Source organism: Helianthus annuus, chromosome 15, assembly GCF_002127325.2.
Source record: "Helianthus annuus cultivar XRQ/B chromosome 15, HanXRQr2.0-SUNRISE, whole genome shotgun sequence".
Classification (NCBI taxonomy): domain Eukaryota; kingdom Viridiplantae; phylum Streptophyta; class Magnoliopsida; order Asterales; family Asteraceae; genus Helianthus; species Helianthus annuus.
Genome location: NC_035447.2, coordinates 19,945,349 through 20,089,527, shown reverse-complemented (window position 1 = coordinate 20,089,527; position 144,179 = coordinate 19,945,349). Strand labels below are relative to the sequence as shown.

Genomic DNA, 144,179 nt, shown 5'->3' with positions numbered 1-144,179 from the left:
CCAGCGAGTTCCGATCTTCTTGTAGTTGTCGGGCCTATCAACCAATTTCCATACGCCCAACTTCTCAAACTGCTGAAGTTCTTCTTGCATGGCTTCCACCCAGGAATCATCTTTCAATGCCTCCTTCCAAGATCTAGGCTCTTCTTGGCTAACATAGCAGGCGAAAGACCAATCATTTTGTTGTCCCGATTCTCGTATCCCAGCATACAAGCCAGCATTTTCATTATTTCTGATTTGATTCCTTGTCCTTACACCACTGAGAACATCACCTATAATATTCTGTTGAGGATGAATGTTATGAATTCGGGTTTCAGAAACTGGAGGAATTTCAACATTTGACCTCAAGTTATTGATATTTAAATTCCCGATATCATTCTGAAGCTGGTGAGTTGTAGAAGATGATGCATTTTCTTCTTGGATAATTGGCGCAGACACTGGATCCGTTGCTTCTGAAGTACCTTGAACCGGACGCAGTGCTTCACCATCATTTGCATCAACATACTCCTCATCTTCCGATGACAAATTGTAATCGACAGCATCATTAAACACCTCATTTGAAGCGAGATTGTTGACAGAAGAAGATGCTTGTGAGTCAACAATGATTGGACGAGCTAACTGAGAGCCAGTCGCATTCTCGCTTTCAGACAACATTTGAGCAATTGCATTGTCATCATCAAATGTCGGCAGATTAAATGAGTCGAAAGGACCATCATAATCGAACATCCATGGATCTCCAGAAGGCTTCAGAGGATTAGAATATCTTTGAACTCTTACTTCACCCCATTCTTCAATCCTTTTGGTAGTCAGGTTCCATACTCGCAGATTAGGAGTAGCATACCCAAGGAAGTAACTGATGAAACAATGGTTAACCGGGCAGGGTTAACACACTGGTCTCGTCAAGAAGGGTTAATCCCTTCCTCTCGAGGATCGCTGGCTGGATCACCGGTGGTTGATCTCCTGCACAAGGAAACAAGCCGTGACTCGTAACAAGGAGGATGGGGTGGGGGGTGCTCCTTGTTACCACTCTCCGGCGTGAGAATCAGTAGTTTGCTTGGGAAGCAAAGTAAGATAGTAGTAGTAGTGAGAGAGTTGTGAAGAGATACCTCAAACCTGGTTTGGGGTTGGTATTTATAGCCGAGGAGTGAAGGAGGATGATGATGGATGGACTGACGATGTGCTGCACCTTTGCAGGTGTGTCAGGCTTGTCGGTTGTGGAGGTTATGCCACGTCAGTCCATTGCTTACGTAGCTCTGACAGGTAACTGCCATTGGTGCCACTTGCACTGTGGTATCAGTCCCACTTGTTTGAGTGCATAGGATGCGGTGCAAGCCGCATCGCTACGTGCGGTAACATCTGAAGTTACCGCGTCTCCTACTTGTGACCAAGGAATACGCGAGATGCGGTGCTAGCTGCATCGTCGCCTTGCCTGCATCCCTTGTCGTGACGAAAATGCACGTATGGTGCAGTGTCAGCCGCACCGTTACGATCATCTCCTTCTATGCCTAAGGTAAGGCTTTCTTGTATTGATAGAAGTGTTCACTGGATGCGGTGCGACGCCGCATCGCTGTGAATACTTCCGTTTTCATACACCAGATGTGATGCTATGTCGCATCACTCTACCGTTCTCATGTTCCATGTAAGTCCTCCTTCGTTACTAGATAGATTGGATTCAACCCTTGTGCCGACGCGTTCCCGCATGGGCACAAGTAGGTTGTTAGCTAGTGGGGGTTTTGATAAGGGTAATGGTCACTCGCGGTCAATGCTGACGCGAGATCTGGGACCATACCCCTTCAGTAACCTTCGATAGCTTTGGCACCAAACTTCCCGTCAGGCTCAATCATGGTACATGGTGCACCAAAAGGTTCTAGATATTCCAAGTCAGGAGTCTTCTTGTGTAGGAGTTCGAAGCACGTTTTTCCATGTCTTTTCACTGTGAGAACCCTGTTTAACGTGTAGCAAGCCGAGGCAACAGCTTCAGTCCAGAATCGAACTGGAAGCTGAGACTCAACCAACATGGTTCTTGCAGTCTCAATTAAGGTTCTGTTCTTTCTTTCAGCGACTCCATTTTGTTGTGGCGTGTACCGAGAGCTGTATTCATGAAGGATTCCTTTTGCAGTGCAAAACTCATCCATAACCCTGTTTTTGAACTCGGTACCGTTGTCGCTTCGAATTCGCCTCACCTTTAAATTATAAAGATTTTCCAACAAGGTGATCAAATTCTTTAGAATTTCTGGAGTCTCACTCTTGTGAACCATGAAGTCAACCCATGAAAATCTTGAATAGTCATCAGTAACTACGAAGCAGAAAACTTCTCCGTGCACACTCTTATGTTTGACTGGGCCGAAAAGGTCCATATGCAAACGCTCGAGTGGCATGTTGACAGTGTTAACCTTCTTCAATGGATGAGATTTCTTGGTCTGCTTCCCTTTCTGACACGGCACACATACATCTTGAAGTTGAAAGTTCTTCACATTGACACCTCTCACCAAATTGTTTTTGACAAGGTGATTCATTTTTCTGAGGTGAATATGACCCATCCGTCTGTGCCAAGATATCGTCTCCTTTTCAGTGGCTTTTGAAATAAAGCAAGTAACTTGTTTTGACTGAGTTATTGCTTGGCTCATATCAAGGACATACAAATCATTGACTCTTGGTGCTGATAAGAGAATCCATTCAGCGGGAATCTTGAATCCTGGCTTCAGCACATAACAACCGGCATCATCAAAATGCACGGTGAACTTCTTGTCGCAGATTTGAGAAACACTCAGGAGATTGTGATCCAACTGTTGCACATAATTGATTTTGTCGAAACTCACAATTCCATTTGAGATCATTCCCTCGCCGGTGATATACCCTCCTTTGTCTCCAGCAAACGCAACATATCCTCCTCTTATACTTCGCACATCGAAAAGAAGACGATAGTCGCCCGTCATGTGCCTGGAAGCCCCACTATCAACAATCCAAAGACTATTAATAGTTCCTCCTGGAGCCGCCTGCACATGCAACTAACACATCAGTTTGAGAGGGGGACCCAAGCCTTTGTTGACTTGGGTCGTCCTTGATCATCAAGGAAAGTGATTTCAATCACTTGATGATTAGGAAATAAAACCTCTGGTGCTCCCCCTGACTTAGTTACCTGTTTTTGTTTCCAAGCTTGTTGTCCTTTACCAGTATTTGGATTAATTGTTTTTGTATTTACTGGTTTTACATTTGTAGGTTTAGCTTGTACAGGTTTTTCATCCTTGACCTCTGATTTTAAGGCCTTCTCAATTACCTTTTTGTTCTTTTGTTTTACCTTCTTTTCCCTTTCTTTCAAGACACGTGGGTCTTGTTTCGGGGAAACCGGTTGTTTTTGGTAATTGGTTTCTTGGGGAGCACTTGTTTTTCCCTTCAATTTTTGCAAGTATGGGTAGTATCTTACAATGTGCCCAACTGTTCCACATTCAAAACACATTCTCCTCTCTACAAACCTCGGAGAAACGTGTTGATGACCAGACGAAGAACCAGATACTGAACTTTGTGATCTAGATGTGCTTGGACCTAAGTCACATCCATTGGTGTGTTGGGTATAATTGTTCTCATCATTTCTCTTTAAAATTCTAACTTGTTTTATAAAATCAATGTTAGATTTATTTTGAAATGTTTCAAGTTTGTCCGTACCCTTTGATCCAACAAAGTTCAATTTCTGTTCTCTTTTCTTGACAGGAGCTCTTTTGTTTTGCACCCTTTGAACCTTAGGTTGCTCAACCTTAGATTGTGGAATTTTAGGTTGTGCAGCCTTAGGTTGAGTTGCCTTACACTGTTCAACTTTAGGTTGTTGAACCTTTGGTTGTTCAGTCTTAGGCTGCTGAACTTTTGGTGCTTGAACATTCTTATTTTGAGCCTTCTTTCCCTGCACCTGGCCCTTACCCTTTCCTGATTTGACTTGTTGTTTTCTCTCAACTGGTAGTTTTTGGTTTCCGCATTGTTTTCTAATTTGTTCACACGGAATTGGATCACATTGAGTGACTGTTACTTTTCCACCTTTGTTCCCCAAAAACTTATCAGTACATCCTTCAAAAATTTGCTCAATTAAATCTTGATTTACATTTTTAATTGGAAAATCTTTGTCAGAGTAGATTTTGCTATCTCCTTTGAGCGTCTACAACAAGTTATTCCCTTCAGAGCTAACTACAAGGGATTTCATCGCCTTTGACATTTCAGTCTTACTCGGTTTCACTGGTGGATCACACAGAATGTGATTCTCGATAGGAATATCTGTTGTAACCGAGTTAGACTGTTGTTTCACAATTTCTTCAGATTCATCGTCCGAAGAATCAGCATCCTCAATAATGGGAGGACTCTGTTCCATAACACACGATGTATCTGTCACGTTCTCAGATTCTGATTGACCTGAGGATGATGTACCAGTTGTGAACCCGAGGCCTGCTGCAAAGTCATCTAGACCGAGTGGCACAGTAGGTTCAAAACGGGGCATATCCTCGTCATTAGGCAATTTGGAATAATTGTGATTCATCGGGGGAGGGCATGATTTGTAACCAATACATTTTGCATCCCCCTTTTTCCTTTGAACATCAATAATGTGATCCAAAACATAGCGGGAATTGGAATAGCTTTCCAATTTCTGCTTAATTGTCTCACATTCACATCTAGCTGTAGCTAACTCTACCATTTGTTTTTCAATTGTGTCAATTAAGTTATTATTAGCATGTTGTTTTCTCAAAACAGCCTTTTGAAGTTCAGAAACATCATGTTTTAATGATGCAATTGTTGCTTTATACTCTTTTTCATTTCTTATTAAAAACAAGTTAGCCTCAGTTGCTTTAGACAGATCAACAATCAATTCTTGATTGTGTTTGTGTGTGATTTCAAACAGACTTTCCTTTTCTGCATATTCTAGACATTTAGCACATTCAACAGCAGCAGAAATAGAGTCAGGTTTAGAATCACATACCTGAGAGGTTTGTCCTTCAACATGAGCCATAAAGGCTGTATGAAAAGAAAAAGATCCATCTTCAGAGAAAAATTGAGAAAGCTTCTCGGAAGTTCCATCAGCTTTCTGGCAAAGAATAGATCTTCTCTTGCATAATGCTTCAGCATCAGCCAATAACTCATCAACCTCCAAGTCTAAAGCCTCACTTGATAAATCACCAGCATCAAGTGATTCCCCATCCAAACTTCCACTATAACCCGAGCTATCTTCATCTTCTGAAGATTCACCAGCAGACACGGGTTCTACAACTTTCTCAACCACTTTAGCATAACATGCTGTTCCACCATTTCCTCCTTCACCAAGCTGAAGATTCCAGTTGCAAATCTCATCAGCTTGAACAACTAATCCTCTGTGGGGATTAGAGTTTGTGGATCCAGATGTATTTCCTCCCACGGGAACTATTTGTCTGTCAGAATTGTTCTGTTGCTGCTGAGGCTGTCTCTGATTCCTGAAAGGATTCTGATTGCCTTGCTTAGGTGGCTTCTGACATTCCCGCTTGAAGTGACCCTTTTCACCACAGTTGAAGCAGGTGACAGCATTCTTATCAAAACCATACTTGGTGTTGTTGTTGCTTTCCAAGTTGGTTCTCCCCGTTCTCTCCATGAATTCCTTTGCTCTTCGAATAGCACTAGCAAGAGCCCATTTTATATCCATCATCTCAAACTCTTCTTTATCAACTTGCTGGTAATCTTCGTTGGTTAGATTGATATTTCCAATCTGACCTGCAACCAACCCACAGTAAGCACTAACCAAGGTGTTCAACATCTCCATATGCTCCTTGGCTATCTCGACACTGACTTTTGAAAAGTTTGAAGTGTCCAATCTGACAGTGTTCGGATTGGAAGTAGCTTGAAAGCTTGAAGAACTTCCATAAAATCCTTGCTGTTGTGGTTGTTGCTGTTGAGCTCTGTTTGGATCCAAGAAAGGCGGTGGTGTGAATTGTTGAGCTGTCTGTTGTTGTTGTTGTTGAGAAGAAGAATCTGGTCTTGAATACATCATCGTGTATGCTGAAGGATCAAACGGATTCGTTGTGGAAGGTCCGGTGTTAGAAATGAAAGCTGTTTGAAGCTTAGCATGCTGAGAGGCTGGCTTTTCTCCACTAATGCCACCTGCAATCCCAAAATACATCTCTGGATTCTGAGGAGTTATTGTTCTTTTTGCCTTTAGCTTTTCTTCTACATCTTTGTTCTCCAATTTCTGAATTAGCTCATAAACGGTGATTGTGTCCAGAACACCGTTTTCTTTGAGAATCTCAAGATAACCGCTCCATTTTGCTGGTAAGCCATCAGCAAATCTTTTCACCATTTCTTGTGGAGTGGCAGTGACTCTGAAGGCAAACATTTCACTCAACAGATGATGAAATCTTGTAGATAATTCTGCCAAACCCTCATTCTCCATACACGTGAAACCTTCAAATTCTTTCTTCAGCAGCTCTTGCTTGATCTTCCTCGATTGAGCGTTTCCTTCACAACATAATGTGAGCATATCCCACAAGCTTTTAGTAGTTGTACAGTAAACGAACTGGTGGTATATGTCTCTGTGAAGAGCTTGCGTGAGAATCATGAATGCTTTCTTTTCCAACTCAAATTTCTTCTTATCATCATCAGACATTGTGCTGTAAGTTTCTGGATTTGATCCTGCAACTTCCAACTCGTTTTCAAATGGAGTAAAGAAACACATCCATAGATCTTGACCTTGCCCCTGAACATAAGTTCTCAGCCTTTCTTTCCACCATCCCCAATCATTGATGTGATTTAGTTTTGGCGGTTTTGTGCTTGTACCAGTTTCACTATCGTTCTGCATCATTGCTTGAATGCTGCTGCTTTGATTTGTGACCAATGCCCATTGATTTGCAGTTATCATTGCAGCTTGAGGTGGGGCAATAGCCTGCATCCATGCAGTTTTGTTGAACTCTGGCGCAGATTGCGTGGCTGATGATTGCGTAGATGATGACTGTGGAGTCAAAGTTGTTGTAGTCCACGCAGATGGATCCCACTGACCGTTTGTTCCCATTTTATATTTAATATATTAGGTGAAAATTGATTTAAAAAAAATAATTTTCACAAACTATGTTAAAACTTTGAAGGATAACAAACTGCCGAAGGATCAAGGATCGAAAGACCTGAAATATCACAAATTGTTAAGCTTAAACAGATAAGACTCGAAAGATAACACTGGCCGAAAGATAACACTTGTTCGAAGGATCAACAGTGTTCGAAAGATCACTGTTGAGTTTCGAACAGTAACTTCGAAAGATTCTCCTACACGAAGGATCCTTATCTTTCGAAATGTAACAGTAGCTCGAACGATGTATCTTTCGAAAAGATTCCTTGGCTCAAAAGATTACTCACTGACTTCGAAAGATGTTCGAAGGATGGGTATCTATCGAACCTCCTTGATCGAAAGATGATCTTTCGAGTTCGAAAGGTATCTTTCGACGAGTCTGACACACTGACAAAAGGTTGACAGATTGTGAAAAGGTGATGTGGTTGGTGAACCAACTTTCGGCAGAGGGGATGTTCTGCACCAACTTTTCACCAACTTCAGATTTGACTTTGAAAAGTTGCCCAAAAAAGGAAGCTTCTTATCCACAACCAAGCACCGGAGTTTAGCCGGAATATTGGCCGGAAAATAGCAAACCTCTTAGAACAAGATTTTAAGTTACCCAAACCTTCCCGTAACACACCCGGTTAGTTTAGAACACGTTTTTAAGGCTAGAAATGCAAGAAACACACTAAAAACGGGTGCTAAACCAAGTGAGTTTTGTCCAAACACTTCCAAAGTCTTGTACAAACCCGGTTTTAACAAGGAAAAGAGCCACGGCTCTGATACCACTTGTAGGTCCCTCGGAGGTTGAGGTTAAACCTATTCCTTGTTATGTTTAACACACTAGCAAGTGCGGAATCCAAGCTAGAGTGCAAACCGTAGTTTAGATGAAAGCAAAGATTACAAAGAGAAAGAGTAGACAAGCAATATATCAAAGTTTTCTCTTGTATTTCAGTGGACACGGTTACAGCCCTTGACCAAACTGAAATGCTCTCTTACAAGACCTTGGTTCACTCACAAATGCTCTCAATATCTTTCTAAGTGTCTGCTGTGAAATGAACCCCAACATGGTATATATATACCATAACAGATAACATGCACGAAGGATGATGAGTTCTGGTCGAAGGATCATCTATCGACCATAATATCCACCGAAAGATACCGAAGGGTCCATACATACCTCGAAGGATGATATATCCTTCGAGGTCCATATGTGTCCATCGAAATATGTCTTTCGAGGTCATCGAATGATACAATACATCCTTCGATGACATCTTTCGAAGCATACATATTAAACACAAAGTGTTGACTGTTTGGCCAAGTCAAACCAGGAGGATGGTTGACTTGGTCAAACATACATTCCAACACATAAACAAACATAACAAAAGACGTAAACACAACAGACAAAAGACATCGTTTTATACATTACAAAATACAGACAAAGTACAGACACAAGTGCACCAACATTATGTCCTGGATTTGGGCATTCATCTCCCTATTTGCTGCTGCTAAGGCCCGTTGCTGCTGCAACTTCCTCATTCTCTTTCTACGCTCGTATGCTCCCCGACTGAACCATCCTCTCTTTTTAGTAGGGAATGGTTCTTTGGATTGTGCCTTAAATATGAAAATCCCCTCTTCTGTGTCAGCCGAATACCCCGAGGGGGTAGGCTGGGAAGAAGTTCCTTCATCTCTAGGAGAACTAGACAATTAACGATAGGCGTCCGATGGTCCTTGATCACTTATACTGTAAACTAACAAATTGTCAAATACATAAAACAATAATATACAGATATGCACGTAATCCCATAAATTATTTCCTAACATAATGGATAAACTTTTGGTGTCAGTAGAACACTTCTGTGGCTGAAATCAGTGGTTGTAGCGCTGATACCACCTTCTGTCGCAACCCCGACCCCTGCCCCGTGAGGCGGGCGGCCGCGGCCTACTCAGAGATGGTGGTATCGGTGTTTTTCATTAATTTGGCAGCATAAATGTCATTAGGACCGTAGTTAGAAAATATTTTATCAAAGTAAAACACCACATTTTATAATTTATAAATATATGGGAAAAACCCAAGTTTCCATTACAAACATGTTTTTAGGGATAAATCCTAATTTATTGAAATAAAACTTCTTCTTTATTTAGGTAATTTTTATTGCCACTTTTCTAAGCCTTCAGTGCTTGCCAGCTGGCTTCTATTTGGCTTTCACATTTTGTTACCTGAAACGCGTTTGAACAACATTTTATCAGCAAGAAATACTGGCGAGTGAATCCCAATTTAATCAAAATAAGTTTTATCATTTTACAGCATTGAGGGCAATCCAACAATTACATTTGTTTACATCTACTTTAATTACCATCCACGATACTGTCAATCCTGACTGTGGTAATGTTACTACTCATAGTATAGTAACAAATTTTGTATACAAAACCCCAACATACCGACGATAATTGTAGAATACAAATACCCAATCACTGTTAAATATGAATTAAAACAATTTGAGGTTTTGTAAAAACACTTTGTGAAAAGAGGAATCACTCACATTGCTAATTTAGGTATTTCCTTGTGACTTCTTGATTATAATCTATAAATTAAACAATGCACACGTGTTTGTATAACAACCCAAATTTACATTAGTTATACCCTCCCGAGACAGAACTCCAATGACTAAGTCAGGCAGAGCCTCGACATGCGTTACGGAGCACTAGTTCGATCGGGCAACGTATCTAATACGTAAACAAGGGTGATAATACTTACAACGAGGCAGAGCTTTTCTAATCAGGGGGCATTATACCCGATATTACTTTTTCTACTTCAGAAATTTAAGAGAGAGTTGCGAGAATTGAACGACGAACAAATGAAGCTCGACTGCACCATTTATAGGGCTGATCAGGGAGTCCCTAGCGGCCCGCGAGAGAGACAAAGGGGGCTCTGCGCCCCGCGAGCTAGGTCGAGTAGGGTTTAGCTGGGCTGAGTCGACCCAGTAGCTTCGACACGCTGATGCCACGTGGAGGCACCGGGTTACGCCACTCGTCCCCTTGCTTGCGCCCCGCGACGGATCAAGAGCAATCTGTCGCGCCTAGCGACAGACATAAAATATTGTTTTTATTTGATTTTTATTAAAATAAAGGTATTTCGGATCCGGTTTTCGTATACGGGGTGTATTTTAGGACGTATAGGGATGTTCTAATAAATTTTAGGAGGGTTGTGATATTACCCTTTATCTATATATGAAATTTCAGTTGGTGTCCTTTATTTTTAAAACTGATGAGTTTTGTGCTTTATGTTTGCAAATCTTGCACGTTACTTACGTCCTTTAACACTAACCCAATTAATTTTAAATGTTAAATGATATCATGTGTAGGGATGGCAATCGAACCCGAACCCGATGGGTAAACCCAAAACCCGACACATCTGGGACGGGTTTGGGGTGGGTTAATCGGGTTTGGGATGGGTTTGGGACTAGATTTTATTTTTTTCGCGGGTTTGGGATGGGTTTGGGATTTGGTGATATACCCGTTTACCCGACCCAATTACCCGATAAAGTAAACCGTTTACACGATTGTATACCCGATATAATTTCTTTTATATTTTTAAATATGTAAATATATAATACATCCTTTTTTCTATACAATTAGGTATCCCGTATACATTATAGTTATTTGATAATTTCTTTAGTGATAATACTAAATGTAACTGATTAGTAGTTGCCCGATGGGTTTTGGGTCGGATATACCCGACTGGTAAACTTTTTAAAATTAATGGGTTACCCAAAACCCGCGAGTATACCCGATACCCGATGGGTATTTACCCGCTAGAAACCCGACGGGTTTTGGGACGGGTTTGGGACAAGCATATCTAATCGGGTTTGAGTTTGGGATTACCTAAACCTATCCCAAACCCGACCCATTGACATCCCTAATCATGTGCATGTCACATGAGGGCAGAACCGTCTTTTTCACTATCCTCTCCATTTCCCCTAAATTGAATCAACCCAATCCCTAAATTTCTTCTATTGCCACCACAAAACCATAAACCACCATCACCACCGTATGCGTCAAGTTTACCGTTGAGCTATTATCCATATCTTCAACCAATGATCAAATTAAAACTAGCTTCAAAATCAACAAACAACAAGAAACCCACTTGCATCATCCATATCACCGCAAGTCAGATCACCCCTGCAAAAACCTTAAATCCATTTCCTCAAATTCCTAATAATCTGGCATGGGGCCTTATTTTAATTTTCCTGCCCATTGATTGAAGTATCCTTGATCTAATAAACCGTGCCAATAAAACAACAAGAAAAGTGAAAATTCGTTCGGTCACTAGATCTGGACCCAATTCCTACCCAGGTCTTACCCACCATACTTGCTCGTTTAAACCGGTAACATTGCACCTTAGAAGATGAACACCTTCGTTTCCAGATCTTTTCATAACCCGGGATCAACTCGTCCTTCACCCGGTTACTCTGTCTCACATTGCACAAATAGGGTGATCGGAGTTTACAAGATTGTGTGAAATCGTTACAAGAAAATTAGTATAAGAAAAAATTAGATGAATTTGATCTGAAAAAAAATAAAACTTTGATGAGATTTTACAAGGTTTGTGTGAGAGAGATTCTTGATTCAGAAAAGAGTACAAATGTCTCTAATGTGTTATCAGGTGGAAAGGGGGAGTGTGTGTGATGTAGGATTACAGATGGCAAGACATGTTACTAATTAAGGGGTTGTTTATTTATCTTTTAATGAGGCTCTTAATGGTTTAGACCTCTTACTGGTTTAGCACTTAATGGTTCAGACTGTTTGTTTCATGAGCAGATGTCTGAATGGTTTAGACATTTGCCTTTGAATGGTTAAGCATTATACTGAGTCTGAATGGTTAAGACCTCTAATCTGAATTGGTCAGACATTTGCCTCTGAACAGTTAAGCATTATACTGTCTCTTAATGGTTCAGTTCTCTTACTGGTTCAACACTTAATGGTTCAGACCTCTTACTGGTTCAGCACTTAACCAATTAGAAGTTGCCAAACAACCCCTAAGAATTTTCAAAGGTAGTGATGGAAGGAGGTGGTGGATACAGGTGGTGGAAGGAGATTGTGGTGAGAGAGAAGGTGTAGAGAGAGAGGAGTATTTGTTTGTTTAGAGAGACAAAGATGGAGTTTTTGTTTGTTTAGAGAGACAAAGATGGAGTTTGATATATAATGTTTAAATATTTTTCTTTAAGATGTTTTTTAAACAACAGGGTAAAAGGGTAAAAATACAATTATACCCTTATATGCCTTGAACAATGATCTGTTTTAACAGAAAAAATTAATTAGGTTAGGATCAAAGGACATACCATGTAAGATTTTCAAAACATAAGTACAAAACTCGTTAATTTTAAAGATAAAGAACACCACCTGAAATTTAATATATAAATAAAGGACAAAACTTGCAATTCACTGGTAAAAAGACAATTATACCCTTATATGCCTTGAACAACTATCTATTTTAACAGAAAAAATTAATTAGGTTAGGATCAAAGTACTTATCGTGTAAGATTTTAAAACATAAGTACAAAACTCGTTAATTTTAAAGATAAAGAACACTAACTGAAATTTAATATATATATATATATAAAGGACAAATCTTATAATTTACTCATTTAGTTATTTGTTTTGAAGGAGTCTCCGAAGTTTTATTTAGTTCTTGTGATTTTGACTTTGAAATTAAAAGAATTGCATGCTTTCCACAAATATGTCTGATAGCCGGATACACACGAATTGGTGGTCCAAGAAGAGTTTATTCAAAATTTTCATAGATTCACATATTTTATTTATCACAAATGTCAATTTTATGTGGATAATTACAAAGAAAAAGAAAGACCTTGTGGGCCTCGTTCGTTTTCTTATGTTATTCTAAAGCATCTATTTAAACTTCGGAAAATGTACAACTTTTTTTCCGCTTGGGTCATAATTTATCGATATATATTTTTTAACTTATTATACTTCTCGACATGCATTGTAAACTATTTTACCCATGGAAACTTAAGCTAATGAGATTTAACGTTAATATAATAATATTATTTTCGTATAAAAAAGGCTGTGAGACCCGGTATTATATGCAGATTATAAGTATCCCTTGATATAACCATCTACCAACCATTAGATATCAGTGGTAGACTGTGCATGATACATCTGGGTCGAGGCTGGACTCAAGTGGGTGTGACCCAATTCTCTTTAATAGTTTACATTATTGATTAAATGTTTCCAACAAGGCAATAAGGCGATCTGTTATTGTCATTTGACGTTACTGCGACGTAGACAATGGTGGTTTTATATCACACGCTCACTAAGACTACCCGGTATAGGGGCCGGCCCTGCCCAGGCGCCGCACCCCCCTACACCCCCCTCCTGCCCCGTCCCGTCTTCTCCGTCGGCCCAAGGACGCGTGCGACGGGTCACCTTTTTGAATTTGTGCCGTTGAATAACGACTAGATTTAAAAAAAAAGATTTTTTCACTTTAAATAAACACCCCGCCTCAACCATTTTTATAAATTAACTATTCAAAATTTCCCAACTTCTCCCTTCTCTCATCCATTTTTATAAAAAAAACTCCAACAATCACCTAACGCGTTCAAACAAATGTCACAAGTCCAACAAATGCAACATTACCAAGCACTCCAACAAATGATGCTACGCAACTCGTTTGAATCTCAAGCGCAATTCCAATCACAAGCGCCAACATCCCCCCCGGTTCCACTTGACGATGATGAAGAAGTCGTCCCCAAATCGCCACCTCAAAATCTCAAGCGCAAAAAAAACAACGGGAAGGCGTTTGAAACCGTAGTCGAAACGAAAGGCGGTTCGAAACCAAAGCCGAGACCTTGGACAAAATTAGAGGAGGAGGCGCTAGCAATTGCGTGGGTTAAGTCCTCAACTTGCCCGATTGTCGGTATGAACCAAAGTTTATTTTTTAATTTAAATTTAAAAAGATTTATTTTTTATTTTACTAAGGCATTTTTTTTTTAAATTTAGGGAACAACCAAACGGGTACAGGTTTTTGGAAGCCGATAACGGATAAATTTAACGCGCTTATGGAGCAAAGCCCGATGCGTGATATCGATTCCGTCTTTGGCAAGTGGCGTAAAATGAGCAAGGCCATCAACACCTTTAGCGGTATTTATAACCAATTTTACACTAATCCTCCTAGTGGGAGTAACGAGGAGGACATTCTCAACCTTGCTTTGGCTAAATGGGACTGTAAGAATACAACTCCTTTCCAACACCTCCGAGCATGGAACGTTTTAAAGAAAGAAAACAAATGAAAGCATGTTCCAAACGAGGTCGCAACCGCCAAACGGAGTAAAACTCCCGAGTCCGGAAGTTATAGTGTGGGAGGCTCCACCGCTTGTTGTCACATCGACATAAACGACGACCCGGAATTTGACGAGGAGGTATTTGCCGTTCACGAGTCGGAACGTCCCCCCGGAAGGGACAAAGCAAAAAAGGAGGCGGCCGGAAAGAGAAAAGGGGCCGGCTCGAGCCAAACGTCTTCCGGGGCGGCTTCGAAAATGGACGAGTTGATATCCGAATTCCGTTCGTTCAAAGAGCTCACGACGGAAAAATATAGTTATAAGAAAAACTTGTCAGCCGACCATGCTCGAGCGAAGGATTTTAGGATTATGAGGTTGGATCTCGACTCGGTTCCGGAGGATGAACGCGAGGTTTACCGGAGGATGAAAGAGGAAGTTAAGAAAAAATGGACATCGTAGGTTGTTTCGTATTTTTTAGTCGTATCGTTATTTATTTTTTTCGCTTTTATGTTTTCCGTTTCTAGGATTAGTAATTTTATTTTTTAGGATATGTAATTTTTCTTTATGTTTTGTAATGGATTTAATTATGTTGTTTTATGTTTTAGTTTTATTTAATTTTCAAGATGTTTTTATCAAGTTAACCAAAAAAAAGTTTAAAAAATATTTAATTTTTAAGATGTTTTTATCAAGTTAACAAAATATGTTAAAAAAATAAAAATAATTGGTGTGGGGTAGGCCCATCCTCCACCCCCTTCATTTTGCTAGGAGGGCCATCCCATGGAGGATGGTTGTGGATCACATGAAAACTCCACAGTTAAGCGTGCTCGGTTGGAAGCAGTATAAAGATGGGTGACTTCCTGGGAAATCTTCACCGGGTCAACCAAAAACAAATCCGTGAGTTTCTGGATGGGCAAATCAGACAATATTGGTGGTAAGAGGGGTCCGATGCTACAAATGGTATCAGAGACACTCTTATGTCGTTCGACATGGTGGGGCAAACCTCATCGACGACGATGAATCCCTAAGGGGATGATTGTAACGATACGATACGATACCGATAATGATACCGACTACCAAGAAGATTAACATGGACCATTGTAACAACCTAGGCATATCCCACATCGGTCGTGGCTAGGAGATATTTCTGTTCATAAGACATGTCCTGTCTCTTAAATCACTAACGTGTTTTAGGCTTAGTTTGCTATGGAGTACATGAAAACTCCATAGTTAAGTATGCTCAGGTAGGAGTAGTACTAGGTTGGGTGACCTTGTGGAAAGTCTCCATCGAGGTAACCAAAATATAAATCCATGAGTTGCTCGATGAGAAACCCCTCGAGGGAAAACGAATAATATTGGTGGTGTGAGGGGTGAAGTGCCATAAATTATATATTTATGGGAAATTGGCCTGTAATAATCCCACCTAGACCTTATTGGCCATTAATAATCCCACCTCAGAATATTCCCCCCACCAGTCCCACCTTTCATCTATTTTTCCTACAATGGTCTCCCGTTAAAAAAACTTAACGGAGTTAAGCTTTTTTCCAAATTACAAACATATTTTTAGGGCTTTTGATTATAACGACGATACGAGTCCATTGATGTAAAACTTGCCTCGAAACGGTGCTCCAAACGATGAAAACAACGCTTCAATTCGGGTGTTTAAATTTCCAATTAACCAAAATCAAGTCACTTGGAGCACCATTTCGAAGTAAGTTTTACATCAATGGACTCGTATCATCGTTCTGATCCAAAACCCTAAAAAATCTGTTTGTAATTTGGAAAACAGCTTAACTCCGTTAAGTTTTTTTAACGGGGGACCATTGTAGGAAAAATAGGTGAAAGGTGGGACTGGTGGGGGGAATATTCTGAGGTGGGATTATTAATGGCCAATAAGGTCAAGGTGGGATTATTACAGGCCAATTCCCCTATATTTATTGTATGTAACCACTTCTAGTTATAAGTACTTTTGATGCAATTTAGTGTGGAAATACTACCTAAATCGTTTTGTTTCGGTTTTTGCAGGATTTAGAGGTCTAAAACTAAAAAGTAGCAGAAAACGATGAAAACAGGTCAAAAATACGAAGTTTCCAGAATGCACCCCCATGCACACCAAGGTGCACGATAGTGCATACCGCCTCTGCATGCCTTATGGAAAAATAACAATAATTAGGGAAGCGTGACAGGCAAGAAAGAAAAAGTGTCGTGCATGCTCGTGTATTCTTAGGCACTCCCATGCCTCCCACTAAAGACAAAGCAGACAAGACAAAATTTTAGAGACTAGAAGTACACCTGCTGTAGGACTTATCGGGACACCTCATCATGCCCAATCGTGCATGAGCAGGCACTCCCGTGCATAGTGCAACCCTAGGAGACAAAAATGACAACTTCTTGAAAATGCTATGAACACAAGGATGACGCATGGCCATGCTACCCCAGGCATGCCCGTGCTTACCTACCGCTGCTGGCCTATAATTAGAGGCCTCATTTACTCATTTCTTGCATGCCCTTCTTTTCCCTTTTGTTCCCTGGTTTACTACAGCCTGGCTGATAGACTTGTGCCTTCTTAGCCTTGTTCTCCCTTCCTTGAATGCTCATGTTCCTTGGAGAAAGTGTGGAAGATGAGAGGTTGATCAATAGCCAAGTATGCCATGATCATAATGCTTCCTAAGAACCCTTTGCTTGGAAGATGAAAGTTTGATCTCTAGGGAAGATCTTCATGCCAACCGAGACCTCTCCAAAGTTAGGATTCCAACATCATATCTTTGATCATCCATGTTAAGAATAAGGCATCGATAGACTAGTTCACTAAATACATGTAATAACTAATAGTTGAGAGACACTTGTTGCACACATACTTGCACTCGAGCTAGAGCTTGAAGATCATGGAAGAGTGATAATCGCCATTGGTAAAAGTGTTAAGATCTTCACATGGTTTTAATCTCTATGTCTTCTCATACTCTTGGATTAGTTCATCTTATTAATATAGTATTTTATTTTATTTTATTTAATGTGTTTATCTTTTACTAATTCTTGGTTTATTATCTTTTATGACAAGATTGCATGACATCTTTGAAACTAAATAAAGTTAACCAATTAATTTATCCAAATTAGTTTAACTTAAATTAACTAGACTGGGTGTGTGCACGGCTTCTGATACCCTTAATCAGATCTGATGTAAGCTTCTGGCATTTGACCAAGATCTTACTAGAGTTTTCTAGTATTAAACCAGATTCATGTGACAAGCTTCTAGAATTGAACCATATCTTGGGGTAATAAAAGGCTTATGATATTAAATCGAGATCCATAGAAGGCTTCTGGTAATGCACCAGATCCGATTGGGGGGTAAAAGTTAAGAAGGTAAATTAATGGGGGGATATGGCAATTCGACAAAGTAGAAGAGACCGGTAAAATGGAACCTACTCTATTTATCCGGTAACTTAAAGAATTTGATGACCAAATTGCTCTGGTAATTAAATAAGATCCCTAACCGTTATCCCATTTGTGAGTTTGAAATAACAAGCACTAATTAATTAAGTTATAAAAAGATAATAAAACCACATGGTCTTAAAGCAATCTAGTTGTGGCTTTTTGTTTACTTAGTAGAGAGGCTATGGACGGTTCATTATGGACATATTTCCAGACCAGTCTATCGATATGTTGTGGCAAGATTGAGGGGATACCGGTAACCTTAACAGGAGTCGCTTCTAATTTTCATAAAAGATAAAATAGATGATTTAACTGTTTTCCTCATTTTGTAAATAAACTATACTAATTAAGAAAGACTTATCCAAGAATCCACATGTTACTAGTTTAGTCTGCTAAACTAACTATAAATAAGCATGGTCAATATAATAATAAACGGTCGAGTAGGGGAAGCATATCATTGGACGATCCTTCGTTTCTTACCTAAGCTATACAATACACGATGGGTTCTCTGTCCGTTGTATATATTTAGTGTAATTCAAATCATTTTTATAAATTTAAAACTAGATAATCGAGTTTCAAAGTTATTAAATTAATGAACGCACTTAATTGTACTCAATATTACTAAAACTAATACACCTAATACATGCACATCAAAGGGCCGGATGTTACATTTAATGCATTAGAGTGAATCATTGTGAAGATTTATGGGAATATGAAAATGCGAATGTGTTGTATGCGATCCCACTTGAGGCAACATCTAATACAGTCTGACCTTTAGATCGTATTGCTACAAATAATGTCTTCCATAAGAACGTTTTACTAGTTCCGCCATAACTGTAAACAAAATAACACCTTCTTTGTTACATTCAATTGCATTTATTATATAATCAAAAAACAAAGCAGTATTCATGTGTTATTGAACTCAGTTCACTATGAAACTCATTTCCTAAAGTTGATATATCATAAGGGTGAAGGGAGTGGTTACCTAATGGAATAGATAAACTCCCAACTTACCCAATCACATAGCGCCATGTCAATTGTTTACCTGATGCTAAAAAACCTTGGTGGTGGTTAACCTAATGGAGTTTAGGTAAACTATTTAAAAAAAAAAAGAAAAATGTGATTGGTTGAGAAGGAATGGACCCCACCACATACCCATCTCTCTCCTCCTTCCCTCCCTCTCACCGAATCGGTGAACCTTCACCGAAAACACCCCGCAATTCGGTTAAGTTGCTCGGTAAACAAAGCTGGCAGTGGTCACCGATCGGTGCCAAACATATTTACCGACTCCACACCGTTCACCCTAAGAAAACTCCTCATTGATTAAATGGTTGTGTGAAGAAAAAAAATCATCACTAGGATAAGGCATCGTTGTAAATTTTCGTAGGCTAAGTGAGGTTTTTAATTTAAAATCAGGAAGTGATAAATCTCTAAAGTGTTAAAAAATGTTAATAAAACAATCCATATAAAAATATAAAAAAATAGTAACTTATTTTTACGGTGTAGAATCAGCAAGTAAGAATAATAAAAATTATGCAATAGTCAATTTACATGATTAATTTAAAGTAATTGCATATTGCATACTATATAATAAAGCATGATAAAATATTTTACTTGAAAACTATAATAGTCTTTGTTATATAAATAAAAATGTCATCTGATAGGTATCGTCATGTAATTCCCACACAAAATCAAATCTAGACAAAGTATTAGACAGTAACATTACAGAACAACATTGTAGAAGTAACATTTTAGAAATGAATTTTGTTATACGAAATAATTATTAATTTAGCTCCATGTATATTGTTAAAGTAGAAAAAAAGTTATTTTAGTTGTGTTGTGTTAAATGATCGACGATTGCATTTTAATTTAAAAAAATAGAAATGAATAATAATAAGAGTTTTTGACAATTAAAGTTGTAAAACTAAAGCTTTATAATTGTTTAATAATCATATGTGATCTAACTGTTTTGGATATTATTTAAATAGAGTGATCCGGGCCACAGTTGGGAATGGTGTGGAAGAATTGTGTTATGTTTTGGAATAAGTACAAGGTTGATGGTGTGGGTTTCAATAGAGTGATCCGGGCCACAGTTGGGAATGGTCGCCAAATTCGGTTTTGGTTGGATTTGTGGTTAGGTTCGGAGCTGCTGTTGGATAAGTTCTCGTCCTTATATGCGTTAGATAAACATAAAAATATCTTGTTAGCGGATCGCTTCGTGGTCACTGGCTCTTTACGTCGCATTGTATGGGATTGGCTTAGAGCTCCTTGTACTCAACAGGAGTTGATCGAGAAGCAAGAGCTGGAAGAACTCCTTGAAGGGGTGGTGATGGTTGACCGTGAAGATTCGTGGTCTTGGGCGGTTGGTAGTAGCAAAGAGTTCGAGGTTTCGTCGATTAAAAGATGGATGGTGCGGTCTGATGATGGCGCTGGGGTTTTTGGTTTTCAATGGAGCGATTGGGTTCCAAAAAAATGTAATATCTTTATGTGGAGGGCGGTTTTGGATCGACTTCCAACCAAGGAGGCTTAGGCTAGACGTCATATTCAGTGTGGCGACCATAATTGCGTTTTATGTGAGAGTAACGAAGAATCGCTTGAGCACTTGTTAACCGGGTGCATCACTTCGATGGGCGTTTGGAATGCGATAGCTTCTTGGTGCAATATCCCTAGACCTTTTGTTTTCCACGTCAATGATTTGGTGGAAGTGCATAAGGTGAGTGGCGTGACGGGGAATAAAAGATCGATTATTCATGGCATTGTTATCGTTACTTGTTGGAGGATTTGGCGTGCTAGGAATGAAAAGATATTTTCTGGAAAGGATACGAAGGTGGTGGAGATGGTTGCGGATATAAAATCTTTGGGTTTTCTTTGGTACAAAAATAGATCTAAGCTAGGGGTAGTGGATTGGAATAGATGGTGTCTGTTTGATGTAACGTGATTGTTGTTTATTGTTTTTGGTTTTCGGCGTCTATCTCCGTCTTGATGATAGTCGTCGGTGGTATTTGTTTTATGAATGTCAATTTTCAAAAAAAAAATTAAAAGTCAACAAAGTGTGAAAAAAGTTACCAAAGATTTAATATACATTGAATTAACAAACACGGTTACAATATTTTGTAAATATAATTGTAGAATTGTAATCAGAAAGATAATATATATTGAATACTTGAAGATGCAATTAACAGTTGTACCTTTCCATCCATCAGAACCATCTCAATCGAGTAGGTTCCACTAGCGCAATCACACATCAGTTTTCTCCAAACCCTAATAATCCTCACCTTGATCATATAGTTGTTTTTTAGGACATCCAGTTCATCCAAGAAAATGATTTTTTTAACTCAATTTTTAATAATTTTAACAATATTAGGTTTTGCTAATAAAATGTCACCACAGTCAGTACATGTCGCAATATTAAGCTATCACGTTTGCCAATAATTGAATCCGAGACCTCTTCATTAAGAGACATATCTCTAACAATTAACTTAAATTCTAGTTTGTGAGAATAGATAGATTGAAATGTATAATAAATACCTATATTATTAGTAATAAACAAATGCATTCAAGGTTGGGTAGTGTGCACATGATTTTGTTTATTTGCAGAAAGAGGGCCAATCAATGGCATGATAAGGAAAGGTTTAACAGGGACTAGCAGGTATTCATCAAGGAGAGTCACGAATTCAAGCCACTTGTTTTATGTCATGGAGCCCATCACACTTGGGTTTTAGTGGCCCATTAGTACGATCCTTCTGTATCACGGCCGAGGGGGGTGCATTTGACTGAGCAAACCTTGATTATTTTTTTTAGATTAAATTATAAAAATCGTCATTTATGTTGACACTAGATTGCAAAATGTGTTATTTATCTTTAAGAAGTACAAAAAATGTACTCGATGTTTGCAAACCCCTACAAATTATGTCCTTTATCTCTAACTTAGTTAGTTTTCATTGTTAAGTGAGTGTGAAATGACCTAAATACCCTTACTGTTGAATAAATAACTAAAAAGTTAAAACAAATATAATTAATATTTAACAATTCATGTGCCTACTTCATCTCCTCTAATCTTCACCACCTCCACCTTTCACCACCACCACCACCAACATCAGTCCAAAAAATAAACCCTAATTTCTTCTAACCGTTCACCATATCAGTACAACTATGCTCAACAGTAGTCGTCGCTTTTATGTAGTTTCAACAACACCCTAAAGCCTTTATACTACACAAGCATTTGTCGCTTATACTCAAACCTTCGTCTTTTATCTCTGTAACAAAAAACAGAATCAAAACCTTATAACAAACCCAGTTTCGCACATCCCTTTTTTTACTTGAACTAAACCAACAAATTCTGATCTCACTCAACACAGCATGTTATAGATAAATGTCACTACTATAAAAAAAGTTGGTGAAAATCATACACAAAACAATATTTATGTATTACTTTTCGTTTGCTACTATAAGTTTTGAGTGACAAAGTAACGAAAATACAACATAGTTAACAATAGCATACTTATTAGTAACATAGATACAATATTACAATGTGTAAAGTAGAGTAAGAGTAACACTTATTGTTAACAATAGTAGCATAAGAACAATATAGAGTCTTGTTCACATATGCATTGATTTTTTTGGTAACTATGAAAACCTTATAAATTAAAAATAAAAGTCATGGCCCCAGCCAATATCTTGCTAAACAATGAGACCAAGTAAAGTGTAAATTATGATGGCAAAGTGGACTGAATGGGTCAATGGAGAAAATCTTGTTTGTTGAAATTTCTTAGCTAAACTTACATTTATTAATGTTACGTAAACAAAAAAATAATACGCGAGGTTGTTCATGTAAGACTTGAATTTTAGCTAGCATTGATCCTATAAAGTGGGATAGGTAAGTTAAAGTTTTTTTTTTTTTTTTTTTTTTTTTTCTTAAGTGAATAGGCCATCATGATTCAACGTAATTCTGAGTCTATAAGAATAATTTATCTCAACATTACTATAGGGTTATCACACACAAAATGCTCATAAAAGTTGTATTGTTTTAGTATCAAACGTTTATATTTATATTTGTATAAGTTACAGTCAATTATTTTCACTATTTTGGGTTCGCCAGACGGCACACCAGTGATTGTTCCAATACAGTGAGCCCAAGTCCAAGGTTTATTGTTTGATTTTTCCCCTTGTTTTGCCGCCACAAAGCCCAACTCATTTATAAATGTGGCAGCTCAAGATTTAGCAAAATCATTTTGCTATTTCATTTTAATTAAATCATTTAAAATAAATCATATATATGGATGTAAATTTATTAAAATGTGATTGTTATAAAATCTGATTCTATATAATCAATTTTATAATTTTTTTTAACGGCAAAGAATCTCACCTGTAAAACTCACTCTGCTCGGGGCTATGTCCAAGGTCGACTCCTCGACCGTAATGGGACGGTGCCCCCCGATGAGCGGGAACCGGATAGAATCCGTAAACCCTCGCCCCCCGTCAGGTTAGAATCCGTGATTAAAGCTCTGATTCGTCCCTTCACACAGATGTCCATTCAAAATGGCTCAAACGGAAATCAAAGCTACGTCTCCACTAGAAAGAGCATGTCAATTTACCACTAGGCCAAGTTCTCGGGACTCAACCTTATAATCTTACATATTGTTTTCTCAATTTTGTCTTTAAACAACTTTTATGTATATTATTATTAATTAATATATGCTTATTAATAAACTTCCTATCATAAATTAAAAATAGAATATGATATCATACATAATTAGCAACAGTTTTGACTCTAGTCACTTATTCATGAAAAAGAGGAGAAACGGGGTAGACTAGAGGCGAAAGAAATAGTCAAACAGTGGGAGAAGAAAGTTAACATGGACATGCAGATACAATATGGTGACGAGAATTCTAAGGTGTTTTATAAAATAATTGATTCCCATATTTTGAAAAATAGGATGAGTGGTGCGAAAATTGGTGACAATTGGGAAACAAAGTCAAGTTGTGTTAAAAAAGTCTCCAGGTCATATTTTATTGAGAAATATATGGAACCGGCAACAAGGAGACCAAGATCTGAGTATTAGAATGTATATTTGGTATATATATGAGTGCTGTCAATTAGGTATAGATTGCTGTCATTTAGGCATGTAATTAGCCTTCTCCATTCGGTGTATTTCTCCCTTTATAAGGGATGCTTATTGTTCAATACAGAGACATGAAAATCATTGAGAACCATAGAAACTGTTATGGTATCAGAGCCAACCAAGCTCACATGGCATATCAGAACTCAGCACCCATGATGACCCAGCAGCCACATTTCCCGATGCAAGCACCACAGCAGCCCACGGCTCAGTTCGGGGACCACAATGCACTCAATGCCTTAAGCCCCACTGACTTGGGCACAGCTCTCTCCATGATGCAGTTAAACCATCCAGACCCAAATTGGAACATGGACACCGGGGCATCCTCACACATCACGGCTGAGCGAGGTACAATTACTTCTCCTATGTTAAATTCCTCTTGCACTATTTTCGTTGGGAATGGTCAAACTTTGCCTATCACAGGAACCGGTAATGGCTTTTATACCGTTTCAAACCACACCTATAAACTAAACAATATCCTACATTCCCCATCCGTTATCAAAAACTTACTTTCGGTTCGTAAATTTACCCGTGATAATCAAGTTAGTGTTGAATTTGACCCTTATGGCTTTTCTTTGAAGGACCTGAAGACGGGTACTTTCCTTTCTCGCCACAATAGCACGGGGGACCTTTATCCGTTCACTCCGCCATCATATGCTTTTGTTTCCGCTGCCTCAAAAACTCCATGGCACAACAGGCTCGGTCATCCAGGGGTCACTATTTTAGATTATCTTTTTCGTAATAATTTCATTAAGTGTAATAAACATGATGCTTCTTTTGTTTGTTCGTCTTGTCAACTTGCTAATAGTCAACGTTTACCTTTTTCTGATTCACATTCCATTACTTTTTCACCTTTTGATATAATTCATTGTGACTTGTGGACATCCCCCGTGTTAAGCAAATCAGGGTATAAATACTACATGGTCCTTGTGGACAATTTTACCCAACACGTTTGGATTTATGCATTAAAATACAAGTCCGAAACATTTTCAAACTTTGTCAAATTTCACAAGTACATCCAAACCCAATTTAACCGCCCAATTAAAACCTTTCAATGTGATTTGGGGGGCGAGTTCGACAACCACAACTTCAAAAATTTTGCCTCACAAAACGGGATGGTTCTTAGGTTCTCATGCCCACAAACTTCACCCCAAAACGGCAAGGCCGAACGAATGCTTAGGCGTCTTAATAACATTGTTCGAGCCCTCTTTATTCATGCCCGCTTACCACCTGTTTTTTGGGTTGAAGCTCTTCATACCGCAACCTACCTACACAACATCCTACCTACTAAACGTCTCAACCATCTTACACCCGCATTTGCCCTTTATCAACGACACCCCACTTACGATCACCTTCGTACGTTCGGGTGCGCATGCTACCCGAACACCTCTGCTACCCAACCACACAAACTTGATCCCAGATCTGTTCGTTGCATATTTTTGGGCTACCCTTCCAACTTCCGGGGCTACCGTTGTTTAGATCCAACAACTGGTCGGGTCCACATCTCCCGCCACGTCATTTTTGACGAAAACACCTTCCCATTTACAAGCCCCTCACCTTCGACTGCGTATAACTTTTTGGATGATGACCCGCCTATCTCTACCAACCAGTCAGTCTTCTATCAGCCCAACCCATCATCACAGCCCGGTACCCAATACGACTCTCAACCAACGGCCCAAACCCCTTATCCCACCCCAGCTGCTGCCCAACACCAATCTCCCCCTTCCCCTACGACCCACCACCCCCCTACGGCCGAAACACCCACCTCCCCTCCACCCGTTCCTCAGAACACCCACCATATGCAAACTCGAGCCAAAACTGGTATCACCAAACCAAATCCGAAATTTAACCTTTCCACTTCCACCATATCTCCCGTTCCTACTTCCTACTTAAAGGCCTTAACGGATCCTAACTGGCAAAAAGCCATGCACAATGAATTTAATGCTTTGCAGGAAAATCAAACATGGGAGTTAGTTCAGCGCCCTGTCGGCTCACCCGTTATTCGGTGCATGTGGTTATTCCGCCACAAATTTAAAGCTGATGGCAGTTTGGAAAGATACAAAGCTCGACTCGTTGTAAATGGTAAATCCCAAACAGTAGGGATTGATTGTCAAGAGACATTTAGTCCGGTGGTCAAGCCGGCCTCGATACGCACCGTATTAAGCCTAGCTACATCCAGAAACTGGCCTATCCATCAGTTAGACGTAAAAAATGCTTTCTTACATGGTCATCTTGAAGAAACTGTTTACATGCACCAACCTCCAGGATTTGTGGATGCTAACCACCCCGACTTGGTGTGTCGCCTCAAGAAGTCCTTATATGGACTTAAACAGGCCCCACGGGCATGGTACACCAGATTTTCTACATTTTTGCTATCTCATGGTTTTCGAAGTAGCATGTGTGATACGTCACTGTTTATATATAGGCACGGTACTCAGATCGCCTATCTGCTACTTTATGTAGATGACATTATTCTCACGGCTTCTGATCCCGCACTATTAACCACCATCATCAACCGACTTGCAAACGAGTTCGCCATGTCCGACCTAGGACCCTTACATCACTTTCTTGGGGTCACCGTCACTAGAAATACCAATGGCCTGTTTCTGTCTCAATCACAGTACACTCGTGATATTCTACATCGTGCCAACATGACGGACTGCAAACCATGTGCCACCCCCTGTGACACAAACTCTAAGCTTAGTGCCACGGACGGTGAATTGCTTCCCGATGGCACTCTTTACCGAAGTCTTGCAGGTGCCCTTCAGTATTTGACCTTCACACGCCCTGACATCACTTATGCAGTGCAGCAGGTTTGCTTATTTATGCACGCTCCACGGGAACCCCATTTTGCCTTCTTAAAACGTATCCTCAGATATCTACAAGGCACAATTGATTTTGGCATTCGGCTCTCGGCTTCACCTTCCACAACCCTTACAGCATACTCTGATGCAGATTGGGGTGGATGCCCGGACTCTCGACGATCCACCTCAGGCTACTGTGTATTTTTGGGTGACAACTTGGTCTCCTGGTCATCAAAACGACAACCTACCATCTCGCGATCTAGTGCTGAGGCCGAATACCGCGGCGTAGCTAATGCGGTAGCTGAAACAAGTTGGCTAAGGAATCTCCTGCTCGAGTTACATGTTCCGGTCACTAAAGCCACTATTGTATATTGTGACAACGTCTCCGCTGTTTATCTCTCGCAGAATCCGGTTCAACATCAACGTACAAAACACGTTGAGTTAGATATCCATTTCGTTCGTGAGAAGGTACATATTGGCCACGTCAAAGTCCTTCATGTTCCATCATCATCACAATATGCTGATATATTTACTAAAGGTCTACCAAGGACACTATTTGAAGACTTTCGTTCCAGTTTGAGCGTCCGTTCTCCTACCGCTCGAACTGCGGGGGACTATTAGAATGTATATTTGGTATATATATGAGTGCTGTCAATTAGGTATAGATTGCTGTCATTTAGGCATGTAATTAGCCTTCTCCATTCGGTGTATTTCTCCCTTTATAAGGGATGCTTATTGTTCAATACAGAGACATGAAAATCATTGAGAACCATAGAAACTGTTACTGAGGCGGATGGGTTTTCAAAATTATCGGTGGAACAAGTGAACAACCTTGTAAAACCATTCTCTAAAGAGGAAATAAAATAGGCGGTAATCGATTGTGGTGGGGAAAAGGCACCCGGGCCCGATGGCATGTCATTTGGTTTCATATGGAAATATTGGAATGTGTTGGAATCCCCCTTCGTGGAGGTATTGGAGGAGTTCTTTGTGCACGAGTCAGTTTATAAAAGTAGTGCGGCTTCATTTATTTCACTTATTCCAAAGAAGGTTGACCCGAAAGAACCTGCAGACTACAGACCCATATCTTTAATTGGGTGCATGCAGAAAATCATCTCCAAAGTACTAGTAAAGAGGCTTGTTGCGGTCCTTGATTCTATCATCTCTCCATGTCAATTTGCTTTCCTTTCAGGTAGGAACATCATAAATAGCCCTTTGATTCTAAAAGAACTACATGCATGGAGCAAGAAGTCGAAACACCCTTTGGCTTTCTTTAAGGTTGATTTTGAAAAGCCTTTTGATAGCCTAAATTGGAAGTTTTTTATTTCGGTAATGACCTGTATGGGATTTCCAAAGAAATGGAGGTGCTGGATGATGGGGCTCTTTTTAATGAGTCATCGGCGATGGTTGTAAACGACTCTCCAACGAAGGATTTTGGATTAGAAAGGGGTTTAAGACAAGGGGATCCTCTTTCTACCTTTTTATTCATTATCGCAATGGAGGCATTAAATGTGATGATGACAAAAGCAGTCAATCTGTGTATTTTTAACACGATTTCACTACCCAATGGTATCCTAATGATATCCCACTTGTTTTATGCAGACGACGTTATGTTTGTGGGTGAACCAAGTATAGCTAATCTCAAAAATCTTAATCGTATACTTCGTGTATTTTACCTTGTTTCAAGATTGAAGGTGAACTTTCCAAAAGTAAATTGTATGGGGGTGGCTATAGACGAAGAGGACCTCCTATTGGCGGTTGACATGATTCACTGTAAAATGGGAAAATTTCTGTTAGAATACCTTGGGTGGGTGATTGGGGCTAATATGAATAAAGGATAATTTTGGAAGCCGGTAGCAGATCGTTTTAAAGTGAGACTCTCCAACTGGAAGGCTAGAAACGTGTCGTTCACCGGGAGAGTAATACTAGCAAAAGCCGGGAGAGTAATACTAGCAAAAGCGGTACTCGATAGCCTCCTTACATATTACCTGTCCTTGTTCAAGGCGCCCGGCAAGGTCGAAAAAATCTTGGAGGGGATTAGAAGGAACTTTATTTGGGGAGGTGTATCTAAAAGAAACAAGATCAGATGGGTACGATGGGAGTGAATGATTAAAACAAAATCTGCTGGTGGACTAGGGATTGTAGGCTTAAACGAAGCAAATATGACACTTATGATCAAATGGTGGTGGAGGTTAAGGACGCAAGGGGATCATCTTTGGGCCAAAGTTATCCACGCTTTCCATGGTTCAAAATGGGATAAAGGGTTGGTGCCGGTTAGAAAAACGGAAACTGGTGTTTGGAAGAAAATACGCTCGATGGGTAATGAGTTACAAAAAATAATGTAGAATTCAAGGTAAAGCTTATATGTAAGGTGGGTAATGGGGAGAAAATTTGATTATGGTATGATAAGTGGTTAAATGAGGGTCCATTCTATGAGACCTATCCAAACTCGTTCAAGATGGAGGAGAATAAAAAAGCAATGATAAATGAAAACTATGTCAAATCAGGCGAGAGGATAACATGGGATTGGAGATGGAAGTCACAACCGCATACACCTTCGGAATGGGCAGAGGCATCAAACTGATGGGAATTCTCAACAGGTGCATTATAGAACAATAGGAGGATCAATGGGGTTGGCACTCGAGTGGCGAAACTGAATTTAAGGTAAGTGAGGCCAGGGAAGACATACAACAGCCTTCTAATGGCAACCAAAATGAATATGTGATGAGATGGTGTAATTGGGCACCTCCCAAAATCAACATGTCCACGTGGAAAGCTGTTGCAGGTAAAATCCCAACCACTCATGAATTACAAAAGAGAGGTGTATTGGTAGGAAACCAATTATGTCCTAGGTGTGGTTAAGCAATAGAAACAATTGATCATTTATTAGTCACTTGTCATGCGGCAAAGAACATTTGGTGGCCGGTTGGGATATAGGTGGATGTTCTGTCCATAGCCTTATGTGGTACAATTAAGGACTTGTTGCAACATGTATAAGAACTAGCCGTATCAAGGAAGAAGAAGAAAGCATTATACACTATAATTTTGATGGGATTATGGTTGATCTGGGTAGACAGAAACAACAAAGATTTTTAACCAAAATAGTAGCTTCGTGACAACAATACTGGATGAGATAAAGGAGACAACTTATCTTTGGATGAAACATAGAGCTAAATGGCACAATTTTTCGATAGATAAGTAGATGAAATTTGATGTTAATGTTTTTTTATGTTGATTGACTATACTGGGTGTATTTCAACTTCCTCCAGCACCTTGCTAGGGGGTTGACCTTTGGTGATGTACAAAGTATGCCAACTTGGTTGTTCAAAAAGTGAGAAATACATGGGATGTGAAGTCTCTTAGGCCTTGGGGAATGTGATGTAGGAGGTTTTTTTAAAAGTGATAAATAGATTTAGGAAAATGTGAAGTTTAGTTAAATTATATTGTTGGAGATGGGGGAGATGGGATGTGAAGTTTCTTAGGCACTGGGGTGTACTCTAACATTTGGGGCGTTAAGGATGACATGGCATGTTAATCGGCGTTGCATATCACTCCCTCCTAGTGTTAAGGGGCGTTAAAGATGTTATTTATTAACGTGTTAACGGGATGTTATGCGATTCAATTAATATCTTTTCCTTTTATAAACCAAAACACATTAAAAATAGTGTTAACTGGAGTTAACAGGATTAAACCATTTCCTTGGGGTGAGGTGAAGTGAAATAGGAAAAAGTAGGTTATCTGGTATCTAAGTGAAGTTGAGAAGTGTTAAAGTATACCCCAAACTTTATACTATTTATGTAAACTGTATGCTACCAAAATTTTAAACTTTGTACACTACATTGCAACCTATATAACTCATTTATCTAAACGTGTTAAGCAAATTGATAGGGAGTTGGGTAATAATTAAGTTGCAAACGTGTTAATTAAGTCAAATCAAGGTTAGATTTATGACAACCCAAAATTTGATCTATTTCATGTCATGTTCGAATCATATTTGATGTCGTATCATATATCGACAACCGTTAAAAAAACACCATAAAAAACCATTACTGAACATGGTAGTATCCATATACTCCAACACCATATACATATATATATATATATACATAATCTAATATGATTCGAACATTCATAATCTATCCAAGAAGAATGTATAAACATAAAGAACATATGCATCAGTAAGTATAAGAGAGAAATAGAATGCTTAGGGAGCTTGTGGTCAAGATCCAATGGTTAGCTAGCGGCTGTGGTGACTCCAGGTTGCGTAGCTCGTGACTGGAAACAGCTAGTGTAGTCCCTCAGGAGCTTGTGACTTTAGCAGCTTAGAGGGGAAGCAACTCAGCATAGTGGCTTGTGTTCTTGATAGAGAGAATGTGATTCTATTGTAGACAGAGTTCTAGTGTAGAGAGATTTGTAGTGAGAACATGTCCTGGAGCTGGGGAAGAGTTCCTTTTATAGGCAGAGAGGTCTGATTTGGGAAGCATGTGCCAGCTCACACCTTCTACAAGTGGTAAGGCTTATCCTTAGGTGATGTTGCTTGTGTAAGGCCATATAATTGAGTAGGTTTACGCTTATCTTTATCAAACACAATTATAAGCTATTGGGCTTAGTTTTCTAGTGGTTAGATAGTATTGAGATAAGCCATGTGGGCTAATTAAAACGTTTTAGGCTTGGGTTAGGTCATGTGGGCCGAATTCTCTGTAGACCCTATATAATGATATATTTAGTTCATTATCAGGGTCAGCACATTAGAGACAAATAAGAGTTGCTGTTCATATTGTTGTTCTTCTTATCATTTTCGAGACATTGTAACCGTTTACCAGACAATCCATTGAGGTTGTGTGCACGTTTTGATCATATAATCGACACAAATTTTTCTTCTTCTAGACTTTTCTTAGTTTTCCGCACTTTGATTAGTGTTTTATGATATCCGATTGGAGTTTTCTGGACCTACAATTGGTATCAGAGCCTAAGAAGTCTTTCAAAGGCTCAGTTTTGTTGGGTATCATTCAAAGAACAAGATTGAAGATTCATTAGATTGTAAACATAAAACATTGTTCAGAAGCCTCGAAGGCTTTAAGCAACAAGGGGCCTAAACGATTCCCTTAGATGAAAGATGTTCAAAATACATAACCATAAACATTGTTCAAAGGATGCTTAGAAAGCTACGAATCAAGATACCATCTTTACTTTGCAGCATCAGAAACGGTTGGTTTCGCTGCATCATCTTTCTTCACAACATCATCCTTCTTACCTCCATCATCTCGAGCCTTCTTGGCCTTCCTCTTCTTTCTCCCGCCTGCAGCCACCTCAGAGGCTTCAAGGCTTGAATCCTTCGAACCATCCCCACCTTTAGAATAAGTATCCTCACTATCTCCAGGATGAGGACGTTTCTTGGAAATGGATTTGAGAACTTCATCACACACAGCTTCGTTTAAGCCTCGAGGTTTCAAACCCTGCAAAACAGAAAGAGGTTTGCCATAACACTCGGACACTTCACCCACGTAAGGGTAAGTCAGACGCTCCATCTTCACAACGGTGTTCTTAAACATCTCGAAGGCTACGGGCTGAAAAAGAGGAGATTTATCCTTTGGAGACCCAGCTGCACCAGCATCATATCCAGCAATATAACCTTGATGTCTTCCATGAGTGAGAAGCTTCGAATAGACATCACCTAGGGCACTGTAAAACTCAGATGAATGAAGGAGGTAAGTAACAACCTGTTGGAAGCGTTGCTCAATGAGCCACTTGTTGTCCTTAGCCAACTGAGCCAAGGAAGCCTCCAACTCCTCCTTTTCCTTCACTGAAGCCTCAGCTTGCTGTTTAAGCTTACCAATCTCAACCTCGTGTCTTTGAGTCAACTCGTGAACCTTATTTTGCCAGGCCAACTCCTTCTCAGCAAACCCCTCTGTTCTTTCTTCAAAGGACCCATATTAGCCTTCAAGGCTTCCCTCTTCTTCGAAAAAACTTCATACTCCTGCATCCGTTTATGAAAACGGGCAATACCTTCAGGAAGCAAGGCACAAAGGTTGCAAGAGGCCATGATCATTTTGGAAATCATTTGATCATCAACTATAGAAGATGAAGAAGCACGAACAGTCGGAGGGGCACATATACCTCCCCCGAATCAACATTGGAGGAACCTTCAATAGCCTTTGTTGAAGGCTTTCACCCTCCAACCTTTTTCCCGCTGCCTTGACATCCTTACCCACTACTAAAGGCAACTCACCCTTCTTACCATCAGCAGGAACCTTTGTATCTTCCACCTCCAGGTCATCACCAAGATCAATCGTTTCAGTTGAAGGTTGCCCAGCACCTATACGTCGAGTAGAACGACGAGTGCACTGCTTCGAAGCAGGAACCTTCACAAAGCCCTTCACATTTGGAATAATAACATAGTCTGAACCCTCGAACCTATGCTCCGAACCTCTAACCACGGCATCCTCACCCTCAGCAGAAGCAGCATCAGCAAACACAACATCCGACGTATCATCACTTTTGATAAAGTCCAAAGGAGACATGATTACAATCAAAACAGAAAAAATGACACAAACAACAACATTATAAAAATAAGAAAAAGAAGCTAAACAAAATGCATACCCTGACCATCCCTCATGAGTACAGGATCTCGGTCCGGTTTATCCCATAACTTGCTTATCCCCGTTAAGACCAACAAAGGTTCAGGAAAAGGGCAAAGCCTAGAAGGGCATGCCTTAATGGATTTTAAGAACCAACTGTCTAATTCAGAATCGGATGGTTCAAGTTCATTGAGGATGGCATCAGGGTGCCTCCAAACCATTTTAAAAGGGACAATAGACTCCGAAACCCAAAAGAAATGGTCTTTCCATGAACCAAGAGTGGTTACCATGGAAGAAATTAAACAAGTATCAACTTGGGATGTCTCGAATGTAAACCAATCACCATTCTTCGCCAAACGAAAGAAACGGCGAAAGGACAAGACAGACGAGTCATACCCTACAATCCTCCACAAGACTTCGAAGTGCAAAACCCTAGCAAGACCTTGAGGGTGAAACTGACCGAAAGAAACTCGATAATACTTCAATATGTTAAGAACGAAAGTGGAAAAAGGATGACGGAGGTTCGAGAATTCGAAATGCTTGCAATATAAAGCAACGGAGCCCTTCGGACATTGGTCAATCGATTTGTCCAAGTTCGGAGCCTCCGAATTAAACCGTAATCCAATCCCCCATTTACGGCAAAATGCCTCAACCTCTTCTTGTGTAAGACAAGAAAAGCTTGTGGATTGATCTTTCCTCGCACCCATGAGAAACGATGATCGAAAGAAAAAAGTGAAAGGGAAGATGAAACTAACCTGAAGAACAGAGGAATATTGTGATGAAACTTGATGGAATGAGAGAAATTAGTAAAGTGGTTGTCTCTTGATAAATGAGAAAATAAATAGGCCTGACGGTTATCATCATTAACCTATGGTTCAATAACTGACGTCTGCAAGAAACTATCACGTCCGTCAAATCAACTGTCTTTTCAAATTCAAATTCACACCGGTTTCGCCGCCCAGTATAGGAAGCTTGGAACCTTTCAAGTCTTGAAGCCTTTAAGCTAGTTAAACAAAGTTGCACAAAAGTCAGAAGCCTTTGGGCTTACACCACAAATACCTCTGACTTGGGGGGCTGATGACGTGGCTAGCTCAAGCTTAATAAACTAACTATAAGAGCAACAATAGTTTAAAGGGTTAAAGGGTTCAAGTAAGCGGCCAACTATGGTGAACAACAAAAAGTATGGGACAGTGACACGTCCCGTCACACTTTACGTGTGACTCTCTCACTCAGCCGCAAAAGAGGCACGTGAGGAGAAACAGTCTTTTATCCGCAGGTTAAAGCCTTCAACCCTCCAAAACGGGTAACCCCCTCATTGCATACTTGGATCACTTAGTCAAAGGTTTCCCATCTTGGAACAATCATTCCCTATAAATGACTACACCTGGTCATTCGACAGGACATTCCGAAAATCTGACTCCCTCTCTAGAATCTGCACATTGCATATTCTATTCTTCACATTCAATAAAACTATCACATTGCATGCATAGAATCTAGGTTGAGTCTCTCTTAACTTTGAATTCCAAGCAATTGATAAAGAAGTGATCCAACCCTACGTATTGCATACGTAAGGGGACTCGTAACCTGCGTTAGGCAAAACGAGACTCGTGAAGCCTTTTAACTAACCAGTCTCTCCACTATTCTTGGTCTCATATTTGTTGTAGCAACAATTACATAATAAGTATTAGTATAAATAGTGATATTCCTCCGCACTTCACGGCGAGTAGGGCTGCAAACGAACCAGACATTTGGCGAACAGTTCGTGAACCGTTCGGCGGGTTGTTCGTTTGTGTTCATTCGTTTATTAAACAAACGAACACAAACAAGAAATTTTGTTTGTTTAGTTAAATGAACAAACATGAACAGAGGTCATGTTTGTTCGTTTATGTTCGTGAACGTTTGCTAACGTATTCGATAGTTCATTATTTTTTTTAGTTTTTATATTTTATTTAAATACTTTAAAATTTTGACAAACAAAATATGTAATAAGTGTCAATGTATTATATCTTCTGCTCATAAACTCTTGTTTGTGTTCGTTTGTTTCCATTTGTGTTCATGAATATTAATTTGTGCTCATTTGCGTTCATTTTCGTTCGTTGCCTAAAATTAACAAACAAACACAAACGAACATGAAAAAGTTCATTTCGTTATCAAACAAACACGAACATAATATCTCGTTCGGTAATTGTTCAGGAACAGTTCGTGAACACATATATTTCTTAACAAACGAACACGAACAAGGTCTTATTTGTGTTCGTTCGGGTCGTTTGCAGCCCTAACGGCGGGGAATAAGTCGGTATCAATTTGGTTCGTTACAGTACCCGCACTCGATATAGTAATTGAAAGAGAAAGCATTATATCGATCGAAAAAAAACACATATTGATATGGTACCTATATATGTTGTTCAGTTGATATTGGTTCGGTTCGCTTGCATTTTATGTTTATTTTATTTCAACAACATTACGATACTTTTTTTATAACGGATATTCTACCGCTATCATACCAAGCCCAATCGAAACCAATTGAACAACATTTGTATCGGTACCAATATTTTTTTTATTTTTAGTTTTTTTACTTCCAATAAACTGATACTGTATCGCTACCATATTGTATCAAACATCATCGGTACCGGTATACATTCCGTTTTATTGTTTCTTGTTTGATAACGTGTACTTTGATCGTATCTTCAAAGTTATATGAGAAAAACAAAATATGGTTAAATCAATTAAAGTAATAAACCAATAAAATAATAAAACCTTAGAGAAAACAATATTGAAAAAAATCAAAAACAATTGTTCCCCTCTTTTTATTTCAACATTACGATATATATTTTTTAAACGTATATTGTGTCGCTATCGTACCAAATTCAATCAAAACCGATTGAATAACATCTGTATTCGTATCAATATTTATTTTTAGTGTTTTTGCTTTCGATAAATTAATATCGTATCGCTACCATACCGCACTGAACAACATCGGTACCAATATATATTCATTTTTATGATTTCTTGTTTGATAAATGGTACTTTGATCGTGTCTTAAAAGTTATATAAAAATATATATTTAAATCAATTAAACTAATAAAACAATATAATAAAAATCTAAACAAAACAATATTAAAAAAGTCAAAAACACTGTTCATGGCCTCGTATAATATGTATAATTCAGGATTAGGTTTAGAAGATGTACGTATAGATTGTTTAAAAAAAGTAGTTGTGTTATAAAAGACAACAAAAGAAATGATAATGAAAGATTAATATAACCTAAATAATGATTAAAAAGGTAAAAGAACCAATTATTTAATTGAAGAGATATGACCAATGGACAACTCAACCTTTCTATCAAGATCAGTATTTATTTTGAATTAAGAAGTCCTTTTTCTCAAAGGCAAAATACAAAACCCAATGAAATTCTAAGATAACTGGATCAACACTTTTTATCCAGAAACCCCAAAACTTCACACACTGCTATACTTTTAGTAAAATAAATATAGTTTAAATTGTGACAACCCGAACTTTTGAGTTCAGTGTCGTTTAATCTTGTGGACCAAATATCTCGATTTTTGTGCTAGTATAAAACTGGTTAATATTTAGATTCGTACACATTGTATTCAGGCCGAATATAATTAGGTCGTTTATATTGTATTTGGGCCGAATATACTTGGGCTACTTACACTACAATTCTGTTTAATACACACACATGGCATGCTTTGGTCCGCGGGTAATCGTCACAGCCCACACACGTAAATCGGGCCAAACCCCTTTATAGGTTATATTTTCATGTAGGGTTAGGGAATCTGGAATACGTATTATTTGTGGTTTGGAAATCTCATAGATCGAAAACCCTGCCGCACTCCATTCTTCCCTTCTCTCGATCAGCTTTCCCTTCGAAGTTTACGTGTACGAATCTTGTTGATTGTTCCATATTCGATCAGTATAACCTATTCTCTGGTTAGTATAACCTCACTTTCTTATGAATCAGATTATTTTATCATGCATAGTTGCATTAATACATGATTATTGTTATGGAATTTTGTGCGTTCATGTGGCTAGGTGGGTTATCTTTTGCACAATAATCGATGGTTTATGTGATGTTGGCTAGTGCTATACTTGTTTATATTATTATGATATACATAGGAAATAAGATTATGATGTAGGGTTTCTTCTATATGTGTTATGAATATGGAAAACTGTTTATAGTAATATATTGAGGTAAATCGAGAATGGATGCTAAGATATGTGTTGCAACAGGATGGGAATTATTATAATCAAGCCAACAATTCCTTCATGATGTGTTCTTTATAATTTAGATGATAAATGATATATGTAATTATAATATGTATGATTATAATAGGTGTGGAAAACTTGAGATGCCTACTGTTTAAATTTTATTTGCAAATATGAAACAGTTGTGGGTGTGGTAATGGATCTTACAAAACTGGGCGGTTATGTTTTTACCAAACAATTAGGCAGCCGCATATTTAGATTGGGCCTAAATGAAGTATTGGCCCACAAACCTAGACCCAGTTGCACACCGGTTATAGGATCGCACCTTCATAGGGCCTGTTAAGTTTGCTGGGCCGCACACTAGTTTACATGTCGCACACTTGACTTGGGCGTTACTTATTAGTTGGGCTACATATAGGCTTCTTGGAATAAACATTGAACGGGGCCGCACAAATGCCTGGGCTGCACATGATTTTGTTTAAATGTCTTGACTGTTATGTGATACGTGTAATGATCTGGCATGTTAGTCGAATATTTTGGAATGTGAACTTGTGATATGAACCCGTGAACGTGCTAAACATCTAATATGTGTGACTTGATGAGTACATGAAGTGCAATGTGATAATTGTGTGAAAGTAAGACATATGTTACTGTGGGACTTCATGAACGACTGTTGCAACTTATATGATGATGTATGTGAATTACTTGTGCAATGTGAATGTAGAATACGTGATTCATGTGTACACGAAACTGATAGTTATCGGTAATCACTTTAGGATATGGTTGATCAACGTGAAACAAAGTGATAAAACATACCGAGCAAATCCCAGGTGAGTTCATTGCATTTTCTCAAGCATGCGTCCCGGTGGTTTGGGACAACTGGTAAACATCTGGAAGGGAAACATTGGGTAAATAACTTAATCGGTTTTGGTTATTGCCTGGAGGGCAATGGGGGTGATTAGTTGATAGCGCTATTAGGTGGGAAACCTCACACCGGGCCGTAAGGACGGGCGTGAACTAATTATCTGGGTATGGCTATGGTTGTTAGAGGCACACTCCTCGGATACATATGGGCACTCTCCCTAGGGTATCTAACGAAGGCAACATAGCAAACGGTCGTTAAGGGGTACCCACTCCCCGGATACTTATGGGCACACTCCCTAGGGTATCTAACATGAGCAACATCGAAACGTCAAACATCTTAACAACAAACAACATATCGTTTTGTAAACTGTTTTACTCACATGACTGGTAACGCAACTTGGTAAACAAACACAAACCTTGAACTCACCAGCGTAGTCTGACACACTTGTTTACATGCTTGTAGGTAATTACTGGAGGAACTTGGGAACTTGCTGTCTGATGCTGCTGGAGTGGTTGTGGTCATGATATACATTTATACTTTTATGCTTCCGCTCATTACTTTGGTTATGGTTTAACTTTCAAACGATACATTTCTTTCAATTGGGTATTTTAATACATTATGACTTGTGTTTGATATGATTGGTGGCTCTTTGTGGGATCGTTGCACCTCTAATAGGGACACGCCCTAGGTGGTAATTTGGGGGTGTGACATAAATACTAAGTGGTTCAATGGGGAACAAATGTCTACTAAGATTATATAACTATTCAAATTAGGATTAGCTCTTGATAGCTGCATGGATTATATTGATGCTCTTTCTTTACCTATCTTTCTCACTACGTTCACTTTATTACTAAAACAATATAAATTAGATATGTAGATTAAGCTTGGATTTCCTTAGATTTCCTATTGTAAGCTGTATACTAATAATTATTACTTTTTTGAATGTCAAGTTTGAATCAATGACGGCCCTTCGAAGTATCATCATGCAACCAGTGGAGCCATCCGAGCATATTCATCTCTACTAGATAATATTACATATACAACAATTCAGAAAAAAATCCTAATAAATCTGAGAAAACGCCTTTGTGAGAATCGAACCCAATACCTAATGGTCTCTAAACCTTATTCCGACCACAAGATGCGACTAGGCTATAATTCCATATGGGCACTAATAAATATTACTAATGGCATGTTTGTTTTAATTAGTAGTGTTAGGTTTCAATTCTAAGTATTCAGTGAGAGTTTTTTTCTCTAAAAATTAAATAAAATAATCTAAGATCTTGAGCTTTTATATATATAAGATATGCTTGTAAAAATTGTATAGGTCATTTAGCAGTTAAGATGGACGTGATTAGAAGATTATAATTATAATTATTATTAATAAAAAAAATAAATATGTAGAATGGACAAAAGGGAAATGGACATGTATGTTTGACTTTTCATCTAAATATAAACCTGTGACAGTTTTTTCAGTTTTTTATTCTCCAATATCCCTTTAATATAATTTAATGCAACCAGTGGAGCCATCCGAGCATATTCATCTCTACTAGATAATATTACATATACAACAATTCAGAAAAAAATCCTAATAAATCTGAGAAAACGCCTTTGTGAGAATCGAACCCAATACCTAATGGTCTCTAAACCTTATTCCGACCACAAGATGCGACTAGGCTATAATTCCATAAGGGCACTAATAAATATTACTAATGGCATGTTTGTTTTAATTAGTAGTGTTAGGTTTCAATTCTAAGTATTCAGTGAGAGTTTTTTTCTCTAAAAATTAAATAAAATAATCTAAGATCTTGAGCTTTTATATATAAGATATGCTTGTAAAAATTGTATAGGTCATTTAGCAGTTAAGATGGACGTGATTAGAAGATTATAATTATAATTATTATTAATAAAAAAATAAATATGTAGAATGGACAAAAGGGAAATGGACATGTATGTTTGACTTTTCATCTAAATATAAACCTGTGACAGTTTTTTCAGTTTTTAATTCTCCAATATCCCTTTAATATAATTTACTTTTTAGAAGAAAAAAATATACCAAAAAATATCATTCATAACTTTATTCTCTTTGATTTCACATAGATTTTTAAAAAGTAAACATTATCGATTATAAATGGTGCATCTAACCTTGTTACAAGTATTTCTAACCCACTACAAGGTTGAGTGTAATTGGTTAAAATGTGCACAGTACACCCAAGTATCCAACTTTCCTTTTAAATTGTGTTTTGTTGATTACAATGTACGTCCAACTTTGCAGGCCTAAATCATTGTGCATTGAGTTTTGTTTACACAAATTTGATTCCATTGTTACAATAGTGCGCATCTAATTACCATTACATAGGCGTCATTCCTTGTATATTGCTATCAAAACTTTGTGTAGCTAAATTGAGACGCAACTACTACAAAAATGACTATTCACGTAAAAAATAACTGTTGGCATAAAAAAAAAAATTTACTTCTTATTTTAATTTGTCGGTAATTACGTCACTGAAAAGTTCATTAGTTAGGTAACATTTTGGGAAACTTGGTCGAAAATTAAATTACTCATGCCCCGATTTCCAACAAAATATCACCGACACCTTGTATACAAGCCTTACCGATGTATTGGGTTGTCGTTATACTCATTAGTTTTGCAATTCAACTACCCTTCCCTCTAAAATTCACGTCGATACGTTTGTTGCTTCTAAATTTTTCTTACGCTCTTTACAAAAGAATGGTTTTTTAAGGCGACTTTTATAATAAAACCACCTCATGAATATGTGCATGCTTTTATATACATATGTATTTGTAACTGAATAACCGACAACAAATTACCTAAACTTGTTGGAACATATAATTAATTCGTGATTATCTGAATGCTCATAGAATTTTGAGATATATTGTTTGACAAAATGTATTAAGATAGATGTATAGCAAGAGAACTATAATGGAAATACAAATAGAACTCGACTGTTTGTTAAAGCTCTCAAATATTATTTGGAATTTTTACTAAAAAACTAGGTACCCAATTCCTGGTCAAAGAAATTTGAATTTTCTCTTCAACCTTTTACCAATATTAGGCGTTGGTAACTTGGTATGCACTTAGTCATGCAAATCTTGGGCAAGAAACAATCAACTCGAATCCAATTATTATAAAAGAGATTTCTAATGTAATCAAAAACTACTATATGTACTCTTAGATCGTGATATTAAACTATGGAAGCTCTCTAGTTGTGCCATAACATGGGTGAATGTTGGATATTTTAGTGTAATCGGGATTGAGTTGTTGATCAAAATGAACTATAATGTACATCATGCAAGTTAAGAGGTGAGTGACTGCACGTTTTTTTGATTTATTGCAGTTCTAAGTATTCGGACAGAGTTCCTAATCAACGGAGGTTCCAAGGGGGAACGCTCCCTTGGCGGGAGGTCCGGGGGCAGCGCCCCAGAGACGTAGGGTCTAAGGGGTGGCAGCCTCTGGCTGAGGTTGAGATAAAACTTAAAGGCATTTAGGAGTCCCTTGCTATATAGAAAATGCCTTAGAAAAATATTTTTTTTAAATTCCCCATATTTTTTGAGATAAAAATTAAAGGCATTTAGGATGCATTAATTTTAAAATAAGATAACTACCTTGAGGCAGTTACCAGGATCTACGCCCAAAATTCGAAATTCCCTTTGATCATAGACTTCCGATTCATTCGAATTCATCACACACACACATACTATAGTTCGATTTCTCGATCTAAGTTGTATCCGATTGAACTATTCGGAAGAGCCAACGAAATAACTTGATCTGAAAGTGATCACACGCCAATAAAATTATCCGCTGTTTTCAAAATTCCCCAGCACTAAACCATCAAGATAATTGAACAACCACCAAATCATATTATCCAGGATGTTTATGCATCATCACCATTCGGCAACTTCTCTCTTTGAGTAAAAAAAATATAGTAATGAAATCATTTAAAAGGAGATATCCCCAAAGTGTTTTATCGTTCTATGTTGATGAAGAGTTTTATTGTTCATAATCAAAATAGTTACTAGGAGATATTCCCAAAGTCTTAATAGTTAGCTTAGCTTAAACACGAGTCACCAATGGAACATTCTAGTGATCAAGTGATATGCTCTACAATAAGAAGGTTATTGTTCTAGTTATCCAAGAAATTCACTAGCGTGTAAAAAGAAATTGTCCTAGAAAATCAAGGAATTACTGCTAAAAATGAAAAGAAAAACTTAAACAAGAAAACTTTACTTTCTTTTCACGAGGGTGTAAAGAGTGGACGTAAATGCAATAAAAATGACAATAAAGGAGATTGCACATGTTAAACTAATCTTTATAAGTTTCACTAAACATCTTCTTTGTATCTCGAACATAAAATCAAGATCATATATATGTTTATATATATCTCTACCGTAACAAAAACATCAGTTAAGTATAGATCTTTATAAGAAAAGATTCAACAAAAGAAAAGAAAAGATGTTTAGATAATTGCCTGGCTCCACTCTGTCTGCCTTTCTTCCAAAACCTACTTGTAGTTCAGCATCGTTAGAAGAAACCCTATTTTTTGTTTCTGATTAAAGTTAAAACCCTCTTGGATCTGTGCACTTGAATGCCTGTAAAACACTCTTCAATGTTGATCTTCATGTATAATGCTCGTTGTTGTTGAGTTTCTCAAAGTAGTTGCCGTCCGCCGTCCGCCAAAGACTTTTGCTATATGATGAGAGAGAAAATGATGAGAGAGAGAGAGAGAGGTGGTGGAGTTGGCTTTGCGTTTGGCCTACGATTTTGAAGGTGTGATGGGATTTTTGTTAATAAATAAATGAAACTAAAAAAGGTGGATGGGTTTTAATGGTGTCTTTTACGATAATCTAACAAGACAACACAACAAGAATAGATACACCAACGTGGTAGTTTTTCATGTGGAGTAAATGTACAAACCGCTCATTATATTGTGTTCATAATCAATACAAATATATATAGCTAACTTTAAGTTGTATATCATTTCATTGTTAAGGTGTTCAAGCTAGATTTGAAGGTTTTTGAGTCTAAAGGTGTTTAGTATTCTTAAATTAAGAGTAAAGCGTTGAAAAACTAAAATCGAACCGAAACAACTAGTTACTATGGTTTGGTTTTGATTTTGTTTTATGGTTTGTGTTTATTGGTCATTCATAACATGTAACATTTTACCATTTTAAGTGTTGAGCATTGATTAGGAGAAAAGTCAACTATAAACAAAAAAAATAATAATTAAGCTTGCACAAGTAAATAATAAGATAAAAGTACTCCCGACACTATGTAAATATAACAATGAAACATATGATTGGATTTGTTATGTGTATAGGATTATGTGACCAATTCGGTCCAGTATATAACTAATCGTATTGTTTATAAACCTTCATAAACCACACATTCAAGTCCGGTTCAGGAAAACTTAGGAAATCAAACCGAGAAGTGACTCAACTGTTTCAGTGGTTTAGTTAATTAAGGGGGTGTTTGTTTTTTGCAAGAAATACTTCTAGATCTCTTATGTCGGCGCCGCGCAGGCCTTTGGGTCTGCAGCGTGTTTGTTTTTTGGAAGAGATTTCACTAAAAAAACCTCTTCTTGATGTCTTCCTTGTGCAGATCTGGACCAGGCTCTTCAGAACTCTTCAAAACACTTCTCTCTTTCAAACCTCAAAACCCTAGCACCCATCTCACTTCTCTAGCGACACCCACCTCCTCCGCCACCCCCTCCACCTCCGTCGCCCCTCCACCTCGTTCACCCCCTCCAGCCGTTCACCCCCTCCAGCTGTTCAACCTCCACCGTCGTTCACCCCCTCCAGCCATTCAACCTTCTCCGTCGTTCATCCCCTCCAGCCATTCAACCAGCTAACACATGTGATTTTGGCTTGAAATATTATTCTCTACTTTCTTTCTTTGTTATAATTTTCAATCCAGATACGTTGATTGGCTGTGAAAGATGAAACAATTGTATGATATGACGCCAATCTGTTGAACATTTCGATGTCTGAACTGAAAGATGAAACTATTTTTGTATGACATGAACATTTTATCTGTTGAACATGACACTATGTGTTTAAAACTTGAAATATTATTCTTTACTTTCTTTCTTTGTTATAATTTTCGATTCAGAGCTGAAAGATGAAACTATTTTTGTTGTTATAATTTTCGATTCAGAGCCGAAAGATGAAACTACGTGGTTAAAAAACAAACAGTCTTTTTCTTGCAGACTGTAGATGTTTGATCCACCTCTTTAGCTGCAGATTTCTGCAGATGTGATCTGCAAACTGCAGACGTTTTACATCTAAAAAACAAATAGCACCTAAACTATGAACCTTATGTATTCATATTTTATTTGTTTTCCTTCGAAGCTATAATGAGAGTTTAATTTGGGTGTTTCTGTTGTATGGTTCTTTTGTTGTTGGTGTGGTAGGGTACATAATACACTCCATTCATGTTTTCATTCCTACTATCAATTATTATATCATCACCCACCTATCAACCTTTTATTTTAGACTTGTCCCCTCTCCCCACTATATTGTCCTATGGTCCACCCTACAAGCATAAACGTGTAATCTTTAATAATCTGTAAAGTTACACTTGTTAATTAGGCATGATAATTATCTATTTATGGTCGGTTAAGTTGGATTTTTGGAACCTTTGACCAATTAGGGTAGCTTTAAGTAGGGATGAGGAAGAAAGTAGCTGGGCTTGAAAGTTACATCACATTGCTTTTAACTCGACAACTTGGAGTGCCTTTAAAATGTGGTAATTGATGGACAAACGCAAGAGCAAAAGATCTCAAAATGTGAAATCATTATGAGTTTGTTGGTTTCAAATGTATGTTGCAAAAACCGTGAACCACGACTTTTATATATATTTGCTTTATATAAAAATAAGAATTAAAGGATTTTTAAGTGGATGTATTATCAGGAGCAGTCTTTCTATCTCCCGGATGAAGATAAGGATTGTTCTCATCTCATCCTCTTTAGACCTTGCATTTGGGTTCTGTCATTAGTGGGTATATTCGCTTGTCAGTTATAAAGAAGAAAAGGTTAAAAGGGTCACAAAAGTAATGAGCAAAAAATAGGAATGACGGACAAAAATTTCCCATATTGAAGTAACAAATCCTTGCGAGTTAGGATCAAATCAGTCTCCACGATATTTCCCCACTGTTGAGGGCATTTTACTTTCCCATGAAATTCAGCTTATGCGATGCGAGCTGTAAACTTGGAGCACCTTAAGAGCATTCATAATAAATTCTTTATCCATATTTCTATATTTACACTAAAAACAACTACTTTTTCTTTCTTCTTTTAAATTAAATAATATTTTTTATACCTTATCATTACTTTTTCTCTCTCCCCCACTCACACACATTTCTAAAAATATTAACAAATTTATAAGGTTTTCTCTCTCCAGATATTTTTTTTCCATATATTTTACAGATGAACCGTAACATTCACATATAATTTCTCTCTCCTCCATTTACACCCACTGAAAAACACTAACAACCAATCCTTATAATATAACTAAACTCCCTCACATATTTTTAAGGTCTTCATTGTGAATGTTCTAAAAATACATAGGGTTTGTAAGGTTCACTAAGATCATCTTCGCCCGTCTATGCGTTGTTCACCCCTTATCCCTAATCATTTGGTGACGTGCCTTGATTATCAAGTCTTCGATCTCCGCCACTATCTAAGAGTATGCCTCCACCTTGGGATGGCATGCGGGGTGTGTGTATGCGTCGACGTCACGTGTGGGGTTTCATTGAAATTTAATAGTGTTCGAACATCCGGTAACCTATATTCGTGGACCCACTTTTCAAATGTGGTTAATAGGCGTTGTTGTTCCGCCTACCACGTCTCCAGATTGACCATTGACAACGACGGGACGGAAACAACAGTAGAGGTTGTGAGCGAGGACCTTGTATGTACCTGAACCATTCCATATGGCATGAAAAGCACGAAGTAAGGAATTCTGGGTGTCGAGAATCGTGGATGTTGGACCATGAAGCTTGTCTTGTGTTTGACAATGGTGTGGGGAAGGGTATGGAAAATATTGGACCCGAGGATATTTATCATGTTCCCTTGGAAGGAGTGGATAGTGGTTGAGGGAAGACCGGGCCTAAGGGCGTTTTCCATGTAGGTGTTGTAAAGATTGAACTTGCCGAAATTGGACCCACGACTATTGAAAAGATTGGGCCAATGGATGCGTGACCCATGGATAGCAAAAAAACTTGGTCCAACCATTGTGGATGTGACCGCTGCAGCAACCGATCCAGAAGACGTCAACGGTGTAACACGCTAGACAGAAGAAATTGTACCTGTTGTGACACATGATACTATCGGGGTGGGAAAAACTAGAGATGAGAAAGAAAAAGTTGTGGAATATGAATGCAATAGCCGTGAAGTGAAGCTGGAGGTTGGACAAATGAGAATGACCGTCAAATTGATACTAGAGTTAAAGGTGCAACTATGTATATTGGTTCAGAAACTTTTTCGATATCCCCCACGCGTTTGTGAATTCGAGATTCGTAGGGGTGGGAACTGAAGAAACTGGTTGTACAAAAGTGGGTACACCAGAACTCGTCTTCATTATTCCCCAAACAATGTTTTGTATTAAAAGCTCGTTCTTGAAAACAACTAGATGGCGCCAATGAAGAAACAAATCATGGCAGGTTAGGATCAGATTTGCTTCCACCGTGGAATTGTCTCCGAGAACTGTGGAATGTCATGAGAATGAACCTACACAACATAAAACGTCGTTAGCCTCGTCACAGACAAGGATTCCCCCCTGTAACTACCCTCTGACGTGAGAATAAATATTTGTACGTTGAAATAGAAGAAATAGGATTTTTAGTGTGTAGAGAGAGAACGAGTTACCTTCTTTGGGATGATCTCACTCCTATTTATACTATATTATATTGGATGTCGCTTTCACTAGGTGTCGCGGTCCATACTCGAATAACCGTTTGTTTGATGTTTGCCTTGCTCCTATTGGTGGAAAATATTCTATTCCCGTGGTGTGTGAGCCTTTTGTTAATGACGGGTATTGTCACACCCTCAAATTTCCACATGCGGAGTACTACCGCGAGACGTGTGACTGACCAGGATCAAGCCACCAAGCATATTGAACAATCATAATAGTTCAATAGTTTTATCAAAACAAATATGATTAGTGATTACTAAAGTTTAAGTCCATAGTTTTAAGTTCTAAGGCAATGTTTAAAATAACAGCGGAATCATAAAACGGTTCAACATAAGTTCATGGTTCTTAATTATTAAAAGAACCCAACGCGGGTTAGCATGCCCACCACACTCCCAAGCTGCAAGCTCCAACAATCACTGAGTACCTTCAAAGCATGCAGTAGGGTGTCAACATAAAGTTGGCGAGTTCACTAGTTGTCCAGTTTTAGTTCAAACACGTAAGTTGTTCAGATAAAGTATTTATAATCACGTTATGGGGAGCTACCCCATTTGTAAGCTCACTAAACTGTAGATACCGAAACTGGTGACGTTGAGTTGTTGTTCCCCAAGTCAATGTCTATCATCATTGACCAAGTTGCAAGGCCTACTAGTTCACGCCCGATCCCCCGGTCATGGTGTGAGGTTTGTTAAACTAATAGCGATATCAACTAATATCCCATTCGCCCCCGGTGATTAATCGGTATCGTAAGTATGGACTTTCCATGATAGAGTTTCGTTTAGTTTGCTAGTCATGATTTATAAATAGTATCCAAACGTATCCCCCCCCCCCCCCCGTGGGAATTGTAGCTTAAAAGTATCCTTTTCAAGGTTAGTAGTTCGTCCGTGTCCCCCCGGGACACATGTTTTTGGTGTGTATGAACTTACATTGGTTTGCTTGGCAGACAATTTACTTGTTTAAACAGTTGGTCAATCCCGTCCTATTATGGTTACCATTGTTATTAGGTTTGTATACAAATAATCCACGTATATCCTACACGTATCTAACACGTAGCATGCAAGTTAAACGTTTACATAACAGGTAAAGTATATGGGCCATAGTTATAACTAAGCCCAATTAGTGAACAGTGTTCGGCCCAAGTTGCTTGTACGGTGCAAGAGGGGCCTTAGTCGAAACCATGAGATCTCGACTCGAAATCAGAGATCTCGAGTCGCATCCAAAAGGATCTCGAGTCGAAACCAGGAGATCTCAACTCGAAATCAAGAGATCTCGAGTTGTAACCGTACAAGTTTCGACTCGCAATCTCAGTCAGAACTTCTAAAACCCTATCTGATTCAGCATAAACCAATCAAAATCCACTAACACTTATTTTTTATCTGTACAAACCCTATATCAGATCAAAGACACAAATTTTTCAAATATTTTTAGAACATTAAAACAGTTCATCAGGTTTTCATCATTCATCAAAACAGATCTAACATTATATCTTCTAACACTGTTTCATCCATTTCACTAAACAGGAACATATATAACCATTTTATCATATGAATCATCATGACACTATCCTCCTAAACAGGTCTAACCTATATCTCATAACATAATATCATCTACACTGTTTCATCCATAAAAAACCATCAAGATCCTCAACATCATTCATCTCATGACTCAAAACAGTATTGATCAAACAAGTGTATTCTTGTCAAACAAATAAGCATATCATCTTCACACAACAACAAGACACAAACAAGTTAGGCTATCCGTATCATTTACTACTTAAATCACTTATCAAGTTGCATCTTTATCATTCATTTAACACTAGAACAAGCATCTATTATACATATAAATATCTACCATGCAAATCATCTACCAAGTTAGCACCTTTATCACATATTATCATCATACGAAAGATAGTGGACTAATCGATACAAGTAGGGTGAGAGGGGTGTAGATAGACGAGGAATAGAAGCTCTTGATCGATGATTTCCGGCTGCCTTCACTACTGCTGCCGTTAAAATCAGCAAGAAAAGGAAGGGGTGTTGTGTGTGTTTAGGGTTTCCTAGAGAGAGAAAGCGGATAAGGAGAGAGAGAGAAGGAGAGAATATTTTGGGGAATTGATGAGCAATGATGAGGGTTGCCAACATTTTAAATGTCGGCTGATGAAGGGCATTTATAACATCCCAAAGATGCCGCATACACACATCAAAGGTGTGGTGACATTAGGGTTTCAAGTGAGCTGATTTCGTGGGCCAGGTCATGCATACATGGTCCATTTGTTCAAGAAAGAGGGGTGTTCGGAACCAAGAAAGTCCCGAGTCGAAACCAAGGGGATTCGAGTTTCGAGTCAGAACCGAGAGATTTTAGTTCACTTTCTTACATACACATTTGCACATAATAATTTAAATAATTATACTACACATTTTCACATAACTACCATATATTAAATCAGTTAATTATCAAATAAAGCTTTGTTTATTAAATCCCCAAAGTTACAACATAAAAAACGTGGACGAAAACCCAAAGTGTCACATTATCCCCAAGTTTCAAGAAATTCCGTCCCGAAATTTTAGAACGCAGCCATGACAGGTGGTCCGTAGGACAACCCTTAAGTACTTTAAATTGTGGAACTCGGTAACTACAGGATAATTGGCTTTGCAGGTGAAAAGGAGCATAAAATAAGGGGAGTTATGATGTTTGGATTGGAGATGAGACTAGCGGAAATGAACTTGAGGATTGAAGTAAAGATAAGAGAAACAAAAGAAGGATTGCCAGTCACCACCGTAGCCTACGGCTATGGCCGTAGGGTACGGCCCTCATTTGGAGCTCCCAGCCGCCGTAATCCGATTCCTCATCCCCATAATACTTGCTAGGCGCCGTAGCCTTCGACTGGCGCCGTAGGTTATGGTGCTGTCTAGTTTGCCCAAATGATCACCAGCCGTCGTAAGCTACGGTCACCGGCGTAGCTTATGGCGCCGACTGAAGTAAAACTCGTAACTGCCCATTTTATTGCGGTTTTAAGGTGTCTTATTAGGTCCCATCATTGTCATTCGGTTACCAACTGTTCTAGAGACGAATTTGGGTGTTCTTGGTGCTTGAAGACAATTTCTAATCATTCGGTTTGTGTTTTTAATTGTTATGAACATGAAACTTGTGTGAGGATGATGATTCAAGTCATTAGTGGCTAAACTCTTTGTGATCATCCTGGATTGAAGGTTTGCTTGAGACATTTCGTGTTTTGATCTTTATTTCTAGAATAATAGACTTGCAACTTTTGTTTGTTTATTATGGTGTGTTGATATTTGTTCGTAAATAGTTAATTGATGCTTTGATCATAGTTTAAACCATACGTTCTTGGTTCCGTTGGTAATCGGGATATCATGGGAGGGATTAGGATTGGGTATTGGGTATTGATTGATTGGTCATCGGGTAACAACCTCGCATTCTAGGAATCCGAGTACTTAGTTCCCTTTCATCGCGAACACGTAACTACACATGAACCATGTCTATGTGGTTCTTTCTAATTGGATTAAAACATGAATGTCAATTGAAACCAGAAGTCTAGGATAGTCATTTGTCTCTAAATTGTTTACAAAACCAATAATCAATTTGCAATTTAATTAGTAATCTTAGTTTTAAAATCAAAAAATCCAACTCCTTGAAGTTACTTTTCTTGCAATTAGTTTAATCTTAGTTAACTTAGGTATACATTTAGATAACATACATTCCACAAACTCCCTGTGTTTGATACCCACTTACCGCTATCTATTAGTTGTATTTGGTTTAATTTTGATTGCGACCTCGACCTCACGTCAAATTTTGGCGCTGTTTCCGGGGAGTTGTGCGCAACGTGTGATCTTTGATAGTTTAGTTTGTTTTTTTTTCTGGCTAACGCTGGTTGTGTTTAGTGTGCAGGTATCTACAGGTGCATGCATATTAGAGGCTCTCACAGGCTATCACCATTTACATTTGATCCGGAGATTGAGCGAACTTTGAGAAGAAACAGAGTTTTATTACGTGAGAACAAAATCATTGGTTCACCTACAACACCAGTTACACCGATTAACACACTGGATCAAGCACCTCCACCACCCACTACGGGTCAACCTACACCATCTACACCTCCAACAAATTCTACCATTCCTACATCACACTTGAAATTAAACCGACCAACACCACCTTACCCGCAAATACCCAAACAGAATACACTTTTAGCTATGCGCCTACATCATTAGCCGTTCCATCTTTTTCTTCATTTTCCCAACATCCGGAAAATCATCTTCATCACAACAAATACCACCACCCGGTTTATTGCAAACAGGTCCATCCATAGTCCATTCCACCCCTTTATTTCAACCACTTTTACAACCGGGGGTACAATATCGACAATCACAGTTTCTACAAACTTCGGGTGTGAGAAGAGATGGGTTTGATGATGGGTATGATGAAGATTTTGGGGGATATGAGGAAGAAGGGTACATGTATGGAGGTGATGGAGATCAAGGGGAGTATACCTATGTGCAAGGTCACGGTCAAGGTCAAAGTCAAGGGATGCAAGGTTTTGGTGGACCTCAACAACAAATTATTCCTCAACAATTGCCACCACAAGGTCCACCGATTCAAAGGCAATTTCCGCAACAACAACAACATATGGGGCCAATGTTTCAACTACCTCCTCAACAATTCGCGTTTCCAAGACCACAAGTTCAAAGACCAATGGGTCCCGAACATCTAAGAGTGCCTTTAGGTGTACCAATAAGACATCACCGTGAAGTCGTACGAGGAATTGAGGCTCATTTCCAACCCGTTATCACTAACAACCCTTCTCCGGTAGTGATTCCTCATCACCCGGATGGAAGAACGTTCGAGGTTAGAACTAATGCGCTTCAAAGTTTACCTAAGTACAAGGAGTTAGCAACGGAAGAACCATACTTTCATTTGGCGGCTTATGATTCGATTTGTAACACCATTGGAGGACAAGGTTTTACATTGGATGATATAAAATTGTTGTTGTTCCAATTTTCATTAGAAGATAAGGCAAAGAGATGCTTTTATACATTGCCTTCCACATCTATCTATACGTGGGCCAAAATACAACAAAGGTTTTTGGAAGAGTTCTTCACGGCTCAAAAGACCAACGATGCAAGGCGCAGTTTGCGAACCTTCCAACAACAAGCGGGCGAGATGTTTCATGAGGCATTTGAGCGCTTTAACATGATGATAAAAAATTGCCCTCATCATGGTATTGAGTTATGGGAATTATTGAACACATTTCATGAAGGTTTAAGTTCCGAAGATGCTCGAGATCTAATGTCTATCACAAATGGTACACTCGGTACCTATTACGAGCAAGACGATTGGGCATTCTTGGAACAAATGGCGGTTACATCAAAGAGAAAGGCTCAATCATCAAGGAGAGGGAGAGCGGCCATCACTAGAACTCAAGTGCATGCGGCGGAAGATGCAAATGTACAAACTATAAACCAAATTTATGACGTTTGTGCCATTTGCAATGAATTGGGGCATGCGGCTGAAAATTGCCAAGGAGGTGAGGTACAATATAAGGAAGTAAATGCACTTCAAGGTCAAGGTGGAGGTGGTAGAAATTACAACATGAATTCAAACACATACCACCCCGGGTTACGAAACCATCCAAATTTTAGATACGGGAACCCGTCAAATCAAGTTAACCAGAACTTTCAAGGAAATTTTGTTGTACGCCAACCGTTCGATAATCAAGATTTTCAAAGGCAATTCCAACAACCGGGTAACGATCAAAGTGGGTTTTCGGGTCAAGGCTCTTCAGGTGGAAATGTAGTCATGGAGATGTTGAAGGCGATGCAAATGGAGATGCAATGAAGAAATCAGCTTGATGAGGTTCGCATGCAAAAATATGAAATCTGTGACAAAGCTATCCAATCGTTGACCACCCAAATGGGTCAACTTGCAAGTGAGGTGGCAATCTTGAAAAAGAGTAAAGGTCAAATACCAATCGACACGGTAACAAATCCCAAACACATCAAAAGCGTTAACATCAATGTGGTAAGCACCATTCCTAGTACTGAATTTAATCAAGTAAATGCGGGTATAGGAAAAGGTGCCAAGGTTGAAAATGACAAAGAGCATGGATCACCACTCGTGCCAATCCGAGTGAGAAAACTAAAAATTCCTCATGCATTGTTGGACTATGGGGCGGGCATGAGCGTGCTACCAGGCGAGTTGTATGACATGTATGATTTTGGCCTGCTGCAAGATGTAGCCACCATGGTGAGCTTGGCGGATGAAAGTTGGAGGCGTCCATGCGGAATGGTTAGGAATGTTAAGGTTCAGTTGGGAGAGTTTGAATACCTGGTGGATTTTCTTGTGCTAGACTATGCTTCTACCAAAATGGCAGCACAACAAAGGGTAATCTTAGGTCGACCGTTTCTATACACAGCAAATGCTCAAATCAATTGTAGAAACGAGATTATTACCATGATCGAAAAGAACCGTAAGTTGTCATTTGATGTTCAAACTAGAGTGATTAGTTATGAGTCCATTGAGGGGAAAGGTGGTGAGTCTAGTGATTGTATGAAAAAATTGTGTCAAAGAATGAAAATAAATCACCCACCGGATCATGAATAAAAGCAAACGGGATCAAGTAGGAGCGTATTTGATTACCTACTGAATAGACATGGGATGGATGCATTTTACTCAAAGGCACAATGCAATAATGGAGATGGCAGGAACCGTTTCTTTGAGCCACCATAAACGGGGGTGGCACGGTCTGCCTGAAGACCCGAAAACTTAGTGCTGCTCGGGAGGCAACCCGGGTTTTATATTGATCTTGCTGTTTTTATCTTTCTATGTTTCAGGGCCATGGCGACATTCAAGTATGGGGAAGATGTGCGGATATTTGTGTGAAGGTGGTGATAGGAAGTCGGATTATCCACAACATCTGTTGTGTAAAACTTCACCAGGTCAATGTACTCTTTCCTTAGTCTTGTTATGTTCTTTAGCTTTGAAATATTGGTAGTTACTTTGTTTGCTTTTGTTTTAAAAAAAATAAAAAAAAAAGTTTGGTGTGTTTGGAGCGATCTTTCCCTTCAAAACCATACATTGGGGATAATGTACCCCAAGTGTGGGGATGAGGGAAATTTTGAAAAATTTGTGAAAATTGAAAATTTTTAAAATCAATTGAAAATGGTCTGAATTGAAAATTTGAATACTAAACTGCATGATACACCGACAACCTATATCCCCTTGTTCTTTTGTTGGTAAGAGTTGTGCCATCTCTTTGAATTTATTAGATATATTTTTCTTTGTTGAGAGTGGCAATTGGTGGGGGTACATTAGAACTTGTGCTTAGATGCGGTTTAAGGCCTTAGCTTTGCATGAATGCGAAAAGGATAAGGGCATTTAGGTAGCCTCGTCAAGGTGTGTGCGAGTGTGGGAATTGGGGGGTTGGACATCATGACTTACATATATGAGCATGGCAGCGAGAGGGGCAGGGGTTTGGACTTTTAGTAGCCACTTTGAGCTTCAAGCCAATCGTTTGTTAACCCTTGCCTAGTTCCAAAAGAAATTCACCCGTATTCGGCCCGGTCTAGTAGTATTAACATTTAGTAGTATGTTTATTATGTGATGTTCAATTGTTGGTTTATTTTGCTATATATATATATATATATATATATATATATATATATATATAAAAGGAAAAAAGCAACGGAAAAGAAAAAAAAGGGAGAGAAGTTGATGTATTGTATATAGTTGTTTGGGTTAGATAGAAATAAAAGACCGGTTCGAATCATTAGCTACTACATATATTTCCATTTCCTACCCATATGCCTAGCCATATTACAACCTTTAAAGTCCATTTGATTCGCATGCATGTTTAGCACATTCTTTAGGCGAAAGATCGATTTGAGTACAAGCATATTATTTGTCAATTACCCATTTGCCTTGAGTGTGATCTAGCTTCTTTTTGCTAGTTATTCTTGTCACGTAGAAGAGAGTATTATGAGGGGTGTATTATGTGCGGGTTTAGGAAAGAAATAGTAAATGAGGACATTTGTTGCTTGATTTATATTTGATCGCTTAGGTAATTGAGTTTTGTTTAAATGGGTTGCTTGGCACAAGCAACGGGTCAAGCAACGGGTAAGTGTGGGGATGTGACGGTGGTCCGTAGGACAACCCTTAAGTGCTTTAAAATGATAAAAATCCCATGCTTAATTCGGTTAAATTGTGGACCTTGGTAACTACGGGATAATTGGCTTTGCAGGTGAAACGGAGCATAAAATAAGTGGAGTTATGATGTTTGGATTGGAGATGAGACTAGCGGAAATGAACTTGAGGATTGAAGTAAAGATAAGAGAAACAAAAGAAGGATTGCCAGTCACCGTCGTAGCCTACGGCTATGGCCGTAGGTTACAGCCCTCATTTGGAGCTCCCAGCCGCCGTAATCCAGTTCCTCATCCCCGTAATGCTTGCTAGGCACCGTAGGTTACGGTGCTGTCCAGTTTGCCCAAATGATCACCAGCCGCCGTAAGCTACGGTCATCGGTTGTCACACCCCGACCGAGTTAAAACAACGAAACCGCGGCGGAAACGTCAGGAAGTGGAGTGGCAGAATCATTGTTTCACAACCATGGATTCAAAAGTTTCATTTTATTTGAATATTAAACATTAGCATTGTCTTCAAGTTAAACAAACAAGTCAAATATAATCTATCATCGTTATTAAATCACTAAGGCCTCGACCAGTCCTAAGTGAGCATGCATCCTACTCATAATCAACATCATTCGACACCACCCGAAACATATGTAAAAAATAAAAGTCAGCAAAGAAATGCCGGCGAGCACATAGGTTTTGTGTGAGTATCAGATTCATGGCTCGTTTATATGTTGAAATAACTCATGCTACTTCGGGAATCGATATTAGAAAACTGGTTTTGTAAAAATGTTTGTATTATAAAATGAATAACCATGTCAAAACAGATTGGTTACAATTTATAAAACCTCGAAGCCATGAATGTTAACTCAAAATATTTGTTTAATTAAACTACATCGTAATTCATTCTCGTAATAAAACTCATATGGTTTATATCGTTTCGTAAACATCGTTTGTGTGACATCGTTTCAAATCGTTCGCCCAAGTGAACTAAATAACGCTACGGAATGTAAGATGATAAAAGCACTTATATATAAGAAGTACCAGCGGCGTATCTACCATGCTTTTATTACATTACACCCGTCTCGTTATCTAAACACTTAACCAAAAGCCAATCGTTCGTTCAATTCGTTTAACTTGTTCAAAATCGTTCAAAATCGTTCAATCGTTTTCATTCAAATCGTTCACGTTTTAATTGTGAAAACTACTTTTGGCCGTCTCGTTTATAACATTCAAACCTTTGTAACTCGTCCATCGTTCAACTCTTATTAACAAACCACCAAAGGGTAAGTTAACAATTAACAGGTTCAGTCGTTACTCACATAACCCCCATACATAACCATCGGTGTAGTCCGATAACGGGATTTGTCAGATCCTATGGTACCATAACCTAATACTGGTCGGTTCGGCCAGAATTAATGAATGTCATTCGTTATGCAAATACGTCCAACAAGTTCGTTCACATTATCGAAATCGTTATTGTTTAATATAAACCATAGTATTCGTTTTTGAAATCATCGTTAAAAGCATCAAAATCGTTTAACACATATGAATCATCCCAAAACAATTGAAAACAGTAAAATAGGGGAACTATGTACTCACATCGAAGTGCAAAGTATCCTTGATCAAAGTGAACTAACAAAGCTCGAGTAAACCAAGGAAATCAAGTAGCACCTAGTAATCGGATCGCTAGTTAATAAATCGACACCTAAATCGGAAGATCGGGTAGAACAAGGTCTTGTAAACCAAATGAGTATTGGAACTCATGTGATATGGTTTAACAAAGCCTACATTCTAAATCAGAACCTATCCTAAGTGCTTTCGACCCGTTACGACCCATTAAGGTAGCTTACGCCACTTTCATGTGTCGTTCGCGCAAATGCGCGTTCGAGACGCCTAACTAGTCCTGTGACAAATATTATATGCCTAAACATGTTTAAATATGTTGCATAATCAGCTTAGGTGACAAAAGTTAAGTTACATATGCTTAAAATCCAATTATGCATGAAAAGGGCATTTTGGTCATTTACCTAAGGCATATAAACTACCTATTATACAACTAACTAAACTAAGTAGCCATAAGGTATAACCTCGGAAGGTTATTGCGTATACAACTATGGTCACATAACATGCTTGGTCGGATCCTAATGATCGACCAAACGGGTCGAGTTCGAAAGTCTAAGCGGTGGTTTAGACAGCTTGACTTACGACTCTATACAAGCACTAGACTAAAAGTGACGAGTTAAACATGTTGAAACATGTTTAACTAAGTTAGAAAACAAGTTTGATATCAAAACAAAGTGTTTTGATACCCAAAAATAGCTTCGATGCAAAATACGCATAAACACGTATTTTGACCGAAACTTTGACTCGTCACTTCGACTAATCGACGTGGTAATCAGTAGGTATAGTCACACGGTACTATAACCATCGTGATTATGCTCACGTTGCAAAGTTCAAATGAACTTTGTGTTGACCAAATCGTGGTCAAAGCAGAAAGTCAAACACTGTTTGACTTTCATGCTTGAAAAGTAATAACAAGCACGAAAGAAACTTATAAAGGGTCCAAGCAATGAAGATTTGAACTCAAAAATTCTCAGGTATGATGTAACATTTCGTATTTTCAATCTTTCCATTTTTGGCAAGTCTGCTTGTACTTTCTATTTTTGTAAGTTGTACCTTTGTGATATTTGGTTTTATTCCCAAATTGTACACGAGACTTGAAATCATCATGAAAGTGCGTGATTTTATCCATATTCGTGTTTGAATGCTATGTATTGTTGAAACTATGTTAAGCACGTAAAAACAGTGAAATTCCATCTTAATCTCAGCTCTTAAATTCATCGTTGCCAAGAGATTACCCTAAACCGTACAAAAATGGATGGTCGGAGAAGGAGAAAAGTCGGGAGGAAGACGAACCAGTGGCGGTTCTTATTTAAACATCATCTATCCTCCTTGTTCGTTCCTTTACAAACCACAAACCGAACCCGACCACCTTCACGTTGCCGGAACCGTTTCTTCGCCGGAACTCCGACCACCTTCGCCGCCGTCGACCGCCTGCAACCGTCCGGTACCAACTTCTTCCGTTTTTTTTTATATATTTGCAGTTTTTATTATTAACTTTATTATTAATATTGCTATTATTATTATTATTATTATTATTATTATTATTATTAGTATTATTATTAATAATAATATTATTATTCAAACAAAATTTCTGTTACTATTATTATTATTTTTTTTAAAATAGAAATAATATTAACAGAATAATTTTTTAAATAGTCCGAGTTATTATTTTATTCAGATTCATTAAATCAGAAATTATATTTTAAAATCAGATTATTATCAGAATTTATTATTTTTATATGTAACAGAATTTATATTTAATATCAGAATTATTACTTTAAATAAAAATCAGAATTTATATTAATTATTTCAGAATTTCATTTCAGAATTGTTATTATTTAAATCAGAATTATTGTTTTATATATATATTAAAATCAGAATTATTATGTTAATAAAACAGAATTTATATTTCATTTATTTTCCAGAATTTATTATTTAATCAGAATAATTTTCAGATTTATTATTCTATTTTATATAATCAGAATTTTATAGATAGACTTATTATTTATAGAATTGTTAATTTATATTAGATTATTTGTTCAAGATTATTAATCTATAATAATTATGTACATATCAGAAGTGTTATTTATTTAATCCAACATTTTGGAAATTCTATTTGTGATGTTTTGGTAAGATTAGTATTTATTTTACCTATTTAATTGTCATATTATAATTCCCAAAATTCCCAATATTTAACAAAATCCTTCCAACTTAATAGGGTAATCTTCTTGTGCACGCCTCTTGGGAAATCTATTATTCTATTATTCTATCTTATTCCAAGAATACGCAACGCACTCTAAGGTGAGTATACTTGACCCATTTTCCATTTTACACTTTTGGGTGTAGTATGCATTTCCTATATCAAAAACACTATGTTAATCATTTTTGCACAATCTATCCATACTATTGTGAATCTATTTGACTCATGTTAATCATGTTATGCTAATGTTAAACATTTATGGCTGTGTGTTCATTAACTTTGCAAGCCTCCCCTAACAATGGCAGCGCTGTAGGTTGTAACGCCCCTCCCGTAATATTATGGGTATTGTTAGGATTTTTAACTCTATGTTACCACCCTTTCGAGGGTTAGGCTATGTTAATTGCGTTAAACTATGGTTTGAACACATAGTTTCATCGTTACGAGTATAACTGTTAATATGAATTCAAGTATTCACGTGGACTAGATCCTGTTAAACTATTTTAACTCTATTATGCTATGTACAAACTTGTATACTCGCCAGCATTATTTGTTGACTTTATTTTAAATGCATACTGCAGGGTGATGATACAAGAAGTGAAGAAATAAATAGGATGGCTTAGAAACCCACCTACGAAATAAACTTGTTTAATGTTATGTTATTTCTTTTTGAGACTTTGTATGAAACTTTGAATTATTAATAAATGGAATTTTAATTATTGTCACATTTAGTGTTATGATGTCTTTGAACAGTTTGTACGTCTCATCTCGATGTTTCCGCCATCGGTTGGGGTGTGACATATGAAGCTTCACAAGGAGAGCTTCAACTTAGAGAAGAAGATTGAAATCAAATGTGAGGAAGATGAAGTGAAAATGGTGGGTATTTATAGATTTCGAAGAACCGTTAGGATTGTTTCTCAACAATTGAGCTTCAATCTGAACCATACATTTAAGGCACATTGTTTTGGAATACTCGGGCTGTCCAAAATCATCACACGGTATTGCAAATGTTACACAAAAGACCCTGAACTTCAAGTCGGTTGCTGAAAATAGGCCTACTGTTGCTAAAACTGATATTTCTGTCAAAACAGAGCCGTGGCGTCGCCTTGCGCCACGGCACCACCCCTATTGAGGTCGTGTCACGCCACCACAGCCCAATTTGAGAAACTTTCGAAAAAATGGCAGATATGGTCCCTGCAGCTCGTTTAAGCCATTTTCAACGCGTTTAAACCCCGTTAACCCATTTTCAAGGCTCTACAAGGATGTTAAAGCATATGGAACTTTAAACAAGCTCAAAAACATCTCGGATGTCGGTTTGTTTGGTCGTACGGTTGCATTATTCGGTTAATTACGACGAAAACTCCAACGGACGCAAAGACGATCCATATTACGCGACGAATGGTATTTTTGCATTCCAATCACTAAATTAAAATATTTTAATGAGTATAAAAATTTTTGGATGTCCGGATATGTTCAGAACGTAAGATATGTGCGAAAATGCAAACTTATACACTTTTGACACTTTTAGTCCCTGCTTGATCAAAAAGTTTATTTTAGCATACCGAACCCCTCAAAGCCTATTTCTAAGCTATGTAAAGGATATTTAGGGTATGTTTAACTTATGATCAAGTTCCAGAATGTTCGTTACTGTACAAATCGGCATAGTTTCGCAGTTTGACACAAATAGTGCATGCGATCGAATAAACTTGTTTTCGACACACCAAACCATCCAAAACTTATTTCTAAGTTATGTAAAGGTTATTTAAGGTATGTTAAGCCTATGTAACTATTCCAGAGTGTTTGTCGTGTTAAACTGATTACGTTTACGCACCAGTTTGCGTTTAACCTTCTAGAAAGCGATTTAAAGCTTGAAATCGAACTCGAATCAAATCGTAAAATCATAAAACACAAATACACACATATTAACACCAAAACACATCGTTTTATTGATAATTGATATTTTTTTACATTGTACATCATTTACAGAGTACAGTTGTCAAAGTCTCCCCTACTTTAGGAAATTTCATCCCGAAATTTTAACTAGAGGAAACTTGTGAAAACAATTGCAGATAATTCGCTTTCATTTGGTCCTCACGTTCCCAAGTAAACTCTGGGCCACGTTTGGACTCCCAACGACCTTTTACCAATCGAATTCGCTTGTTCTTCAACTGTTTGATTGCACGGTCCATTATCTCCACAGGTTTCTCGACAAAGTACATCGTTTCACCAACTTGAACTTCGTCGAGTGGAATGTGAAGATCAGTATCGGCAAAACACTTTCGTAGATTGGACACGTGGAATGTTGGGTGAATATTCCCAAGTTCAGGAGGTAGCTCAAGTTGATAGGCAACCTTTCCGATTCTTTCAACAATCTTAAATGGTCCAACATATCGAGGTGCAAGTTTTCCTTTCTTTCCAAATCTCACCACTCCCTTCCAAGGAGATACCATGAGTAGGACACGGTCTTCGACTTGAAATTCCAAGGGATTGCGTCGCATATCCGCATAACTCTTTTTACTACTTCTGGTTGTCAGAAGATTATCGTGAATTTTCTTGAGTTTGTCTGTTGTTTCTAGAATGAGCTCAGGTCCAGTAAGCTGAGCTTCACCGATCTCATTCCAACAAACAGGTGAATGACATTTCTGGCCGTATAAAGCTTCAAACGGTGCCATATTAATGCTAGCATGATAACTGTTATTGTAAGAGAACTCGATCAACGGAAGATGAGAATCCCAATTACCACCAAAGTCTATCACGCATGCTCTAAGCATATCCTCCAAAGTTTGAATTGTTCTCTCAGATTGTCCATCTGTTTGGGGATGATAAGCAGTGCTTAGATTTAGCTGGGTTCCCAAAGCAGATTGCATGGTTTTCCAAAAGTGAGATGAAAATCGAGCATCACGATCGGAAATGATATCCAAAGGAACACCATGACGAGACACAATCTCATGAACATAAATCTTGGCAAGTTTATCAGCAGATAGATCCTCACAAATCGGTATAAAGTGAGCTGACTTCGTTAATCGATCGATAACAAACCAAATAGCATCGTGACCTCTAGATGTACGCGGTAACTTAGTGATAAGATCCATTGCAATGTTCTCCCACTTCCATACCGGTATCTCTGGTTGTACAAGCAAACCAGATGGTCATTGATGTTCAGCCTTAACTTTGAGACAAGTTAGGCATTTCGATACATACAAGGCAATATCCTTCTTCATACACGGCCACCAATACTGAGTACGAAGATCTTTGTACATTTTGTCAGCACCAGGATGGATAGAATATCAGGACTTGTGAGATTCATCCATCACTAAAGTGCGAAGATCGTCTTGTTTCGAAATCCTCAAACGATTCCTAAAATAGAGTAACCCATCATCCTTTGTTTCGAGTTTAAGCTCAAGTTGATGTGGTAATTCCTTACCCATCAAATTTTGTGAAACACAAGATTGTTGAGCTTGAGAGATGCGAGTTTGAATATTGATAGAGTGCGAACAAAGCTAAGCTTGACTCGTTCCTTTCGACTTAGCGCATCGGCTACGACATTCGCCTTACCAGGATGGTAACGAATTTCGCAATCGTAATCGTTCAATAGCTCAACCCAGCGTCATTGCCTCATGTTCAGCTCCTTTTGATTGAAAATATGCTGGAGACTTTTGTGGTATGTGAAAACCAGACATTTCGTGCCATAGAGAGAGTGTCTCCAGATTTTAAGAGCAAAAACCACAGTACCCAACTCAAGATCATGAGTCGTGTAGTTCTTTTCGTGAATCTTCAGTTGTCTTGACGCATATGCAATGACTTTGCCTCGTTGCATGAGAACACAACCAAGGCCTAGATTCGATGCGTCGCAATAGACAACAAAATCATTGTTTCCATTGGGCAAAGATAGAATAGGAGCATCACAGAGTTTTCGTTTCAGCGTTTGAAACGCTTCTACTTGTTTTGGTCCCCACTCAAAAGGCTTATTCTTTTGAGTCAAAGCAGTGAGTGGAACCGCGATCTTGGAGAAGTTCAAAATAAATCGACGATAATAGTCAGCAAGACCAAGAAAAGATCGAACTTCTGTAGGTGTCGTAGGTGTATTCCAATCCTTAATTACAGCAATTTTGGATGGATCCACATGAATACCCTGCTCGTTAATAATATGACCCAAAAACTGAACTTCTTTAAGCCAGAATTCACACTTGGAGAGTTTAGCAAAAAGTTGTTCCTTCTTCAGGAGTTCCAGTGTCAAACGAAGGTGTTGTTCATGATCGGCTCGAGACTTCGAATAAATGAGAATGTCATCAATGAACACAATGATGAACTTGTCTAAATAAGGTTTATAAACCCTATTCATTAAATCCATGAAATAGCTGGGGCATTCGTCAAACCAAAAGGCATGACTGTGAACTCGTAGTGACCATATCTCGTGCGGAAAGCAGTTTTGGGAATATCTTCTTCGAGTACACGAAGCTGATGATACCCAGAACGCAGATTGATCTTGGAAAAAAATGTAGCACCTTGCAGCTGATCAAAGAGATCATCAATTCGTGGTAGGGGATATCGATTCTTGATGGTAAGCTTGTTAAGCTCGCGATAATCGATACACATTCAAAAAGACCCATCTTTCTTTTTCACAAACAGGACTTGAGCGCCCCACGGTGAATAACTCGGTCGGATGAATCCTTTGTCAGATAACTCTTGAAGCTGTTTTGATAATTCTTGCATCTCAGATGGTGTAAGATGTTAAGGTGCTTTCGCAATCGGGTTTGCATTGGGTACAAGATCAATATGAAACTCGACTTGACGAACTGGAGGCAAACCAGGTAGTTCATCAGGAAACACCTCTGGATAATCTCGTACAATCGGAATATCTTGAATACACTTGCTCTTGGCTTTCTCCTCGGTGACATGTGACAGAAATGCAACATATCCTTTTCGTAAATAATTTTGGGCTTTCGTACACGACATGAGTTTCAATCCACCAGATGGTTTCTCGCCACGAACTTCTAAAACTTCACCAGACGAAAGAGGTACACGAACAATCTTAACGAAACAAACCACCTCAGCATGAAACTTAGTTAACCAATCCATCCCAACGAAAATATCAAAACTCCCAAGTTGCATCGGTGTAAGGTCAATAGGAAAAAGATGGTTATCGAGGTTCAACTGACAATCGCGAGTAACAGAATTGAGTACGAGTGATTTACCAGTAGCAACTTCAACAGATAAGGGTTTCCTCAGTTTAGTTCTAGGTATCGCAAGCAAAGGCTCAAATGATAACGAAACAAAACTTCTATTGGCACCAGAATCGAAAAGAACAGATGAAGGTCGATGGTTAACAAGGAACGTACCATTGACAACCTCATTGTCAGCTCGAGCCTCGTTTGCATTCAGATTGTATGCTCGTCCATGAGTGGGATTCACATTGGCATATATGTTGACATTCGGATTTGCATTCGCATTCACTAACCTTGGGCAGTTGTTGCGGAAATGACCCATCTCACCGCGATTGTAACACGAGCCAGGTGGGAATCTAGCAGCATTCCCTTGAACTGGAGCGTGATTCTGAACAACTTGATTTTGACCCAAACGACAAATTTTGGCCAAGTGCCCAAGTTTACCACAAGTAGTACACTGTTTACAAGCCTGATGGGCAGCATGATGACCATTGCATCGAGTACAATGAGGTGCGGTAGCAGCATACTGTTTCTTCATAGGAGGTTGTGCTGGTGGGTTCTGAGCATTCTGTGAAGTAACAGCAAAATTCTAGGAAGCCTTGCGCTTCCTCAACCTCCTAGAAGACTCGCCTTTCTTACCCTTACCTTTACCCTTGTCTTCGGTTGCATCAGCTGACTGCTTTTTATCACCCTTGCGGGTTAGTTTACCTTTTCTGACTTGTGATTCAGTCAGAGTAGTAACCAATTCAATCGCCTGACGCACAGTGGTAGGATTACTACCAGTGACAATATCTTGCACAGTATCGTGCAGACCATCGATATACCTCTCAATCGCTTTTTCCAATGGGGTAACCATAGTAGGACACAACAAACTGAGCTCCTCATAACGATCTATATACGCACGGTGTTCTCCCCCATCTTGTTTCAAATCATCAAATTCTCGTTCCAAAGCTCGACTCTCGTGACGGGGACAAAATTCTTTCATCATGAGAGCTCGAAGCTCTTCCCACGTTTGTGCCATAACCACGTCGGCACCCCTATCACGCATCACACCATTCCACCATGTAAGAGCACGCTTCTCGAACACACTTGACGCAAACTCAACCTTACGCTCATTCGGACATTGTACATGTCTGAAGGTGCTTTCCAAACTCTCGAACCATTGTAGGAGTGCAGTTGCTCCTTGAGACCCAGAAAACTTTAGTGGTTTAGCCGAATTGAAATTCTTGGAACTACACTGAGCATTATTGTTATTGTTATTGTTGTTGTTGTTGTTCGCTTGATTGATCTGAGTTACTAGGTTCGGAATCACAGCTGCGATTTGCTGAGCGACAAGAGCTGCGATTGCAGCATCCTGTTCGGGATCACGTCTAGGTGGTATTTTCTAAAAAGAATAAGGAAACATGAGAAACGAGTGAGATCGACAATTGGATAAGCAAAAGAGGTATTGAAAACATCGACAAAACACAAGGAAGGCGATCATTCATTCGTTACCTCGAACAAACAAATGACACATACTGACTAATCAAAGTAAATGGGTCAATATAATGTATAGCGAAGACCTGCTTTAGCCTATAAGTGGACACTCATCCCAAGAGTTCCCAGGTAAGAGTGACTGGTCCGATTATGTGGATTTGTACGAACACTCTAGCCTTAGACAGAAAACTCAGGATACAGGCGACCACCCTTCCAGTTTGCACGTGTTCACATTATAAGACCCAAACTTTGACGAGATTTTGAAAACTTAGAGGGTTCAAAACCTTATAATAAATCATCAAAGAAAAGATGATTAATTTTCAAATTGGATTTGTTATTGTGTTCTCGTTGTGGTTATCCCCTAAAGATAGGTGACGGTATTGTTTTTTAAAAATCTAAACATGAGTTAACTTGTGTTAGGGTCCTAGAAAAGTTATAGTTTAGGTCAAAGCATTACTAATAAACTAATTCCCTATAACCATTGGCTCTGATACCAAGTCTTCTGTCACACCCGGACCGCGTTAAAACAACGAACCCGCAGCGGAAACGTCGGGGAGCGGAGTGGCAGAATCATTGTTTCACAACCATGGATTTAAAAGTTTCGTTTTATAAGAATATTAAACATTGACATTGTCTTCAAGTTAAACAAACAAGTCAAACATAGTCTATAATCGTTATTAAATCACTAAGGCCTCGACCAGTCCTAAGTGAGCATGCATCCTACTCGTAATCAACATCATTCGACACCACCTGAAACATATGTAAAAATAAAAGTCAGCAAAGAAATGCCGGCGAGCACATAGGTTTTGTGTGAGTATCAGATTCATGGCTCGTTTATATGTTGAAATAACTCGTGCTACTTCGGTAATCGATATTAGAAATCTGGGTTTGTAAAAATGTTTGTATTATAAAATGAATAACCATGTCAAAACAGATTGGTTATAGTTTATAAAACCTCGAAGCCATGAATCTTAACTCAAAACATTTGTTTAAGTAAACTACATCGTAAATCGTTCTCGTAATAAAACTCGTAGGATTTATATCGTTTCGTAAACATCGTTTATGTGACATCGTTTCAAATCGTTCGCCCAAGTGAACTAAATAACGCTACGGAATGTAATATGATCAAAGCACTTATATATAAGAAGTACCAGCGACGTATCTACCATGCTTTTATTACACTACACCCGTCTCATTAACTAAACACTTAACCAAAAGCCAATCGTTCGTTCAGTTCGTTTAACTTGTTCAAAATCGTTCTAATCGTTCAAATCGCTCAAAATCGTTCAATCGTTTTCATTCAAATCGTTCTCGTTTTAATTGTGAAAACTACTTTTGGTCGTCTCGTTTATAACATTCAAACCTTCGTAACTCGTCCATCGTTCAACTTGTATTAACAAACCACCAAAGGGTAAGTTAATAATTAACAGGTTCAGTCGTTACCCACATAACCCCCATACATAACCATGGGTGTAGTCCGATAACGGGATTTGTCAGATCCTATGGTACCATAACCTAATACTGGTCGGTTCGGCCAAAATTAATGAATGTCATTCGTTATGCAAATACGCCCAACAAGTTCGTTCACATTATCAAAATCGTTATTGTTTAATATAAACCATAGTATTCGTTTTTGAAATCATTGTTAAATGCATCGAAATCGTTTAACACATATGAATCATCCCAAAACAATTGAAAACAGTAAAATAGGGGAACTATGTACTCACATCGAAGTGCAAAGTATCCTTGATCAAAGTGAACTAACAAAGCTCTAGTAAACCAAGGAAATCAAGTAGCACCTAGTAATCGGATCGCTAGTTAATAAATCGACACCTAAATCGGAAGATCGGGTAGAACCAAGGAAATCAAGTAGCAAATGAAGAAACACTGGTTAAATGACCAGAATCAGATAAACCAGGGGGTTAGGTTCTGCATAAAAGGGTTGGTTTCTTCTCGTTTGGTTCAAGGGAACAGATCTTCTCCTCTTCTCGATAACTGCAAAACAGACACTGTCAGACTCGCCATGGGGAGAAAGGGGGTTCTCTTCGTGACCACCCTCCGGCGTGAGAATAAGTATCGGTATATGAAGAAGAAGAAGAAGAAGTATAAGTGAAGTGGATGTAACTAGGAGATTGTACCTAAATTTCTCTTCTATTTATAGCCGGGAGTTTGGGCGGGAAAACCTGTTATTGAAATATTGAAGGAAAGTGCTAACTCTTTAAGCGGTTATTTTCCCTCCGTTAAATCTCTTAATCCGACGTGAGAGCACACGGATCGCGATTTAGATCAACGGCTGGGGTATTGCCACGTGGAAAGTGGCTAAGTGGAGATTTCTCTTCAATTCCATGCCATCATCGTGACTTCAAGGGAGCCCGGGATGATGACACGTGGCCAGACGGTTGTAACCGTCTGGTGATGCACGATTAAGTCTTCTAGAAGATTACTTCCGTAATCTGTTATGCAGAGAGGCGCAAGGATTCGTTAGTTATGCGGAAATGTTTAATAGGATTTTTATCGTGTGGTATCAGTGATGTAAATAATATCCAAGTCTGGGCATTATTTATGCGGAAGTGTTTAATAGGATTTTTATCCTTATCTGTTATGGAGAGAGGCGCAAGGATTCGTTAGTTTCCTTTTGGCGCGCGGGTGTTGCTTGCTGCTTTTCTTCCAAGTTCTCTTTGTAGTACCAGTGCGCGGCCACGCAAGGTCTAAAGAGGGTTAAAAGATGAGGTTGTGGTATGGTCCTAAGTACTTAACGCGAGGTTTTTGGGACCTTACCCTTCAAGTCCCCCCAGTCTAGTGTTGCTCTTATGCAAATAAGTGGAGCACTGGACTATAAGAGAGGATGCTTTTTACTGTATGGTTTTTGGCGCGAAAGTGGAGAATCTTCTGGGAGAAGATACTCTTGCTCGTTATTTTTGTTTTTTGAAAAATCTTGTTTTGACAAAAATAAAAATCTTTGTGAAGAAGTTTGTACTATATTTTTTTGCTCTGAACTATTTACCTGAGGAGTGTTGTCATCATGAGCTAACTATTGCTTACGTCATTTGAGAATGGTAATGTATTTTGTATTACCGCTTTGTCTTCTCGTTGAACAGTGGTTCGAAAAGAATGTGCCAATTGTGTTAGACAGTTTTTAATGTGATGTGACGTTTGCAGTGGCAGCGCCGTTTCTGAGTCAACTGATTAGACACTTAATCATCATGATCCTTCTTTTAATGTGGACACCATCCTTCTCTGGCCTATATATTCTTTTGAAGTGTATGGATATTTTCCAATTTGGGAAAAAATGAAGAATAAACGACGGATCCGATGGCAAAGAATTTCTGAAGTCTTGAAGACCTTCGAAGCTGCTGACACTTTGCTTCTTCTCTCTGGCTCAATGGTTGACCCTTCCACCGGTGATGGAGGTTTCCATGGTGCCATTCTTCCTGAGTTTTCAAGGGACCGACTCCTCTCCGATCTTGTAAATGATAAGGAGGAGTTACTAGATTGTCAGCACATATTGTAACTCGATCGTTTCCGGCTAATCAGAGGGGGAGTTGTTCAATTGTCTACCAGCGACGTCGCCATGCTGCTTTTCCGGCTGAAGCTCCGACTGGTGAGAATGCTGCCGTTGTTGCCGGGGAGGATGCTAACCCTTGGATTGTTGATCCTCACCCTTTGTCTGAGTATGGTGAAGTTCTTCATACTCCTTTGGTGTGTTAGATATGCTTTCTTAGTTTGCTTATTTTGTAACTAATATTTTTGAAGAAACACTGTTGTGTTTTTTTTTTTTTTTTTTTTTTTTTGTAAATGGTTGTTAAAGTGCTTTTGTTGCACTAGTAACATTTTGATGTAATGCTGTGCACATTTGCTTTGATAGTTATAAGTTGTGTTTGGATTATAATATGTTGCATATGCATAATTACTTTGTTTAGGTAGAGCGAATGAGAATGGTATTGTGCTCATGTGTGAACGTAGGTCTAAAATGTGCGCGAGGTTGTGCTTACTTAGACCATTCATGAGGCGTACAATGTTTACCATATTGTTTTCACGTATACCAAAAGAATTATATGCAATTTGTAACAAACAAAATTATGTAAAGATATCTCTTGCATTAATGGGGCGTGGAGCCAATAATACAAAGTGAAATGGAAAAAATACATTGCCTGTATAAGTCTGGCTTTTTGAATAGCTTGGCTATATGTAACACCTGCGCAGATGCTGCTCGTTCCAGGTGCGAGGAACAATTGTTCCGTCTATTCTTTTTAGGGTGTACGCCCCTTTGCCCAGGACCTCATTGATAATGTACGACCCTTCTCATTCGGTGCTAACTTGCCCGGCTTTTCCGCATTGGAAGCTTCGTTGTCGCGTAAGACAAAGTCCCCTGGAACGAAAGTACACACGCGTACGCGCGCGTTGTAATACTTTTCAAGTTTGGATTTATATCTTGCTTCTGCGATGGCGGCGTTCTCACGCCTTTCTTCGAGAAGGTTTAAATCCATTCTTCGTTCTATTTCATTATTTTGCTTCTCCATGGCAAGCATGTGTGGCGATAGAAGGCCAATCTCGGCTGGGATTACCGCCTCTTATCCGTATAAAAGACTAAATGGGGTTTCTCCCGTACTGGTTTTTGGCATGGTACGATGAGCCCATAAGATGCTAGGGAGCTCATCGACCCATCCTCTGCGTGATGTCCCCAGTCTCGCCTTTATGCCATCAACTATTTGTTTGTTGACACTTTCGACCTGCCTATTTGCCTGTGGGTGCGCCACAGAAGCAAAGTTGTGTTCAATCTTCATTTCCTTGAACCACTTCTGGAGATCTTCCTTGAAATGATGTGCAATGGCAATCCGAATCTGCAAATAATATGTTCCCATATAAATTTGCGGATCACCATCGCTGTGGTTGAAGCTAATGCCTTGGCCTCGACCCACTTTGTGAAATAGTCAACCGCCACGATAATGAATTTCACCGTGCCAGGCGCGTCAGGGAATGGTCCTACGAGGTCGATGCCCCATTGCTGAAAAGGCCAGGCGGATGTGACTGGAACTAACGGGTTTTTTTGTCGCAAATATTTGGCGCATAACGCTGACAAGCTGCGCATTTGCATAACAATTCCACCGCATCCACGTGCATTCCGGGCCAATAATAGCCGGTACTCATTATCATGCGTGGCCCGGCGTGTATTCCGCAAAGTCCTTCGTGGATTTCTCTTACCAAGTACTGTGCATCTGTTCTGTCCACGCAGCGTAGAAGCGGACCCATGAATGACTTTTGGTATAAAATACCATCTGCCATTTCGTAGTTTATTGCTTTGTTTTGGATCTTCCTAGCTTCCGCTTTTCCTTTGGGAAGTTTGCCATGTTGCAGGTACATGATGATCGGCGACATCCAGGATGGGTTGCCGACCTCAACGATGTTTACTTGTTTAAGAGGAACGGAAAGATTGGACAGTACCTCGATGCGCACTTCCTTTGCTAGATGTTTGAAACTGGTGGCGGCCAGTTTGCTTAATTTGTCCGCATGCTTATTTTCACTTCTGTTTATGTGAATTATCTTGAACGTTTGGAATTGGCTGATAAGCATTCGCGCGTGTTCTAGGTATAACGCCATAGCTTCACATTTTGCATCGTAGTGCCCATAAACTTGCTCGGCCACTAGCTTTGAATCAACATGAGCTTCGAGATTTTTTGCTCCCATTTTAAGCGCCAAACGGAGGCCTGCTAGAAGCCTCGTCTGTGTGCAACGTCCAAACCATATCGTCGAAAACTGGAATAGGGTTTTGGATCGCCTCACATTCCTGCACTTTGTCTATGGGAACTTCTGTGGCGAAATCTGCTAAAACTTGCCCTTTGATTGCTGGCCGTGGTCTATATAGGATATTGTATCCTCCCAGCTCAATGGCCCATTTAGCCAATCTCCCCGCGACATTGGGTTTGGATAGAATTTGGCCTAAGTGATAATTAGTGAGAACTGTAATAACATGACCAGAGAAATACCGGCGTAGTCGTCGTGATGCATGTACTAGCGCGAGGACCAGTTTTTTATCATCGAGTAGCGCGTCTCTGGGCCAGTTAGCATCTTGCTAATATAATATATTGGGGTCTGAATGATCTCCCGTTCTACCATTAACACTGCGCAAACCGCTACCTCTGCAGCGGACAAATACAAGATTAGTGGTTCTTTTTCTCGCGGTGGTGTCAGTGTTGGAAACTGAATTAGACATTCCTTCATTTACTTGAAGGCCGTTTCCGCTTCTGGTGTCCACTGGAAGTGGCTCTTCTTGGCACAATTGTGCAGTGTGCTAATGAACGGATAAGACTTTGCAGCGTGATTTGCCAAGAATCTGTTCAAGGCTGCTAATCGTCCCGCGAGTCGTTGCATTTCTTTCACTGTTGCAGGTGACGGTATTAGCTGGATGGCTTGTACCTTATCTGGGTTGACTTTAAAACCGTCTCTTGTTACTATGAAACCCAAAAATTTTCCCTCTTCCATTCCGAAGGAACACTTTGTTGGGTTAAGTTTCAGGTTGACGCTGCGCAAAGAATCGAACGTACGCTGAATGTTTGCGAGCATGGTCTCCTCTTCTTGGCTCATGATGACGAGGTCATCCATTTATACTTCTACTGTTTTACCAATGTCTTCGCCGAAGACTGTATCCATTAAGCGCTGGTAAGTAGCTCCTGCATTACGAAGACCAAAGGGCATTTTTGTATAGCAAAAGATGCCTTTATCTGTGCGGAAGGTTGTTCTGTCTTCGTCTTCCTCTTTCATTTGGACTTGATGATAGCCCTTGTAATAGTCTAGAAAACACTTCCAGCGAAAGGACGCTAGAGAGTCAACCTTCTTGGCTATTTCTGGTAGCGCATAACAATCCTTCGGGCAAGCTTTGTTGAGGTCTTTAAATTCGATGCACATGCGCCACCCGCCTCGCGCAGGATCCCAGCATTGAGTAGCTCTGTTACTTGCTCGTTCATTGCTTCCGCCTTTTCAGCTCTGAGACTGCGTCTTCCTTGCGCGACGGGTTCCGCTGAGGGTCAGACGTTCAAACAATGCTGCGCTATATCTCATGGGACTCGAGTCATATCTGCTGGGCACCAGGCGAAGATGTCTTTATTTTTTGAACGAAATTCCTTCAACTGTATCCGTATTGCCGGTGAAATGGCGTGCCCTAGTAAGATGATTTGCTCTGGATACTCTTCATTGAGAACCCATTTTTCCGGTTCATTTGGTGTTGAAGGTTTGGCAACCTTTGCTGGTGGCTCATCGTCCACGTACATGACTTCCTTGCTGGAATACAGAATTGCTACTCCGGTTTCCGTTGGAAAGCCGCAAGCAGCGTGTGGTATGGAAGTAATCATGCTGAATTCTCTTTGCGGCCGTCTTCCCAGCAGTACATCATGGCGCGATGTTGCTGGCATAACCATGAAATTTACTGTGACTGTGCGCGAATGTTTGCCATCTAAGAGAGTCACAGGAAAAGCAATTTGTTCCAATGGAAAAAGAGCTTCGTTGCAGAAACTAGTGAGAGGGAAATCAACTGGCTCTAAGCGTGCTTTATCTTCTAGATCAAGTTGTTTGAAACATTGTGCATAGATTATATCCATCGAGCTTCCTGGATCTATGAACATGTAGTCAGTTCTGTAGTGGCCGAAGATACCTGTGATAATTACTGGACGTTCTTCCTAAGGGCCTCCGGGGATGACAGGAAATACAACTTGCTGCTCCCTCTAATGCTGATTATGGCTTCGTTTGTTCGGCCTTCGTGAAGGACCTCCTTGCACCATGTTTATTTGCTTTCGTTCGGCTTCCTGATGTTTGGAATCTTCTGATTTTTGAATTGTCTCGTCATGACTACTGGATTGGATGTCCCACTGACTAGGTATCTGTGGGTCCAATACTGCAGCGTTAAATTTACTTTTACCTTCTTTCAGAGTATCAGATCTGTCATTTAGCAACTCAGATCTGTTGTTTTGTGTGGAAATTTGGTTCATAGCGATCTGGAATCTGTTGAACCAGTATTCTGGAGTTCCTTCTAGAAGTAGATCTGAATGGTTATGAACTCCCGTTTGAACCTTGGAGTCATTTCCTTCCGAATGACTTTTCTTACTTCCTTTGTTTCCCATGATTCCGTCGACCTGGACATCTCGGGTTGCAAAACCCTCGAATTCGAATCGAGGACCTGATGGGTGAAGTGATGGGTTCTCTGCCATATGAAACAGAGTGTGAAGAAAATATGAATCGAAACGAGAAAAAACAGATGAAACTGAGATATCGGTGGGCGCTAATGAAGAAACACTGGTTAAATGACCGGAATCAGATAAACCAGGGGGTTAGGTTCTGCATAAAAGGTTGGTTTCTTATCGTTCGATTCAAGGGAACAGATCTTCTCCTCTTCTCGATAACTTCAAAACAGACACCGTCAGACTCGCCACAGGGAGAATGGGGGTTCTCTCCGTGACCACCCTCCGGTGTGAGAATAAGTATCGGTATATGAAGAAGAAGAGGTATAAGTGAAGTGGATGTAACTTGGAGATTGTACCTGAATTTCTCTTCTATTTATAGCCGGGAGTTTGGGCGGGAAAACTTGTTATTGAAATATTGAGAGAAAGTGCTAACTCCGTAAGCGGTTATTTTCCCTCCGTTAATTCTCTTAATCCGACGTGAGAGCACACGGATCGCGATTTAGATCAACGGCTGGGGTATTGCCACGTGGAAAGTGGCTAAGTGGAGATTTCTCTTCAATTCCATGCCATCATCGTGACTTCAACGGAGCCCGGGATGATGATACGTGGCCAGACGGTTATAACCGTCTGGTAATGCACGATTGAGTCTTCAAGAAGATTACTGCCGTAATCCAGTGTGACTCTTTATCGTGTGGTATCAGTGATGTAAATAATATCCAAGTTTGGGCATTATTTATGCGGAAGTGTTTAATAGGATTTTTATGCTTATCTGTTATGGAGAGAGGCGCAAGGATTCGTTAGTTTCCTTTTGGCGCGCAGGTGTTGCTTGCTGCTTTTCTTCCAAGTTCTCTTTATAGGAGCAGTGCGCGGCCGCGCAAGGTCTAAAGAGGGTTAAAAGATGAGGTTGTGGTATGGTCCTAAGTACTTAACGTGAGGTTTTTAGGACCTTACCCCTTCAACCTAGTAATCAGATCGCTAGTAAATAAATCGACACCTAAATCGGAAGATCGGGTAGAACGAGGTCTTGTAAACCATATGAGTATTGGAACTCATGCGATATGGTTTAACAAAGCCTACATTCTAAATCGGAACCTAACCTAAGTGCTTTCGACCCGTTACGACCCATTAAGGTAGCTTACGCCACTTTAATGTGTCGTTCGCGCAAATGCGCGTTCGAGATGCCTAACTAGTCCTATGACAAGTATTATATGCCTAAACATGTTTAAATATGTTGCATAATCGGTTTAGATGACAAAAGATAAGTTCTATATGTTTAAAATCCAATTATGCATGAAAAGGGCATTTTGGTCATTTACCTAAGGCATATAAACTACCTATCATACAACTAACTAAACTAAGTGGCCATCAGGTATAACCTCGGAAGGTTATTCCCTATAAAACTATGATCACATAACATGCTTGGTCGGATCCTAATGATCGACCAAACGGGTCGAGTTCGAAAGTCTAAGCGGTGGTTTAGACCGCTTGACTTACGACTCTATACAAGCACTAGACTAAAAGTGACGAGTTAAACATGTTGAAACATGTTTAACTAAGTTAGAAAACAAGTTTGATATCAAAACAAAGTGTTTTGGTACCCGAAAATAACTTTGATGCAAAATACGCATAAACACGTATTTTGACCGAAACTTTGACTCGTCACTTCGACTAATCGACGTGGTAATCAGTAGGTATAGTCACACGGGACTATAACCATCGTGATTATGCTCACGTTGCAAAGTTCAAACGAACTTTGTGTTGACCAAATCGTGGTCAAAGCACGAAAGAAACTTACAAAGGATCCAAGCAATGAAGATTTGAACTCAAAAATTCTCAGGTATGAAGCTTCACAAGGAGAGTTTCAACTTAGAGAAGAAGATGGAGATCAAATGTGAGGAAGATGAAGTGAAAATGGTGGGTATTTATAGATTTCGAAGAACCGTTAGGATCGTTTCTCGATAATTGAGCTTTAATCTGAACCGTACATGTAAGGCACATTGTTTTGGAATACTAGGGGTGTCCAAAACCATCACACGGTATTGCAAATGTTACACAAAAGACCCTGAACTTCAAGTTGGTTGCTGAAAATAGGCCTGCTGTTACTGAAACTGAAATTTCTGTCAAAACAGAGCCGTGGCGTCGCGCCACGGCACCACACATATTGAGGTCGCGTGACGCCACCACAGCCCAGTTCCAGAAACTTTCGAAAAAATGGCAGAAATAGTCCCTGCAGCAAGTTTAAGCCATTTTCGATGTGTTTAAACCCCGTTAACCCATTTTCAAGGCGCTACAAGGATGTTAAAGCATAGGGAACTTGAAACATGCTCAAAAACATCTCGAACGTCGGTTCGTTTGGTCGTATAGTTGCGTTATTCGGTTAATTACGACCAAAACTCGAACGGATGCAAAGATGATCCATATTACGCGACGAATGGTATTTTTGCATTCCAATCACTAAAATAAAATATTTTAATGAGTACAAAAATTTTTGGATGTATGGATATGTTCAGAACGTAAGATATGCGCGAAAATGCAAACTTATACACGTTTTGACGCTTTTATTCCCTGGTTGATCAAAAAGTTTATTTTAGCATACCGAACCCCTCAAAGCCTATTTCTAAGCTATGTAAAGGATATTTAGGGTATGTTTAACTTACGATCAAGTTCTGGAATGTTCGTTACTGTACAAATCAGCATAGTTTCGCAGTTTGACACAAATAGTCCCTTCAATCGAATAAACTTGTTTTCGACACACCAAACCATCCAAAACTTATTTCTAAGTTATGTAAAGGTTATTTAAGGTATGTTAAGCCTATGTCACTATTCCAGAGTATTTGTCGCGTTAAACTGATTACGTTTACGCACCATTTTGCGTTTAACCTTCCAGAAAGCGATTTAAAGCTTGAAATCGAACTCGAATCAAATCGTAAAATCATTAAACACAAATACACACATATTAACACCAAAACACATTCTTTTGTTGATAATTGATATTATTTTACATCGTACATCGTTTACAGAGCACAGTTGTCACACCGGCGTAGCTTACGGCGTCGACTGAAGTAAAACTCGTAACTGCCCACTTTATTGCGGTTTTAAGGTGTCTTTTGAGGTCCCATCATTGTCATTCGGTTACCAACTATTCTAGAGACGAATTTGGGTGTTCTTGGTGCTTGAAGACAATTTCTAATCATTCGGTTTGTGTTTTTAATTGTTATGAACATTGAAACTTGTGTGAGGATGATGATTCAAGTCATGAGCGGCTAAACTCTTTGTGATCATCCTAGATTGAAGGTTTGCTTGAGACATTTCGTGTTTTGATCTTTATTTCTAGAATAATAGACTTGCAAATTTTGTTTGTTTATTATGGTGTGTTGATATTTGTTCGTAAATAGTTAATTGATGCTTTAATCATACTTTAAACCATACGTTCTTGGTGTTGTTGGCAATCGAGATATCATGGGAGGGATTAGGATTGGGTATTGATTGATTGGTCATCAGGTAACAACCTCGCATTCTAGGAATCCGAGTACTTAGTTCCCTTTCATCACGAACACGTAACTACACATGAACCATGTCTATATGGTTCTTTCTAGTTGGATTAAAACATGAATGTAAATTGAAACCGGAAGTCTAGGATGGTCATTTGTCTCTAAATTGTTTACAAAACCAATTATCAATTTGCAATTTAATTAGTAATCTTAGTTTTAAAATCAAACAATCCAACTCCTTGAAGCTACTTTTCTTGCAATTAGTTTAATCTTAGTTAACTTAGGTATACATTTAGATAACATACATTCCACAAACTCCCTATGTTCGATACCCAGTTACCGCTATCTATTAGTTGTATTTGGTGTAAATTTGATTGAGACTTCGACCTCATGTCAAGCCACTGACAAAATAGTGTGTTACAATGTTTTTTACGGGGTGTCACAGGTATTCTAGTATGCGCTGATCTACAATAAGGAGATGAGTTCAGCCTAATTCGTCATGGGCCTTTGATCCGTTTATCCAAGATGTATGGGGTCGACCCATAGTTAGAATTCGGGTATAACCTCTACACGTGAAATTAGATATATGAATTTGTTACACATATATGTCAAATGAAATCTTTAAAAAAGACAGGCGTTTATTCAATTGCTCATTCAATTTCCACAATGCATATCATGAAGCATTTCAGTCATGACTCATCGAGTGGTACAAGTTGGAGTTACTAAATCATTTTCCAACCAAGATCTAAAGCAAAATGTTGTTCATGTATTTTACAAGTTCCATGGGATATTCAAAAGATGTGTGCTTGTTCAAGTACTTGATATTTTGATTTTATCGATATAACCTAAAGAAAATTTGGAATGAATATCCCACATTTTAGTATTTTTATTATCATGGTGATTAAAGTACTAACTTTTAGAAGCAATCTTCTTATATAATTAATTATATTCCAACATTATATAATAAATACTATAAGAAAATAACCGTCATTGATTATATACAAAATATTATTAGAAAAATAACTATTGATACAAATAGTCTAAACAATGAAAAACAGAAATAAAACATCATATAATAATCCGTTAGTAATCTCTCGGGTTTTTTTTAACGACTTAATTTACATTAGCAAGTGAATTTTTCTATTGTCGGTCACTCACACCAACGATGATTAAAAAAAATTGAGCGGATAAGATTGCAAATAACTGTTCATGCCACGTTTTTCGGTTTTTGAAGTAACCAAAGTTGCGGCAAACTTGAATCTATCGGTTACACTATAAGTAGCCTCTTTAACTCTTCGGCCTTCACAATCATGATTATCGAAATATACACTATAAGTACTCCCAACTCATATCCCATTTTTAGTGAACGTTTCTTCGTCAAAATACAAATGTCATTGGTCAATTTATGTTGGAATGGGTTGATTTAGAACTAGTTGTAACACCCCGAAAATATAAAACTTTATATTAGAATTATATAAAGTATAAATAAATGAGAATTTACCAACTAGAAATTTTAACCTAGTTGGTTAATAGTTTAGAAATAACCTATAGTAGGGTGAAAAGCCACTAAATTAAATGTTGATCAAAATGGAGGGACCTAGGTTGTCAAAATTTGAAACTTGTATTACTAAATTAGTAAAACAAAACCAAACACCCCATTTTGAGGTGTTGGTTGATCAGGAGCAAGAAAAAGGGGTGATCCCTGTAACACCCCCAAAATTCCACTTGCGGAAACCACGCGAGGCGTGTTACACATCAGAGTCTGAGCCACCATTCACATTGAACCAATGATAAATATTTAAATAAAACATGTCATTAATTGCCAAGATTAAATGTCAAACATAATATCAAATCACAAAGAGTGATATAGCGGAAGCATGTGATAAGTCGTTTAGCAATTGTTTCATAATAAACTCAAAACCAATGTATCAATTATAAGTAATCCAAGAGCTTCGATTCATGACCACTCCAGCACTCCCAGATAGCAAGTCCATGTCTTGTATTCTAACGACCTGCAAGCATGCAGACAAGTGTGTCAGACGACGCTGGTGAGTTCAAGTTTAGTTAACGTGTTTTGTTACCAGATATATGTTAACGCGATTTAGTGTTGTGATACGATGTCGTTCACGTTAGATACCCTAGGGAGTGTGCCCATATGTATCCAGGGAGTGTGTACCCCTTAACGACCGATACTATGTTGTCTTCGCTAGATACCCTAGGGAGTGTGCCCATATGTATCCGAGGAGTGTGCCTCTCACAACCATAGCGATACCCAGATAATTAGTTCACGCCCGTCCTTACGGCCCGGTGTGAGGTTTCCCACCTAATAGCGCTATCAACTAATTACCCCATTGCCCTCCAGGCAATCCGATAATAGATTCCATGTTCAATAACCAAAACCGATTAAGTTGTTTACCCAAGGTTTCCCTTCCAATTGTTTACCAGTTGTCCCAAACCACCGAGATGCATGCTTGAGAAAATGTAATGAACTCACCTTGATTTGCTCGGTATGTTACAGTAAGTGCTCACAAACAATCAGTCAAGTCCTACGGTACGTTTATGTGTATGATCTGTTGGTATTCACAAAGTTGGCACGTATGTGTAATCACAAAGGACAATGCATCGATGATCACCAAATAGCACATTGTACGCATTCGAATTCATATAAGTCATGCGTGTCACTTAACAGCAGTTAAATATCTCAGTTAACTTCTAACAATGATAAATCAGGTTACTGTGCAAGTATTCAGGTTGGCGAAACAGAAGTTGGCGAAACACATAACTGGCGAAACACATGTTTGACGAACCACTTGTGTTTCGTCAACCACCCTTTGGCGAATCAGAATTCTATTTCGTTGATTATTCCTTGGCGAAACACATTCCTGTTTCGTCAAGAGTTCCATTCCGTCAAGCCTTCACATTCGTCAACATTCTATTACGCCAAACATCCTAATTCGCCAAACATCCTAGTTCGCCAAACATCCTAATTCGCCAAACATCCTAATTCGTCAAGCAGCAGTTACGTCAACATGTCAGTTACGCAATCATCACAGAAAACCCTAATCATTCTATCAGCCGTTATCAACATTCAACCATACAATCGTTAATCACATAATCATCATCTAATCCTCATACAGCAATCATTACCCAGAAACATACGGAATCATTATCATATAGAAATCGATCAATACCGCACGTCATCATCCATTTAACACAAAATCAGCAGGGTATAACTATGTACAGATTCATAACATGTAACGCGTATTCATTCCGTATACATCAATAAGTTTTGCAACACTAAATCAACACTATAGACCATAGCCTAGTCAAAACCATCAACCAAAACATGAACACGGTTATAATCTAGCATGATTCTTCATGGTTACAAACAAGAACAGTAATGGATGATATAAACAAGCACTCACACATAGAAAAACACTAACCGTAAAGAACAAGGAAGCAACTAGATCGGTTCGGGGCTTCGGGTATGCGAGATCGCCGTCACAGAGCAAGGGAGTTCTAGGGTTTCGGTAGTTTTGATAAAAGTGACGAATGAACAGAGAGTTCGGTACATATGCAATTACGTAACGTGTTGGGCCCTTACTGGGCTTCGACGAGACTGGGCCGACGAAACAGGCTTTGTTTCGTCGAATGGTTCTTGGCGAATCACAATTTTGATTCGTTGAGATGTGCTTGGCGAAACACACTTGTGTTTTGTCGAGTTGTTGTTCAAGAGTTAACAGTTTAAGACTAAGTTTTCTGATAAGTCACATGTTATACATATACAATCAAACACAAAACCAAGCAAACACAATTCGTTTCATTATAACATAACGTGTGCAGTTACAAGTCAATAAATCAAATACTAACAGTCAAAGTCAACGTGCATTTAATGTGAAAGTGAAGGTCGAAAACTCGAGTTGTCACATCATCCCCAACTTGAAAAAAAATTTCGTCCCGAAATTTGATAGGCCGTCCGCAACACAATGCGATGCTAATCAAGATGACTGTGCGTTTTCCGCGGGTGTCACATCATCCCCAACTTGAATGGGAATTTCGTCCCGAAATTCACTAGTTACATGAGATGCAGAATTGCTAGGCTTGGTCTTGTCTTTGGGAAATAAGTGTGGATACTTGCGTTCCATCTGGTCCTCGCGTTCCCACGTGAACTCCGGACCACGTCTTGAGTTCCAACGAACTCTCACAATGGGTATACGACTATGCTTACGCACTTTAACTTCCCGATCCATAATCTCAATAGGTTCTTCGACAAACTGTAACTTGTCATCTATTTTCAGCTCTTGAAATGGTACAACTAGTGTTTCGTCAACCAAACACTTCTTTAACTGCGACACGTGAAATACATCGTGAACATTACCCAACTCAGCAGGTAATTCCAACCTGTAAGCTACCTTTCCAATTTGTTCCAGAATTTTGAAGGGTCCTACGTAACGGGGGTTTAGTTTGCCGCGTTTCCCAAAACGCACCACACCCTTCCAGGGTGAGACCTTTAACATAACGCGATCATTAACTTCAAATTCCAACGGTTTACTACGCTTGTCAGCGTAGCTTTTCTGGCGGTCGCGAGCTGCGGCCATACGGTTTCGGATCTGCACAATGCTTTCTGACGCTTCAAGCACAAACTCAGGGCCTGTGATCTGACTATCACCCACCTCAAGCCAGCAGAGAGGTGAACGACATTTCCGTCCGTACAGTGCTTCGAACGGAGCTGCCTTAATACTTGTATGGTAGCTGTTGTTGTAGGAGAACTCTATTAATGGCAAGTGTTTCTCCCACCCCTTCCCAAAATCAATTACACATGCCCGCAGCATGTCTTCAAGTGTCTGGATGGTGCGCTCGCTTTGACCATCCGTCTGCGGGTGATAAGCGGTACTCATGTCGAGTTGGGAACCGAACGATTTATGCATTGACTGCCATAACTCTGAAGTGAAACGCGGATCTCGATCTGAGATGATAGAAGTTGGTACCCCATGCCTAGAGACGACCTCTTTAAGATAAACCGCTGCTAGTTGCGAAAATTTGTCTGTCTCCTTGATTGCTAAGAAATGTGCTGACTTCGTGAGACGATCAACAATCACCCAAATGGTATCGTTTCCGGCCTGAGTTCTTGGTAGTCCTGTCACGAAATCCATGGCGATCTGTTCCCACTTCCATGTGGGTATCTCTGGTTGCTGCAGTAGACCTGAGGGCTTTTGATGTTCCGCCTTGACTTTAGCACAAGTCAAACATTTACTGACGTATGTTGCTATATGGGCTTTCATGCTAGGCCACTAGTATGTAGTTTTCAAGTCGTGGTACATCTTATCTGATCCAGGATGTACGGAGTAACGTGACTTATGTGCCTCATCCATTACAAGTTGTCGTAAGTCACCATAGAGTGGAACCCAGATGCGTCCAGTTACGTAGTAAGCACCGTCTCCCTTTTGTTCTAGTCGTTGCCTTGAGCCGCGTAAAGCTTCAACTTGAACGTTCTCTGGTTTCAACGCTTCTAACTGAGCGTTTCGTATCTGGGAAGGAAGATTGGACTGGATCGTGAGTTGCAATGCTCGCACACGCCTAGCTGCATTATCCTTCCTGCTGAGGGCGTCAGCTACAACGTTCGCCTTGCCCGGATGATACTTGATGGCACATTCATAGTCGTTCAATAATTCAACCCATCGCCGTTGCCGCATATTCAATTCTTTCTGGTCGAAGATATGCTGAAGACTCCTATGGTCGGTGTAGATGGTGCATTTGGTACCGTACAGATAGTGCCTCCAGATCTTCAACGCAAATACCACCGCTCCTAACTCCAAGTCGTGTGTCGTGTAGTTTTTCTCGTGAATCTTCAACTGACGAGAAGCATAAGCTATCACCTTCTCGCGTTGCATCAACACGCATCCGAGACCCTGAATGGATGCATCACAGTAGACCACAAAATCCTCGGTACCCTCTGGTAAAGACAAGATTGCTGCACTGCAAAGTTTCTGCTTTAATAACTGGAAGGCCTCTTCCTGCTTCGTTCCCCAAGCGTATACCGTGTTCTTCTGTGTCAGCGAAGTGAGAGGTTGCGCGATTTTCGAGAAGTCTCTAATAAACCTCCGATAATATCCAGCGAGACCAAGAAATTGTCGCACCTCGGAAGGAGTCTTTGGTGCCGCCCAATTCTTAACTGCGTCCACTTTCGCAGGATCCACATGTATCCCTTTCTCGTTAACAACGTGCCCAAGGAAATGCACTTCTCGAATCCAAAAATCGCACTTAGAAAACTTAGCATACATCTGTTCCCTTCTCAAAAGTTCTAAGATGAGACGTAGGTGACGCTCGTGATCCTCCTTGTTCTTTGAATAAACCAAGATGTCGTCGATAAACACTATAACAAACTCGTTGAGATATGGCTTACATACACGGTTCATGAGATCCATGAAGACCGCTGGTGCATTCGTCAATCCAAATGGCATGACCAAAAACTCGTAGTGTCCGTAGTGCGTTCGAAAAGCAGTCTTGGGAACATCTTCTTCTCTAACCCTTACCTGGTGGTAACCCGACCTTAAGTCGATCTTTGTATAAAAACTTGACCCTTGCAACTGGTCAAACAAGTCGTCGATGCATGGTAACGGATAGCGGTTCTTAATGGTTACCTTGTTGAGCTCTCGATAGTCGATACACATGCGGAATGACCCGTCTTTCTTCTTTACAAATAGAACTGGGGCTCCCCAAGGCGAAGAACTGGGTCGAATGAATCCCCTATCCAACAATTCCTGTAACTGATTCGACAATTCCTGTAGCTCCCCAGGAGCCAACCGGTATGGAGCTCGAGCAACTGGGGCCGCCCCTGGCGCCAGATCAACCTGAAATTCTACTTGACGGTGAGGAGGTAACCCTGGTAACTCCTCTGGGAACACATCAGCGAACTCTCGCACCACTGGTAGATCCTCGATCTTTCTTTCTTCAGACTGAGCGTTGGTAACTAACGCTAACATTGCAGGATACCCCTTTTGTAGATATTGTTGTGCACGCATGGCCGAGATAATACCAACCATCGTCCCACTACGATGCCCTTGAACTAATAATGACTCCCCATCAGGAAGAGGAACACGCACAATCTTCTCCTTGCACAAAATTTCTACTTGGTGCTTAGACAACCAATCCATGCCTACCACTATGTCAAAACTACCGAGCGTAACGGGAAGGAGGTCAATATCAAACACCTGACCCACGAGATCTAATTTGCACCCGAAAAGAACATTCGAGGCTTCTATCGTCTTACCATCTGCTAGTTCTACTACTTGTTTAACTTCTAAAGGTGTTGGGGTTATCCCTAATCGTTGACTAAACTCTAGGGACACATAACTCCAATCGGCACCCGAATCAAATAATATAGAAGCAATACGATTGTTAACAGGAAACGTACCAGTTACAACGTTGCCGTCATTCCTGGCATCCCCTGCTCCAAGCTGGAACACTCTGCCTCGAGCACCATTTCCCCCATTGTTGTTGTTGTTGTTTCCAGTATTGTTGTTATTCGGGCGGTTGTTGTCGTTAGCGTTCTGGTTTAACTGAGGGCAATCCCGCTTAAAGTGACCCTCGTCACCACACTGATAGCACCCCTTCCTGAAACCCTGGTTCTGCTGGGGTGGTTGTCCCTGTTGTCTCTGATTCTGCTGGTTTTGTTGCTGCTGGTGTTTGGGCTGTGGGGCCCTACAATCCCTGGCCTCATGGCCCGCCTTACCACACCCGTTACATATCCGACTGCACGACCCGAAATGATGATAGCCACACTTGTTACATCGTGGCTTCTTCCCTGCATACGAACCCTGGCTGTGGCCACTTCCATGGCCTTGATTGACAGAAGACGACTGGCTGATGCTGCGGTTGTTGTTGTTGTCTGGCCTTTTCTGAGTCTGACCAGCACTAGAGGCTTTATCGTAATCACTCCACTTCCTTTTGTTATCGTTGGCGGACGTAGTGGCAGTAGGTGCAGCAGCAGTAGCGGTTGAAACACGCGGCGGTAACGAGTTACTCTCTACCTCTTGATCCACAATCTTATGAGTCAGACGAACAATCTGTGTTAAATCATTGAGATGGGCTGCAGTGACCAAACTCTTCACACGCGGAGGCAACCCTTTGATGAATAACTCAATCCTCCGAGACATAGGCCGGGACAAGTTCGGGCACATGTCGGCCAGTTCATACGATCGCTTCACATACGCTTCGACTTCAGATCCAACCATCTTCAAGTCATAGTACTCGTTTTCCAACTTCTGGACCTCGTCCCGAGGACAATACTCTTCCCGAATCAGCTCTTTAAAGTCATCCCAAGTTGTAGCATTCGCTGCCTCAATGCCTAACAACTGCACTTGGGCATTCCACCACGTTAGGGCACCATCCGCCAAGGTACCCGCAGCATATTTCACCCGGTCCCCAGCGGGACAGTTACAGATAGCAAACACAGACTCTGCTTTCTCGAACCACCTCAGAAGTCCCACAGCCCCTTCTGTCCCGGTGAAGGTCTGTGGCTTACAGTCCATAAACATTTTGAACGTACACGCAGGCTGGTTGGGTTGAGGTTGCGCTTGCTGACCTAAATAATGAAAGGAAACACGTTATAGGAGTGAAAAGACGTGTATGCGTTATAAGGGTAAGAGTACTTGGTACATTCCGTACCAGCTTGATAGGCTGCTAAAGCCTCAGCCACACGGGTGTTGATTAGGTCAGTCAACTCAGCCTGAGTCATGTTGATGTTGCCATGTCCGTGTCCTCGTCCACTCATTATTCTATATATATAGAGATGAACCGATTCAGGAAATCGAAACGAGATGGATATCAAGTATCATGTCGATATCTACGTACTACCAAGTTCACACATAATAAGGCAGAACCCTTCTCACGCTCAATAAGCCTCACTAGGACTTGCATGCACCCCGCGTTATTATTAAGTGTGCACCCATAATAATAAGGCAATTTGCATGCTTATCTCAGTGCCTCTTAGCTTGCGCTCGAAGTTTCCCCCGTTCAAACAACACAGCAGATGGTATCACAGGTTTACTATTCACATAAGTCGATGAGTAGTGTCTCACTATCTAGTCACCGTAGTATCGAGTATATCGTGTCATGCAAGTTATGAGTGTGTGACTACTAAAGAAGTAATGCATAAACTAAACAGGAGACGAACCTTGCGATCTGGAGCTGAGTGTCATGATCGATTCTTCGAAGGTATTTGGTTATAGTCTGGTTTTATAAAACGTTTTAAAACCTAGTTCACTATAACCAGTGGCTCTGATACCAAACTGTAACACCCCCAAAATTCCACCTGTGGAAACCCCGCGAGGCGTGTTACACATCAGAGTCTGAGCCAACATTCACATTGAACCAATGATAAATATTTAAATAAAACATGTCATTAATTGCCAAGATTAAATGTCAAACATAATATCAAATCACAAAGAGTGATATAGCGGAAGCATGTGATAAGTCGTTTAGCAATTGTTTCATAATAAACTCAAAACCAATGTATCAATTATAAGTAATCCAAGAGCTTCGATTCATGACCACTCCAGCACTCCCAGATAGCAAGTCCATGTCTTGTATTCTAACGACCTGCAAGCATGCAGACAAATGTGTCAGACGACGCTGGTGAGTTCAAGTTTAGTTAACGTGTTTTGTTACCAGATATATGTTAACGCGATTTAGTATTGTGATACGATGTCGTTCACGTTAGATACCCTAGGGAGTGTGTACCCCTTAACGAGCGATACTATGTTGTCTTCGCTAGATACCCTAGGGAGTGTGCCCATATGTATCCGAGGAGTGTGCCTCTCACAACCATAGCGATACCCAGATAATTAGTTCACGCCCGTCCTTACGGCCCGGTGTGAGGTTTCCCACCTAATAGCGCTATCAACTAATTACCCCATTGCCCTCCAGGCAATCCGATGATAGATTCCATGTTCAATAACCAAAACCGATTAAGTTGTTTACCCAAGGTTTCCCTTCCAATTGTTTACCAGTTGTCCCAAACCACCGGGACGCATGCTTGAGAAAATGTAATGAACTCACCTTGATTTGCTCGGTATGTTACAGTAAGTGCTCACAAACAATCAGTCAAGTCCTACGGTACGTTTATGTGTATGATCAGTTGGTATTCACAAAGTTGGCACGTATGTGTAATCACAAAGGACAATGCATCGATGATCACCAAATAGCACATTGTACGCATTCGAATTCATATAAGTCATGCGTGTCACTTAACAACAGTTAAATATCTCAGTTAACTTCTAACAATGTTAAATCAGGTTACTGTGCAAGTATTCAGGTTGGCGAAACAGAAGTTGGCGAAACACATAACTGGCGAAACACATGTTTGACGAACCACTTGTGTTTCGTCAACCACCCTTTGGCGAATCAGAATTCTATTTCGTTGATTATTCCTTGGCGAAACACATTCCTGTTTCGTCAAGAGTTCCATTCCGTCAAGCCTTCACATTCGTCAACATTCTATTACGCCAAACATCCTAATTCGCCAAACATCCTAATTCGCCAAACATCCTAATTCGCCAAACATCCTAATTCGTCAAGCAGCAGTTACGTCAACATGTCAGTTACGCAATCATCACAGAAAACCCTAATCATTCTATCAGCCGTTATCAACATTCAACCATACAATCGTTAATCACATAATCATCATCTAATCCTCATACAGCAATCATTACCCAGAAACATACGGAATCATTATCATATAGAAATCGATCAATACCGCACGTCATCATCCATTTAACACAAAATCAGCAGGGTATAACTATGTACAGATTCATAACATGTAACGCGTATTCATTCCGTATACATCAATAAGTTTTGCAACACTAAATCAACACTATAGACCATAGCCTAGTCAAAACCATCAACCAAAACATGAACACGGTTATAATCTAGCATGATTCTTCATGGTTACAAACAAGAACAGTAATGGATGATATAAACAAGCACTCACACATAGAAAAACACTAACCGTAAAGAACAAGGAAGCAACTAGATCGGTTCGGGGCTTCGGGTATGCGAGACCGCCGTCACAGAGCAAGGGAGTTCTAGGGTTTCGGTAGTTTTGATAAAAGTGACGAATGAACAGAGAGTTCGGTACATATGCAATTACGTAACGTGTTGGGCCCTTACTGGGCTTCGACGAGACTGGGCCGACGAAACAGGCTTTGTTTCGTCGAATGGTTCTTGGCGAATTACAATTCTGATTCGTTGAGATGTGCTTGGCGAAACACACTTGTGTTTCGTCGAGTTGTTGTTCAAGAGTTAACAGTTTAAGACTAAGTTTTCTGATAAGTCACATGTTATACATATACAATCAAACACAAAACCAAGCAAACACAATTCGTTTCATTATAACATAACGTGTGCAGTTACAAGTCAACAAATCAAATACTAACAGTCAAAGTCAACGTGCATTTAATGTGAAAGTGAAGGTCAAAAACTCGAGTTGTCACAATCCCCACTCTCAAACCCTAACTTCACCAAATTGATCGATTGAAGGTTAATCCTTGCCCCAAATCAAAATCTGAATAGAGATTCGTGATCCTCATCACAAGGGGATTACAAGGTATGTGAAATTTCATGAAATCTCTCAACTTGAAATTCTCATATAATTGGGATAATCTGAAATTAGGGTTGCATGCATATGTTATGACGAATTAGGAACAACTATAGTGTCTAGGAACAATCCTAGACGAACACAAGCTGAAATTATGTAGAATTTTGATGGAAACTATGATCACCATTGTAGGTGATTAGTGGGTTATGTGTATTTGGAATGAACACTAGGAAATAGATTGTTAATCTAGTGTAATTTGGCAATTTTGAAATGATTCCAGAAATTAGAAGCTTACAATCATGTAAAATGGTGGATTTATATGAAATTATGGCTAAATGATAAACTAAAGATGTGAGGTATAATCATGTAAAAATCTGCTCATGAAGTGTTTGTTGAAATGCCTCTATGAAGGCTTAAAACTGAAATTTCAAGTTTAAACGCATAATCACGATGTTTGGTGTAATATGCGAATTATAAAAAAGAGAGTTCTAAACATATGATAGATGAACTCTATAGGAACGGGCGCAGGAGCGTCAAGCGGACAAGCGGGCGGCGAACCACGTTTAAAGGGGCTACTTTGAAGGTATGTAACTTGACCCGTTACATTAAGTAGATTTTGATAATCATATGATGTGTAATAGAATTTTTAGAATAAGATTTGTTTGAATTAAAGCGAAGATGACACTACATTGAATAATAGGTCAAAGTTGGTTAGAACTCGTTGGTAGTCGTTACAAAAGGAGGATTCCTTAGACGAGCCAAACGGGTCGAATAATCAAAATAAGGCATGGTTGATGCCTCGGAATATAATGGATTGATCTTTGATATTGGTTGATTGATAACATATTAGAAATACAAGAATTTAGAATATAAGTATGCTAGGAAAGCGAAACCCGAAATTTGGGATTGAGCATAAAGAACAATTTAAACAAGATGTGGATGCCCAGGGACTATCGTAAGTTACGGTAGTACCGTAACTTACGGTAGAGGTCAGTTGCTTACGGTGGTGTGCCCCTGTCTTACGGTAAACCAAAAATTTACAGGACCTACCGTAACTTATGGTGACACCGTAAGTTACGGTGGAACCTGCAAACTTGTAATTTATTATTCGTAATCGGAAGTTAGTTCTCGTGTTTATACATATCATTTAATAATGTCAAAACTAATGTTTTAATGGTTTTGACCATAGGTGACGTAATGGATCTTACGGATGGCGGTCGAGCGAATAATGAAGAACCGAACACTACATTTTGAAGCTTCCGCAATGTTTTAATCTTTAGTAGTCCTTGTGTATGGGTTGTAAACACTTGTTAAACTACTTTTAAAATGTTTTAACCTAGTCTTTAGTTGACTAAGATTGACGTACTTATGAACTCTGTTAATGAATTGTCATGTTACTAAAACAATATTTTAATATAAATGGTGTATTTTATTATTATAAACAAGTGAAAAATTTAGGATGTTACAAGTTGGTAATCAGAGCTTAAGGTTGTCAACAAAGTGTTCGGTTCAAGCTTGATCGATCGTCCGGTAAGAATTAACTTATTATGTTAGTAGATTAGGTCTTATGTAAGGAATGAGGAACGAATTGATATGCATGGGAAGAGTGTGTTAACACACTCAAACCCGGAAAGTGCATTAAATGTGAACGGTTAAAGCAAGTTAGGAACTTGGCTAAACCGAAACAAACAAAGCAATGTCATAAATGAAATGTTTAACGCTTGATGTAAACATTTCAGTTTCAAGATGTCGAAAGGGAGCAATAATGATCCGGTGCCGACAAGCACCGAACAAATGAAAGAAATAATTGCCGAGGAAGTAGGAAAGGCAATTGAAAGCAGTCTATCTGGGTTTATAGACAAGATTCAAGGCACGGTGTTATCGCTCGTAGAAGAACGAGTTAAAAGGTTGGAGGATACTGTCAACCTTATGAAAGAAAAAACTGGAGAACGCAAAGGGTGTTCGTACAAGGAATTTATGGCGTGTAAACCGCCAATCTACAACGGGGAGGTTGACCCGATAATTTGTCAAAGATGGATAAGTGATATTGAAGGGGTGTTTGAACGGACCCATTGTGAAGTAGGTGACTTTGTCGCCTACGGAACGGGTCAATTGAGGAACCAAGCTAAAGATTGGTGGGATAACAAAAAGAAGGAAATGGGAGCCGAAGCGGCGAGGGTTATGACTTGGGACGAGTTTAAGGTACCATTCCTTAAACACCACAGTCCCAAAGCGGTTATCAATAGAATCAAAGAAGAATTCATCCAGCTGAGACAAAAGGGTGAAACAATCGATAAGATCACGGGCATCTTTATGGATAAGCTCAGATTTTGTGACGAGTTAGTCACCACTGAAGAACAAAAGATATATTACTATTACAACATGCTGAGTGCTGAGTACCGGGAATTTATGACTCCGTCAAAATACGAAACCCTCACAGAGATTATCAACACCGCCCGGGATAGGGAAATCGAGTTAAAGAAACAAGTGGAAAGAGGTGAGCAAAGGGCACATGATGTGAATCCAAGCTCTACAAAGAAAGCCCGAACGGGAGAATCGGGAAAGAAGGTGGATGTTAAAAGTGGGTCGCCAAGTTGCAAAATCTGCGGGAAGGGACACAAGGGGGAGTGTCGATTCAAAGACAAGCAATGCCCCATATGTAATAAGACGGGGCACACGGCCTCGCTATGCCCGGGAAAAGTATCAGTGTGCTACAATTGCTATCAACCCGGCCACAAAAAGTCCGAATGCCCGGACTTAGTTGGAAAGAGAGATGCTAAGGAGTCTCCAGCAGAAGCCCCCAAAGCGAAGGCTAGGTCCTTCCAACTTACTGCAGCTGAAGCAAAAACAGAACCCGATGTGGTTTCAGGTATATTCACAATTAACTCAATTCCAGCACATGTATTGTTTGATACGGGTGCGAATAAATCCTTCATTTCGCATGGGTTTATTCGACATCCTTCATTTGTATTGACGAAATTGCCTGTGCCCTTAGAAGTTGAAATAGGGGATAACAAAAGCTTTATAGTTTGTGATGTTTGTCGAGGCTACAAATTAAATATCGATGATGAGGAATACTTGATAGACCTAATTCCAATGTCCATGGGGGAATTTCAAGTAGTCGTCGGGATGGATTGGCTAGCCCAACACCACGCAAAAGTTGTGTGTTTTCGTAAGGAGATAAAACTAATATCTCCGAGCGGGAAACACGTCACCATTTATGGTGAAAAAGGAGGTAACCCCATAGTGTGCTCAATGTTGAAAGCTCACAAGCTTATGAAGCAAGGATGCAAGGCGTTCATGGTATACGCAAATGAGTCCGAAAGAGAACTACGGAAGATTGAAGATGTACCTGTAGTACGAGATTTTGGAGATGTGTTTCCAGAGGATTTACCGGGAATACCGCCCGAACGGGAAGTAGAGTTCGGAATCGAATTGATTCCTGGCGCAAAACCCGTAGCCAAAGCTCCGTACCGACTCGCACCGTCGGAATTACAAGAGTTGATGTCCCAAATCCAAGACTTGCTTGATAAGGGGTTCATTAGGTCGAGTGTCTCTCCTTGGGGCGCACCGGTGTTGTTCATCAGAAACAAAGACGGAAGCATGCATATGTGTATCGATTACCGGGAGTTAAACAAACTCACGATAAAGAACCGATACCCGCTTCCGTGGATAGATGATTTGTTCGACCAATTACAAGGTGCGAACTGGTTTTCAAAGATTGACCTTAGATCTGGGTATCACCAACTAAGGGTCAAAGAAGAAGACGTACCGAAAACGGCTTTCCGCACAAGATACGGACATTATGAATTCCTCGTAATGTCATTCGGGCTAACAAATGCACCCGCGTCTTTCATGGACCTCATGAACCGGGTTTGCAAGCCAATGTTGGACAAGTCGGTCATCGTGTTTATCGATGATATCTTGGTGTATTCGAAAAGTGAAGCTGAACACGCAAACCACTTACGAGAAGTGTTAGAGACACTTAGACGAGAAAGGCTGTATGCGAAGTTCTCTAAGTGTGCCTTTTGGTTACGAGAGGTACAATTTCTTGGCCACGTCATAAGTGCCGACGGAGTATTGGTGGATCCGTCCAAGATTGAGGCTGTGTCAAAATGGAATCCCCCGAAGAACCCTTCGGAAATTAGAAGCTTTTTGGGGCTTGCGGGATACTATAGGAGATTCATTCAAGATTTCTCCAAGATTGCGTTACCGCTAACAAAGCCAACCCAAAAGAAAGAGAAGTTCATTTGGGGTGTCGATCAAGAAAGAGCGTTTCAGACGCTAAAAGAGAAGTTAACACAAGCTCCGGTACTGACATTGCCGGACGGGGTCGAAGATATGGTAGTTTATTCGGATGCTTCACTGTCGGGGCTCGGATGCGTTTTGATGCAACGGGGCAAAGTTTTAGCTTATGCCTCGAGGCAATTGAAAATACACGAGAAGAAATATCCTACACACGACCTTGAATTGGCTGCAGTGGTATTTGCCTTAAAAATATGGAGGCACTACCTATACGGGGTAAAGTGCACCATATACACCGATCACAAGAGTTTAAAATACTTTTTCGATCAGAAAGAGTTAAATATGCGACAAAGGCGATGGCTGGAAACGGTGAAAGACTACGATTGTGAAATACATTATCACCCCGGAAAGGCTAATGTGGTGGCGGATGCTCTGAGCAGAAAAGCGGACTATGTCCCAATACGAGTAAGGTCGATGCAACTCGTGGTGACCTCGGGTATACTTGAACGTATTCGAGAGGCGCAATTAGAAGCAATGAAAGAAGAGAATTGGAAGAAAGAAAGAATAATAGGCCAGTTGAAAGATTTGTCAGATGGGAATAACGGGTTGAAGACTCGATCCGGAAGGATATGGGTCTCACATACTTGTGGAGTGAAAGCGCTTCTACTTAATGAGGCTCATAAATCCCGTTATTCAATTCATCCGGGTGCGACCAAGATGTACAATGATTTGAAACAAAATTATTGGTGGCCCGGAATGAAAAGGGATGTGGCGAAGCATGTGGAAAAATGTTTGACATGTTTACAAGTTAAGGCGGAGCACCAGAAACCATACGGCAAACTCCAACCATTAGAAATTCCGGTTTGGAAATGGGAACATATTACAATGGACCTATTAATCAAGTTGCCTAAAACGAGCCGTGGTTTCGATGCCATATGGGTAGTGGTAGATAGATTGACGAAGAGTGCTCACTTCATTCCGATCTGTGAGACTTATACGTCAGAAAAGATGTCAAAGGTTTACACGAATGAAATAATAGCACGTCATGGGGTGCCGGTATCCATTGTGTCTGATAGGGATACCCGGTTTACTTCGAAATTTTGGCGGGAATTCCAAGAACAAATGGGGACTAAATTGTTCATTAGCACTGCTTATCATCCACAAACGGATGGGCAGAGTGAAAGAACAATATAAACGTTGGGAGATATGTTGCGGGCGTGCATTATTGACTTCGGAGGTAGTTGGGATGTCCATCTACCCTTGGTCGAATTTGCATATAACAATAGCTATCACACGAGCATTAAAATGGCCCCGTATGAACTGTTATATGGCCGAAAATGTCGAACCCCGGTATGTTGGGGAGAAGTGGGTCCACGAGGGATAGCACCTACTGATATAATCCGAACTACAAATAAGAAAATCGACATAGTTCGGGCACACTTGAAAGCGGCTCAAGACAGGCAAAAGGCGTATGCGGATAAAAGGAATAGGCCAATTGAATTTCAGGTTGGAGACATGGTTATGCTGAAAGTTTCCCCATGGAAAGGCATTATTAGATTCCGAAAAAAGGGGAAACTAAGCCCGAGATTTATTGGGCCATTCAGGATCACTGAACGGGTTGGTAAAGTAGCTTATCGTCTCGAATTACCCGAGGAGTTGAGTGGGATTCATAGCATGTTCCACGTGTCGCACCTCCGAAAATGTTTGGCCGACGAAACTACTCATATCCACTATGTTGATATCGAGGTGGATAACAGCCTCAACTATGCAGTAAAACCAATTGCGATTTTAGATCGTAAAGAGAAAAGTTTGAGGAACAAGGTGATTAACCAAGTCAGGGTCAAATGGGAGCACAAGAAAGGTTCGGACACCACGTGGGAGCCCGAAGAGGAGATGCGACGTCTCCACCCAACATTATTTGGTACGTACTTCGGTTTCGGGGACGAAACCCTTTTTAAGGGGGGTGGACTTGTAACACCCCGAAAATATAACACTTTATCTTAGAATTATATAAAGTATAAATAAATGAGAATTTACCAACTAGAAATTTTAACCTAGTTGGTTAATAGTTTAGAAATAACCTATAGTAGGGTGAAAAGCCACTAAATTAAATGTTGATCAAAATGGAGGGACCTAGGTTGTCAAAATTTGAAACTTGTATTACTAAATTAGTAAAACAAAACCAAACACCCCATTTTGAGGTGTTGGTCGATCAGGAGCAAGAAAAGGGCGCGATCCCCACTCTCAAACCCTAACTTCACCAAATTGATCGATTGAAGGTTAATCCTTGCCCCAAATCAAAATCTGAATAGAGATTCGTGATCCTCATCACAAGGGGATTACAAGGTATGTGAAATTTCATGAAATCTCTCAACTTGAAATTCTCATATAATTGGGATAATCTGAAATTAGGGTTGCATGCATATGTTATGACGAATTAGGAACAACTATAGTGTCTAGGAACAAATCCTAGACGAACACAAGCTGAAATTATGTAGAATTTTGATGGAAACTATGATCACCATTGTAGGTGATTAGTGGGTTATGTGTATTTGGAATGAACACTAGGAAATAGATTGTTAATCTAGTGTAATTTGGCAATTTTGAAATGATTCTAGAAATTAGAAGCTTACAATCATGTAAAATGGTGGATTTATATGAAATTATGGCTAAATGATAAACTAAAGATGTGAGGTATAATCATGTAAAAATCTGCTCATGAAGTGTTTGTTGAAATGCCTCTATGAAGGCTTAAAACTGAAATTTCAAGTTTAAACGCATAATCACGATGTTTGGTGTAATATGCGAATTATAATTTCAAAAGAGAGTTCTAAACATATGATAGATGAACTCTATAGGAACGGGCGCAGGAGCGTCAAGCGGACAAGCGGGCGGCGAACCACGTTTAAAGGGGCTACTTTGAAGGTATGTAACTTGACCCGTTACATTAAGTAGATTTTGATAATCATATGATGTGTAATAGAATTTTTAGAATAAGAGTTGTTTGAATTAAAGCGAAGATGACACTACATTGAATAATAGGTCAAAGTTGGTTAGAACTCGTTGGTAGTCGTTACAAAAGGAGGATTCCTTAGACGAGCCAAACGGGTCGAATAATCAAAATAAGGCATGGTTGATGCCTCGGAATATAATGGATTGATCTTTGATACTGGTTGATTGATAACATATTAGAAATACAAGAATTTAGAATATAAGTATGCTAGGAAAGCGAAACCCGGAATTTGGGATTGAGCATAAAGAACAATTTAAACAAAATGTGGATGCCCAGGGACTACCGTAAGTTACGGTTGTACTGTAACTTACGGTAGAGGTCAGTTGCTTACGGTGGTTTGCCCCTGTCTTACGGTAAACCAAAAATTTACAGGACCTACCGTAACTTACGGTGACACCGTAAGTTACGGTGGAACCTACAAACTTGTAATTTATTATTCGTAATCGGAAGTTAGTTCCCGTGTTTATACATATCATTTAATAATGTCAAAACTAATGTTTTAATGGTTTTGACCATAGGTGACGTAATGGATCTTACGGATGGCGGTCGAGCGAATAATGAAGAACCGAACACTACATTTTGAAGCTTCCGCAATGTTTTAATCTTTAGTAGTCCTTGTGTATGGGTTGTAAACACTTGTTAAACTACTTTTAAAATGTTTTAACTTAGTCTTTAGTTGACTAAGATTGACGTACTTATGAACTCTGTTAATGAATTGTCATGTTACTAAAACAATATTTTAATATAAATGGTGTATTTTATTATTATAAACAAGTGAAAAATTTAGGATGTTACACTAGTCATCTACGAAAACTGGTTTACATGATTTGAACATGTTTGGGAATACATGTGCATTTGTAAAAATATGGTGTATGGGAAAGTATGTCGGTTTCATGGGTGATCTCAAAATATTTGACCCAATGAGTGATGAACAAAGGTTTCTACTTGTGTGACATTATTGGCATACACTTGTTTCTAACTATGCATATGGTCCATTGTGGAAAAGGTTTAACAAGTGAAATAGAGGTAGGAAATACCTTATATGTCACATAGTTTCCCCATCTTAATCTTAATGGTGCATATAGGAACTCATGATACACATATACCCACAACATGAGAATATGTAAACCAACTACACACACGGCATAAGTTTCTCAGTGATGTAATTTATACACAAAAAATTAGGTGGTAGGAATTTATTTTGTATTGTACTAATCTATGCTCGCCAAATACGACCATCTATAAGAGTTCGTTCCACGGTCCTTAGGCTCATTGTAAGGATATCTTGACTATCACCATTACCATTACGCCCATCTAGCCATGTGAGTGAAGTTTCCCCTTCTGGTTAGGTGACGTTGAGGTGTCGCTTATTAGGCAACACTTTTCTCACACCCACATAGACGACTAAAGATAGTCTAAGAGAGTTTTAGAAATTCAATTGTTATTTTTCAAACAACAGCGCATAAACCTACAAATCTGCTACGTGCTTTTCTAACTCCATCTTATAAAATCTTCACGGGTGTTACAAGTACCTCATGTAATGGGAAAAAAACAAAGAATCATATTTCAATTTTAGAGCAATTAGGTTTGTTTTTTGTGTTTATTGAAACAAAGATTAGCAGCTAGCTAGAACGACTGTACAAGCAATGGCGGAACCAGAAAGTTTTAACTGGGGGGGGGGTCACAATATAGCTTTTATTTACAAATGTTTTTAACTATGTTTCGACAGTTGTTTGAGGCTAAATTATTGTTAGATATCCCTGACCTTATTAAACAAAAAGAATTAAACGAAACATGATCAACGGAACATATCCACTATCTCTGATGCTTATATTCAAGTATACAGAATGCGCTAACAATATTGCTAAGTTTTTTAACTCAACTACAAGAAAACATCATTCTATTGCAACAAATTAATATAAACAAAATGAGTATTACATTTTTTAAGGAAGCAAGGAAAAATAAAGGCATGGACTATTCTCACCACTATAATCTTATTTTCACATCCCTAGTGTAAACGGGGCCTATAACCTTATATGGCCCGTATAGAATGTTGTTGCACAGAAATAAATGCAGTGGAATGTTTTTTGTTTTTTGTTTTACATGTATACGGGTCGTATAACCTTATATGAGTTGTATACAATTGTATATGAGCAATATAATGTTATACGGCCAAATGTGTTTATTTTTGTGAGGTTTGATCAGATTTTGGGTTTTAAGATCTGTAAACGGGTTGTATAATGTTATATGACCCATATATAAGTTTTTTTTGGTGTAAAATCGAACTACCGTTTAATAAATTTTAGTAATTCCTTAGATAGCGTTTTCAGTATCCGGAGTTTGTTGGGTGGCGACGACGATGGGTGTGTGAGAGTACTGAGACTATGATTGCTGAAGGTTTTCAGTATCCGAAGTTTGTTGGTTGTTTATAGCTAGGGTTCAGAATGCTTGAAGTTTTATTATTAACTTTTTGGTGAAAGTTATCATCTTTTGGGTCAAGTGAAGCAATGAATGGAGGAATATGTTTTACTTATTTTATGTTTAATATATGAAGCATATTATATAAGTTTTAGATGGTGTTCGTAAGGTTTAATTGCCTTATGTGACTTTGATTGACATCTATCATTGACATTTATCATTACCTTAACATGAGTGTCCAACTACAATCCCACCACCACTTATCTTCTTCTGACATACGTCTTACTCCTTTCAAAATTCAAATCAAGCTCACCGATCACATTACCCTACCACCGAACCCTATTCTACTTCACCACTTTTAAACCCAACCGACTTCAGTTTCCGAACAAGAAAAGGAGAAAATACGGAACGAGATTCTTCGAGAACTAGAAAAGGAGAAAATACGACACGAGATTCTTCGAGAACTAGAAAAGGAGAAGTTTGGGTAATTGTAATTGGTGATTAGGACTTTGTTATGGTTTGGCAGGTTTTATTTTGAAACATTGTGTTTAAGGTTTCTTGTTATGAAAAGTCCTTGTTTTGAAGTCCAATCTTGGGTGGAAAAGATTTCAACATTAATTAATGTCCATGAACCATGAAACAACTCAACCCCCTTTTGTTATAAATATATACCCACCCATCCACACACACTATTTCACCAATAGTCTTCACACACACACACCGTTTGCCATTTTGTGGTAGTATAGCATATTATACGATCATTTTTTGATTGTATACGTCCCGTATAAAGTTATACGGGTCGTATACAACCTTTATTAATTTTTTATTCACTCGTGTACTCAATATACGAGCACTGTTTTATGTCTTATATACGGGTGGTATAACGTTATACGACCGTATATAATTAACCAACTTTTTTTAATTAGTATAAGTGGAATTGACGAAAACATAGTCGGAACATCAAATATGATCGAACGTATTTTGCTTTTGCTTCATGTTTATCAACTGGTCACCTTAACTCAAACTTTTCATCATTACAAATTATCGGAACATCAAATAAGATCAAACTTTTCATTAGCTCAAACTTTTCATCATTACAAATGTTGTAACACGACAGTTGTAGAAGATGTGGATTCAAATGATAGTAACAACTATTCTCACAAAATTAATAATAATAATTATATAAGTACAAGGACTGATGATGAGGAATGTAAGGAGAAACGTTGGAATTCAAGGCTTTAGATGCCATTGTTTGAGTAGTAATGAGGGTTTTCAGAGAATTCTTCAACAGAAACCACATCTGCAAGCGTTTTCCTGGTTTTAGTAGTAATAAGTGCTTGTTGTTGTCTGAAAAAGTCTAGAGAAAACACTCGGGCAATTGCGGTACTGTATGCTCTGGTAACCCAAACATACGATCGCCTTTTGCTCTTGCTTCATGTTTATTAACTGGTCTTTTGTTTGAAAAATGGGATTTGTTTCGACGTAAAAAGACATCGGTTGTCTTTGATACTGAAAATAACCTTGCACCAGGCGCAAGTGATGTTGGATCGCAATCTTGATTGTTGGTAGCTTCGGTGCTGCGTGCTTTGGTAACAAAAATGCACACCTACTTTTTTTGTTGCGTTATGTTTATCAACTGGTCGTTTGTTTGAGTTTTCTTTCTCTTTGATGAATTGGGATTTGTTTCAAAGTAAAAGGAAAATTGAAACCACTTTTCCTTGATAGTTAAAAGTCTCCTAGCGTCGATCGACGCAAGGGAAATTGGTGGAACCCGGGTGTTGCGGTCCACCATTTTGATTATTGGTCAAATGAGATTTGGTGTTGAATATAGACTATTTGGATCTTGCTGGTGAAAGATGAGAATGGCTAGTTCTCTCTACTAGCCTTTTTTCCATAGCCACTGTTTCCATAGCCACCATTTCCATACGAAATTGAAATTTGTGAATATAAAAAAGTAGGAAATCGAAACCCTAACATGTGAATATTAACTCCAAAAAGGAAATCCGATGTATTCGGGCTCTATAACCTTATACGACCCATATAAATCTATCGTATACATTGTATACCACCAAAGTTTATTTTCACATGGGGTATACGGGCCGTATAGAATAAGATAAACTGACAAAGGTTGTGCCAGCAACCTTTGTCAGTTCACTTTATTCTATGCGGGTAATATAACCTTATACGACCCGTATACACCATGTGGGAATAAGATATTACCATGTGTTATTATTAACTCCCAAAATAAATTGCTTGTACCGTCACCTTGTCCTTTTTACTTTGCTTTTCTCCTAAATAATATATATATATATATATATATATATATATATATTGCGGCGGGATTTAGGGAAAAGGTGAGAATGCTTATGGATCGTCCGATCAAAATATTCTACGGCTAAGATTGGCACGGTGGCGTTTTCGTAAATAACATAAACTTTTTAAAGTGGACGCGCTTCAATAAGGGCAAAAAGGTAAATGTGCATCTACAAAACACATCAAACGAGATCGAAACATATATACTTCCTAGAGAAACCTCCCCAACTACTACGGAAAACGAAAAAACCCCAAGAAAACGCGAAACAATAAATATTATGGCGTCTAAAGATCAAACCAGATCCAGAGGCAAAAACATAGTGAGTTAACTTTGATCTACATTATGCTAGTTTTAGGATGTTTTTGGCATTCTAATTTTATCAATAAATGTGCAGTTTCTATGGGTGTGGAAGAGGAAGGGTGATCTGCTCCAAAAGGCTAAAGAACCACCGAGAAACGAAAGAAGACAACAAGAAAACATGGTACAGATTGTTACATTTTATGATGTTTGTTTGTAAAACTCCATATATCATGTAATATACTTTGGTAGTTTGTTACTAAACGCCAAAACATGTATCGTTTGTAAAATATTGTTTAAATGTATGAGAACGCCATTTTACATATATCATTTGTGTTATTAGATGCCATGTATCATCTGTGATTGTCTTATTGAAAAGCATATATCATTTGTGTGTTATTAAACGCCAAGTATCATATGTGTTATTAAACGCCATACAAAACTAAAACGCTATGAAAATTAATCATGTTTTATAGGCGAAGAGGGGTTGAGAGTGAGAATAAATGTGCACACATGCAAGGCCCAAAACGCCAATAAGGGAAGGCCTTAAGTTAGGATGTTAAGGTTGAGGAAGAACAATTTTATGAGTTCAGTGGGGCTAGGGTTTTGTCAAGGAAGAACCAATTGCTAATGAAGAACAACAAAACAATGAAACTGAGGAGGTATGTTGTTCGAATAATAAGTTCAATAAAAAACACAAAACACCATACTTAATAAAATCCTTTTTTTATTTAACAGGCAATGGCTGGTAAATTGGATGGGGCATACAAAGAATTGGAAGACTGTTACAATAAAATGAGCACATTGTTAAAACAGTCAAAGATTGAACATCCAAACCCCTCTTGGTACACATTAAATACTCACAATGTCTAACATTGTTGGAGAACATATCAAAATTTGTTAATGAAAACGCCAAGGAAGTGACAGCTGAGAGAGAAAAGGGTAAAAATGAAGGTGAGGTTGAAAAAGAAGTTGAAGGTGAAAAGGAAGTGGAAGTAAGGAAGGAGAAAAGGGGGAGGAGATGGCTGGAAAACAAAATTCCATAGAAGTGGAAACAATTGATGAAAACGACAATGAAGTTGAAAAGGAAGGAGAAAGGGGAGGGGAAGGGGAAGGGGAAGGAGAAGGGGAAGGGGAAGGAGAATGGGAAGGGGAAGTAGAAAGGGAAAGGGATATGGCTGGAGACCAAAACGCCAAACCCTCAACTGCTACACCAACCCCCATAAATGATGATGCTCATCATGAAGATTAAAGGGACACTGAGGGTGATGATGAGAATACTATATTCTCAGATGAAGATATAAACGAAAATGATATTGGAAGATAGGATTGTGATTTCAAGACACTTGAATATCACATTTCCAGATATAATGGGGAAAAATAATTAAAAGGAGTATTGCTGAGGTTTTGGAACTGTCGGGACAAGAACTAAAACAGATGATTGAAATAAAAGAAGGTTTAGTTTGTCCAAAGATGGTGGATCAATTGATTAAAGCTACAAAAAACCACCTGCACCCTGCTGAAGAGACCCCAAAAAATGCCTGTATTTGATAACACACCAAACATCCCCCAAACAGAAACACAATACAGTCAGGGGTTCATGACTGAACTAGAAAAAACTGAAAGGGGATGGTGAACAAAAGTGTTGACCAGCAAGGTGCAGTGGTTGATAAAATGCCATGTCAGGAGCCACCATCTGCAGGTGGGAAGAACCTCTTGCAAACTTTTGAAGAAGAAGAAGAGACACCCCAAAAACCCCAAAATGAAAATGCCAACAACACATATTAAATGTGCCACAATCTCCTTGAGATATATTTCTGCCAACCTCTTCGTACTATCTTTCTCGCTGATCGGTAGGAAATGCGCGGACTTCATGAGGCGATCAATAATTACCCAAATCATATCATGACCTCTTTGGGTTCTCGGTAGCTTGGTAATGAAATCCATCGATATCTGTTCCCACCTCCATACGTGAATCTTAGGTTGTTGCAACAACCCTGATGGATCTGGTATTCCGCCTTAACTTTGGCACAAGTAAGACAGTTACCCACATAAGTAGCGATGTTGGCTTTCATCTTGGGCCACCAATAGAAGTCCTTCAAGTCTTGGTACATCTTGTCGGATCCACGATGGATAGAGTACCTTGACTTGTGACCTTCATCCAAAATAAGTGCGCGTAGATCGCCGAATAATGGTACCCAAATTCGTTCCATGAAGTACAATGTTCCATCTTCCTTTGGTAACAATTGCGCTTCCATTCCACGTAATGATTCAGCTCATTGTTTATCTGGTTTAAGCGCTTCTTGCTGAGCTTCATGAATCCGAGTAGTGAGATCATTTTGTATGGTCATCTCTAGGGCTCGCACCCTTAGAGGTTTTGCGTGCTCCTTGCGGCTCAAGGTGTCTGTTACGATGTTCGCCTTGCCCGTGTGATACTTTATCTCACAATCATAATCATTCAACAGTTCGACCCATCTTCGCTGTCTCATGTTTAAATCCTTCTGATCGAAGATGTGTTGCAAACTCTTATGGTCAGTAAAGATCGTGCAACGAGTACCATACAAGTAATGACGCTAAATCTTCAATGCGAATATCACCGCTCCTAGTTCAAGGTCGTGCGTTATATAGTTTTTCTCATGCACCTTCAATTGACGTGATGCGTACCTGATGACTTTGTCCCGTTGCATCAACACGCAACCAAGACCTTGTCGAAAAGCATCACAATAAACCACAAAACCATCGGTACCGTCGGGTAAGGATAAAATCGGTACGTCACAAAGCTTATCCTTCAACGTCTGAAAAGCTGTTTCTTGTGCTTCACCCCAATCGAATCTCTTATCCTTCTGGGTTAAGGTTGTTAACGGTTGAGCAATCTATGAAAAGTTCTCTATGAATCGTCTATAATAACCTGCTAACCCCAGAAATTGTCGTATCTCAGTTGGCGTCTTTGGGGCTTCCTAGTTTTTGATCGCCTCAATCTTGGCAGGGTCGACATGAATTCCATTCTCATTCACCATGGACCTTGGAATTGCACCTCGCAAATCCAAAATTCGCATTTCGACAGCTTCGCATACAGTTGTTCCTTCTTCAAGAGTTCCAAGATAGCTCGTAAATGTTGCTCATGTTCTTCCTTGGTTCACGAGTATATAAGGATGTCATCAATAAATGCAATCACAATCTTATCCAGATACGGCTTACACACCCGATTCATGAGGTCCATGAACACCGCTGGTGCGTTCGTTAAGCCAAACGACATGATGAGAAACTCGTAATGTCCATAGCGAGTCCTAAAGGCCGTTTTAGGGATACTTTCTTCTTGTATTCGCAGTTGATGATATCCCGATCTCAAGTCGATCTTGGAGTAGTAGCTAGAACCTTGCAATTGGTCGAACAAGTCATCAATCCTCAGTAAGGGATACCTATTCTTGATGGTTAATTTATTCAACTCCCTGTAGTCGGTGCACATATGAAAGCTGCCATCTTTCATCTTAACAAACAACACTGGAGTGCCCCAGGGCGAGAAGCTCGGCCTGATAAATCCCTTGTCTAGCAACTCTTGCAGTTGAGTCGAAAGCTCATGCATCTCGAATGGAGCTAACTGGTACGGCGCCTTTGCCACCGGTGCCGCTCCTGGCACTAGATCTATCTGAAACTCCACCTGTCGCTGTGGAGGTAACCCAGGTAAGTCTTCGGTAAAAAATTCTGGAAATTCCTTCACAACGGGGATGTCTTCTAACTTCGGCTCCTTGGTCTCCTTGTCGACAACATGAGCGAGGAAGGCTATGCATCCTTTTTGGAGACACTTCTACGCCTTCATGACCAATGTGGGATGTCACAATCTACCACCTTATGGGGCTCAGCGTCCTCGCATCAACTGCATGAAGGCCGTGTACAATAAGTGTTTCACCATTCGCAAGAGGGATGCGAATGATTTTCTCGTGACAAACAACTTCAGCTCTATTCTTGGATAGCCAACCCACGCCGACTACAACATCAAAACTACCTAAACCCACTGGTAGAAGGTCGATAGAAAATTTTTCGTTCCCCAAGTCCAAGTGTACAACTCTTAATAACTTTATCCATTTCGACTAATTTCCCATTTGCCAACTCTATAGAATATGGGGTGTCTAGTTTACTCGTTTCTAAGCCAAGTATATCCTTAAGTTCCATAGATTTAAAAACCAAAGTCGGCGCCAGTATCAAATAGACTGATGCAAAGTGTCGGTTTATAGGGAACATATCTGTAACTACGTTCGGGTCCTGTCGTGCCTTGGGTACTCCTTTCTTGAAAATGCTCCCACGAGCTTGGTTTTTCTTCAGGCAGTCCTTCCGATAATGTCCTTTGTTGCCACATCCATAGCAACCTTTGCCCTTGATGTTTCTGTTATCGCCCAGAATTCCATTCACATGCCCCGCACAAGACCAGCATGCTTCCTTGCTATGCCCGTTCTTGCCACAATTTCCTCACCTACGAGTTCTGCACGGACCTGTGTGATGATAACCACACCTATCACACTTTGGTAGTTCTCCTTGGTAGTTTTTATCACCTGTTTTAGTCGTGGAAACGAATGCCTTGACTTTCTTAGTCGCAGCGGTTTCCTTATGTTTGTTGCTTGATTTGAAGACTTTATTGGAATGCGTATACTTTCTCTTATTTCTATCCGAAGAAGACTCCACATGCGTCTTCTTTTTCACTGGACGTTTATTCGATTTCTCCATCATTAATCCGCCCTCGGCAGAACCTAGGGCAAGATGTATCGCCTGAGCGATTCCCAAGAAGACTCCACATGCGTCTTCTTCGTATTGGACAATTGTTTTAGCGACTTGTTGGTTTACCAGAGCTTTGAGCCCAACTCATGTTGCAAGTAAAGGTTCCGGTTGGGTTTGAGCAATGTTCCTTCATTGTGGTTCCATGAGCTTCACATGTATAAAACTTATCGGTGAAATTGGACATTTGTTTAAGAATAAATATTCTCGTCTATGAGTGAAAGCAAAGCTCATTCGTCACGACTACGAGTAAAAGGGTAAGGTAATTCATAATGATGCTTATGCAAATCTTCCCACCATAATTGTCTCATCATTGTAGCGAGGTAAAATGAGTTACAATAAAGTGTTTCTAAGGATATATCGACTTTCATATATAACATGTCAACTTATTACATTTAGTTTTGTGAAGAAAACCTCCTCGGAGTCATCTCACTCCGGTTGATGCAAGTCATACAGTATCATACAAATATGATGCGGTCTTCCATTCACCTTGTTCCTTGTTTATTCCTCAAGTCTCCGACTCTTCCATAGTCTTTAGTTTTACAAAAACGGGCATACTTCCCAAAAGATGGGGGTTGTGCATTACTACCACGTATGGGGGGGTGATAGTGAAAACACAGAAATAAGGTCGTGAGGGTACATGACTTCTTCCTCGGGACCGAGTTATGCCTTGTAGCAACCGTAGGGCGGTTCCAGGGTGCGAATGCACTACCCAAACAACGGGGTGCACCACGGGATAAAGAGGGTGGAGGTACTAATGGGGGTGTTAATGGTGGTGATATAGTTAATGGGTGATAGAGTGCATGTGAGGTGAAGGATGAGAAGAATCTTTTTGCATGTGCCGTCCGTGTGCCTAAATGGTACAGCTATCTATTGAGAAGGGGAGAATCAAGTGGCCGTTTCTGTCCTTATAATATGTGTTCCATACTTCATGGGCCTCGATTATCCGATAAAGGGAGGACCCCTTTGCCACACTGGATTGTGCGACGTATACATTGATTTTGCTTGGGCTCCATGAGTCCCAATATGGTTGGTATGGTCTTCATGAATGCCGAATAGAGTGCGGTAAATGGGTTAAACTACAGCTCGCGCCATGTTACCTCCTTAGTAAAGTGGATGTCAAATGTTGGGGATCTATCGTAGCAACTACAATGGATAAGTTGGGGTGTTGTAGGATCTGTACAACTTAAACATAAGAATCCTAAAGTGTTAAGGAAAATCTTATCTGAGTGTTAACCATCTTCACTTGCTTAGATACCGGGTCCCAAACGACTCGTACTACAGGTAGAAGTGTTAGGTGCGAAGTACGCAAAGACAGACTTCCTACTTTGTAGAGTGTCATAGTAACTATCTCGGTTAGTGTTCTACTAGATGGAGATTTGAACAATTTAGGAATTTCAAATAGATAGTGATCATTTGCTTGACCCGCAGAGCCCACCAGGATTTCCATGCATTACAAGTTGTTATTACGTGGGCCCACGTAATAATAAATTGCCTTGCATGGTCACCCTAATTTTCCCTGGTTCAAAGCAGACGATCAGGCAGAGAGAGGACACTACTGCCTTCATACCTTCAACATGGAAAGGACCTTTATGGTGGTCCACGTGCTAACGTCCGTTGTCGTTACGCGCGAAATGTCACAATGCTAGTCAAAGTAGGAACAAAGAGAATTTCCTAGCAATGGTAGTTGGAGGGGCACCTTCAAGATGAGTACCTCATCTTCCTTGTCTGGACAAGGTTACCTCCTCTGCCTCGCCGTCACTGTCGTAGTGATGTTTCGTAAATGCCACAGGGATCTAGTCCCATTGATAAGGTTGTTGTCCAAGGTTACCTCCTCCACCTCGCCGTCACTGTCGTAGTGATGTGCACAAAATGCAACATATAAAATACATCAATTGTGGCATAAAACTAACCCTTTTTAGTACTAATGTTGGAAAAGTGTGTTTTTGTCTTCCTTTTGTATTTTCAGGATTAAATGAGCTCAAATAAACAAAAGAAGCAAAAAGACAGCTAAATTTAACACAAATACAAGAAAAGGAACAAACGTGGCAGGCCCGGCCTCCCCGACAGCATCTTCCCAAGCAAAACAAGAGAACAGAAGGTTGAACACGCCCCATGCTCAGTGAGCATGGGGGCGTGCCCAAGTGTTAGCAGAAAAGACAAAGTTGTAGAAGCTTCTATCGCCCACCACGGGGTCGTGCTTAGCGGACACGGGGCCGTGGTCAACTCTAAGATTCGCAGGATCTAGGGAAATCTTTATAGTACAGATACGCTTTTGCACACGGGGTCATGCTCAGCGGACACGGGGGCGTGGTCAACTAATGTAGACAAACAGCAATTAATGAAGAAAGAGAGGAAGATGGACACGGGGCCGTGCCCGAGCTTCTGTTCACCCACCACCATCACAACACCATCATCCACCACCATCATCCATTGTCCATCATAGAGTGTGTGAGTCGTCTCGGGATCCAAGATTGATCGTAAGAGTTCTTCACAATCAAAGGCCATGTTTGCCTAAGTCTGTTACATCACTTGGTGAAGAGAAGTTTTTAGTGTAATACTTTTTATTTTTATCTTTTCGCACTTTTTGTTTGGTTATGTATTAATGACTTTAATAACTAGTTTCTTATGTTGAAAGTGATTCTTCCTTATCGTTTGTCCGTGGTGTCTTGGCATTATTTTACTGTCTATATAAAATAAAAGATTTTCACCATTCATATCTCTGCGGTCTATATGGAGATATGTTGGCTACCTGGTCGGGGGTTAAGGGAACGGTTTGGTAAGAGTCTTGCCATTGTTCAGTGTATACATCCTACAAAGGACCTGGGTCAAATTTAGTAGGACCTCCTTCAATACCCACCGGTATTGGATGGCGGGGGTCCAAACTCTTTGATCCCCTCATAAGTTAAACTACTATTGAAACTTTAACCCGACTACTTAGGACTGTATCCCTGCTGACTCAGACTACTTAGCCGAGGGTAACGTCACCTTCAACAGAGGGGCCTACCACAATATGCATTAATAACTTAATTAATTATCTTTCAATAATCCGACCCTTTTGGATTGTATCCTTGCTGACTCAAACTACTGGGTTGAGGGTAACGTCACCTTCAGAAGAGGGGCCTACTACAATAACTAAGATAATCTCTTAAAATGTGCAAAAGTGCGGAAATAATCAAAGGTTACACTACACACGAGTCGGGTCCAAGTGATTCATCTTGTCTATCTGTTTTCACTTTTATTTTATTTTTTCAGCATTTTAGTTAGTTTTATTTTCCTAGTTTAAAAACCTTTTTCTAATTTTTGATTTGATTAGACGTTGAGGATAAACCGGTACTAAAAGCTCTTGTGTCCTTGGACGACCTCGGTATCTTACCAACACTATACTACGTCCACAATGGGTGCACTTGCCCATATGTGTGTTTAGTGTTAGTAAATATCGTGCTTTATAAATTTAATACTTGGCAAAAAAGTGTAAAAGGGCTTAAAAATATACACCAAAAATATATTACACTTCACACACATCAAGTTTTTGGCGCCGCTGCCGGGGACACAAGGATTTTAAGAAAACTTAAAATCGACGGCCTAATCAGTTTTTCAAAACTTTTTCAAAACGCGCGCACATTTTTCTGCATTTTAGTTTAGTTTGCATTTACAGTAGGTTGAACACGGGCCGTGCTCACTGAACACGGGGTCACGCTGCATAATTTTCATAAAACACCCAGATACAGAGTCTGAACACGGGGTCGTGCTCACTGAACACGCCCCCGTGCTGCACAAAACCAGTAACTTTTAATTAAAACGCCCAAATACAGACCCTGAACACGGGCCGTGTCCACTGAACACGGGGTTGTGTCCAGCTTCTGTTTCCGTTTTTATTTTTGTTTTCTGGTCTCGTGACTCTGTTGTGGTCTGCTGAGTGATTCTCATGGATCAATACTCAGGAGGCTACAACTACACCTATGATGGGGATGATTATAGGGAAGACTATTGCACTAATTGTGGTAACCCGCACTCGGTTCAATATTGTAACTTATTTCAACCATCCACTTCATACACCTACTATGAGGAGCCCAGGTACGGGCCATCGACTTCATACACATCCTATGAAGACCAAAGGTATGAACCTTCTCCCTCATACTCATATTTTGATGAACCAAGGTATGAGCCTTCACACTCATACTTTGAGGAACCAAGATATGAGCCACCACCTTCATATGCTTATTATGAGGAACTACGGCAAGAACAACCCACCTCATATGAGTATTATGAAGAACAAAATTACGACCCTTATCCATCATACACTTACAATGAAGAACAATGGTATGAACCATCTACTTCATATGAGTACTATGAGGAACCAAGGATCGAACAACCGGATTCAAGCTTTGAAAATCCCAATCCTTACTCTATGACCGAAGTGACCGATAAGATATTAGAACACTTTAAAACTATCGAGCGCTACATAAAAGAATCTCGCGCAAGGGAAGAGGAATCCCGCGCAAGAGAAGAATTAACTTGTAATAAAGAAGAGATAGTGGAAGAGGTAAAAATGGAAGAAAAAATAGTGAAAAACCGACACATGAGTTAAACAACGAAATAGGTGAGTCCGTCAATGTTAAATTCCATGAAGAGTCTAATTTTGAAGAAATTAATCTCTTGTCACCTTCTTTTGAAAATCATTGTTTAGTACCCAGTCATGCTAAGTTTTTAAAAGAGTTAAACACTAAAATTGACGAAACGGTAAGTATTAAGTTAACTAACGATCAAACTTCTCTAATAAAAGAAGACCCATTTGAAATCAACATTACACCGGTTCCATGTTTTTTTCGCGCAAGGGAAGAGGAATCCCGCGCAAGAGAAGAATTAACTTGTAATAAAGAAGAGATAGTGGAAGAGGTAAAAATGGAAGAATAAATAAGTGAAAAACCGACACATGAGTTAAACAACGAAATAGGTGAGTCCGTCAATGTTAAAATCCAAGAAGAGTCTAATTTTGAAGAAATTAATCTCTTGTCACCTTCTTTTCAAAATCATTGTTTAGTACCCACTCATGCTAAGTTTTTAAAAGAGTTAAACACTAAAATTGACGAAACAGTAAGTATTAAGTTAACTATCGATCAAACTTCGCTAATAAAAGAAGACCCATTTGAAATCAACATTACACCGGTTCCATGTTTTTTTTCAAAATTCCTTTATTAGTAATGTCACTATTGATAAAGATCTTTCTGTTAACATAATGCCTAATTACATTTTCGAAAAATTAAGTATTAGTGATTTTTCTCCACTTCAAACACCCATTTTTCTATCCAATCGGAAAGTAATAAAGTCAATCGGCTTAGTTGAGGATGTTTTGGTTCAAACCAATCAAATGGTAATCCCAATTGACTTTGTCATCCTTGATGACGCTCCTCTAGTGTTGGGACGACTTTTGTAAAAACTCACGAAGCTTTGAAAAACCGGAAGTACAACAATCTACCTCTTCAATTAGGGGCATTCAAAAGGAGCATAGATCTTGAGCGTTCAATGAAATATCCTTTTAGCAATAATGACCCCCTAATTGAAGATGAAGGTGAACCACCCGATACAAGTGAAAAGATTGACCACTTTGTTGAAGAAGAGGTCGCCATAGAACAAACTTTTAAAGTTCTTGATCAAAATGAGCAACCAAATAAGGAGTCTCCTAAAGACCCACCTCTTGAGCTCAAAGAACTTCCGAAAGGTTTGGAATATGCTTTTCTAGACAAAGATGGTAGATCACCTGTACTTATTTCGTCTAAATTAAGTAGTGTAGAAAAAGAAAAATTAATTAAACTTTTGAAAAAACACAAAAATGCGATCGCTTGGAAACTTGTAGATATTAAAGGAATAAGTCCTTCCATGTGCATGCACAAAATTTTAATGAATGATGACTACAAATCGGTAATACAACCACAACGTAGAGTAAATCCAAATGTCCAAGAAGTGGTTAAAAACGAAGTCATCAAATTACTTGACGCCGGACTTATTTATCCTATCTCCGATAGTCCTTGGGTAAGTCCCGTGCAAGTAGTTCCAAAGAAAGGAGGTATGACGGTAATAACTAACGAAAAGGATGAATTAATACCAACAAGAACCGTCACAGGATGGAGAGTATGTATAGATTATAGACGGTTAAATGAAGCAACGAGGAAAGATCACTTTCCTTTGCCCTTCATTGACCAAATGTTAGAAAGATTATCCGGTCATAAATTTTATTGTTTCTTGGATGGTTTTTCAGGTTACTTTCAAATCCCGATAGCACCCGAAGACCAAGAAAAGACAACATTCACATGTCCCTATGGAACTTTTGTTTATCGACGCATGCCATTCGGTCTATTCAATGCCCCCGCAACATTCCAACATTGCATGGTGGCCATCTACCATGATATGATAGAAAAGACAATGGAGGTCTTCATGCACGACTTTTCTATCTTTGGAGATTCATACGACCAATGCCTCGATAATCTCGAACGAATGCTATCCCGGTGTGAAGAAACTAACCTCGCCCTTAATTGGGAAAAATGCCATTTTATGGTAACGGAGGGAATAGTACTCGGTCACAAAATCTCAAGCGAAGGAATGGAGGCCGATCGAGCAAAAATAGACACTATTTCTCGATTACCACCACCATCCTCCGTTAGAGCAATCAGAAGTTTCCTAGGGCATGCCGGATTTTATAGGCGGTTTATCAAAGACTTTTCAAAAATTTCAAGACCTCTAACAAAATTACTTGAAAAAGATGCCCCTTTCATCTTTGACAAGGATTGCAATCAAGCATTTTTAACACTCAAGGAAATGCTAGTCAATGCACCTATCATGATAGCGCCTGATTGGAAATTACCTTTCGAAATCATGTGTGATGCAAGTGACTTTGCAGTTGGATCAGTCTTGGGATAAAGAAAAGAAAAGAATTTCCACCCAATTTATTATGCTAGTAAAACACTTAACGATACACAAGAAAATTACACAACAACTGAAAAAGAGTTACTAGCTGTGGTATTTGCTTTTGATAAATTTCGTTCTTATCTTGTTCTTTCTAAAACAATAGTCTATACAGATCATGCAGCCATTCGATACATTTTCAAGAAACAAGATGCTAAACCCCGTTTGATTCGGTGGATTCTACTCCTCCAAGAATTTGATATTGAAATCAAAGACAAAAGAGGAGCAGAAAACACCGCAGCAGATCATCTTTCACGCCTAGAAGACCCAGCTTTGGAGGCAACCAGGGACGAGTAAATCAACGAAAAATTCCCAACGAAGTCCCTGGAAATGGTGGAATACAGAGAAGAACCATGGTATGCCGACTATGCTAACTACCTAGCTAGCGGTATAGTCGCCAAAGGATGGCCACATCACCAAAGAAAGAAATTCTTTACTGATGTAAAGCATTATTTTTGGGAAGATCCTTATCTTTTCAAAATGTGTGCCGACCAACTCATCCGACGGTGCGTACATGGTAGTGAAGCAAAAAGAATTCTCCGCCATTGTCATGAAGGTCCATACGGAGGACATCATGGTGCCGCTAGTACCGCACGAAAGGTATTTGATTCAGGATTTTATTGGCCTACCATTTACAAAGACGCCTAAAGTCTTGTCAAGACATGTGACGCTTGCCAAAGATCAGGTAATATTTCTTCCAAAAATAAAAGGCCACAAAATGGCATTCTTGTTTGTGAAATTTTTGATGTGTGGGGACTCGACTTTATGGGACCTTTCCCACCGTCAAAAGGAAACAAATATATACTTGTGGCGGTAGATTACTTGTCTAAATGGGCCGAGGCCGAGGCACTTCCAACAAATGATGGAAGAGTTGTGGTAACATTTCTGAAAAAATTAAAATTCTCTCGTTTTGGAACACCTAAAGCATTAATAAGTGATAGAGGTACCCACTTTTGTAATCATCAACTTGAGAATTTTAACAAGATATGGGGTCTATCACCGGGTCTCAATAGCATATCACCCTCAAACAAATGGACAAGCCAAAGTGACTAATAGAGGTTTAAAACGAATACTTGAAAAAACCGTAGGGCTAAATAAAAAGGAATGGGTCGATAAATTAGATGATGTTTTATGGGCTTTTCGAACTGCTTATAAAACAACAATAGGTACAACCCCATATAAGCTCGTCTATGGAAAAAGCTGTCATTTGCCGGTAGAAATAGCTCACAAGGCCTACTGGGCAATTAAAAATGTAAACTTAGATTTAGAATTTGCAGGTAAAAATCGATTTTGTTAATTAAATGAATTAGACGAATTAAGAAATTATGCATACTCTAACTCTGAAATTTATAAGGAAAGAATGAAAAATTTGCATGACAAACACATTAAACCAAATGAATTTCGAGTAGGAGATCAAGTTCTTTTGTTTAATTCACGACTTCGATTATTTCCTGGAAAATTAAAGTGTAGGTGGTCAGGACCTTTTTGGCTTTTTCCATCACCCATATTTTCCCACACGGTGCAGTAGAAATTAAATCTCGGAATAGAATTCCATTCAAAGTCAATGGCCAACGGCTGAAGCTCTATCAAGGATTCATTGAGGATGAAGAGGAAGAAATCTCGCTTCAAACGGTCGAAGAGTAAAAGCATCAACATCATACTTGGTAAGTTACGAACATGCGGGATAACATCTTAATCGGTAAGTCTTCTAACCGAGTTTTGGGAAAACAGGGCACTCACACAAGCACTTAATAAAATAAATAAATAAATAAATAAATAATTATAAAGTTTACTTGGCACGAGGCCGTGTCCGCGCGACTATCGGGATAAAACCCCTTTTTCATAACAGTTACTTCATTCCACACGCCCCGTTTCCCCCAAAACTCTCTGGTTCAGGTGATTTTCTGCAGAATTTCGACGTCTCCTCTACTTCTAACAACATCAAGGTATGATTCTATCATCATTAGTAGTTAGATTAAGCACTTGCATGTAGTTAAAACATCAAAAATTTGGGGAAAAATCTAGGGTTCTTGAACTTCATCCGAATCAAACCTCAAATTTTTGCATAAATCTGTTAGCATTAGTTTAGATTAGTGTTATAGAAAGTAAATCCACTTGTATTGTTCATAGATTTGCCCGATTTCTCACAAAAACTCCAAACCCTTGTTTCTAGACCGAAAAAGATAAAATCGAAGGGGTAAACGGTTTGTTTTGAGAAAAACGGCACTTGCGGTTTCATTTTCGGGGGAAACCGCACCTACTGGACCAAAAATTTTCAAGTTTTCGGGACCGGGTCGAAAAATGGAACTTTTGTGTAACAGACGCCTGGACACGGGGTCGTGTCCGCTGAACACGGGGCCGTGTCCAGCTCACTGTTTTCAGTTTTCTCCAAAAATTTCACTGTTTCATGCTAACTTTTGGTATATTCTTTCAGATGTCGAAGAAATTGACAAGGTTCAATGCAAATGAGCTCGACGCTAGAGCAAGATACGATGTGCTATGAACCAGACCGGAGGAATACCCAAGACAAGTGTGCACGGATCTTTTGGGATTAGTGAACCAATGGGACCGCTTCAACAACCAAGTCACCGTGCCGCTGAGAGTCGCCCTTACTACTCGCCTTTGCTCGGTCCCCGAATATACTTTGGAATTCTATAGCACATTCGTGTTCAATTCAAGGTGCGACCCATTTGATAATGAGGGGGTAGAATTCCGATGTGGGGTAACCAAGTACTCAATTTCGATAGCATAGTTTGGGTCAATGGTGGGGTTGTATGCGGAGGAAGACACGGGTAATGAAGAAAACACTGGAGGGTTACGTGAACTCGGAAAAGACGAACGCCAAGCCGCTTGGGCTCAAATAGGAGATGGGCAATATAACCCAAGCAGCACTAAGAGCACAAGGTTGAGGGACCCTCTTTACCGATACATTCATCGGGTCCTCACCTACTCTTTTAGTCAAAGACATGATAGCAGTGGCGTTGTCGGGCTAAGAGATCTGATAGTTCTTCATTGCATTAATAACCACAGACACCTCGATGTTCCGTATCTCCTGCTCCAAAACATACATTGGAACCGGCTTGCTACTCCACCAACCCCTATCTTCTTCGGGGGTTGGATATATCGTCTCTTCAAGCGCTTCGTGAACATGCCTCGATCTTTCCAAAGGAGTCCATGGTCGGGATGAGTGGACATACACATCTGCCGCTCCATGAACTTGATCTATGAAGCCGAAGACGGGTCGGTCAGCTTTCAAAGTGTCCAAGGGCATGCATGGAACCCGTAAGAGGCACTGGTCATTCACGCTCCACAGTTCCAACCACCTCCTCAACACCAATACCAGCCCCACGGTGATTCGGGCCAGTCCTCCTCACAAGGAGGCGGTTTTCCTAACTTTCAAAGTTTACATTATTTATTGCAGGAAAACCTCATGTGCACCAGGAACACCTATAACTTGGCGAGCAACACGTACAACCGGGTCAGGGCAATTGAGAGAAACATCTCCGATATTCAAGATGACATTGGGAACATCCAGGAGTACATGGCGGGGCACGGAGGATGAGGTGATGATGAGGATGAGGACATGGACTAGGTGGGTGGAGTAGACGCAGGAGCAACTGGTCGGAGGTTCCACAGGTTAACCCTTTTTTATCTTGAACAATTTCCGGCCTGCGTGCCGAGTGTTGAACAATTTACTTTCCTTTTAACTCTTTTTATTTTCTGCATTTGTTTTTCCTTTTAACTTTGTGATGTGGATGTTGAACTTGGTAATTTAGGATGTTTGCTATGGTTTGGTGTAGTGTTTATTGATAAAACAGGTACATACGAGGCTTAGAGTACTAAACATTAGTGCTACTAAAGCCAGGACAGGAAAACCGGAGCCAGAAACCTGTTTTTCACATTTGCAGATTGTCTACACGGGGTCGTGTCCAGCCGACACACCCCCGTGCCCACTCCCCCAGACCTGTTGTTTGTTTAATTCTGCAGATTTTTGTCAGACACGGGGTCGTGCCCAGCCAACACGCCCCCGTGTCCACCTTCTGTAAGTTTTCGTTACTGGCACTCTGAACACGGGGCCATGTTCATCCGACATGGGGCCGTGTCCAGACGCCCAGTAACATAAATTTTGATTTTACACACCTTTTTACCCATTCAATCAACCTAAAAACTTATTTTTGGGGACACATTAAGGACAACGTGTCCAGACGCCCAGTAACATAAATTTATTTTGCTTTTACACACCTTTTTACTTGTCTAGGTTTAATTTAGGAAATTTCAAATTCTAAAAAGGTTATATTTTTACAAATTTACAACCGATACCGTCATGATAAAAAGAACCAACATAAGAAAATTATGAAACGGCATGACAAGTTTAGTTAAAATTTGATTATATATACTTGATCACATAAAAACCCATTCCCACAAAAGTGAGTTTTGAGCCTCTATTGAGCATACAAATACATATCTTTAAACTAAATGCTCATTTTTCGTTTATTGTGTGAATAGCCGCTTGGTTCTTACGACTCTAGAACTTGTCACGACAATACATTCCCGGTCCTTACCAACTTAAACCCAAGTAAGTAAATGATGGAGGCATTAGGACTAACCCTTTTTTATTTCTACACCATTATTTTTCTTTTTCTTTTACCACCTACCCAAAATCCCCCTAGTTAACCCCTTTGAGCCTAAACCTTTTCATTTCTTAACCCAAAACAACACCCTTTTTACCCACCTAAACCCTTTTTCATTTTAAACCCTTTATTTTAGTAACAAAGCTCGGTTTTTCTTATGACTTGGTTATTCAAAAAAAATGATGATGAAGCCAAAGAAATAAACAAACAAGTTTATCAAAAACAACTTTGTTTGAAAGAAATGCTTCATCAAAATAAAAAGTTTTGAAAAATAACGAGTCTTATGAAAACCGACGCTTTTTACGCTTTTCGCCCTTTTACTAACCACTAACCCAACCACCCACCTTTATCCCAAGTCTAACCCTTCACCCAAAAGTCCTCTTGATATTTACAAAGGTGCATAGTTAAAAAGGAGGAGGATTGATTGCTTGGCAAGCTTATGGTAGGAGTAAGTTCCATGCCGCTCTCGAGTGATTCACTAAAATACATCTTCGACCGAGTGTTGAGTGATTCCCCCGTGAGGTATGTGAACTTGTATATAAATGGAATTTTTAAAAAAGGCATGTTATGCCCTAATAAGTAATTTATCTTATGTAACGTTTTTAATAAATCATGACGAATAGGATTGTAAATAAACAAAAATAAAACTTAATAAAGAATCTTGGAAATCCCAACACTCTATGACAAGCCCAAAAACCTTCTCTTCTACCCATTCCATTTGAGAGTGAAAAGCCACATTATAAAGAGTTTTGCTTGAGGACATGGAAAGATTCAAGTGTGGGGGTATTTGATGTGCACAAAATGCAACATATAAATTACATCAATTGTGGCATAAAACAAACCCTTTTTAGTACTAATGTTGGAAAAAGTGTGTTTTTGTCTTCCTTTTGTATTTTCAGGATTAAATGAGCTCAAATAAACAAAAGAAGCAAAAAGACAGCTAAATCTAACATAAATACAAGAAAAGGAACAAACGTGGCAGACCCGACCTCCCCGACAGCATCTTCCCAAGCAAAACAAGAGAACAGAAGGCTGAACACGCCCCGTGCTCAGTGAGCACGGGGCGTGCCCAAGTGTCAGCAGAAAAGACAAAGTTGTAGAAGCTTCTATCGCCCACAACGGGGTCGTGCTCAGTGGACACGGGGCCGTGGTCAACTATAAGATTCGCAGGATCTAGGGAAATCTTGATAGTACAGATACACTTCTGCACACGGGGTCGTGCTCAGCGGACACGGGGGCGTGGTCAACTAATGGAGACAAACTACATTTAATGAAGAAAGAGAGGAGGATGGACACGGGGCCGTGCCCGAGCTTCTGTTCAGCCTATAAATAGGAGTGCTTGGATCACTTGCAATTCATCCCTTGGCACACCACCTCTCTCACACTTCACCCACCACCCACCACCCACCACCATCACAACACCATCATCCACCACCATCATCCACCACCATCATCCATTGTCCATCATAGAGTGTGTGAGTCTTCTCGGGATCCAAGATTGATCGTAAGAGTTCTTGACAATCAAAGGCCATGTTTGCCTAAGTCTCTTACATCACTTGGTGAAGACAAGTGTTTAGTGTAATACTTTTTATTTTTAATCTTTTCGCACTTTTTGTTTGGTTATGTATTAATGACTTTAATAACTAGTTTCTTATGTTGAAAGTGATTCTTCCTTATCGTTTGTCCGTGGTGTCTTGGCATATTTTACTGTCTATATAAAATAAAAGATTTTCATCATTCATATCTCCACGGTCTATATGGAGATATGTTGGCTACCTGGTCGAGGGTTAAGGGAACTGTTTGGTAAGAGTCTTGCCATTGTTCAGTATATAGATCCTGCAAAGGACCTGGGTCAAATTTAGTAGGACCTCCTTCAATACCCACCGGTATTGGATGGCGGGGGTCCAAACTCTTTGATCCCCTCATAAGTTAAACTACTATTAAAACTTTAACCCGGCTACTTAGGACTGTATCCCTGCTGACTCAGACTACTTAGCCGAGGGTAACGTCACCTTCAAAAGAGGGGCCTACCACAATATGTATTAATAACTTAATTAATTATCTTTCAATAATCCGACCCTTTAGGATTGTATCCTTGTTGACTCAAACTACTGGGTTGAGGGTAACGTCACCTTCAAAAGAGGGACCTGATTCAATAACTAAGATAATCTCTTAAAATGTGCAAAAGTGCGGAAATAATCACAGGTTACACTACACACGAGTCGGATCCAAGTGATTCATCTTGTCTATCTATTTTTACTTTTATTTTATTTTTCAGTATTTTATTTAGTTTTATTTTCCTAGTTTAAAAACCTTTTTCTAATTTTTGATTTGATTAGACGTTGAGGATAAACCGGTACTAAAAGCTCTTGTGTCCTTGGATGACCTCGGTATCTTACCAACACTATACTACGTCCACGATGGGTGCACTTGCCCATATGTGTGTTTAGTGTTAGTAAATATCGTGTTTTATAAATTTAAAACTTGGCAAAAAAGTGTAAATGTGACACTCGAGGTTTTTCCGAACGATCACCTTGTAATATTTTGTGTATATATATATATTAGTAAATGAAAACGTGATTTTTACTTGATATGTGACGTATGTATGTATTATATATGTAAATATGAGAGCCGAAACCACGACCCGAGACCATGACTCGCAACCGGGCGGTTGCGAGTGGGTCACTCGGTTGCGAGTGGGCCTTTGGGCCGTAACCGGTTTGGGTCGAAACCCCCAAGCCCAACCCGAAACACCCTATGAATATATATCCCACCTCCTCCTCATTTCCTTCATTTGTTACACCAAACAAACACACACCTCTTCTATTTTCTCTCAACTAAAAACCCCAAGCCAACAACATCCAAACTCTTCCAAACTTTCGGTTCAAGCTCAAGGATCTCGGACAAGGAAACTCGGTCAAGACCAATTCGGACACTCCATCTTCTCGGTTCTCTTTTCTTTGTTTTCGGCTCCTCCTTTCATAACCGGTTAGTGTTATCTTTGTGTATCTTTTGTGTATAAGATTTATGTGGGTTAAATGAACTAGAAATATTATGCTTGGTTAGAAATACTATGCATGATTTTTAGGAAGATTGTGAAGTTTTGACTATGTGTGTTAAACCCTATGTATGATACTTGCTAACATGCTTAAATGGTTATGGAATAATGGTTTAAGGATGTTTAGGGCCAACCGAGCTATGTTAATGCCACTAAGTGTATGTTTTACTTGTTCTTGCATATTAATCTTGTTAGAAATAGGTGATTTTCGGTCCAAAATGTGTGATTATGTTGGCATGAAAACCCTAGAAAAACTATGAACTTGATGAACTTGTTGAAGATAGTTTGAAGATTTTAAAATGGTAATGTTTGATCTATTGTTGTATATGGTCAAAATTAGGAAAAGTGTTTGTAGAAACCCTATTGGCTGTTTCCAAATATGGGTCTGATTTCATATGTACAATTTGGACTGTCTTTTCTGCATCATCACGTGTATATGAAAGTGACAGATTACGACTCGCAACGACAGCATTCCGACTCGCAACGACGGCATTACGACTCGAAACCACACGGTTGCGACTCGCAACCAAAGCATGACAAGTCGAAACCACGAGATTTCGACTCGAGACTACGACGGTTGCGACTCGCAACCAACACGTGACAACTCGAGACCACGATTGCGACTCGCAACCATAACGAGACAAGCCGAGACCACCTGGTTGCGACTCGAGACAAGCTGGTTTCGAGTGGGCTGTCCATTTTGGTTATTGGGCCATTCTGTGTTAACTTGGACTATCTGTTAAATGGACTATGTGATGCGGTTGACTGTTTAATTGTTTAGGCCGGCCCAATAACCCAATGACTGTTTACTTATATGCTTGATACGTGCCTATATGTGTTTTACGTGAATGCTTGTGCACCGAACCTGACCTATACCGGTAACCATGTTAGGACGTGGTGACCAACGTGATTGACAAGTAACCTAAACCTACCGAGCAACCCAAGGTGAGTTCACAACTTAAAAGCATGCGTCCCGGTGGTTTGGGACACGAGACTAACAACCCTATCCCCTGGTAAAAGGGGATACCATTTACATACCTTCCCTAGTTATTGGGAACAAAACCTACTTTTTCTTCCCAGGTATTGGGAAACCTTTTGGTTAATTACTGTTTATACGGATTGCAACTAACGGCACTAAACGAAACTCTATCACTCAAGTCCCTACTACAAATACCGATTAGTCGCCGGGTTAGGCGAACGGGTTATTAGTTGATAGCGCTATTTAGGTGTTTACCAGCCTCACACCGTGCCCTGGTTTGGGACGGGCGTGAACTAATGTACTCAGATATTCGTCAATGATGATAGAACATTGACATCGGGGCATCCTGCGGATACGCAACGGTTACCTAGTGTTCGGTATTGGAAAAACAGTTTAGTCGCTAACTTTTGGGGTAGCTCCCCAGGGCATGTATAAACGGATAAATTAACCGGCGAAACAAAGTTTTTGGTAATTAAAACTGGACAACTAGTGAACTCACTCAGCATTATTGTTGACCCCTTACTGCATGCTTTGCAGGTAACCAGTGACGAAGGAGCTTGCAGCTTGGGAACGTGTAGTGTCTGTTCACCCTTGTGTTGGGTGTTACCTTATTTTGAATCATGAACTTTGTTTTAAACTACCTTACTTATGCTTCCGCTATTTATTACTGTTTTGAACTTAACACTTTAAACTCTGAACTTAATATTTGCTAAGCTTATGATTAGTAAGTATTACTTTTGTTATCAACTTAAGTATTCAGTATAATTGGTGGCTGGATCCTGGTCGGTCACGCCCCCGAAGCGGGTGTTATCCGCAGGTGGATTTTGGGGGTGTGACAGATTGGTATCAGAGCCATTGGTTATAGTGAACTTGGTTTTAAAAAGGGGAAAATCTTTTTGGAGAAAACCAGACTATAACCCGTGACTCGCGACGACACTACACTCCAAGTGCAAGGCTCGACACATTTGACCTCATAGCTCGGACCAGTGTTTACTTGTTTGCTTTATGTTTCCTGTTATGATATACGTACTAGTGTGCCTAAACTAGATAGATACACCTCTCTCTTCTATCTCATTCTCGCTACACTACGACACCACACTCATACTGTGTTTTCTGGTTATGAAGACAATGAGTGGACGCGGAAGAGGAAACATTAACATGACGCAGGCTCAGTTCACTAACCTGCTCAACACAGTGGCTGCGGCTTTTGCAGCCCACCCCATAGGTAAGCTCGTTGCTTTAGGATGTATAGATCCTACCGCCACATCGACTTTTCGCCTCTAAACCTATACGCTTCGCTTCTCACGAACAGGTCAGCATGCACCTGCGCAACCACCAGTGTGTACTTTCAAAACTTTCATGGATTGCAAGCCTCTCCCTTTCAACGGCACTGAGGGTGCCATAGGTCTTCTGCATTGGATTGAGAAAATTGAAGCTGTTTTTGCTGTTTGCGAGTGTCCGCCTGCAAATTGGGTGAAATTTGCTACTGCTACGCTTGAAGGAAGCGCGCTTTCTTGGTGGAAGGCGCAGATTCAGATGTTTGGTTTGGAAACTGCAAATGCTACGGCATGGGAGGATTTCAAGGATATGATTAAGGATGAATACTGTCACCGGGATGACATCCACAAGCTTGAGAACGAGTACTATGAACTCAAGATGGTTGGGTCGGAAATTGAAACTTACACCAAGTTGTCCAATGACTATGCTGCTCTTTGCCCGAACATGTCTCGACCAATGTACCGAAGGATCGAACTGTACATCAAGGGTTTGGCTCCAGAGATTCGAAGCCATGTAACTTCAGCCAACCACACTACCATTCAGCCGATTGTTCGACTTGCTCACAAACTTACAGATCAGGCCGTAGAAGAGGGCCGGTTGCCCAAAAGGATTAGTGCCACTGTTGGAACTTCTAGTGACAGCAAGCGTAAGTGGGAAGGAAGTCAAAGCAAGGATGCTAACCCCACTCAGGCCCCAGCACAGCAAAGGAAAACTGAAAACAGCAAAGGCACCCAGCAACAGGGTGGCTACCGGGGAAGCTACCCAAAGTGCAACAAGTGTAACAGACACCACCATGGGACGTGTAACAAGGGCCAGTGTCAGCGATGCCACAAGATGGGGCATGAGGCCAAGGATTGCAGAAGTCAGTTCCCAGCTAGACAGAACCAGCAGCAACCCCAACAGCAACAGCAGCAGGGAAACAACCGGGCATGTTTTAAGTGTGGAGCTGAGGGGCACTTTAAGAAGGATTGCCCTGAACTGAATCAGAATCGCAACAATAATCAGGGAGCTGGGAACAACAATCAGAACAACAATGCTGGGAATGGTGCTAGAGGAAGAGCTTTCGTGATTGGAGCTGGTGAAGCAAGGAATGACCCCAATGTCGTGACGGGTAAGTTCCTACTCGATGATCGTTATGTTTCTGTGTTATTTGATTCCGGTGCCGATGCTAGTTATGTATCCCTACGTATTAGTAAGAAGCTTAAGCGTCCGCTTTCGTTACTAAGTTCTCCTCATATCGTCGAGTTAGCTAATGGAAGAAACATCGAAGCCTCACATGTTGTCAAAGGCTGCAAACTAGAGTTGTCTGGTCAGACATTTAGTATCGATCTTTTCCCTGTTACTCTTGGAAGCTTCGACGTCGTTATTGGTATGGATTGGTTATCCAAGCATCGCGCTGAGATCCTCTGTCAAGAGAAAGCAGTTCGTATTCCTCGCCGTTCTGGCAAACCCCTCATTGTACAAGGTGGCAAGGGTGGAGAAATCTCCGGCATTATCTCGTTCTTGAAGGCCCAGAAGTGTTTACGGAAAGGGCACACCGCTATCTTGGCACTTGTTACCAACACGCAGGAAAAGGAAAAGAGGATTGAAGACTTTCCAGTAGTACGCGACTATCCCGAGGTATTTCCTGAGGAATTACCTGGACTCCCTCCCCATCGTCAGGTCGAATTCCAAATCGAGCTAGCTCCCGGAGCAGCGCCTATAGCTCGTGCACCTTATCGACTAGCCCCCGCAGAATTGAAGGAACTCTCTATTCAACTACAGGAACTTTTGGATAAAGGATTTATCCGTCCTAGCTCATCACCCTGGGGAGCACCGGTACTCTTTGTTAAGAAGAAGGATGGCACGTTCCGAATGTGCATTGACTATCGTGAGTTGAACAAGGTTACCATCAAGAATCGTTACCCTCTCCCTCGAATCGACGATTTGTTTGATCAACTGCAAGGATCGAGCTACTACTCTAAGATTGACCTGCGATCCGGCTACCATCAGTTAAGGGTCCGTAACGAAGACATCTCCAAAACTGCATTCAGAACTCGTTATGGTCATTATGAATTCCTCGTTATGCCCTTCGGAATGACCAACGCCCCTGCAGTGTTCATGGATCTTATGAACCGAGTATGCAAACCCTACCTCGACAAATTCGTGATTGTGTTTATAGACGACATCTTGATCTACTCGAAAAGTCAGGAAGAGCATGAACAACACCTACGCCTTATCCTCGAACTCCTTCGCAATGAGCAACTGTATGCCAAGTTCTCGAAATGCGACTTCTGGCTTCGAGAAGTCCATTTCCTTGGGCACGTGGTTAACAAGGACGGAATCCACGTCGACCCTGCAAAGATCGACTCTATAAAGAATTGGCCTACCCCTAAGACTCCCACTGAAGTTCGCCAATTCTTAGGATTGGCAGGTTACTACCGCAGATTTATTCAGGGATTCTCTAAGATTGCACAACCTCTCACGACACTCACTCAGAAAGGCATCACCTACAAGTGGAATGAAGCACAGGAATCTGCTTTTCAGAGGCTTAAGGATAACCTCTGCAGTGCTCCTATTCTCTCGTTACCTGAAGGAACGGACGACTTTGTGGTTTACTGCGATGCGTCTATTCATGGGCTCGGTTGCGTGTTGATGCAACGCGAGAAAGTCATTGCTTACGCATCCCGACAACTTAAGACACATGAAAGGAACTACACAACACACGACTTGGAGCTAGGAGCAGTGATATTTGCGCTTAAGATATGGAGACATTACCTGTACGGTACCAAGTGCACCATTTACACCGATCATAGGAGTCTCGAGCATATCTTCAAGCAGAAGGAGTTAAACATGCGACAACGCCGATGGGTCGAACTTCTGAATGATTATGAATGCGCCATCAAGTATCATCCGGGCAAGGCCAATGTCGTGGCAGACGCCCTCAGCCGAAAGGACACTATACCACGGCGCGTGCGAGCATTACAACTTACCATCCAGTCTAGTCTCCCTACCCAGATTCGAAATGCTCAGATTGAAGCTCTGAAACCGGAAAACATCAGGGCTGAGTCCCTGCGAGGATCAAGACAACAGCTAGAACAGAAAGAGGACGGCGCCTACTATGTGGCAGGGCGCATTTGGGTCCCACTTTACGGAGACCTACGAGAGCTTGTGATGGACGAAGCCCATAAGTCCCGTTATTCAGTACATCCTGGTGCAGATAAGATGTACCACGACTTGAAAACCACATACTGGTGGCCTGGCATGAAAGCCCACATAGCAACCTATGTTGGCAAATGTTTGACCTGTGCAAGAGTCAAGATCGAGTATCAGAAACCAGCAGGCCTACTACAGCAACCCGAAATCCCGAAATGGAAATGGGAACAGATTTCCATGGATTTTGTTACAGGGCTACCTAGATCTCAACGCGGGAATGATACTATTTGGGTGATAGTAGATCGTTTGACTAAGTCTGCACACTTTCTGGCCATTAAGGAAACAGACAAGTTTTCTACCTTGGCAGAAATCTATTTAAAGGAAGTAGTCTCCAGGCACGGGGTGCCAACTTCTATTATTTCCGATCGAGACGCTCGTTTTACTTCCGAATTGTGGCAAGCTATGCACAAATCCTTTGGCTCACGTTTGGACATGAGCACCGCTTATCATCCGCAAACGGATGGGCAGTCTGAACGCACCATCCAAACCCTGGAAGACATGCTTAGAGCATGTGTGATCGATTTTGGCAAGAACTGGGAGAAGCATCTGCCGTTGGTGGAATTCTCCTACAATAACAGCTACCACACCAGTATTCAGGCGGCACCTTTTGAGGCATTGTACGGTCGTAAATGCCGATCACCTCTTTGCTGGGCGGAAATAGGTGACAGTCAACTCACAGGCCCAGAACTAGTGGTAGACACAACAGAAAAGATTTCCCAGATCAGTCAACGCATGGCGGCAGCTCGTGACCGTCAGAAAAGCTACGCTGACAAGCGTAAGAGACCGTTAGAATTCCAGGTCGGGGACCGGGTTCTACTTAAAGTCTCACCCTGGAAGGGTGTGGTCCGTTTCGGTAAACGGGGCAAGCTGAATCCAAGATATGTTGGACCATTCGAAATTACCGAGAAAATCGGTAAGGTTGCTTATAGATTGAACCTGCCTGCAGAGCTGAGTGCAGTGCACAACGTCTTTCATGTATCTAACCTGAAGAAGTGTTTGTCGGATGAAACACTTGTGATTCCTTTTAAGGAACTGACGATTGATGAACAGCTACATTTTACTGAGGAACCGATTGAGATCACGGATCGAGAGATCAAAACCCTCAAACGTAGCCAGATACCCCTTGTACGAGTTCGTTGGAACTCACGGCGCGGCCCAGAGTTTACCTGGGAGCGGGAGGACCAGATGAAGTCCAAGTATCCCCAGTTATTCCCAAACGAAAACCCCAGCACTGAAGCTACAGCCGAATTTCGGGACGAAATTCCAAACTAACGGGGGGATGATGTGACACCCCGTTGAAACACGCCAGCTTGGCAGTGGCTGCTTCAACTTTCGGGACGAAAGTTCTTAAAACTTGGGGATAATGTGACACTCGAGGTTTTTCCGAACGATCACCTTGTAATATTTTGTGTATATATATATATTAGTAAATGAAAACGTGATTTTTACTTGATATGTGACGTATGTATGTATTATATATGTAAATATGAGAGCCGAAACCACGACCCGAGACCATGACTCGCAACCGGGCGGTTGCGAGTGGGTCACTCGGTTGCGAGTGGGCCTTTGGGCCGTAACCGGTTTGGGTCGAAACCCCCAAGCCCAACCCGAAACACCCTATGAATATATATCCCACCTCCTCCTCATTTCCTTCATTTGTTACACCAAACAAACACACACCTCTTCTATTTTCTCTCAACTAAAAACCCCAAGCCAACAACATCCAAACTCTTCCAAACTTTCGGTTCAAGCTCAAGGATCTCGGACAAGGAAACTCGGTCAAGACCAATTCGGACACTCCATCTTCTCGGTTCTCTTTTCTTTGTTTTCGGCTCCTCCTTTCATAACCGGTTAGTGTTATCTTTGTGTATCTTTTGTGTATAAGATTTATGTGGGTTAAATGAACTAGAAATATTATGCTTGGTTAGAAATACTATGCATGATTTTTAGGAAGATTGTGAAGTTTTGACTATGTGTGTTAAACCCTATGTATGATACTTGCTAACATGCTTAAATGGTTATGGAATAATGGTTTAAGGATGTTTAGGGCCAACCGAGCTATGTTAATGCCACTAAGTGTATGTTTTACTTGTTCTTGCATATTAATCTTGTTAGAAATAGGTGACTTTCGGTCCAAAATGTGTGATTATGTTGGCATGAAAACCCTAGAAAAACTATGAACTTGATGAACTTGTTGAAGATAGTTTGAAGATTTTAAAATGGTAATGTTTGATCTATTGTTGTATATGGTCAAAATTAGGAAAAGTGTTTGTAGAAACCCTATTGGCTGTTTCCAAATATGGGTCTGATTTCATATGTACAATTTGGACTGTCTTTTCTGCATCATCACGTGTATATGAAAGTGACAGATTACGACTCGCAACGACAGCATTCCGACTCGCAACGACGGCATTACGACTCGAAACCACACGGTTGCGACTCGCAACCAAAGCATGACAAGTCGAAACCACGAGATTTCGACTCGAGACTACGACGGTTGCGACTCGCAACCAACACGTGACAACTCGAGACCACGATTGCGACTCGCAACCATAACGAGACAAGCCGAGACCACCTGGTTGCGACTCGAGACAAGCTGGTTTCGAGTGGGCTGTCCATTTTGGTTATTGGGCCATTCTGTGTTAACTTGGACTATCTGTTAAATGGACTATGTGATGCGGTTGACTGTTTAATTGTTTAGGCCGGCCCAATAACCCAATGACTGTTTACTTATATGCTTGATACGTGCCTATATGTGTTTTACGTGAATGCTTGTGCACCGAACCTGACCTATACCGGTAACCATGTTAGGACGTGGTGACCAACGTGATTGACAAGTAACCTAAACCTACCGAGCAACCCAAGGTGAGTTCACAACTTAAAAGCATGCGTCCCGGTGGTTTGGGACACGAGACTAACAACCCTATCCCCTGGTAAAAGGGGATACCATTTACATACCTTCCCTAGTTATTGGGAACAAAACCTACTTTTTCTTCCCAGGTATTGGGAAACCTTTTGGTTAATTACTGTTTATACGGATTGCAACTAACGGCACTAAACGAAACTCTATCACTCAAGTCCCTACTACAAATACCGATTAGTCGCCGGGTTAGGCGAACGGGTTATTAGTTGATAGCGCTATTTAGGTGTTTACCAGCCTCACACCGTGCCCTGGTTTGGGACGGGCGTGAACTAATGTACTCAGATATTCGTCAATGATGATAGAACATTGACATCGGGGCATCCTGCGGATACGCAACGGTTACCTAGTGTTCGGTATTGGAAAAACAGTTTAGTCGCTAACTTTTGGGGTAGCTCCCCAGGGCATGTATAAACGGATAAATTAACCGGCGAAACAAAGTTTTTGGTAATTAAAACTGGACAACTAGTGAACTCACTCAGCATTATTGTTGACCCCTTACTGCATGCTTTGCAGGTAACCAGTGACGAAGGAGCTTGCAGCTTGGGAACGTGTAGTGTCTGTTCACCCTTGTGTTGGGTGTTACCTTATTTTGAATCATGAACTTTGTTTTAAACTACCTTACTTATGCTTCCGCTATTTATTACTGTTTTGAACTTAACACTTTAAACTCTGAACTTAATATTTGCTAAGCTTATGATTAGTAAGTATTACTTTTGTTATCAACTTAAGTATTCAGTATAATTGGTGGCTGGATCCTGGTCGGTCACGCCCCCGAAGCGGGTGTTATCCGCAGGTGGATTTTGGGGGTGTGACAGTAAAAGGGCTTAAAAATATACACCAAAAATATATTACACTTCACACACATCACGTAGTCAGGCACCCTCGCATTCGAGGGGGAAGAACAGCCATCTTCTACGGAATCAAGCTTAGGGTCTCGTTTGGTAACTACATCAGCCGCCATAAGCTCCGCAATAAACGCGAGGTCGATAGTCTCATTGTGCGAGTCAAGAACTATAATAGGGTTCGAAGTCGAAGGTATCTCGTTCCCGTCAATAATTATTCCATACACATATATGCATATATATTAATGAATAATAATAATGTTACTTAGTATATAAAGGCAAATAAATGCAACATGTCACATATAACTCTCGTTTATTCTTTCATGGGTCATTTCGTCTTCGGCAAGTCTATCTCATATAGACTATACCTCAATTGGCACATTAGTTGAGGTATTCTACGTCCCTACTAATGTCTTTGCTTTGTCTTTCCTTTGAAAAATGTTTGATTTATGGATCTTGGCGCTTTCGTAAATGCAATGAAAAACCTTTTTGTTTGTTGTAAAAATGTTTTCGTGAGAGAATCCTAGTGATTGTAGTCTAGACTTGAGAAGGAATCCTAGTTCACTGTAATCGAAGCTCTGATACCAACCTGTCACACCCTGACTTTTGCGGAAGCGTGTACGTGTGACTTGATCAGTTTTCATTGCATACAATTATAATAAACAGCTATATGACTAAAATGATGCTCATCCATTAATAATTTTAAAAGTATTACAAACATAAGTTGTTAAGTTTGAACCAACATAACTTCAAGTTAAATTACAACCCATCAAAAGAGATTAAGTTCCATGCATGGACTTTGACAAAAGCTAGTTTAACCAAGGCTTTGCTTCATATATCTTATCCATGATAAGATATACAAATCAAACCCTTCAAAAAATGGATGACATCTAATCTTGTAATTCACTTCTTGAAAACAATTCCAACGCCGAAGATCAATCTAGTTTCCTGAAATACATGTAATTTGAAAACATCAAAAAAAGTTGAGCGACTTCATGTGTTTTGTATGAGTTCTAAATAAACTTATAAACATTTGAGAAATTCTTTTGGTAACCGGTATGTAAAGCGTCTATGAACAGATCAATTAACGTTTTGCAAGGACATTAATATGTATGCAATGGCATAGGAAGACTCAAACCTAACGAATTTCCTCTGGTCCACCCGGCTGGAATGGAAAAGTCACTACATGCGGCCACACAAGGACCCATGCGTGGGACTCGCTACACCCGGTAGATCTACCACTCCTGCCCCTCGGTCTTCAACAAGATTAATGGCCTTAAGTGTGCGCCTACCCATCCACATGGTCTAACAGTTCATTCCTTAGCTAAACCATACCATTAAAACATGTATTTCACCCCCGCAAGTTATAAATCCGAAAATAGTTAAGAGAATATGGGGACATGAACTCACTAGTTTGCGTCAGCAGCCTCGTGTACTCAAAGTCTCTATCCACGGATCGTACCACTGCCTACACACGTGCTATGTTTTATTAGACACTTAGGTCGTATAACGACTCTTAGCCTTATTTATTTATTAAGACTTATTTTAGAATTCTGGTATACTTTGAGTTACACGCTTGGTGTATGTTATATATATAACTTTATAATTATATATAATTCCAAATTTATATATATATATATATTAGTTAAAATTTAGGATATTTTAACTTAAATTATTTCCATACAATTATTCGGAATATTGTTAAAAATAATATATTTTTAACTTGTCTTGTCATATGGTTCTCACATATATATTTTTCAAGTATAGGTAGACTTGTATATTATTTTGTATTCTCATATTTGTGTATAATACTTGTATATGCGTATTTTACCAAGTGTTGGTAGTGTATGTCGGTATGTATTTATATGTATAGGAATACGTATTTTCTTGTATTTATTAAGTATTTTATACATAATTTATGTATAATTTTCTGGAATATTATTTTTGTACAATTAAAAATCACCAAGTTTATATTCTTAAAATATATATATTTTAAGAGAATTTTATAGAAAAATATCTATAAATTTTAGTTGGAAAAAAATATGTATACATCCACATATATCTTAAAAATAATATATTTTTAAGATTAAAGTTAGAAAAATATATATTTTAGTTTACACCAAAATAATATATTTTTGAGTTGTTTATGAAAATATATATTTTCTTCCACTTCAAAAATAATATATTTTCAATTTTGCCAAAATATGATATTTCCTTATAATATTGATAAAAAATTTTACTTTGTTGTATGTTTGGTTTCAAAAATACCGTTTCCCAAATTTGTGAAGACACGAATTTATTTCTGGAATATATATATATATATATATATATATATATATATATATATATACATATATATATATATATATATATATATATATATATATATGTAGTCCAAAGTTCCCATTGTCCGAATCATCCAATATTTGTGTGTAAATTATATATTTATTTTTCTTGTGATTTTTGGAATACTTCAAATTACAATTTTTAGTATTTTGGTGTGGTGTATTATTTTTTCAAGTACCTAATTTTTAGTATAACTAATACAAGTAATATACATGTAGCACATAATTTTTGTGACTTCTAAATATATATTTTCCTAAATATACACTTAGCTATTTTTATTCTTTAAAATCAACCTCCAATACTTGTAATTTTTTTAACAAAAACTATGGAATCTTTTATATTTAAAACCATGATCAAAATCACTTGTAAACACTTGTTTAAAATATATTTTCTAAGTGTTGAATTTTTACAAAAATTTTGCCATAGTTTCCCTTGAAAAGGAAGGTTTCCATGCTTATTAGCATATCATTTTCTTTTCCAAAATTCATCAATAATCATCAACAATTATCTACAACTTACCATATGCCATAAACTTATTTCTACAAGAAGGTATGAACTTGAAGATTTATAAAATCTTGTAGTATTATAACATGATGTTTATCATGATTTACTAACAATTAAAATTTGGTTTTTATTTCATAAAACTCATTCTTACAAAATTTCAATCTTCACAACTTGTAACACATTTTTACAAAAATTCATCTTCTTGAATTTTTCATGTTGTCCATACATCAAGGGTTTCATTTTACACTTAAACATGTTTACTTTCCTTTCAAAAAACCAAGTCAAGTAAATCTTGAAGTAAACCTTATTTTCTTGAAACTTTTATCTTTGAAATCTTATACTTTAAGACTTACAACTTGTAGGAACCATCATCCTACAGAAAATCATGTTTATCTTCAAGTTCACACTTAACATAAAGGATGAACAACATAGATCTTTCAAGATTCATCCTCATACTTGCTAGATCATGTTTTAAATCATCATCTAGCAAGCTTTTATGTGGTGATCTACAGCATACACTCAAGAAATCAACAAACAAGTTCATCACATACACTAAACAACTTAGATCTTCATGATTTTAAGCTTTATTCTTATGTTCATGTTCTTGTTTTGGTGTGATCTTTAGATCTTTAGTTACTTTCATACTTTAACCACTAACATAAGATGTAAAATCATGATCAAGAAGACTTACTAGTAGCACAAAGGCTAGGGATGAACAAGATGTAAGATGAAGAAGAAAAGAGGTGGGTAGTAGCTCCTCAAGATGGTCCTTCAAGTTCCCTTGCTTGCAACCTTCTTATGTAGCCTTGATACACCATAGAACACTCTTGGATTGCATGGAAATGGACTTGAAAATGAAGATGAGGGAGAGGGGTGTTGGGTCGTAAGCTTTTTGAGAGGGAGAAGAGAGTTTTTGTGGAGTTTGAACTTTGAGAAATGAAAGTGATAAGGTCTAATGTCTTAGGTCTTTTTATCCACCAACAATTCTTTCCACATTGGTTCCCATGTCTAATATCTTTGTAACATACATAATATAATAATCAAGAAAATGGTAGGGTGTGGGACCCTCTTGAACCGGCCTTTGGGGGGGGGGGTAACTAGTTGAATTTTTAAGTTAGTTTGTTAATCTAGTTACATTTCAACGGTTTAGTTAGGGGTTTAGTGCGTTTAGGTGTTTTGATGTGTAATATGGTGTTTAGTGTTAACAACTAGCCTTATGATGTTGAAACAATTCTTCTAGTTTAATTTTGGTGTTTCGGGTAGTGTCCGATTAGCTGTTTGGTTACCGGTTCGTTAAGGTGCTAAATTGCACAGTTTAGTGAGTTATGAGATACCTTTTATGACAGTTTTCATTCCTGACACTTTACAAGTTATTCTGGACATCTAAACCTTATTTCTGCATTGTATTTTGATGTTTAATTACTGATTTTTGCTGAATTTTGCAGAATTCTGCATTTAGTGTGTGTTTCGGGCACTTTTTAGTGTTTATTCGTCACTCGAAAGGCAGTTTCATAACCCTTCTTTCCTACATAGAATTCTAGTGTAAACTTTGGTTCTGAGCCTCATTCTGTGTCCTAACATGATGTCTATCTGAGTACTGAGCTCCTGTCAGTATTACTAGTTTGTCTGATAAGTGTGCTAGTTTCGTCTGTGTACTAATTGAACTGTTTCGGGTTGCATTTAACAATCATAAGTAACATGCAACATGTAATGTATTTGTGAGTTCTTTGAAAGTAAATCAAGAAATCATTCATATCATAAATTCATCATGCACAACCATATATTACAAATTACTGTTCTCATCGTACGGAATTACATGGAAAAGTGCCAGTTGTCACATTTACAACTAGAACCACCCTCAAATTGAAAACCCTATTTTCATATGGAAAATCTGGAAAAGAAATAGAGAGAAATGGAGATGATTTCAGTTTTCTATCCCCTTATTTTTCTGAACGTGGCCAATAAAGTCGTAAAGTATGAAATGTGGCGTACAAACACTTGCAATTACTCCTTTTCTTAACACGTTGTATGTCACACCCGCTCGGAGGCGGAAGCGCGAGGTGTGATCGTGATTGATTCTCATTGCATACGAATAAGTAAACATACTACATGAATAAAACAAACTCCAAATGCCATTCATTTTATCAAGTTTCAAACATAAGTTAGATATAGTATTTACATCACTTCCAAAAGATAATAAGTTTAAAAGTTTACATCACATTTCAAATACTAAATGTTCAAGGATTTATTCTTCATGTCACCGTAAAGAGGCGGGATATGATAATAAATGCTAAAAAAGTGGCAATGGATTGCAGACACATGACTTCCTGAAACGTAAACCCGTAAAGCTTCAACTAATTTCCTAATTTCCTGAAATACATGTAAGTTTAAAAAACGTCAACAAAGTTGGTGTGCATTGATGCAGTTTGTATAAAATGTAAGAGTTGTATTTGTATAAAACATGGTATGTAATTGTAAATGTAAGTTGAAAAATGTAAGTTGTGAGTTGCAAATGTAAGGAAATCGAGATCGCTAATATTTAGTTAGGACATTAACATGTGTGACGACATAGGAAGCATCCAAACCTAGGCGATTTATACATCGATTACCCTTTGACTGTGACCCAAAAGCACTCTTCCGCATGGGCAAGCGTGGGCCAAGAGTGAGGCTGCCAATACCTGCTAAATCTAACATTTGTTCTTCGGTCTAAACTTAGATTAATGGTGCTTACGTATACCCTATTCGTGACATGATCTAATGTATCATTCCTTAGTTTTCTTTAACATACAATTGTACATGTATTTTCCCCAAAGGTTAGAAAACAAGAAAAATGTTTGAAAGTGGGGACACAAACTCACAGGTTTGCGTCTTCAGCGTCTAACTCACCAGTAGCTTCTTCGTTTATGAAGTAACCTATAAATGTTCTACGTATGTTAATCACCTAACTTGTAATTCACTATGTACAAGTTACCATCTTATCTTATGTATTTGTTGTGTTTTAGATGTATATGTTCGTGAATTGTAAAATCTCTCACACCTTTGTCTCTCTTTATAATCTCTCACACCTTTCTCTCTCTTTAAAATCTCTCACCTTTCTCTCTCTTCAACGAAAAGGAAAAAAACCCATCTGAAGGTGGGGAGTACGTCGGAGCTGTAAGGCGAAGCTGACGGTAAAAGTGGGGGGTACGTCGGGAGCTGTACGGTGGAGCTGATGGTAAAGGTGGGGGTACAACGGTAAAGGTGGGGGTACGTCGAAGCTGTACAACAGCGTGGTGGTCGTCGTCGGTTTTGCAGGAAATTGAGATGGAGAGATGAAGTGGGGGTCGGGGGTGTTTGGGTGTGTCGTCTGGTCGGAACATTGCGGACAATCGCCGCTGGAGTCCGGCGAGTTTGCTTGAGGGGGGGGTCGAGAGGGAGTGGGATTGTGTTGTACATGAAGATGAGAATTTTGGGGTGTTTGCCGGTATTCCGGTGCCTGAATCTGGCCGGCGACCAGACGTGCACGAAGAGAAGAGCGAGTAAGTTTGTCGGGATTCCGACGCCTGAATCTCGCCGGCGACTAGTTCATTAGATTCTTGTTCGAGTAAGTTGCATATTCGGTTTACGCTTTGGTGCGATTGGGTTCGGATTTTGTGAAAGCGAGTCAACAGTTTCGGGTGGTCGGGTGTCAAGAACAACAATCTGATGAACTCTATGGGTTTGATATGTTGATTTTTGATCACTAATCTATGTTCTTTGATTATCTGGTGATTTTTGATTTTCTGGTGAATTTTGGCCTTTGTACTTGATTTTTCTGGTGATTTTTTATCAGTGAACTATGTGGGTTTGATCCGTTGGGTTGGGTGAAGATGATGCAAAAAAAAAAAAAAAAAAAAAACCTAGATTTTGATGACGATGGCGCGGCAAGGATGGTGGAGGGTAGGTTTTTGAACCTGCAACCCCACTTTGCAGCCTTTTGATTATCGGAAAATCTGAGCCAAACCCCGTTTTTTTCGAGATACACTTTTGTTTTGATGTTGTTTGTTGTTTTTTTATATTTTTTTCCCTAGTCGATGACGATAACAATCCATCTAAGACACCTACCGAGTTTGCCATTTCTGGGTGCGTTCGTTTTGCGTAAAAAAGTTTTTGTAAAAAAAAAGTTAAAACGTAAACTTCTTAACGTAAATCGTAAAAACGTAAAACATAAAAATTTTAACGTAAAACCCTAAAGTTTTTAACGTAAAACATAAATTTTTTAACATAAAACGTTAATTTTTTAACGTAAAACGTAAAAACGTAAATTTTTTTTAATGTAAAAACCTAAAGTTTTTAACGTAAAATGTAAATTTTTTAACGTAAAACTTAAAAAGTTTACCGTAAAACTTAAAAACGTAAAACGTAAAACGTAAACTTTTTAACGTAAAACGTAAAGTTTTTAACGTAAAACGTAAACTTTTAACGTAAAACTTAAACTTTTTAACGTAAAACGTAAATTTTTTAACGTAAAACGTAAACTTTTTAACGTAAAACGTAAACTTTTTAACCTAAAACGTAAACTTTTTAACGTAAAACGTAAAACTTTTTTTATGTAAATTGTAAAACGTAAAAAACGACGCGTGAAAAAGCCGGGGGTAAAAACGGCGCGTTAAAAAACGACGCGTGAAAATGCCGGGCGTAAAAACGGCGTGTAAAAAACAGCGCGAAAAAAATTGTTTTGTTAAAAAATCTGAATTTAAAATAGTTTTTTAATAAAAAAATTATGTATAAAAATAACAATTAATATAATAATACAAAAATAGTAATAAAAAACAATAAAGACAAAAAGATAAAATTGAGTAAATTTACTAAACTAACCTTTTGGATTAAAATATTAAAGACATAATAAGACAAAAATTATTTAATAATACTTTTTAATTGCTTTTAATCTCATCCATTAATCTTGAAGATCTAATGGTTGAAAAGTGGTTCTCTCGGTTCTTACAACTGGGGGTAGTTTTAATTTTAGCGCTCCCCTATATATATATATATATATATATATATATATATATATATATATATATATATATATATATAGGCTAATTATAATGAGAAAACTCAATCCAGTTGACTAAACCCTGAAAACTCTAACATGTGGCTAGGATTGATCCACGTTTAAATTTATATTGAAAGGGGTAAGTGTATGATCGTCTTTTTCTATCTTACATTTTTGACTTTATGTGATGGGTTGGTGATGTCTGCACACGCAGACTTTCTCATACCTTCTTTCTTCTTGTCATCTCTTTTAATTAATGCATGTTGTACTTGTTAGACTTTTCACAACCTTCCTTCTTCTCTCACATCACACACATTTTCTAATAACTTCTCTTTTGTTCTTTATAGATATTCATATCTCTCATCACACACACTTCCAGATCTAAATCAACCATCAAAATTCTTCTTCTTATCACAATCATTCATAATCAACCACCAAAACTCTAGATCTACAAGCGTTACAACCCGGTGACGGTGTAGTTCAAGATCCGGTTTCTTGGCGAACGAAATATTCATCGATCCACCATAAATCATCACCAAAACCACTATTTTTCTTGGCGGATTTAGTGCTTTGAGTGGTTCAATAGATTTGTAAGGTGGGCTCGGGTAGTTCCTCGACAAGGGTTTCAAGATCCGATGGTGGTTTCAAGATCCGGCGGTGGTCAACAAATCCGATATTGAAGATGATGTTTTAGTGACGGTTTGATATTTGAAGATGATCCCAAAGATGTTTGATGTTGAACATGATGTCCCAGATCTAAAAGATCCTCCAGATTCTTAAGTATGTTTGTGTTTTTGTAGACCTTCATTTTTTGTGTTTTATAGATATCCAACTTTTTGTAATTTTCAGATTTGCAATTTTGTTTTGTGTTCCAGATCTAAAAGGTCCTCCAGATTTGCAATTTTTTGTGTTTTGTAGATCTTCATTTTTTGTGTTTTGTAGATCTGCAACTTTTTTTTATTTTTTTTTTGTTTAAGAAGATGAATGTTATTAAGTTCTTGTTTTCTTGATATGTTGTTACACTTTTTTAGATTGTTGTAAAAATAAAGCGTGTTGTTATATTTTTTTCCAGATTATTGTTCTTTGGTTATGTTACACTTTTTTTGTATAACATCTTTATGTAACCAAACATAGCTGGGTTTTACTAATGTAAAAATTCTAATATGTTTTGTTAGTTACATATTTAAAAATTCTAAAAAACATAAACAGATGATATATGTAACATCTTTTTTGCTTTTTATTATTGATTTTATCAATTTTTTTGTGAAAAAATTTGTTTCAGATCTGGGTCATAATAATGTAGTAGAAAATAAATTGTTCTTTCGTTATGTTACACTTTTTTTGCGTAACATCTTTATGCAACCCAACATAACTGGGTTTTAGTAATGTAACAGTTCTAATTTGTTTTTTATTGTTAAATGAAACAAATGTGCTAGTTGACAAAAATCAGGGGGATTCGTATGAGTGTAACAACTGGGTGATAATAATGTAACAAAAAATAATTTGTTCTTTGGTTATGTTACACTTTTTTTTGTGTAACATCTCTATGTAACAACATAGCTGGGTTTTAGTGATTCTTGTGAGTGTAACAACTGGATGATAATAATGTAACAAAAAAAAATTGTTCTTTGGTTATGTTACACTTTTTTTGTGTAACATCTTTATGTAACAACATAGCTGGGTTTTAGTAATGTAACAATTCTAATATGTTTTGTCAGTTACATATTTAAAAATTCTAAAAAAACATAAATAGATGATATTTGTAACATATTTTTACATTTTTTTGTAGTGTACGTATACAAAAGTAAACAAAAAAGTTCAAAATTATAGAGAGATTGGAGAGAGGAAAGTAGACAGATTTACATTTTCTGTCAGGAGAGAAAGGAAAGTTGACAGATGTTACACTTTCTGTCAGGAGAGAGAAATTGTAACATTTCCAAATATACCCTTTTTGTACCTCTCATTAGTATTATATTAAAAAGTAAAAAGAAGGCAATTCCAAAATGATCTCATCCATCAATCTGCTTAATCAATGGCTATTATTGGGTTTTCAGGGTTTATTCAACTCAAGTGGGTTTTCAATTTATCCTGCCCTATATATATATATATATATACATTATTTACAAAATATATGTTCATATACAGAATTTAAAAACTATAAGTATTAAAAATAATATACTTCTAACTTGTTTTCACATTTGTATACTTATATTATTTCCCAAAAATAATGTAAGTAAATTGTTAAATAATATATCCAATATTATTTTTAGTATAACTATGCTTAAAAATCTTACCAAGTGTATACTTAGGCAAGTATACATGTATTTATTTATAAATACTTATGTATTTTGAAAGACCCTAATTCGTATTTGACCAAAAGTCGCAGCGGAGATTCGTACTGTAAACTTTCTTTCCTTATAAATACCTTATCTTACTTAAAATTTCATTTTAACACAACTTTTTCACATAGAGTCATCAATCGACTCATTTACAATTAATAACATAACATGGGTGTAACACCTCGAATTTTTGTGTCCAAAGATGTGTTAACACGTGTCATTTGATTACACGTGGCATCTATAATAAATAAAGGACTAATTTTGACAAACCTTGAAAATATATAAATTCGAGGGTTATAAATGTCAACAAGGGTAAATATACTGAATAGTAACCCTAAATAAATGCTTGAACCTTCAAACGAATGTATCATAGATCGTACGAAAGCGAAAAACGAAAGAAAGTGAGAGATTACAAGCTACAGGGGTTAACTGTGTCAACATGTTTAATTATACCTCTGAGTGACCCTTTAACGTTCCCAAGGCTTTGTAACGGTATTATACACTCACCAAAATATAATATATAAATTTCGCGAAGTTTCGTTATGAAACGAGAAAGTTACGATCGAATTCGTAGGAGAAGGGTTAAAAGCGTCAATAATGAAAGTTAAGGCTTTCTGAATAATTAATAAACTAATCAGGGACTTGACAACGCGGGTAAATAACACGAGGTCCTTAGTTGTAATTAACCGAGGGCCAAACCGCAAAGTTACCCCTTCAAACCCGAAAGGTCAGGTAAATCATTACGAAAGATTTCGTTATTAATTACCAGATTCTGATAATCATTACAAAGGATTTTAAAAATCTGAAAAATAGGCCTCTCGCGACCCGCGTAGGATTAGGCCTAAGTTGATGCGGGCCGCGAGCCTCCTAAAATACGCGCCTGATATTTGAATATCAGGCGACCCGCATTAAAATGGCATGGAACTCCCATGCGGGCCGCGTGGGACGCCCAGATGCAGAAAGTTGTAACATCTTGCCTTTTGAGCATTATGAACGACCAAGAACCAATAAATGAGGCATGGGTGCCCCCTACTCGACCCATAATCCTCCAAGACACCTGCCATTCATCCAAGGGCACTTGTAGACCCTTGTGTGATGATCTTGGACCATGACATTGGCTATAAATAGCAAGGTTATGTCCATAAGTTCATCACAACTCAAACACACATCTCTGATCATTCTAAGAGCTCCCAAGCATCCATCTCTGCTCTATAAGCAAGAAACAACTTCTGTAAGTCGTTCACAATCAATATGGTCTTGCATTTCCATAGTTATAGCTTATAAACACAACCGTCGTAACTAACGGTTGTCATTACAATAACTTGCAAATGGTTCAGTCTTATGACGAATCAAAAGTGGTTTTGAGTTGGTATTTATGTGGGTAATAAACCTCTAAAAGGGTTCCCCCTGATCACCACTCTAACTATGTCAAATATCGAGTCAAACGCGCACTTAAAAAGTCAACAGAAAGCTATTTTAGCGATTTATGCATAATCTGTAATGTACATACTAAGAAACCTGTTTTGACACTCATGAAATATGATATTAAGTATATAAACTTGTTTGCGCTCGTTTGAATCGATCATTTGCTATATTGAACCGGTTCGGAGCCGAATGTCGCAAAAGTTTGACTTTTGCATTGACTTCAGTTCTGACCCGTTTTAGTGAGGTATAGACATACCTTAGGACTCTCTTAGGACCAGGTTACATGATGGTATAAACCTCTATGATCGGTTCATGAGTTATCCGAGTCTTTTACGCATTTCCGTTAATCGCCTAAAAGTTGACCGTAACGCCATTTTGAAAATAAAACGAGTATTTCGGACACGTGAACGGACCAGAACCTTGCTTATTAAATTATAAGCATGTCCTTAAAGTTTCACGTCAATCCGAGGTCTAGAATGAGAGTTATGCTAAATGGCGCATTTAAAGTAAACTTTAGTAATTAACGGCGCAATTAGCATAACACCTATCTAAACCAAGATTTCGTCACCAAAACTTTTACCCACTATATTAAAATAATATTTTGGGAATTTTAAAGATTTTTAGAAAATTTTACCTCGCTCGTAACCTACGGTTATGGCTACGGTTCGGTAAATACCAAATATGCCCTTTTCGGCCAAAACATGAGTTCTACAAGGTCTTTTGACCCGATTCCAGTTGCTACTGGTTCCAAATAATAAATAAAGTATTTTAAGCTTTATAAGCTGTACGGGAAACTCAGATTTCCTGTAGAATTCGAAAAGCCATTTTAAAAGTCTTTAAAATGACCGAAAAGCCCCTACGAGGCATAATATTAACTTAAACTCGTTACGGGCATCACGGAAGGTATCCTATTGATACCACAACCTCTTTAAGGCATATTGACTTAGGAAATAATCGTAGGACTCTCATGGTTAACCGTTTCGCCTATCGCGCGCACGGTTCGGCTTATGAAACTAGTTTTCATAAATTAGCCGATACGGGTCAAATTATATTATTTGGACCCCAAAATTCAGAGTGTGAACCATAAACCCATATGAAGCAAGTCTCTGAACTTGTTGGGTCAGAATCGCACTCCATTCTCGGTTTTCGCCTTTTCGCGCGATTAAACCATATCTATATATATCGGAACCAACCGGTCTAGGCTACGGCTAATATGAGGATCCGTTAGGATTCTAAGAGGTTAATTAAAACCTTCGTTCCAGATTAGGAGCCCCGGTAAAAGCTATCGGCGATTTAATCAAACTAAGGATATATACTTGCAAAGGTAAATACTTTAACTTATTTCCCCTATATGGGCTTGGGTTACGGTATGTTAATACCGCTTGATTGAGCATTATATTTTTCCATCGCTTAGGTGGTTAATTAAATAATATGATCGGCTCATTTAAACAGTTTTGTTTCTTAAAAGCCTTTGGGGGGTTTAATGACCGTTGTCCCGGATATCCTTGGCATCATTTTACGAAATGGCCACGACCATCGACATCCCGGTGTAGGCGTACACCCGGTATATATTGTCGACATTAAATTAAAAGACGTAGCCGTTGGTTTTTATACTACGGTTTTACGCAATGTGGTGTGTCTATAAATCTTTAACCCGGCACGACCCGGGCTACTGAACGCATAAAAGAACATGTAAAACGTTCACAAGATTTTAATAATTTTCCCAAGTTATAAAAGAGTTTGTGCCTTGTGCATTCAAATCAATTTTAATAAACATTTTCAAATGTGTCAGTTGAATGTATTTACCAGTGTAAACTGACGTATTTTCCCCAAAAAGATTAAGTGCAGGTACTATACGAAATGGGCTGGTATAGGCGTCCTAAGCATCGTACATAGTCTCGCAAACTCGATGCTGCATCTGAATGAACAATAATTTATTATTATTTTGATCCGCTGTGGATATATTCGACTTCTGTAATACATTTGATATTACAACCAGAGGTTGAAGTATATATTTATCTTAAGCTTCCGCTGTGCATTTATATAATTGTGTGGTTTGACTATACTGTTGCCAACATCGTCACGGTAATCCCCCACCGGGCCCACTGGTGAGACACGTGGAAATCGGGGTGTGACAATGGGTTTTCTATATTTTATACACCAATGTTCCCGTACAATCTGTCTTGTGACTCGATCCTCGATCTCTATTCCTTGATGATCCTCGTGACTCGTACTACCTGCGCTCACCACATAAAATTCATAACATTAGTACGCACTATATACATACAAGGTTTATTCATGTATACTTTTCGTTCCGTTAACTCTTTACATCCCAGCTTTCCATCTGATCACACAATCCGTGGTGAGACTTCTTTGCTATTCCTGCGTTACACTTCATTCACTAGGCACGCTAATATCATCGTTAGTACTTAATTTCATTGGTTACATGCGTATACACAATTATATGTTCACACATAACTATTTAC

The 144,179-nt window shown here is 39.2% G+C and overlaps 1 protein-coding gene across 1 annotated transcript; it reads left to right on the top strand.

The window, feature by feature from the left end:
• Positions 1-28,041: 28,041 nt before the first annotated feature.
• Positions 28,042-28,524, top strand: LOC110913539 (uncharacterized mitochondrial protein AtMg01250-like). Its single transcript, XM_022158358.1, has one exon. The coding sequence runs from the start codon at positions 28,042-28,044 to the stop codon at positions 28,522-28,524; it is 483 nt and encodes a 160-aa protein (XP_022014050.1).
• The last annotated feature ends 115,655 nt before the right edge of the window (positions 28,525-144,179 follow it).

Coding starts and splice junctions, on each gene's coding strand:
- LOC110913539 (XM_022158358.1), top strand. CDS start 28,042: ATGGAGGTGCTGGATGATGGGGCTCTTTTTAATGAGTCATCGGCGATG.